Genomic DNA, 121896 nt, shown 5'->3' with positions numbered 1-121896 from the left:
TTGAGCTGAATTGTCTTGACTGAGGTTCAGAAATAATAACTTGGCTGCTAGCTGTAAGTATATCTAGAAGAGAGAATTTAAGAGTACCTCCTTACCTTTGTGTCCCTTTGTGTTATTTAATATTACTAAAGAATGATGTACATCTAATATCACTTTTTTAAAAACAAAAGATACAGCTCCTTCAACATAAAGCACAAGTTCTTATGAAAGAGGGCCCTGGCACTGTTCGTTGACATCAAGCACATATTTAACCACTTGTGCAAGCTAATCACCATGGTACCCAAACCTTTATAGATGTGTAGGAAAACATGATCCTTAATTCAAAGAGCATGTAAGCTGCCAAGGTAAATTTACACAGGGATGAACTCTAACAGGGTTGTTATTCCAACTGCTGCATGCAGGCCTAAATTTGGACTAGGTAACATCAGTGGTATGAGGGGGAGGGGTACACAGGAGTGAGAAACATTTTTGTCAAAATAAACTTTGATAAGCATAAACTGACAACAGCTGGAACACAGACAGAACTGTAGCTTAAGGGAGGACCCAAAAAGTTCAGTAGCAACATGCTTTGAAGCTGAATGTGCTAACACAAATGTGAAAAAGCGCAATTACTCTTCCAGCACCAGGAGGATGCTGCCCTTTGAGACCCGTAAGTCAAGCCTACCTCAAATAATATTAAAACAAGCCAAGTATTGCTTCCAGGCTTCTTAGCATTCATGATGTATTAGAAGCACAAAAAAAAAAATCAAGGTTTGTTTCATAACAGAAGGAAACGAACTTGCAAGAAAGCAAGATTGATTGATTCTTATGTAAATCCTTGTTTCCTGGAGCTAAGCTTTCAAGCAAAACATCAAACAGCAGAGTTGCATAGCAACCTCCCTACCACCCCCTTACAGGTGGGCTGGTTCACCAGTCCTACCTTTCCTGTTTCCCTGGGCTGCACAAACACAGCATGTCAATACTGTGGAATTTGTCTGCCAGGTGAGCTTCCTATTTTGCTTAAAAAACAGGAGTGTTACTCAAAACAGCCTGAGGTAGAAACTTGTGATTTTGTTTACATATTCCAACATATTCTGAAAATGAAATCATCTAACACCCTATAAGCTTAAATTTTCTGTCCTTGTCACACGATTTGATCATTCAGCTAGGCACAAGACATGCAGGGGTAAGCACTATGTCTAGTCAATTTTTATTTACAAACCATCGCTGACATTTACTGAAACTCTACAACTGAGGTTGAATCTGGCATGCAAAAATTGTGCCACACCAATTACAAATATGCTTTGCCCCACCTCTTTTTCTCCTTTTGTTTGATGACTGCTACACTCAATAATGGGACCTTCCCTCTGATATCCATTCATCCTTTGATGCTCACATTTTTCTTCCACATACTTCTGTTTTAAACTTATTACTCCATCTACACATTAATATCTTTAAAACCAGAAGGTGCTTTTCTTTTTAATAAGGCAAAATTGAAATACTTAAGAAAAAAAACATTTTTGCAAGCTGTGACTCATAGTAGGATTCATAGAAAAGTGCTTCTGACACCAAATAATAACATAGGGGGCGTCTCATAATCAAGACCTAAAACAATCCAAACTTAGTGCCCTAGCATTTTCTCTGCTGGGCCACTGCCAGGTCCGCACTGCTCATGCCCTCACTCATGTTGCAGAGAAGCCAAGCAGTACTTGCCTGCCACCTCCCGGGTGATTCACAACGCCAGGGACACAGAGCAGACAAGATGCAGAAAAACATCTTGCCACACTAGTGGCCAACATTAACTACATTACAAGTATCAGGTTACAAAGTCAAACACTCAAATTTGAAAGCACTAGAATTGTAGTGAACCATGCCACTATTTTACACATTGTTTAATCTGTATCTCTCTAGCTGCAATGTATTTATGTGCACTGAATTAGCTAGGTCCAAAGGAAAGCAAACAGCCTTATCCAATATATCTTTTTATCTTCAGCCTACAAATTGAGTTTTCCTAGAGGCTTGTATTTTTCTGCCGGAAAACTCTGTTCAGACAGAATCGGAGGCTGTTATTTCCACTCCCTCTCTGATATTCAGACGCTTGGAGACAGTATTACCAGCCAGCTGGCAGGCATCCATGAATGCCAAAAAATGTCTGCTGTACATGAGACCTACTGCACATGTACTGGAGAAGTGATCTCTGTACATACTATGCATCCAATGCATTCAGGACATGTTGGACTTGCTGCATACATACTATAAATGGTACATCCACATGTATCTGTTCAGAAATCTTATGACAAAAAAATAATCACACTAAGCCTGCCTCTGAGGATATCCAGCTGTTGGCTTAAACAGTTTGCAGCACTATTTTCACTGATTAGCATTTCATCACTATAATGCAGTTTTAAACAGAAAGAGATCCAGCTTTAGAGGCCAGTCAATATGGCAAATTCTGCAAAGAATTCACAAGACAGTATAAATAATAGTTGACAAACACTAATATTCATAAAAGCAGCAAATGGTGCTGCAGAAAGAAAAGGAAACTACTTTTCAAAAGAACATTAGAGTAAAAACAGAACAGGACTTGGGAAAAGGTGGTTCAATCAATCTAAAAGTGGGTTATATATACATTTCTTGAAAAGGTGATTCAGCACTGACAAAATATAGTCTACTCAATTCTGTTTTAAATAGCTTAAAACAAAGGCAAGTTTAAGCCAGCATATATTAAAATTGAGTGACTTCTAGCCTTTTTAATACTTATAAGTATTAAAATACTTATAAGTTTTAATACTTATAATAAGGATATGCTTTCAGGTGGGTCCTATGATTGCCTTCTCACCATTCAAATCCCTACTGTTGTTTCCTTCACTGCAGACTCCAACAGTGCCAGTGCACAGTCCACAAAAATAAAACTTAGCACAGCTTCTTAGCTTGGGTTTTGCTTTCTCCTCATTTTTACAGTTGCTGTTACCAATTAGTGGGACACACCTCACTTGAAACCAGCAGATATCAAAGGAGGGAGAAAACCAGTATGGCCAAAATGTGAAGTTGATCCTTAATTACAGGCTATTTTCCTACATGTTACCTTCCTTCTTTACTTCACAGAATTCCAGAATATTGTCAACTCAAAAAACAAAAGGGCACAGTATGAGCTCTATCCTGCAGTGCTCTCAAGCACGGTAAAGCTGCAAGTGAATTATATTAAAGAAAATAAAAAGGTTCTGAACAGCCAAAACCACTTGGAAAACTTGCAGATCAACCCTATTCAATAATCATTGACTGAGCTCTTTGAAAGCAGCCTCCTTTCAAATTTACTCCACTTTGTGGTATGTCAAGGTCTTGGCCTAGCAGCCTTCAAAGCTGAGCATCTATTTGTTTAAAAAAAAAAAAATTAGATCTTGAGTAACATGCTATTTATGGCAATTTTTTTCCTGACAGTATTTCAGCGCAACTGACCTACTACATATATATGTAGTAGGAGTATTTGATTTGTGCTCAGTTTCTTATTTGTTTTCAATTTCTGATGTATAACTTCTGCACCAGTCACTGAGCACTACAATTCACCATAATTTGCTTCTTAACTTGCATCTTGCCATTAAGTTTCTTATCAATTATTTGGCTAAACACAAATCATTAGAATACAGTTCATAATACTGATCCAGTTAAACCAGAGTAGAAGACTTGAGCCAGGCTGGGTGAGACAATAGTAACTTCATAAAGAATGGAAGCAAGGGGCACACTCTAAAACAACATTTGAGCAATATGGAAGTAAATAACTAAACTCTTGTTGCAAGCCTGGCTGCTGCATCCCCAGTGTTTGCTCTCATACCATCACTAGAAAAGCTCCAAGTCAAATCAAATCACCTGGCTCAGCTAAATCAGTTAGAAGGCCAGGTGGAAACTTGCACACCAGGGCAGAATTTGAGTTATAACAAGGCAAAACTTGAGTTAGCTAACAAGACCATATGTAAACTTCTTCAAGCTACCAAAACAACATCAAGTTACTTTGAAATATTATCTATATTTTAAAAGCAGGTTTTGTAAAACAGTGCTAAAACATATCTTTATGATCACACTGTGATCACAGTGAGTTTCCTCACAGCTGTGAGGAAAAAACAGATTTAACTGAAAAACAAGGCAAGCATATCTGAATTAAGACACAACAATAATAATTTAAAGCTTATGTTTCTTTCTGTAACTTAGTGTTCCTTTTAATTTTCTTAAAGAGTAACAGATCAGAGAGAAGACCATACACAAGAGCTGTAGTTGCTGCAAATTACCCAGGCAATACCAACATAAAGGGAGCAGGTTAGCCTGTATTTACAGCACCCAGGGTTTTGCCCCAGGCATACTTTGGGCAGGAATTACAGCAATCAAGAGCAACAGTGGTTTGAGACATGTTATTTATTTTGGGAGTGGGAGAGATAAGGAAGAAAAGTCTAAAGATTAGGTATCACTCATTTTGCTCTTAACTAACTTGTTCTATTAAGCAAACAAGATGTCACTGGAATTGTCATCACCTTGTGGACTCAAAAACACCTTTATCATATTAAGAAACTGAACAAACAGAAGCTAAAATTAAAGTATAAACACATATGAACAAAACCCCCATAACTTAATCAAAACTTCACCAAAGAACTTAAGATAAGTACAGACTGAAGAACTCAAGATACATATATATGTTACAAACAACCTAGTTGGAAGCTTCACCAACACCAGTTTGATTCCTTATATAGGAACTAGTTACTAGACAGAAACGGGAAAGCACCACCCAAGTGAGTCAGTAAAGCACTTTAATTTTTAAATGAAAAAGAACTTTCGTATCAAACATTTTTGAAATAAAATTTGTTGTGGAGAAGAAATTTAAAAAGAAAAAAAAAACACAAGGAAACACCATATGAATCTGTTATCACAAAACAACCATAAAAAAAATAATCCAAAACCAGACCCAGCACAACAGACTGATAGGTCTATTTGTTTTTCTTCTGAAGAATGAAGAAAAGTAAACTGTTGAGAAATACAGGTAAGAAAAATAACATTAGAGTAATCTACCTGTCCATTTCACCATCAACCTCAAAAACAATAGCAAAAAAAACAAACAAAAAAAAACATGTTCTTATGTTCTTTCCTATTATGCCATCGCAGTTCAACGAAGTGACTTGTGGAGAATGCAGCAGAAAAGAACCCGAGAAGCCCTAACACCCAACTATTGGGTTTCTGCAGAGCCGTGAGTGCATCACGCCGCTCCGGAAGACTTACGCCGCTGGTGAGAAGGCAGTTCGGAAGAGAAGCCAGCTTTCCCCGCTACCTGCGAGGCTGCTCCAGCGCCCGCTGCCCGGAGCCGCCTGCGGCTACGCAGCCTCAAGGGCCTCCCTTCACGGAGAAGCTGCTGCTAACTCGTGAGGGAGAGTGAGGAGCGGCCAAGTGCCGTCATCGGCGTCCTTGAGGCGTTTGGAGGTGACGACCCCTCAGCCCGTCTTTTGAACTCGCCTCCTGGAGCAGCGGGGGCGGGCCCGCCGCCGGCGGGCATGGCTGACCGGAGCCGAGAGCGGGTAAGGTGCGGGCCGCGGGCGCCGGCAGAAGCACCGCCATGCCGAGGCTGCCCGCCAACCACTGCCTACGGGCGCCGGGCTGCGCGGCCCCGGCGCACACTTGCTCCTGCCCACTGCTCACGGCTGCGCTGCCGGGCCGGGCCCTCCGGCCGGCACCAACCCAGCGCCACCGTCATAGCGGAGCCACTGCCTCAGCCCGGCGGCTTTTCTGGCCGCGCCCCGCCCCTAACGGCCGCCGCGCCCCGCCCCTAACGGCCGCCGCGCCCCGCCCCTAACGGCCGCCGCGCCCCGCCCCTAACGGCCGCCGCACCCCCCGGAAGCTCACGGGCCGCTTCCGCCTCTATATGACGTGCTGACGTCAGGACACGCGCGCCTACGCGCTTCCGTACTACGGCTGCTACTGGCTGAGGAGATCCTTTCCCAGCTGCCCCCGCGCGGCGCCGCCCCCGCTGAGAGCCGGCCCCGGGGCGCCGAGCCGCCATTTTGTGCCTCGCGCGGTGGAGCCGCTGGTGGCGGCCGCAACGGCTGGCGGGGCCCGGTAGCCGCCAGCGGCGCGGCCCGGCATTTTAGGGGGGGTGGGTTTAAATCCGCTTTGGCGAGGGGCCTTAGCGCCCCGGCCCTGTTTTAGCCCACTATGGCCGCAGAGGGAGGCGCCGGTGACCAGGTGAGCGGGAGGCGGGGAGGCCGCTGAAGGGACAGCGGCAGTTGAGCGGCCCGCGCAGGGTGCCGAGGGAACTCCGCAGGGGCTGGGCCCGCTGTGTGGCGCAACGTGGGGCCGCGGGCGGGCTGGAGGCCGCGAGGCGCCCCTGAGGCGCCTGCGGGACTGGGGAGCGTTGGGGCGGCTCTTCTCTTTCCTTGCCCTTTGCTCCAGGCCTGATCTGGCGGATCCGGCGCCGTCAGTGCGCGACTCTCTCCTTCCCCTTCCTCCATTTTGAGGAGCGCGGCCACTTCCTGCAGCGAGGCGTCGCTTTCCCGGGCGGGGCGGCGGGGAGCCGCCCTGAGAGCCGTTTGCGTTTCTGGCGAGCAAAGCTTTAGCTCGGGTCAGGGTGGGCGAGAGGCATCCCCGCGGGGCTGGGCTCTCCTGCCTCGCTTAGCGGTCCTTACCGGGTGTGCGCGGCCGTGGAAGAAGCTCGCCTCCGAGCAAGCTGAAGTGTGGCTGCAGCTGCGCGGCCTTCCCCAGTGGAGCCTCCCCTTCCTTTGCCTCACTGGAGCAGGACTGTGTTGAAACTGTCTCCTGCTTCAGGAGGGGACAGTAACGGTTCAAAACTACGTTTCTCTAATAACGGATGTCTTGAGGCCCAGTATTGTCATTGTTGGCAGGAGAAAATCTCCTATTCCAGTTGGTTTCAGCTCATTCTTTTTATACATATGCTAAAGTATGTATTTACTAAGAATTTTATTTTTTAGGCACATACAATCTGAGCATTTTATGTTCTCTTTTGAAATCTGGTGTTTTGTTGAACATCTGTAACAGATCTTTTGGGCAGTTAGGGTTATGTTTAAGCTCTATTAATTTGAGGACATTGGAAATAGGGAAGGAAGCTTTAGAGTTAATGCAGCAGTCATTAACATCAGGTTGACATGCCTACAAAAATACTCAAAATGCCAGTGACTTAATATTCTAGTCATGAGAAGCCTTTCTTTACAGAATTTAAGTTTTTTCACAGAATAGGTTAGACTTCTATATGTAAGGGCCTGTGCCCTGAATGGATGGGATGTAAGCTCTTCATAAGATCACCAGTTCTTAGGGGTAGGAAAAATGAGTGTGCATTTTTTAAAATAATTTGTTTGAGTCTACTCATGAGAGAAAATGTCCTATGGATTACCCACATAAATGCTCAAAGTCAGGTCACTAAGTAGACTTTTACAGTGTGTTTAAGCAGAACGGTGTGCCTCGTTCTAAGGTAAAGGGTTGCCAAGCAGTAAGAGTACGCCAAGCAGTAAGAGTATGCCACAATAAAATGTTGATAATTCTGATGCGTAGTACATTTCATATTTAAGAAAAAAAAGATTAGCATTTGATTGCATAGATTTGGTTGAAGCAGAGTGTTCATTTCTGTAGCTTGTATATAATATATATATTATATACATATACATGCAAACTTTGCATCTTCTTGCTGACTTAAGGTTTACTTTCTTCTTTTGAAAAGAAAGAACAAATATATAAAAGGTTGAATTACTGTCTATATACCAAAGCAAAAGCTATTTTAAAAGGTACAGTTAGCTTTAATATTATGGATGTATGTCTCAGATGCAAATCATTGTTTTGCAAACATATAAAGCATGTAGCTTATTATATAGCTTCAACTTTTTTCTGATTCATGTAAGGTTGAGTCTTTATTCAGTCATACAACTTTTATGTTGGGTAGGTTTTAAGTCAAAATAAAAGAAGCTATTATAGGTTTGGTTAAATGTGTCTCTTATGGTCACTTACCCTCCTTCCATCTGTTTTTTTTTTTTTTTTTTTTTTTTTTCCTTGCCTATTTTAGGACAGTTTCTGTTTCTTACACCTAGGTTAAATTAGGTCATGGCTTGACAAACATCTTTGGCAATAGTAACATTAGAGTTTCTCCACCCTAGCTTCTCACTCACCAGGGCGTAGTGGGGCAGGGTTTATCTTAAGCCAGTGTTGCTAGCTTGTCTAGCGATGGTCTTGCAGAGCTTGGTAGGCTCCAATTCCCCCATCTTTGTTGAGGGAAGAACAACAAAATGTTGTGTTTGAGGGCAGTTGTATCTTGCTCACTTACCTGTGCTGTAGTTACTCCATATTGTGACCTAATGCTGTCTGAAGGACTCTTCAACTTTATATGGCCAATATTCTTTTTTTTTTTTTTTTTAAAGATTCTATAGGAAACTGAAGGTAGAAATCTGCATGTAACTACTGTTTGGGTTTCCTGTGCTGCATATGTGTGTTTTTAGTCACATACTGAGTTTTTTCACCTTTTGAGTTTTTTGAGTGCCATTTTGTTTTTAGTCACATACTGGCTCACTTTGAGGGGATGACTCTACGGTTCATTTTCAACTGTGCTGTGTGGTAGTTGTCTGTATTATTTGGGGGAGGTAGGGAAACTCTGATAACTGTCACTAAATGAGGTACATAAGGTGTACAGTGTAGACGCCAAGAGTTAACATTTGCTCAAGATTTTTTAGCTCTGATTCAGTGCGAGCTGTTCAGGGGTATTTGCATCTTGCTTCCTAGGTCTTAGGGTTTGGAAGGGATATGTGAAAGCAGCCAAGCAAGTAAGGGATTGCCATTCTCTCTTCTGCAGGCACAAAGTTGTAGTGTAGGAGGGGAGAAGCGAACAGTTGGATGAGTAAGAGGATGAAAAGTAAAGCTGTTGTAAGGTTCAAGGCACATCTGGGGTTTCTGAGGCTGGCAGAGTAGTTTCAATTCACTGCCTTTGTGTATAGCTGAACTCGCCTGCAGGCCTCATTAGCCAATACTGGCATGTCCTGGAACAGGAGCCTAAGCTACCTCTCCTTGCATCGTCATCACAAAGACATTGTGGGGCAGGAGGGAATTGTCATGTAGGCGCTGTGATTGCAAGGATTCCTTTTAGAGTCAAAATAGTTTCAACTGTAGTTCAGTTTTAACTGTGTTGGACCCAAACTAAACTCTGAAGAACCGATTGAATGATGTCAGGCCTTAAATCTGTTAGGACCCTGCCAGGCTCCTGGCAAGGTTTGCATAATGGTAACCAACAAGGATTTCCAGGGTAGGTTTTCAGAATGCCAAGCAGCTGTCATTGTCTGTATCCTGAAAATCTACATTTGTAGGCTGAATGACTGTACTTGCCATTGCTTGGTAGAGAATTACCTAGTTTTCCATGAAGAGCTCTTCCTAATCTCATCACATGTCAAGGTTAAAAAGAGTAGGAACTTGCCCCTAGAAATTTCTTTTTTAGCCATAATTGTATATATCTACCTTTGGTTGTTGTCCTTGTCAGAGTAAAGGATGTAAAACTAAATTCTGCATCTTCTTCCTGTCCTGGCAGAAGCAGTATTATTCATTTAATAAATAAATGGTTCGCTTAATAGCTAACTTAATACCTGTTAAGATAAATGTTAATATATTGAAGTTATCTTCACTGGCTGTATTACAGCTCAGACTATGCTACACTGTGTTATGGCCAGCTGAATCTACAAGTGATAGTTTACATTTTAATGGACATGAAATTCATTCTAGACATTAAACCAATATGACAGAATTTGACATTAAAATACTTGACTGATTTTCTGTACCGTAGCTTGTATGTCTTGTTTATAGAAATTTTCATTTCATAACTAGTGGTAGTTTTTAAGGCAATCTAAACTGGTCACTTCACAGAGAGAATAGCTGTTTAAATACATTTCCTTTCTGCTGTAGCAGATCTTTCTGTGGAAAGAAGAGGATGTGAGTAGTTGAGAGGCGTGTTAGGCTAGGTGACTTCTGTCACCCTTTCAAAACATGAAGATTTATTCTTAGAGGCCTGGGGAAACTGTTAACTGTTTCTCTTAGCTGTATGGCATGAAACAATTTATTCTTTGAAGATGTTTTATAAAATAATTTGGACTGAAGATGAATTTGTGCATTCAGATTTGAGTTTTGTATGGCTAAGGTGTTTTTTTTCATCTCATAGGCTTTTAGGAGTTTTTTTTTTTTCTCTCTATAAGCAGTAAAAGGGAAGCTGTAGATCAATCTCTCTAATGTGCTAGGAGTGGTTATTGATGAAGATGCAGGGTAATGACACCTTGTTTTGGTGCAAATGTGGCCAGAACAGAAGTTGCTTGTATGGAGTCTCCATGCTGAAATGGATGGCATTTATGATTCCTTTCACTGTCCCAGAAATTGGGGAAGTGCTCACTGGCCTTAAGAATTCGGGCGTTTTTCTACGTGTGACCCTTGATGAAAGCAATGCCGTGCAGACTGACTTAACTCTGACTATACCATAAGTTTCAGTTCTGCAGAGCTCTTTTTTTTTTTTTTTTTTTTTTTTTTCTCTCTCTTCCCCCCCCCCCCCCCCCAAATGCTTGGAGATGCTTAGTGTTTTTTCCTTTTTTTCCAGTGCAAGAATGGAGGTTTCCTTATGCTTCTTGCACAAATTAGGAGTCAAGCATACAAAGTTAATGTAGAATTGTTGGGATTATGTATTATGTCAGCAGATATTTTGGCCACTGTCTTGATTTCTTTCAGCCCTTCTGAGGTTATTGCCTTATATTGGAATAGGTGAAGGGAACTTCCTGGTAGCTCCTTAATTCCTGTTGCAATGCTACCTGAATTTTGTGCGCTATGTGCAAAGGTTTGAAATAATGCAACTGCATGACTATTCTAATAGCTGAGGAGCTCTTGAATGATTCATTTTAGTTTTTCCTATATGCAGGTGACTACTTAGAGTGTAGGACCCTATGCTTCAGTTGTTTCCGTAGGGTATTTTTTTTATTTTCTGTTCAGTAATTGTACTCCTGAAGTAAGCATTTCTGTTTATTTTAGTGAGGAAGGATGCATGAAGATTTGCTACAAGCACGTTTCACTAGAAGAGAATGTAACAAGAAACAAAGCTTATCACTAATGTGGGCAAATTTAACTTTTCTATTGAATAAACATCACTTCAGCTTTGGGTCACCTCTAAAGATAACTAAATCAATTTTAAATTCGGGAAGTTTTGGCTTCAGTGCTGTCTTCTGTAAGCTGAAATATGTCTAGGCAATATGTCTAGGCATGTAATTGGGCAAGAAAAGCCCCTGGGTTTCTTCATACTATCTTACATCACAAGGGTATATCACTTCAACTACAATGTGCAATACTATGAAGTCAGAATTTGGATGGACTAGTGATGCAACAGTGTTCATCTCTAAAACAGAAATTTATAATTCTGCTACTTTTGAGCTGATAATGCTAAGCTAACCGTTTTCAATGCAACTTATCAGACTAATTTTTAATTTGCTGTGGGGCTTTTTGCCACTACTTTTCTCAATTCTCCTGGTTTGTCCTGAGCAAATGATGTTAATAACTCACTGAAAGTCTGATGGAAAAAAAGAAAAGCTACTTTATATAAATCCACTCCTATGAAGCATGTCTTTTTCCCTTTTTTGATTTCATGCATCCCTACTATTAGGTATTAACATATTATTTTGCAACATTTTTATACATTTCTTTCTTTTATATACAAATCAGTAATTTAATAATGTTTTAGGAGAAATGAGTAGAAATTACATCCTGCTGGTAGGACTGATAGAAAAAAAAGGTAGTATTCAAAGGTATTCAAAAATACTGCAGTTTTTTGGAATGGTCGAGTTGAATCATAATATTGCAGCTGTTAGATAGTCTTAAGTCTGTAAAGGTTAATAGGAATGAAAAAGGAGCGGGGGGAATCCCCACTCCTGAAATCAAAAGCTGATATTCCTGAGTAACTCAGCCTCACCTTTCTGGTGTTACATGTGTCAAGTTGCCTTCTCTTTCTTGTTTTAAGCATATGATGGAACTTGTGATAGCGTTTATGGGTTCTCTGCCTCATTTGTTGCCTGTTTAATCTTCAGAGCTGTAAAACAATGAATTGTAAAATAGTCACTGCTAAAGGGGTAATACAAAGCAGTGTATAGTAACAGTAAATACATAGCTAGCTTGTAAAATTTTACAAGAAACATCTAGTTGTAATAATTTAGTATTAACAGCTTGTTACTGTTGCATCTTGTGAGGGCAGCAATTTACTTGATCATGCAATTTGGGATTGCATGGATTTAAAAAAATCTTTGGATTAAAGGTCAGAACAGTCTTTTCTGTTTAAAAAGAGTTCCTTATCTCTTAGGATTGTAACAAGCATGCATTTTAAAGCTTGTGTAAATGCAATCATCGTAGGTTTTTTTTTTTTTTTTTCCAGTTACTTGAGGTAGTGCAGTGTTAACACTAGCAAACTTTCTAGGGATTATAAAGTAAGGTATTTTCACAAGTCTTTAAAAGTACACTTAGAGGCATACTGTAATAGTAGCCATTTTAACAATTTAATGTTCAATTTGGCAAAGCTTTTAGTATGAAAAGTAGCTTGCAACCTCCATCTGGATATGGAGAAAACACTGTAAGATATTTAGTGTACAGAGCTGTATGAAAGCAACTGTAAGGCTATGCTGTTGACAAATGGGCAATTTATCAAAAAAGAAATTGTGCTTGGATAATGTGTCTGCGTAGGCTGCTAGAATTGTCATTTTATTGATTTCTTAAATCTATAACTTGTGACATGAAATATTTACTTTCCTGCATATGCAGAATAACTCATGCAATAAATTAAAATTTTAATTATGTCTCAAGCTCATCTAATTTACTTTTTTTGCCTTTTTTTTCCACCTAGGTTGTTTTAAAACCACTTGCTCAGTTTAGTCTAGCTTTTCGCTGGGTCACCAAATGTATCAAGCTTGTTGTGTTAGGGTGCATTATGTTACTAGGATAGCCTGCTTTCCAGATAAAATTACAGTTTAATAGCTCCAGCGTAAAAACTGAGCTCTGAAATATTACACTGTCAGAATGTTGTATTAGCTTAACGGTCTAGCTGGGATGAACTTATCAAATTCTGCTTGTGATCTCTTATGTCTTCCCTTTGATTTTTCTAGGCTGCCGAGTATGTCCCAGAAAAAGTGAAGAAAGCTGAAAAGAAACTAGAAGAGAATCCATATGACCTTGACGCTTGGAGCATTCTCATTCGAGAGGCACAGGTTTAGTGACATAGGATTACATTTCCTTATCTATGGTCCACTGGCACTATTTGGTTCTGGAGTAAAATCGGCATATTCATTTACATAAACCATAATATTGTAAATGCTATTTTAATTTTCAATTTTTAGAATCAACCTATAGACAAAGCCCGGAAGACGTATGAACGCCTTGTTGCCCAGTTCCCCAGTTCTGGCAGATTCTGGAAACTGTACATTGAAGCAGAGGTTAATATTTTAACTTTTTTTCTTATATAATATTTAATAGGAATTTAAGTTTACGTTCTCATAAATATAAATAAGATAGGTACATAAAGCCTGGGGAAAGGAGGATTTTAAACATACTTTGCCTTTATTTTGTAAAATAGGTACAAAGGAATAATTAAAATGAATTCTAAAGTATTGGGTCTTTTATGAGTTGATGATTGTTGCATTATGGAATTGCAACAACATTAAAACAGTTTCAATGGTATTGGAGTGCTTTAGCCTTTTATTTACTTGTCGTGTCAATTTATTGCCTCCTGTGTCATTTATTTAGAGCTCACTTTTTTATTCATACGTACAAACTTACTTGAATGACTTTCTATGAATGTTTGGATCTTTAAATATTTTTGCTTTCTCAGGGATTTGAGTGTTTCTGAATAGTGTTTTCAGGGAGGGTGTGGGGCGGAAGCTGATTTCTGAAATTGAAGTGCTGGGGAAAGGCATGGCTTTAGCATTTAACTTCAAAAAAAATCTCCCCCAAGTTGTTATGATTTACATAACTATAAAAGAAATACAGCAATTTTTGTTCCCTTTAAGTGCATTGACCCATTTGATCAGTTTTTAATGATGTGCCATGAAATGCACTGTACAAGCTCAGTATTCCTTTAGTTTCCTCTAGCTGAAAGTATATACCAATATATATGCTTTATGGGCATCTTTTTAGGAGCACACTTCTTTTGAGAGAGATCTTTCACGTGCTTATCTGCAATGATGGAGACCTTTATTCCTGAGATGGCTAATGAGCTAGCTAAATTTCTTTTCTGTTTTATACAAAAATATCTTAGCAATCAGTAGCAAAACTACATTGTGAAATTCTGTATATAAAATGATTCAATCAATTTCTGGGAGTAATTTTTGAAAGGTTTTGAAGTAATTGCAATCATGGGAATCTGTTTAACAAACGTGTATTGCAGTTAATAGTAAGGTGTAATAGTGCAGCCTAAATTCAATATCAAGTAATGAAATATCCTAGAATTTTCACTGTTTTGCTTCTAGTAGTTTGTATTAAGTGTCAGTGGAATGTCAGTGATAAAACATACCTGGGAAACTTCGAATGGTCTAACACATCCAGCTGTGAATTTTACCTTTTGAGGTCTTGCGGCCAAATCTCTCCACCCCTTGTATTCCTGAAAAGTTTTCTGTGAAATCTAGTCTTTAATTTGAGACTTACCTCGCCATTAGCTGATTCCTGTGGGATTTGTGCTTATTTAGAACTTATTATGCCTCAAATATGAGGTAAGACCTCCTCAGAAAGCCAATACTGTGTTATAGATCCTTCAGCAGGAATTACTCCTATCAATGTAACAAATCTCACTTTTTTTTTTTGTCTTGAGCCCTGTTCAGAAATGACTGGACATACGTTACCTCTCTTGAGTGGTGCCTTTTATCCAGGTTACCTAATAATATTTACAAACAATGGCAAAGCTTAAAAGGATATAGTTATTGTGTATTACCTTAAGGAAGGAAGATCAGCTTTATCCAGAAGGTATGGTAAACAAATAATAAAAGGTTGAACTTGAAAATAAGTGAATCGACACTGAGATCACAAGCTCTCTGTGTATATATCTATAATTACACTTAAAATGTATCTGGACTATAGAATTCTTTTAAAAATGGTGAAAAGATGAACTGTCAAGTTCTGGCGAGGTTACACTTTAAAAGAAATTAGAAAGAAATGAAAGGTTGTTTTTGGAAAAACTTAGGATCTCTTTCTTTAGCAGACAAACTTTTTAAACTTGATTTTGTTTCTCAGCATTTCTTTCCTTGGCCTAGTAACTTCTCTAAACTCACATAGTTACTGTTGTAACTAAAATGCAACGTACTTATCTTTGCTTTCTTCAGTAAACATAACTATTTGTCTACATAAGCTGAAATTACACTATTTTTCAAATTCCTTGTTAGAAAAATGTATTTGCATAACTGGACACCGTTACCCATCATGTGCAGGCCTGCCAGAGAGTAAATTCAGAGTGAAATGCTTTCTCAAATATTCTTTTGACTGTGAGGTAGAATACAAATTAAGTTTTAAAGACTAGCTTAGATATAAAGGAGAGGAATTGTCTTGAGGCCTCTTTTAATATAGATTTAAATATGCAAGGAAAATATGGGAGATATTTTCCAGAAACCTTGGAAACTTTATTCTTCTCCTGCTAGAAATTTTCTTTTGGATATCCTGAATAGCTCTTTCCAGCTTTGGGTAAACCTGTTGTAAATCTTGGTTTAGCGTTGCTTTTGATTAGCTTTCACTGCTTTGGTATTTTAAATCTGGAAATTGGTGAACCTTCAGTCATCTTTAGATATATGTATTTCCTGAAGACAAAAATGCACAAAACTTTTTCCTTTAAAATGATGCTTGTTTCTTCTTTGCATCATAAAGTCAAAAAGGCAAAGTGGGGGATGTTTTCTGGCAGATGGTCTTTCACTGGAGAGTTTTGTTCTCTAAACTACATATGTCTGAGTAATGTCATTACACAGTAGCGTTCTGCTGTTGGAACAAAAGGTAAAAATTACGAAATGTAATTTAACCTGTCCTTATAAAATTTTTAGAAACCTTTAAATTTCTTTTTCTTAACTTAGGAGTGCGTTCTTTATAGTCATTCTCAATCTTCAAGCAGAAATCATTTTTTCATAATCTGCATAGACAAAACTTTTTGCCTGCATATGCTCATTCATTTTGTAATATAAAACTTCAAGTTGAGACCTTACTGCTGTGACTGCCTCTTGTTTTAGGATGAGAGTATTTCTTCAACTCATTATCTCTTTTTCTTGTATGAGTTTGTTCCCTAGTGAAATATAGTTTAAATCAGAGCTTAGCACTTAGTTCATCATCTGACTTACTGCCTTTGATACACAGACTACTGAAGTAACAGAATACCTTGTTTCCAAAGCACCCATTTATATGTTCTGGTCTCTTTACTGCAGCTGGTTTGCTCATGAGTAGCATGCAGAGATTAACTGGGCAAAGCATGTTTTGACAGTTTTGCTAAAGGCCACTCTACTGTAAGTTTCAACTACTCAAAAATTGATTTTTGCTCTGCTGCTTATTTCTTTCACATTAAAAAGTAGTAGTTGCAAGACATGGGAATACTGGAAGTTAATGAAATGGCCCCTAGGTCACAGTGGGTTTTGGTCATGACATTTAAATGCTTAAGACTTGTGAGAATGTGAAGCTGAGACCATTTTTGATACATACTTTATCAAGTAAAAATAATTAACTTGGTAATGCATTCTGCATCTATCTGGGGCAGAGCTGGTCACTTCTGTTGCTTCTCCAGTTGCTTAAAGCACGCTTTCTCTTGATATCTTTTCTATAAAAATCTGCTTCCAGCAAACTTCACTCAGTGCACTATCAGTGCCTATCGAACAGTTTTACAAAGCAGCGTGTAAGTCTCAAGGTTCCGTGTGTGCCATAATGTAAAATTCACAGATCCCGTGATCTGGATTCTTGTCTGCTCTCCTGATTTGCTCTGCCTGGGGTAAGTTACATAACCTGTTTTTCAGCTACTACAATACAGATACCTACCTACCTCACAGGGTTGTTGTGAGGCCTAACTTAGTGCTTACAGCGCTTTTGGCATCTGGCTAAAAGGTGCTGCAAAAAGGTAAAAATAAATTCTGATGTAATGCACCTTCTGGTCCCATAGACCCAGCTGCCTCTTGCTGTTTTTTTTCATCTCTTTGCCTGTTTGACTCATCTTTTAGATACTGAATGAGTGGATAATGCTTTTGATACACTTGAAAGAACTTTCACCATCAGTTTTGTAAATATTTCAATTAGTTCTGCAACATGCATTTGAAGTAGTCACCTTTTTCCTTTCATTTTCCCTGAGAAATCAGCCAGCTGAAAATCATTTGGAGTAAAATTATTAACTATGTGCATACACTTGTAGCATTTAAATCAAGTTTATTGCTGTTCCTTACATTTTTTAGTACTTGCCACTGTAGATGGAAACACTAATCTCTAGTTGTTCCAAACGTGTCAGGCCAGTTCACATCATACCTCTTCCCTCATTGGGCCTATTTTGGTATCTCCTTGCCACTTGGAACTGCTGCTGTTGATAGGGTTTGAGAAATTGCCATAATACAAGACAGTTGTTGCAAATACCCTGCATCCAGAAACAATAAACATAAAATTAGTAATATGCATATAAAGTGTTTGGCTGATCATATGTATTTTTTGTTCTGCAATTCTTTTTTTTTTTTTGAGACACTTATGTAACTGCTCGCTCTAAAAAAATGAGAATAGATGATTGTTTATATAACCTCTATTTAATATGAACATTTTTAATTTTAGATTTCTCAATAACAAAACAGATGCTGTGTGAGGATTCAGAGGGTGGGAAGGCTTTATATCACTGAGGCTTAGGATTAATTGTTTTGCATTTCATCATATGCAATACATCAGTATATTTAATTTCGTGTAATTCACACTGGTGTGGATTCTAGTCAGAATGTATCGTTCAACATACTTGTATATGAAAAATGTAAATAAAACCATTTAGAAAAATGATTGTTTTTGTTTAAAATGTTTGTGTTTCTTCAGAGCATTTTCTTCCCCTGTTTTACTTGGATCTGGTTCTGAGTTCAGAAAAAAAAAATGTGATTTGTGATTGTGATAAATACCTACAATTTTTTTCTGCTTGGGGGGAAAAAATGGTAACTGACTCCTGTCAGAACGAAGTTGGAGTGATCAGAAGTCAAAGAGACTTCTGGCTCTGGCTGAGATTCTGTTTAGTATTATATTCTCAATTAAAAATAATCATTGTATAGAACACTAGCCGATCCTTGCGCATATCTTAATGGAAGATGTACCTATTAAAAAATCCCTGCTATTCTATCCGTTTGCTCTTAGTGAATTTATATCTTTGAGAAATTGTTGTACAGGTGCTCTGTACAAATGTCTATATTGCATACCCTTGACAACCTCAATCTGAGACTTCAAATCTTTTTGCAACTGTACTATTTATGATCTTTTCTTATCCATGTGTGGACTTGTTCCATTCCTGTTAATAAATGTTGTTCTGTCTGTGTGATTATTGTAGATTTGCACTAGAAATTAAATGGAAATTACTTCCTGTCTCTTCTGCTCAGTATGTAAATACAGGCATGTACATCTTGCATAGCTGCTACAGTCTTACCTGCTGTGTAATATCTGAAATAGTTATCCTCACAATTGACTTTGGCTTTGTTGTTTCAGATGTGCAACACCCAATACTAATGTTTTGTTTTTTTTTTTTTTAGAATCCCAGTATCTGTTTGTTCATAGAGACTAATGGATCATGAAAAAGTGTTAGGAAATTTTATTTTTGAGGTGGAAGTGATGCCTAATGAACCCTCTTCTATAGTGTGGTAGTGTTTTCATGTGAATAAACATGGACTATTTCCTGTTCTGTCTTATTTTTTTTTCTGTGTGGGATGACAGAAACATTCCTTTTATAAATGTTAGTTATTCAAAACACTTGTTCACAACATATTTGAAGTCTTGCTTTCAAATATAATGAAGATGGTGAAAACTCGTGTGCTTTTTGTTTTGTTTTTAATACATTTATCCTCTCCTGAAGTTTTTGAGGGGAGGTAGTATGTTTGTGTTGGGTCAGGCATATACTTACCCCCTTCCTCTTGTCTGAACCTGAAAGATCCAATAGTACCACAGAGCTTTTGTCTGCCTGTGTTAGCTGTGCGTTTGGAGTGTTAATCTGGATTGATGAGGGAATGAACATTTGAAGCAGCATATTGATTTCTCTTTTCATTCTACATCTCTACCAGCTTCCAGCTGTTGGCGGCTTGACTTAGCTATTACACGTCCCGCAGCCTCTGAGACACCCCGTGGCTATGAGAACACTGTTCTGCTAAACTTTATCCATTAGTGCTACTAGTACAAAATACTGCCTCACTGTCTTGGCTGCAAATCTCTTTAGAGTCGCTGCTAATGATATCAACTTTGAGATTTATCTTTTCCTCATATATGAGAATTTCAAAGTAAGAATAAACAATATACATAGGTATATAACTGTGCACAGAAGGCATTCCAATATTAATTTTTGTGGCACATCATATACCTGCAGTTACTTACACATTTGAAGGTCTTACTGCAATTGGAAGCTTGTCCCTCTTGGGGTTTAATTGTAGTCTGGCAGTGATCAATGTTCCTAGCACAGAAACATGGGGACATTTCCAGAGTTCATCAGAATTATGACATCAGAAATGTTTCATTTTAAGAACAGGTGTTTTAGGTGAAGAGTTTGTCTACTCTACTTTGTGGACATTTGTGTAGTACTTCTGGAGAGCTACTGCTTCTTGTCTCTTGGTATAAGGTTACATAATACAACTCACCTTTAACTTGAAAGTGCATCAGACTCTAGGTGTGTTCTCTTAAAGCTGGCTTCTGCTGAGCTGTGTTGTGGTTTCTGTCCAGTTCTGCATCCCTCTCCCTTCTATTAAAAGCTTCGTTCCATATATATATGTGTGTGTGTGTGCGCTCATGTGCATGTGTGTATATGTTGGTATGAACTGGGTGGTTGGAAGAAACTTGGTAAAAGAGCATACTGCAAAAAAAAAAATCTAACAGTCAAACCCACTGTTTAAAGTTCACTATCCAAATTTGGGGCTTATAGTTCTCATATAGTTAAATATGCTACAGTTTTCAAGTTTATGGATTCTATGGGAATCTCTCAAGCTATATATATATATATTCATGTCTATGGATATTTATAAAAATATTTATGGAAGAGGTGATAACAGAATAATTAGTTTTTTTAAATCTTACAAAGTAGAAATCTGCATTCTCCATCAGTCCAGGTTTCCTACAGATAGACTGCATACCTGGATTACATAAAATTTATAGTTATTCATATAACGTACAAAAATAACTAGTGTATAATCTTAAAGTGGAGTATATTTAGAGATACAGTAAGTGTCAACTTTTTGTATTTTATACGATTCAGATAGTATGAATGCTAAAACATAACTTTATGCAGTGCATAAAGGTCTGGGGAAAAACTTAACTATATTTCCAGCTTTAGTTATTTAGTATTTTAGTTATGTACTTTTTTATTGCTTAGCTATTACTCTGCAACTCAATTTTGAACTTTTTTTCCCCTTACTATCCTCAAAAATTTGTGTTTCTATGTGTTTGTGGTCAGAATTGGAAATGTATTTACTGTTAGAAGCATAAATTGGTGTTTGCATTTTAAAAGCATCCTCTTACCATTTTTGAGCCCCTAGAAATTAAGTTGCGACTTTTAATTACAATTTTCAAAACCAGGTAGCAGTTAAAAGTTTTGCTTCAACCCTTCAGTTGTGTGAAGGCTCTCTTAATGCCTCTGTTAGTGAATTGAATTGTAGGTCAGAAGTAGAGGAATTTGGTATGCTGGCTACCTCTGCACCTAAAATTCCTGCATGTTGTTTCTGACCACAAAGGGTGATGTAATCTGAAGTATCTAATTAGTTGGTTAAACACAGAACTAAGAACACTTGGCTCTGGTGACTTCTCTTCTGGGCTTGGTCATGTTTCCCATGGATAAGTGTAAATAAGGGGGTAAGTTCTCTGGTTAGGCAGTTCTTGTAGAGAGCAGGAGGGTTAAAAGTCCCAGGAAGGTTCCTGGTCTGGGCAGTGAGAAGTGCTGGGCTGCAGCAGCTGTCTCTCATAAGAGCCTTGTAAATCTCTACAGCTGTGTATATTCTCCAGCAGAAAAACTTTCAGTTCTTTTTTGCAGTAAAAAGGGGAATAACTGTTTTAATTAGTCGCCTAGGAAAAGCTTGTGGGATGGCGTTTGGATGGCTCTGTTGCTGTCTTTAACTCCTAAATAACTACAGAAGATGACTTTGGAGTGAGGAGACCCTAGTTACTTAAAGCTGAAGACAAGTGGCCAACTCTCCATTTGCTGTGCTGTACACCCCAAACAGCAGAAACATGCTTGTGAGAGGTAACGGGAAAACTTTACCATAATTTTATATCAACTTATTTAATACTCTTACAAGCAGCACTACAAATTCAAATGGTGATAGAAATAGTTTTTTAAAGAGTAGAATTGAAAAAGTCAGTGAGGTGTCCGCGCTGAATTGCGGAATACCTGAGCTAAGTAAAGACTTATGCTTCGCATCTTCCTTATTAATATGATAAATAGAGCTATTGTAGTTAAGTGAGGTAGATCGCTATTAGTTTTTATGTTAAATTGTTTGGGATTTTTTTGTTGATGTCGCTCATGCTTGCAATTATGTGTTGCTTGAACACCTAGAGTGGAAATATTGGTGGTATATTTCCCCCTTTCGGTAAATTCCCAGATTTTATTCTACATTCCCAAAGCAGTTGACTTAGTTTTGGTACAAGCAGAGCGCTTTGAGAAGTCTACCTACGTAAGCCAAAATGTTGACAAACTTGTATGTTGAGAAACATTTTCTTTATATTAAATTAGAAAGCAGATTTTACACTGAGGTACTTGGTCCAAAGGATTTAATTCCACAAGGGGAATTTCATAATTCTAGTACTGACTCATAATGGCTTTGAGAATTGTAAATTCCATCTGTTTGTAAAACAGGGCTAGAAATGCTTACTTCATGGTAATGATGAATATAATTATTTAAGCAACTGAAAGTAAAGGTTTTTATATATATTAAAGTTGTTAATTGTTTGATCTTAAATAGACTGGAATGTGTCGTCAAAAGTGTGTGTGTGTATGTGACTAGGGCCACAAGTTTTTTTCATCTAAATGTTCTTTAAAGCAATCCTGTAGTCCTCAAGCCATTAATTGTTGGCACTCAGTTATCTGAAAAAGTACTGTGGTACAAGCTTAAGTTTAAAACAGAATAGTGTCAAACCATTTTGAGAAGTCTATGTGCATAACCTGATGTTAACAGCAGCTGGCCTGCTGTGTGCTACTTGCATACTAGCTGACAGTACTTAGGGAAATACTATCAATACATTTTTGATTTTTTTTTCCTGTAAATTCAAAGCAAGATTAATATGCAAAGCTGATATCCTGTGTACTTTTGTGTTAAAAGTAGGTATTAAAAGGGAAATACAGTAGACCTTGAGAATTAGTTGACAGAACTTAATGGAGCAGGAGTATTTTTGATGGATAAGAGCAGATGAAGGTAAGTTATAATTTTTATAATACCCAAATACTTCTACTGCTCTTATTATTCTTTGCTTTTGAAAAATATCCTATTGCATAAATATCTCAGATTTCTACCCCCCCCCCAAAAAAAAAAAAAAAAGGCATTGAGTTAGGTGTCTGCACTGAGTTGCACGTTTATTTACCATCTTACTGATGTTCCTTCAGTTCAGTCTACCCTGGAAATTTGGTGATTTTTCCCATTTGCAGATAGTCTAAAAAAGAAGTTCAATCTGTGTGGGCATTTTTGCATTTACAAATGAATTTCTGCCTTTCCAAATCAATTTAGTTTGGTTATTGGTCTTTGGACTGTGAATCAGATAAAGACTGCCTTGATGAATCTTGTCGTCCTTAAGCCCGAGTGATAAACTTTTAGCAGTTGGTCGTTCCTACAAAAACATCATGCTTGGCTATCCCTTTTGCTCTTGGGCTGTGCCTCTGTGCCTCCGCCAGGTAGAGGTCTTGTCTGACTGTTACATACACTCTCCACTCAAGCTTTGTACTTTTACCTATGTTTTGCTTTTCTCCCAGGCTGGCAGAGTTGCTAAAACTAAAGAGTCTAGATAAAGATTTTTTTTCGCCTGTGCAAGCAGTTTTCAGCCAAGATATATTTTGGAGGTCTGTTCTGTGCTCAAGTGCTGCCTGGTTGTGTGAGCCACAGAGGCTTTATACTTCACCATGGTCAGAGTTGCCAAATGTTCCAACTGGATTTTTTAAGAACGCTGTGTCCCCACGATGATGGCCACCAAAAGGGACTGCAAGGCTCCATCTGCTTCCAATGGTAGGCTAAGTTCTGAATGAGCAAAGTTAAGTGCCTTTTCTTAAAATCTTGTCTGCCTTGCTATAAACTGTTGTCTTCTCAGCTTAGCCAATACAATAGTTTTAGTAGTAGGATTCTGCTTTTTACCTAACCAAATATTTTCTGCCAATGGCAAAGAGTGAGAGTTACACTGCTGTGTTAAGTATATATCCCTTTTACAGTGGAAAATGGTTTGGTGTTCTTTTATGCTTTAAAGTATGTATATCAGATCAAACCACTCATGGCATCCTGTTTTAAACCAGCCAAATACAACCAGGGAACTTAGTCTTGCACAAAGCACTGGTATCTGTGAGATCCTTTGTGCTCTTCTGTATAACTGACATGTAAGGGCTCAGCTGAGATCCTAGATACCGTTTTCAACATGCTCTAATGAAAGTATTCTGTATTTTTCTACTCGGTCTTTGTTTGCCTATCAATGCATCTATTTTAGCAGTTAAAGTCTTCAAGATCTGAATCAAATAATTAGCCTCCTGCCTACCGAAGAGGCTTGTTTTTATGAGAAAGTTTTGAACTCTTTATTTAGATTTACTGTGTTGTATAAAAAATCCACAAAACGATCAATTTGAGGGGTGAGGGAGAAACAGCAAGGTGATTGGATCGCTGTTGCCTCAAAGAGCAGTTTCTTAGAATATGTCTGTGTCTACGTGGACACCAGTCCGGTCACACCCATGGTGCAGAAGCAAGTTCATTTTTCACTGAGCAAAGCAACAGAAGAACTACTCAAACCGTTCATAACCCCCCCAAAAAAAAAACAGTTTAATTGCTCAGAGTATTCCCTGGTGCAGAGGATAGCGCAACTGTCTGCATTTCTCTGTTCTGAGCAGACACATGTGAAGCAGCACTTGCATTTTTGGTCGCTATGCTAGTTTTTTTCATGGGTCAAGAATCTAGGAATTTGCCTCTGCCTGTTGTAATTTTGTTACTGTCAAATTCAGGTGGCAGTGGCATGTTCATGTATGAAAATGGTTACCTTAAAGCTTTATTGATGGAGCCATTTACAGTTTGTCAAAAATCACTAAATGGCTCATTCTTACAACATAGCTTTCAGCATGTTTTAATTCACTGTTTTTCATTCACCAAAGCTTCAGCTTCCACCAATCAGAGCATGCTTCTAATACAGATGAATTAGTTTTAAGAACATATCTCTTCAATTAATTTGAGAATTCTCTGAATCAGAGACCTCCTTTCCTGGACTGTTAGGAAGGGAAAGTGGATTTTCTCTGTTGGTAAGCTGTGATTGTTCTTGTTTTTGCACTATTTAGGCTGAAACCAAGAACAACGGGGGGAACAGTGCTTGGATCCAAAGGCAGGTCTCAAGGTCATCTTAATAAACTTCAGCGGTAGGAACAAATGAGAATAGTAGAAATCCACTCTCTTAAGATACAAGTCTTGTACAGATTACATCTTGAAATGATTACTGTTATTTTCTAAAATTATTTTAGTTGTTCTTACCACAGAGGCTAATGAATGCAACTCGGATCATCCTTCTTGTAAGAAGAGGCAATCTCTAGAGGTCCCTTCCAACTTTAACGATTCTATGATTCTATTGTCTTATTCCTAAGCTTGTGTTGTGACATGTAAACAGATTATGATTCTTAATTGCATCCATGCAGTTGCTCTGAATGTAGTTCAACGCCAAATCTTTCCCTTCTAGCATGCATCCTGAAAAGAAAGATGTTGAGGTTGGTCTTTTGAGTTAATTTTTTATAGTGGCCTTTCCATATGAAAAAAAACTGTCTCCATCTTCCTAAGCCTCATAGTACTTTGTTCTGTTTCTTGCAGACTTTATGTGAGATGCATTTGTCCTCCATAAACTTTTAAGTTTACAAGTGTGCATGAGTATTGGTAGGGGGACATCGACATGGGGCTCTGGCTAAGTTTGCCTCATTTAAGATGCAGGTGCTTTGAAGCAATATTTTTTTAAAAAAAACTCAATTTTATGGGAGATAATTTTGGCTTACATCATTTTTGGTGACCTAAATTCTTTGACACTGAGTTTTCTTACTTAGGTGTGTATCCCAGTTAATAGATGGATTGGGGAACATCTCATCTCCATTCTTCTACCTGTAGTCTTCTCAGAACCAGCTAACTGTTAGAGCTAGCAGTGGAGAATTTTATTAGTCTCTTGTCCTAGTTTTGCTTTTTCCTATCTGTTCTTGATGTTGTTGTTTCCGTGACCATCCCATACCCTCATGTGTTGTAGGTGTAAAATTATGTCTCAAATAAAATAGGTCTTCAATAGTAAGCCTACATTTGTAGTATTCTAACATGGCAGGAATATGCTTTGAACACTAAAACATCACACAGACTTGCTTTATACTGTTTGACATCTAGTTCATCAAGGTTTGGTTTTAAGCAAGTTCAACCCTGGTCTGTTTTTTTTTAAATAGAGTGCTTATTTGAAGTTACAAAGTTTAATTTGTGAATTTAGGCTGATTTGGACAGATATCTGGATATCTGTTTTGTGTTAATTTAGGTGAAATCTAATAAGCACAGGTTTATGGGAAGAAATTTTCCTTGTAAGGCCTTTGGTGACATGCGGCCTTATGTTGGAAAGGTGATAGTTCATAACATTTCTGTCACGTGCCTCCAAATAGCTCTCCAAATTCTTTCAGCATCTATTAATAAGAACCTTGCACTGAAAATTTACACCCTGGGCTGGCTATGCAAGTGTTAAGTGTGTTCTCCACACAAATACTTGTGCTTGTTTGTAAAATATATACATATGTGGTACATGATTACAGGCAAACTACAGGTTACATAATCATCATCGAGTCTGGATTTGAAGTACTTGTCAGCTCATGTCTATTCCTTCTTCTAGTAGACACTACCTTTTAGCTTACGTAGCTGACCCCAACTTCATTCTCTATTACTTGAGACAGAAGTTGGCAATTGTTTTCCCTCTGTGTCTGTTCCTGCTAAGGTAAAGGGGCTTGACTTTCTGAACAGCTTTTCTAAGAGGCTTTTGCATTTCATCTTCTTCATAAAACATGAAATAAACCATATATGAAGTGAAAGCGAACAAATGACATACTTTTATTGTATTCAAATCTGAAGTCAAAGAGCAGCTCTTGTGTTTGCTAGCCTGACATTGATGGATTTCAGCTGGGGACAATGCAATAGCTTGTGAGGACAATTGTGCACTTGAACTTAATGGGCTCTACTGCTGCTATTCTAGTGATCTTGGGTGTATTTTTAGGTGGAAAAAAAGTGATTTGCATTTGATCTCACATAAGGTGTAAGTTATTCTGAATTTACCTATAGGACTTAAGACTTGAGTGTAAGGGTAAACAGCTCTTCAAGAAAAATGTCTCCTGCGTAGCTTTCATTTCTGAAGCATGGGAATTTGTGTGGTTTGGAGTGGGGTTTTTTTTGTGTTTGTTTTTCTTATGTAAATGCATTTCTCCTTAGGTAGGCTATTACTGAAGTGTGAAAATAGCTTTAATTATCTAATCACTGTTATCTTTTAGATGTAAAGTAGCTGTACGTATATTTTTGTCCTTATCCTGTTTCTTTTAGTCATTACACTCAAATTCAAGTATTCTAGAAGCAAAGTTCCCAGAATAGAGTTGTAGAAAGTCCGATTAAATATTTCTGCATCAAGCCTTTTACCAAAAAGCCTCTTTGTTCCTATAGTTATGCATTAATACAGTTACGATGAATCCAAAGATAAATTTTGAGAATACACTTCAGTGAAACACAAATTTTAAAGACGGAAACATAATTTTTGTTTCTTGTGTAACTATTGACTTTTTATAGACAACCTTTCCCTTTAGCACCATAGCTGAGGCTTTTCATGAGTTGATTAATATACTTTCTCAGAAAGGAATCGATAGAGAAATGTCTTGGTTTCTAGAAGGCATAGGAAGGATTTTGTCTAAGGCAGCTATTTGTATTAGACTGGCTGGTAAATTCATTGATTTCTGCACAGAAAAATAGTCATTAGATTAGTCTTGTGTTTGCGGTAGGTAATTCAGTAAATGCCAGACAAGGTAAATGTTTGATTCCTTAGGAAGTCCTTGGCAGAGATGGGATCTGATCTCGCATCCCTTCCCTACAAGGTTGCTCTTGCGGCGTTGCAGCTGCAGTGCACGTGGTTTGCTTTTTCATTTCACACTATGGTCTACGGCAGGACTCGTGTTCTCAGCAGCAAGCCCAGAAGGTAAATGTTACGCTCTGAACAAGCTGCAGAGAGTTATGTGTGCCCCATTATTTTCTACTACTGACAGATTTCTGATAATTAATTTCCTGTGATGTGACAGCCGTCTTCCACAATCAACCATTAGAGCTCTTGGACAGCTCTGGAGACTGGGGGCTGATGTGGTGTTTTTAAGAACAGCTACCACTGTTGTCTCTCCTCCAATAATATGTTGCAGACGTGTCCAGTGTGTGCTGTTTCGCTGCCTCCTCATGCCTCTGGCCTCCAGGGCTGTGAGTTAGATGCGAGCTGTAGGAGCTGACACGTGAAGAGCAAACTCTCCTTTGCTGCCAGGCCAGAGCTGGTCTTGGCCTCTCCGTCATTTATCACTCCTAAGAGGACTGGCTCTCTGATACAGTTACATCTTGCAGCAGCATCAACAGTCACATTTGCTTAGAGGACTTCTGCACTGGAAAACCAGGGATATTCATGTGTGGTCCCTGGATGGATTTGACCACACTTAAGGGGGTAGTGGTTCTTTGGCTAGTCTTAAAGCCTTGCCCAAAACAAATTTGTTGATTTGGACTATTACCTCTTTTTTACTAACTCGGTGTGGAAGTAGAAAGTCTGCTCAGTTTAAAGGAGCTTTGCTACTTTCTAGGTGTAATTCTTGTGTGTGTGTGTGTGTGTTTTTTTTTTTTTTAAGAGATGATTCAGTTTGTTCTGGTATATTATGACCCTATAATCTTAGCACATGAATGGAGAGCTATTAAAACCTTAAATTCCAAAATTATTATTTGATAAAATCATTCTACTTCTGAATTAGCATAAATCACAATATGAAACCTTGTGCTATAGTTGTAAAAACCCATCCTCTTTTCTGTGCTTTTCTTTTGTGCTAGCATATTTGAAAAGAATATTTCAAAAGCGTTGCTAAGCACAAAATGGATGTAGCGCGAAGTCATGAAACTACAAATGTAGGTGACATACTTAAAAGGGAACTTAATTCTCATAAAAGTGCATGAAAATAGTTTTTTTTATTTGTATCAACTAACCTCATAGAAGATAATCGCCTTCTTACAATGTTGCCCTCTTACCATCTCCGAGATGTTTTGCGGATACGAAAATCAGAGGAAGAGTAAATGTTTACATGAGTTGTATGTAATTGTTGTAAGCACTAATTTCTCCTAGCAGTCAAAGGCAACTAGATTATTTTAAAGTGAGGCTAAGGTGACAGCGTTAAAGTGCAAGCTGCATAATGAAACAATTGCCTTGTAATTCTGTCTCTACTAAGAAGTGCTGGATATGCCCATTTCCATGGCTCTCGCCTTGGCACCTTTGCTTACAATGCGTGGTTGAGGTGGACGCGTGGAGCAATTCTGCTGACCTTACAAGATGAGGATCACCTAGCCCAAGGAGACGGGCCAAATGATGGGATCCTCCATCTCTTGGTTTTACGCCTTCCTCTTAGTGAGAGGCAGGAATGAACTCAAGTAGGTAGAACAAATTTCATGCACTCGACTTGGAGAAATGCAGCAGGAAGGAGGCTATAGGTAGCTTACAAGAGTATGAATGCTCCGTGTTCTGCACTGTTACCTTGCGGTGGCTTAAAGTCAGTGTGAAATAAGAGCTTTAGAGCACGCTTTGAGTTTTAAATGAGATTTTCAGACAAACCGAGATCTAGGCATGCAGCTAAATTCCTCTATAAAGAGGAGTAGAAATGAGGATGCATTTGTAAGTAATTGCTCCATATATACTTACTTAATAATGTGCAAATCGCCTAAACAAAAAATATAGTGATTCTACTGATTTGGCTAAGGAATGGAGGTGCGTTGGAGTTCACCATACATAAAAATGTGTTGTGCAATAAATCATAGACATAGAAACCAAAGAACACTGGATTTTCTCCCTTTATGTGGAGGAAAAAAAAAAAAAAAAGTCTTGGAGTAAGCTCCTCGTACTTGCCGATCAGAAGCCTGAATTAGACATTGTTATGGAAAATACACTAAACATATCTACGAGGTCTTTAGTAAATAGATTAAGGAAGAAAGCTATCAGTGCTTTATTAGGATATAGGAGTTTTACCTGTATAGCAAAGATGATGGTTGGGTCAGTGTGTGACTGGAGGCAGTACTAAGAGATTAAAAGGAAATTTAGAGATGCAGGAGCCCTCCTTCCTCCCTCGGCTTCCCTGCAGTTTTCAGTACCTTCAGCTGGGGAACGGTGCGTAACTGCAGCCGATGTCCTTTTAAGAATAGTGTAGAGTATGGTTTTGCCATCAGGCTTTTTTTCAGCTTGAAAATGGCTGTTTCTTGAAATGTTTTTCATTAAAGTATGTTCAGGTTTGGAAGCAGGAAAGAGAAGTGTTCTGGAAAGGGCAAAACCATGCACACAAGCAAAGGTGTAGAGGTACTAGCAGAATGAAAGACATAGAAAAGAAGGGGCAATAGACTTGAGATTTTTTTATTATTATTTTTTGTAATCCAGGTCAAAAAAGAAAATGAAGAAGCCATAGGCATAAATTGGATGAATATGTGACATTAACGATAAAAAAGGTGTGGAGCGAATCAGTGATTGCAATTCAGTGCCTTTCTCCAACTAGATTTTTTTTTGTTGCCACCATGCAACATTTTTTACAGCTTCCAATAAAGCGTTATTTCTCTGTATAGCAGACACTAGCTGTGGTTAGTGTCTGATGGAGGTGCCTCAAACCTCTGGTACCTTTTTGAGGTGTTAATACGAACAAAGTGTCCTGCTGTAGGTTGAAATGGCCAGCTGGTACCTGGAGTTACAGAGTTACAGGTGCTGTACCTTGATTCTTATTTACTGCTAGGCTGGCGTCCTTAAATCTCATGATCATATCCAAACTATAAATACAAATTCATGTCCGTGTACAAGGTAGGCCATTGCTTTGTTAATCAGGAAATGCCTATGAAATGTGTACAGAGACTTTTCCAAGGGATGGAAAACGAGCTCTGAAGAGTGACTTCTAGGTGCTGAGGTAATGCCACGGCTGTGGCAGCTGCAGAGATAATGCATGTAGTTGAAGGCACTTGATTTAGAAGGATTTTAAGGGATTTCTAAAATCTCATGTTATTGCAGGCTTTAAAATCAAGAGAAATTGCCCCATTTTGAGTGTAGATACTTGGAAGGGCATCTCACTAGACTTGGAGAAATCTACTTTCCCATCTTCTGCTTTCTGCAGCTCTTCCTTGAAGTATATAGCAAAATAAAAGCTGGTGTGTTCACGAGGAATGTCAAACCTTTGGGACTTGATCCTCCTGAAAACTGCAGGAGAACCGATTCTTTCAGTCCTTCTGTTGCCAACTGCAGCAAGATTCTTCATTACAAATGACGTGTAGCTCTGTGTAACGTTTAACAAGTAGTGTCACGACTTTAGCCTTTGCACGCGTGGTTGATGCGGGTGGGTTTTGAGGAGGGTCTGTTTCTCCTCCTTCGGAGGAGCTCTAATTTAGTCACAACTCCGTCTTTTTAGCGAGGCCGTGTTCAGCTGCGTGCCCATGTGGGTGGGCGCAGGCCCGGAGAGGGGCCTCCCCGCTGAAGGGGACGCGGGACGTGTGCTGGGCGCGCGGGTTGCAGCCGAGCGCGCTGAACGGCGGCTCTTCTCGAGCACGGCTGCGGTGTTGCTCGTGGCTCTTGCTTGGAACAAAACTGTGTTTTAGGAAGCGGTGGTTTCAACCTGCCGGCGCCTACGAAGGGGGCCCGTGGAGACCAGCGCCAGTGCTGCTGCCTCACCTCGTGCTTGGCTTTGCCGACCAAAGCGCAGTGTCCGTGCGGACCCGTAACTCGCGCCCCGGTCCCGGTTCGGTGCCCGTAGGTGAAAGGGGTGACGCACACAGCTTTCCCCGGTGGCCAGGAAATGCCAAAAGATGGTTCTGGTGAGCCAAAAAACACCAGGCAACTCTCGCAGGAGGAGTTAACTGCCTTTGCAACCGGGTTTCACCAGCAATTTGCGTTTTCAGATGCTGTTATCAGACTGCTTGGCTTTACAATTAAAAATATTTAACTAATAAGTAAGCCTGAATTGAATTCCCCATGTGAACAACAGCTTTTGCGATCAGCGTGTAGAAAATGTGTTGCTCTTGGAGGCAAAACACAGGCAGATAAAAGATAGGGGTTATTTTTCTTGGCAAAATAATTTCCAAGGACTTGGTAAATTGCAAGTGCCTGCAATCTAGTTGATAAGTATTTCTTGTGCTTGCTCTTTTGATGGTGCCAGTGCTGCCACACTGAGAGACTTCTGTCCAAGCTACCGTAACATTATGATAAACGTCTTTTAAAGGTTTATGCTCATATCATGAAAGGCTGTGGGGAAAAGGGAAATGATCCCCAGCAAAGCCCCCTGAAGGGCAAAGAGCCCCCAGACTGAGAACTTCACTGATTACAAGCAAAAATATGCTTTTCTATGTGGTTTAATTTTATCTAGTGCTTTCTAGATGGTTTTCTAGCTTCCCCTTGCTGCTTTGGGCTGTATCGCTGCAGAGAGCCCCGTACATTGACACCCCTCGAGCTAATACATGCAAGGGGGGTTCTGCACATCTGCCTCGTGCTGCTCTGTCCTGAGCGAGCTCGGGGGCCGCCTCTGCCCTCCTTCCCGTGGGTTTCGGGAGCGCCGCGATGCCGGGCGCTTTGCGTGGGGCTGGGGGGGGCCCGTGTGAAGACAGATTCCTTGTGCTTGCGTCCCGTTCGCAGTGTCAGCCTGTTAGAGCAACCTTTACTTCCAGAAATTCATAAATAATCGCCCAAATACAAAGCAGATGCTGTAACCTGTTCAATTGTGGTACTTTACCCTGGATTTACTAAATCCTGATCTGCAGGTTTTAGTACTTAGGTCAATACATGCACTTAAGGCAACAAAATTCCTTAAAATATGAGGCTAATTATTCAAATCAGGTATGTAGCGAAGCAATTTTACCTACTGATGTCTAAATTCTAGCCATATTGGAAATTAAGAATTTTAATGTAGGCCTCCTTTGAAAAGCTAAGGAAAATACATGGGTTTTGTATTCTTAGTTATAGTTTAGCAACATTATGTAATGTTAAAATTAGTTAGTTTAGGCAGCTGAAGTGCAAGCTAGAATGCATTACTACTGTGTAAGAAATATAATCTATGCTTTTCCAAAACAGCTTCCTAAGCCATTTGTTCTTTTCTGCTTCCCTGTAGATTAAAGCAAAAAATTATGACAAAGTGGAAAAGGTGAGTTCAGTCGATATATGTCATATATACGCATACCTGTAGCGAGAAGCAGCCCCCTGCCCCGTGGTCAGGCGGAAGCAGCCGGGGTGAGCGTGGCCCTCGCGCTCGGCCCTCGGCGCGGCCGCTCGCGCCGTCCTGCGAGCAGAGGAGCCTCCCCGCTTGCCACCCCGCAAAAGGGCAGGTCCCCAGCTTGCTCTTTGCTGCAAGCTTGGCCCACGGTTGTGAAGACGGCCGTAATTCATACGGTGCCGCGTTAAAAGTAGGAGCCTCCTTTCTGTGTTCGGGATCCTGATCTCGTCTTCTTCATGTATCAAACAGTTATTTCAGCGATGCCTTATGAAGGTTTTACACATTGATTTATGGAAATGTTACCTATCCTATGTACGAGAAACCAAGGGGAAACTACCTAGTTACAAGTAAGTTAAAATGGTCACTCTTTTCTGCTAAATTCCTCTTTTGTTGTTTTTCTTTTAAGTGGGTTGTGGGGAGGGCATCTCTGCAAGGCCTGAGAGGAGTCCTGCAGTAAAACATGTGTGTGTGTTTTGGGGCTATTTTATACAGCTCTGCTATGTTTTTGTGAATGTTTGTTTTCTTGGAAGTGCTTGAGCAGCAGCTTCTTTAATCGAGCTTGCTAGGGCAAATTGCTTCTCCAGTTTGGGAAAATGACCTTGGATGTGGGGGGCTTGGGAAGTCGTGGGCCCGAGCGGCTCCTTGCTGCCCCCATGGCTTGGGTGGGCTCCTCTTCTTGCAGCTCCTCTTTTCTGCCTGCGTAGGAGGGGGGCAGCTGTGCCTGGCTCCTCAGCTTAACTGCACACGGGTGGGATTTGTGGGTTTCACATGCTAAGGGCAGGGGGCTCAGGAGCTGCTCTATGCTTATGGCCACAGATAAAATCCTAAGGGCAATTTTCCCTCTTTCTCTGTTGTTAGATTAAATTTTGTATACTTGACTACTTGGTTAGAATTTGCTGCTCTAAAGAATGTTCTTAAATAAAGAATTTCATAAATCTTGAAGATGTGCACTATGGTCTTTGTGGTTTGTTTCTTTTTCCTCAGAGAAAAAATGGCTCAGGCATACGATTTTGCTCTGGATAAAATTGGCATGGAAATCATGTCATACCAGGTAGGGACTTTTTTTTTTTTTTTCCCCCCTTCCATTGAAGCACCTTTTGTTTCTAACTTGGATTCTAAAAAGTACAACTAAATACTGATTTCATTATATCTAATGTATTTTCTTGCATAGATCTGGGTGGATTACATCAATTTTTTGAAGGGCGTGTAAGTACCTTAAAATATTTTTTTTAAGCTTGATTAAGGCAATGTTCATGTTCCTCTAGGTTATCTCCGTAATAGCTGACGTGGCTCTCTCTCCCCACTCTTTAGAGAAGCTGTAGGATCCTATGCAGAGAACCAGAGGATAACAGCTGTCCGTAGGGTTTACCAGCGTGGTTGCGTGAATCCAATGATTAACATAGAGCAGCTCTGGAGAGATTATAACAAATACGAAGAGGTAATCCAGCACAAGACATTTCTTTGTGATATTTATTTATTTATTTATTTTAAGGAAAGCAAGAATTATGTGATCAAGTGTGGTGCCCAGCTTGTGTCCACTGAGTATTTACGTGTAGAGAGGTGCCTGGCCGCGCGGGCGCGTCCTGTGCGTGCTCCAAGGCTCGCCCCGGCGCCGCGCGGGGCTGCTGAGGGGTGGGTTTGCACTGGGTGCAGCCGCAGGGCGCTGCGGTGCCCGGCTGCAGGCCCGCGCCCTCACGTTGAGCTGCGGTGCCCGGCTGCAGCCCTGCGCCCTCGTGCCGAGCTGCGGTGCCCGGCTGCAGCCCCGCACCCTTGTGCCGCGCTGCGGTGCCCGGCTGCAGCCCCGCACCCTCGCGCTGCGCTGCGGTGCCCGGCTGCAGCCCCGCGCCCTCGCGCTGCGCTGCGGTGCCCGGCTGCAGCCCCGCGCCCTCGCGTTGAGCTGCGGTGCCCGGCTGCAGCCCCGCGCCCTCGCGCTGAGCTGCGGTGCCCGGCTGCAGCCCCGCACCCTCGCGCTGCGCTGCGGTGCCCGGCTGCAGCCCCGCGCCCTTGCGTTGAGCCGCGGTGCCCGGCTGCAGCCCCGCGCCCTCGCGTTGAGCTGCGGTGCCCGGCTGCAGCCCCGCGCCCTCGCGTTGAGGTGCGGTGCCCGGCTGCAGCCCCGCGCCCTCGCGTTGAGGTGCGGTGCCCGGCTGCAGCCCCGCGCCCTCGCGTTGAGCTGCGGTGCCCGGCTGCAGCCCCGCGCCCTCGCGCTGAGCTGCGGTGCCCGGCTGCAGCCCCGCGCCCTCGTGCCGCGCTGCGGTGCCCGGCTGCAGCCCCGCGCCCTCGTGCTGAGCTGTGGTGCCCGGCTGCAGCCCCGCGCCCTCGCGCTGCGCTGCGGTGCCCGGCTGCAGCCCCGCGCCCTCGTGCTGAGCTGCGGTGCCCGGCTGCAGCCCCGCGCCCTCGCGCTGCGCTGCGGTGCCCGGCTGCAGCCCCGCGCCCTCGCGTTGAGCTGCGGTGCCCGGCTGCAGCCCCGCGCCCTCGCGTTGAGCTGCGGTGCCCGGCTGCAGCCCCGCACCCTTGTGCCGCGCTGCGGTGCCCGGCTGCAGCCCCGCGCCCTCGCGTTGAGCTGTGGTGCTCGGCTGCAGCCCCGCACCCTTGTGCCGCGCTGCGGTGCCCGGCTGCAGCCCCGCGCCCTCGCGTTGAGCTGCGGTGCCCGGCTGCAGCCCCGCGCCCTCGCGTTGAGCTGCGGTGCCCGGCTGCAGCCCCGCGCCCTCGTGCCGAGCTGTGGTGCTCGGCTGCAGCCCCGCGCCCTCGCGCCGCGCTGCGGTGCCCGGCTGCAGCCCTGCGCCCTTGTGCCGCGCTGCGGTGCCTGGCTGCAGCCCCGCACTCTGGCGCTGAGCTGCGGTCCCCGGCTGCAGCCCCGCGCCCTCGTGCCGAGCTGCGGTCCCCGGCTGCAGCCCCGCGCCCTCGTGCTGCACTGCGGTGCCCGGCTGCAGCCCCGCACCCTCGCGTTGAGCTGCGGTGCCCGGCTGCAGCCCCGCGCCCTCGCGTTGAGCTGCGGTGCTCGGCTGCAGCCCTGCGCCCTCGTGCCGAGCTGCGTGTCTGCAGCAGGCGCTGCCCAAGATGGCCGCCGCTCGTGGGCTCTACGCGGCAGGACGGGCCCGTTTTTTCCTTCCCCAGCCTGAGTTACATGAGTTGGAGAACCAGCACCATCCCATGTAGTAGAGCCCGCAGCAGCGCTTGTCAGCATTGGCTGTCCAAAGCGTTTATGGGAAAGCTCTTCCCAGGAGATACCGAGGGAAGTGCCTCCTCATCTGGAGGAAAGCCCCAGACTTCCCCATCAGCTTTCCCTGCCCTTCTTCGGCCTTGCAGTGCAACGAGGGCTCCCTTCGAGGCGCCCCGAGCCGGTTGCTTATGTGACCCCAGTCACAGTGGCCCCAGGGAAGGGGCAGGTGTTCGTGTATGCAGGAGACACTGGCACAAAATGAGGAACTGCCATCCACAAAAAATCTGCTCCTTGGGAGGGAAATGGTTCTTCCCAGGACTAGCCATGAGAAGCAGAGGGGGCGGGCAGCCCTTCGTACCAAGGGGCATTGGCCATTGGCCACGGGGTGAATGCTCCCGAGCTTCCCTCTGGGTCAGTTGGTAGCTAGTGGGGAGCAGCATGGGCCTGCGAGGCAGCGGGAAGCACCTTTAACTGGAGAAACGGCCGGAACGGGCAGCTCGGCTGGCGAGATGGGAAATGACCGCCTCAGGCTCCTGAGGCCTCCCACAAGCAGCGGCTGGGGTTGGGATTGCATCTGGGAAGGAGCATCCATGGCCGAACGGGCTGCAGCTGCTCCGCGGAAAGCTGCTGAGAGCGCCCGGCCGAGTGTCCCGCTCCCATCGTGAGCCTGCGTCTCCGTGAGGTGCCCGCTGGGAGGAGGGCTCACGATTCCACCTCCTCTCCTGCCATGCCCGGCGAGCCCCTGGGGGCGAAATCCCTCAGAAAGGCACGTTTGCAGCCCCCGGGGAGGTCTTCCCGGTTGTGCCGTGCCGGGGGTCCCTCTGCGGCCTCCATTCGGGGCTGGCATCACAGCTCGAGCGCGGCTGCCCCGGCACGGCGAGGAGCCGCGTGCGGCCCTGGCGGGCGCTGCGGTGAGCGTCCTCGTCCCTCGCGGGGACAGAGGCCCCTTCGTGGCCGGGCTCACGTCGCCTACAAGGACCCCTAAAGACCCTGAGCTCCTTGGGGAGCGCAGAGCAGCGGGAGGTATGCAGAGCTCGAGCTCCCATCTCTGTTCTTGCTGGTCGAGCAGCCTCGGAAGGGGCTCCCACGCGACCCCGGTCCTCACCAGCGAACGTCTGCTGCTGTCCCGCCTGGGCACCGGCCGTTACTCAGAGAGAGAAACAGTAATTCACAGTGCATCTCTGCATGCCTGCTTCTCCCAGCGACTTCTCACGCTCGCTGGGGTTTATAAGTTTTAACTTGCAAGATAAAAATACTTTGAGGTGCCTCAGATCAGCTGATTTTTAGTAGAGAGTCTCCTCCCTCCTGACTAAGTCCCTGACAATTTATGGTATGTTTAATGTGAGTAATACAGAACCTTGTGAGATTGGTACATTTAAATAATTTTGACTATTTTGCTCACTTTTGCATTCCCGTCCATGCCCCTTTCAGTATGAAATAAGATCCAGTAATTCCAAAGTGAAACTGCACATCCTTGATTCTTTTTTTTTGTTTGTTTTCCCATTTTCCAGGGAATCAATATTCATTTAGCTAAGAAGATGATTGAAGACAGGAGTAGGGATTATATGAATGCACGGCGTGTTGCAAAGGTACAGAATTCGATTGACTTCTCTTCCTGCTTAATTCCACAAAGTGGCATTAAATTCACTTCTTATTTTCATACAGAAGTATCAGACTAGTAAGGGTGGTGTGCTAAAACATTTCCATCTTTTTTATAACGCGTAATGTGAACTAAGTGTTTTGTGCGTTTAAATGTGCCGTTGCAAACACCCTTGCTCTGCTGCAGGAATACGAGACCGTGATGAAGGGCCTGGATCGCAACGCTCCCTCTGTCCCCCCGCAAAACACGCCCCAGGAGGCGCAGCAGGTGGACATGTGGAAGAAGTACATCCAGTGGGAGAAGAGCAACCCTCTGCGCACGGAAGATCAGACCCTCATAACCAAGAGAGGTAACGGCCCGGGTGGGAGGGTGTTTCTGGGCCCTGTTCACAGTCGCCCTTTGAAACCATAACATGTTTTAGTGCTCTCAGCGACCCCAGCGCGGCACAAGCCGATGGCGTTTTCCTTTTGTTTCTTGAGTTCTGTGGATTTTGGTTTAAACTACTGGTTAGAATTGCAAGGGGTGGTGATTCTTCTTGAAGTCCATTAGCATTAACAGCATCTGAATTATTTGCTATTTTCTGTGTTTCCTTCTTCCATTGCACACTGCAGACCTATTTCTGCAATGATACACAAGGAATGTATCTTACTTTGTTTCCCTCTAGTCATGTTTGCATACGAGCAATGCCTTTTGGTGCTGGGACATCACCCAGATATCTGGTATGAAGCTGCACAATATCTTGAGCAATCCAGTAAGCTGCTAGCAGAAAAGGGGGTAAGATGGCCATAAAACTTTGATTTTTCTTTCTTATTTCATTACTTCAATGCAGCATACTGCTGTTTTTCCTTTAAAAAAAAAAAAGAAAGGAAAAATATTTTTAGCATCTTAAATTGTCCAGAATTTTAAGTTTTGTGCTCTTTCGAGAAATAAAGATCTTTGCATGTCATATAAGAATGCTTTAGTCTTTGTCAGTTTTAGATGGAGGTGTTTTTTGGCGGGGGCTGGGGGATGCCTGCATAGTTGTTCACGTGCTGGGGAGATGCCTGTCTGTTGTTTGGAATATTTCATTGGAGTTCACTGCGACTTCTCATGGGCAGCAAACATTTCATGATTCCTTGGTTTCACTGGCACAGCTGGTACATGCTGATATGTTTATTTTATAACAGGACATGAACAATGCTAAACTTTTCAGTGATGAGGCTGCTAATATTTATGAAAGAGCGATCAGCACTTTATTAAAGAAGAATATGCTTCTTTATTTTGCATATGCAGATTATGAGGAGGTGAGCAAAAATAGTCACATGTTGAAGTTATAACCTATATATATATATATATTTAAATGTTATTTTTTGGAAACATACTGCATATATACAGACCTTCTGCAGAATTAACTTGCTAATTATTCTATCTTTAACCTTGTTCAGTGTTTCTGAGGCTGAACTAACAAAATGGTGGAGGAAAAGGCCACAGTGTTAGTTACAATATTCTTGAAAATCTATCGAGTCTTTTCACTGAGTATTGACTTTATTTTTCAAATAGCTATGAAATTAAAGACTTGTAGTTTCACACTTACTGGAGCATCAGCTGCTTCACTTTTAAAATAGGATAAAGAACAGCTTTCCTATCTTTGTAGTATTTGTATATAATCCTTTGTAGTATTTCCTATCTACTTAGTATTTGTATCCCTATGGCTCTGAGGGGAGATGGGAGACACCCAGGTGGTTGTTTTCCTAACAAATTTCATTGTCCTACCTGGTTACCACAGTGTCAGGAATGAGTAATGCCCTGGTGATGCTTGTTTCTGCACATGGCCCTCAGTGGTAGCTCTGCTGCTGTATTACTGAATTAACAAAAGATTTCAGAGGTTCTTGAAAGGCACATACTAAAACCCTACTAAAAATAGTGCGTGGAAAGTAGAGGAGCGCCTGCACAAGAAGGGAATGCTCTGAATAAGTAAACCACTGACTGACTGTGTAGCATCCAATCGAGGGAAAAAGTAAACAAAAATGTGTAGGATTTTTCTGCAAATAGTTTTTTTTGCACTTTCACACATGATTTGTAAGAGTCAGATTAACTTATAAATCGTTAGTAATAAAATTCTGTAGTTCTTTTGTATTACAAAGCCGTCTCTTCCCTTTTCATTTTCTTAGAGTCGGATGAAGTATGAGAAAGTGCACAGCATATACAACAGACTCTTGGCCATAGAAGATATCGATCCCACTCTGGTAAGAGGAGCCACAGTAGGAGCTTTTCTACTGCACAGATCGTGAGCAGAGCACCCTCACGGGAGGGCACCTACAGGAGTGCCCTGGGTCACAAGGATGATCCAGCAGGCCGAGTACTGTGGTGATGGAATCAGATGAAAATTTAAGTGAGGGCAATGATTATAGCCAGCCTTTAATCCACTAGGATACATTGTCACGTACGCTTCTCCCCAGTGTGTCCTTTGGAGAATCTCTTAAACCGTGGAGATAATAAGTGAAGATACTAAAGATTTCATGAAGCAGCTCCTAAGCACTGCTGTATATTTTGTTGGCTCAACTAAAATTTCACTTTCCCTCATCTTAACTTGTGAAAAGCACATTGATTTCTCCAACTGTCTTCCCTACAGAGCAATACTTAGAGTTCACAGTAGCTTGCAAGGAAATTTGAAGTATTTCAAATTATATAACCACATAAATATCAAAGTGTTTTGCTGTGCATCGACCTAAGTTTTAAGGAAACAATATTGTTCCTAACACCAGCTGTGAACTGAACAAATGGTAGAAGTATAACCTGTCCTCAAGTTACTTAGCTTATAAATAAGCATGGCAAAGCATGAGAAGGAAAGGTCTGAGGTCTAAGATGAAATAATAGATCAGTGTCTGAGGAAAAAGAGCTATTTATTGACACGCTGTATTTGTTATACATATCTATCTGGAAAGCATTATGGTGTATTTTATGAAAATATATATATATATGCCACTTCCCCCTTTTTAAGGAATGCTGCTGTTTGGGATCTTAATTCAGAGTGGAGGAAAAATAAATACCCTAAAAATGCAAATCACAATCTGGCTAATGAGTTAAATCGGCACTCTCATTCTTCATCAGGCATAAACATTTAAAGCAGCGTGATTTATATTTTGAATTCTATAATATACATAACAGTGCTGAAAGGGGCTTTTTGCCTTTTTTTAGTCTCATGGATGTCTTTAGCTTAATTGGAAAGTTCACATTTTTAGAATAAGCAAGTGACCTCTAATTCTCTGGAGGTACCAGTGCATGTGTTTTATATTCATCTACTTAATTGCCGTATCTCCCTGAAAAAAATTATTGACATTTTAGTTCTCAGGCTTGGGTATTTTCTACTTTTTAAAGAAATATATATATCAAAGGCTTTGTCTTGGTGCTTATAGCCTGACAGCGTAGAGGCAAAAGGCAGTTTTGTTGGTTGCCGTTTGGTGAGTGGAGATGATGCCAGATACAGCCCAAGGCTTTCTTATATCTTAGCACTCCTTCTTAGCACTGATGATTACGTGAATATGAATCTACGCCATAGGTTTATATCCAATACATGAAGTTTGCAAGGCGAGCAGAAGGCATCAAGTCTGGACGAATGATATTTAAGAAGGCACGGGAGGATGCCCGGACGCGCCACCACGTCTACGTCACGGCGGCTTTGATGGAGTATTACTGCAGCAAGGTAAGCGTGGCTGCCCAGAGCGATCCCCAGGGCCTGCCAGGGAGGGCGAGCGCACTGAGGCCAATAACTTTTCTCCTTTTAATGACTGCAGGATAAGTCTGTGGCCTTCAAGATTTTTGAGCTAGGGCTGAAGAAGTACGGGGACATTCCGGAATACGTGCTGGCATATATTGACTACTTGTCTCACCTTAATGGTAAGGGAGATCCAAGCGTTGTGAGGTCATGGTGAAACCCGCGTTTGCCTCCTCTGCAAGTCTGGCTCCAAGCCAAGTGCTTTGTATTCTGCTCTTCGTTCTTGCTTGAGGGGCAGTGAGACCTCTTCGCAAAGCTCGAGAATCGGCTCAAAAACCCTGCCGTTTTGTCCCCGCTGCCACAGATTGACGCGAGGCCCCAGCTCTGCTAAGCGCAGTGTGGAGCCGGGCTCGCTGTGCGCGGAGGCCGGGCCTCGCGCAGGGTCTTCCAGCGCGGGACAGCGGCAGCGGGAGCTGTCGTGCGGGGCGAGCGCCCGCGGCCCCTTCCCGGTGAGCAAGGAGAGCCTCCCCCGGCCTGCCTGCGCGGGCCCGCTGCGTGCGCCAGATCCGTGAGGAGCCACCCCGCGTGCCGGGGGGTGGCTGCAGGTAGAGACTGAATCCCCCAAGCTGCCGAGCCCGGGGCCAGCGGCCGCCGGGGCTGGGCCTCGAGGTGCCGCCCGCGCGCAGGAGGGCTGCGGCGGTGGCGCGCGCAGCCCCGGGGCTCTTGTCGCGTCCTCGCGTCCCTGCCGTGGCCGAGCAGCCCCGCAGGCCCGGCCCGGGGCTGGAGGTGGCCTGTCCCGCGGGGCGAGACGCAGCGAGAGCGCGAGACGCAGCGAGCGCCCGGCACGAGGGGGGCGACGCCGGCAGTGCGTAAGGAAACAGCGTTCGCTTCCTCAGCTGGAAGAGCGCAAAGGCAAGGCCTGAGCTGCCAACTGGAAAGCGGCTCCAGTAATTTTAGGAGGGCTTCTGAGGAATGTGCAGCTGAGAAGCTTGTTAATGTTGCCCTCATTTGCAAGAGAATTAATTAAAAAGCCTGATAAAAATTACGTGAGGCCAACCAGTAGCTGTGCTGTTAAACTGTGTTAGAATCGGCTTGTTACTATCCATGAGAGACTTTCAAGTAATAAAATTAATAGAAAAATTTACTTTTCCTTGGGTAAAGCTTCATGTAGGTGTTCCAGTATTTACTGAAATTCACAAGCAGGCATCAGATATCACAAGCCCTCTCATTTAATTCAGTGTACGCATCTCTGAATAGAAATGATTTTAAATTGTCTTTAATATATTTTACTCAGTGTGATTTTTCTTTTTTCTTTCTGTTTTTAAGAGGACAATAATACAAGAGTTTTGTTTGAACGTGTTTTAACTTCAGGGAGCCTCCCACCTGAGAAATCTGGGTATGTCTGCAAAAGCAGTTTCACTACACTAAAAATCATACATAAATCCTCCCAAAAACAAACATGACCCACACGTGAGAAAAGGCCGAGCAGGGCAGAGGCAGCTGCAGGTGCCCCTGAAGCAGCAGCAGCGGTGCCAGAGTTGTGCAAGCTGCTGCCCTGCGGGTGGCTGGGCAGGACCCCGCTGCGCCAGGCAGCGCCCGGGAAGGGGAGACGGGAGCTCAGGGAGGAGAACGCTGAAAAACTCCAGGCGCCTGTAAATGAAACAGTGAAAGAACAAGAGAATGCTTGAAAATAACCGCTCGGCGACACACTGCCGTTGTTATTACTGCAGAAAAGTGTAGCTCCAAAAATGACTGTGAAATCCTTTGCACTCCAAGTAAGAAGCTATGAACTGTTGTTCTCTGGTTGACATAAGCATCAAAACGGAGAACTCGAGCGTGTTGCTCTCTGCCTTCATGTACCTTCATCCTGTGTTTTTTTTTTTTCTGAGAAATACCTGTGCTCCCTTGGAGCAAGTCACACTAGTTTAGATGCAGAATCTTCCTCACAAGTGACCTCCAAAGCTAAAATGAAAGTTGATTAGTTGATTCAGGTCCAGAAATATGGTCAGATGTTGCCTAAGCTGCATTGGAGATTTTCCATAAAGAAATAACTAATAATTTGCTGTCATGTCATTATGTACATTATGTACATTATGTACATATGTAAAATTCTCAAGTATTGCCTAATTATGTATGTATTATGTAGCAGGATATGTAAAGCCCACCCATGCCTCCTAGGTTGATGCTAAAATCTTACTTCAAATGCTATTAAGTCATTCACTTCAGTAATCCCTTCCTTTTCATAAGAAGGTCTACTGCAGGAATGAGCTTTAAAGCCCATTATGATCCACTAGAATGAGAAATTTTATAGAAATATTTAAGGCACTGGGAGGGCAATAGGTGCATCTAAAATAAACAACAGAACTGGCAACGTGTTCCCAGGTGACCTCACTAGAACCTCTCACGTTGCATGTTTTTATAGCTGGGCTGTGGCAGTGTTGCTGTCTCCCTGAGCGCCCGTCCTGTGTGTCTGTTCTCTTGCAGAGAAATCTGGGCTCGGTTTTTAGCTTTCGAAAGCAACATTGGAGATCTAGCCAGCATCCTGAAGGTGGAGAAACGCAGGTTTACGGCGTTCAAGGAGGAATATGAGGGTAAAGAAACAGCTCTGCTGGTGGACAGGTACAAGTTCATGGATCTCTACCCTTGTTCTGCAAGTGAACTTAAGGCTCTTGGTTATAAGGTGAGTAGATAGTTTTATTATTTTTATTCCTAGCAAGATTATGCAAATTCTTTATTTAGCACTTGCCTTATATTTTTATTTTCTTTGATAGAAAAGTAGGTAAGAGAGGCCAGCTTAGCCTAGTGTCTAGCTGGAACCTGCTGGGCCAGACCAGGGTGAAATCATAAGGCCAGCACATTGCATGGCAGCTTCCCCGAGCTATCCGTGTGGGAATCGCACAGCTCTGGAAAGTCAGTGGATCAGGGAAAAAAGTTGTTTCTGAAATGACAGTTGTGCCTGCCAGGTGGAATGACCTGGCCTGGATGTGCCTGGGGGTGACCTCAGGCGCGGGCGCCCTGGGACCTGGCGCTGTGTGTGCCTGCGCTGCCCTACGCGGGGGCTCCTTCCCAGCCAAGGCGCTGAGGAGAAGGACATGTAAAGGGGAGCTGGGAGTTGAGCGGTCTGCGCTGTTCACCTCAGCCTTTGTAAGCTTAAAAAAAGGAAAAGGGGAAAAAAAAAAAAAGTACAATTCAAAAACGATGAACAAGGTCCATTCTGTACCAAGAGTGTTTCCATCTGCAGCTGGGCCAGTGTGAGACTAAACTGTTTGACAAAAATAGGCAGGCTTTGGCGAGATGGTCCTGTAAAAGAACATCTGAGATAGCGCTGACAAAGTGAGAAACCAGTGACGAGTCTCGAGGGGGATTTTGCCGCAGTATCGCTCAGCGCGCTCTCCTCGGCCCCTGCAGGACGTCTCCCGTGCCAAGCTGGCTGCCATCATCCCCGACCCCGTGGTTGCGCCTTCCATCGTGCCTGTTCTCAAGGATGAAGTAGACAGAAAACCTGAGTATCCCAAACCAGACACTCAGCAGATGATTCCGTTTCAGCCAAGACACTTAGCACGTAAGTCAGATGCTCAGTCCGGAGTGACTGATGTTCACTGTGTTCCTCTTACCACAGAAATCTCCCGTGTTCAGTAACTTAGTCACTGAGACTTCCTCATCATCAGTGCTTGCAACACAGGCTTAAGTCTTAGGCTGTTGTTTAACTGGCTTGCCAAAGGCCTAGGTGTTTTGCTTAAACTAGGGTCATTGAAGGTGTAACTGGGGCCTTGCTCTTCACATCCCATCTCTGACCGATCCTTACCCAGGCAGTAGAGGTGGAAGTGACAGGGCAGCAGGGATCCTCTGCACCACGTGATGAGGCTGTGCAAGGAGTCAGGGGGAGCACTGGACTCATGCCCTTCTTTCTCCGCAGCTCCAGGTTTGCATCCTGTACCCGGGGGGGTTTTTCCTGTTCCGCCAGCAGCTGTCGTCCTCATGAAGCTCCTGCCCCCTCCCGTGTGTTTTCAGGTGGGTTTGAATTAATTGTGAGAACTTCAGAAATGAGAAGCGATTCTGTTTTGACATGAGCACAGTATGCACAGAACAGTGTTAATCTTCTAAACCTTTATTTTATATCAGGGTCCCTTTGTTCAAGTGGATGAACTCATGGAGATATTCCGAAGATGCAAATTGCCAGAAAGTGAGTCATTTCTTTAAGAGTCTCTGGTAGTGCCACGTGTATGTATGTACATTTTATATAGATGATTAATATGCACCTCCTCATCCTCTCTGTTATTTTAAGAGCCAAAGCTAGGATTTAGTTTTGTTTAGAGGGAAAAAAAAGCACTTTCAATTTAAATGGAATATTTTTCAAATCTGCTGTCTCTACTCATACGCAGAAACAGCCTTGCTAGGCATCTTCCTGATGAATCAGGCACACGTTCAGAGTTTCCCAGCAGGTTTTCTTATTTTATTAAGCTTGTAACTGACCTCAATACTTGCATAAGGAGAGGTCTTGATTTGAAGCAGCAGCATTTACCTTGTAATTAGTGTTTGCTCTGGCTAAGAGTTTGACAGGTTAAATTTATTTTTTCCTCCTAAAATTTGCAGAAGTAAGGTAGCAAATACCTTGTGTTCCACACCTCTCCCTGCATATGCATCGTGGTGGCCTTGCTTGAAGGCTCTTTGGTTTTTAATGTCCTTATTCCAGAATTTCTGTTCAGCTTGGCCGAAACACCTTTCTACTGCGGGGATCTAGTTTCACAAATTAAGCTGATGTTTTCCTTGTCCTGCAGCTGTTGATGAAGCCGTAAGAATAATTACTGGAGGCCTCCCTGAAATAGCTGTGGAAGGCAACGGTCCTGTGGAAAATAACGCCCTGCTCAACAAGGCTGTCAAGAGAGCAAACGAAGACTCTGATGACGACGAGGAGAAAGGATCGGTCGTTCCCCCCGTTCACGACATCTACAGAGCACGACAACAAAAGAGAATCCGGTGAAACAGGTCTGCAGTTCTGCTGTGATAGACAAAGACTTGTACCGAGGTGGTCTCTTAAGTCAAGCTTTAAAAGGGACAGCTGCAAACAGAAAAAATCTCGAAAATGGTTTTGTTACTGTGGTGCCTCTTCTCCCATATTGTTCTTGAACCAAATCCAGAGAGAACAATCTTAGAATGTGCTCTGAACAAAATTAGATTTTTCAAAAACACAAGTGCAAAATGACTAAACTGCATTTTGTTCTTTCTTCAAGGATGTTCACATCGACCACTTGAAATCTTGTGGGTTTTCAACAGTTTTATTTTAAAAACTGGATGGCTTATAATTGTGAAGCATTTTTAATTCACACTTTCTGGAAAACAGTTGTTCTCAGTTTGTTCATGTAGTGTCCTGCCTTATTGTTTGTTTTTATTTATGGCAGAATGTATGGAATCTGTTTTGTAGTTGAAAATGGAAAAAAACATTCCTTTAAAATAAAAGGATATCGATAACATCATGCCTTATTCTGGTTTTATTCAAATTTTTTTTTCTAAATACCACTCAGTTCCTTCACAAGCGTTGTTAATACAAATTAAAACCATCACAGGAAACGCATCAGACCATATATACCAGAACGCATTTTTGTTCCAGATTTCTAGCAGATACAGTACAGTTGTTCTGAATGCCATGACTGTTTACAGAAGACAGCAAAATAAGACCATTCCAATACCTATTTCTAATGTGGATTGTCCAGGCGGATTAGTTAACCGGCTCTGGCCTTGGGTAACTGCCACGGGTCCTCTATTAATAACGTACAAAGGTAAATGTTAATATTTTTAGCTACATTGTGTAACCTGTTAGCTTCTTTGAAAATAACAGAAACGGCATGTGAACTTCTGAAGCCTTTCCTATGCGTTCTTCAGATTGTACGACCCCTCCAGAGGAACCCCCTGAAGTGCAGGGCAGTAGCTACGCTGCCCCGCAGAGCCGGGCCTGCCCCCAGGAGCACAGATGCCTGCAGGCCAGACGTGAAGCAGGGACGTACCAGGGCCCAAACAGTGACAGACAGAGCAGAGCTGGCCTTACTAACGCTCAGTTTATTACGTAGATATTTTTTAAACTTTGGTAGTTAACACTATCTGCATGTCTTAGAAATCACTTTGAGAAATGGACTGCCCCTTTAAAAAACAAATAAGGCTGGCAAAACCGCTCCTGCGCGTCGCGGCGGTGGGCAGGTACCGGGCCACGCCGGCTGTCCCCGTTCAGCAGCTGGCAGCGCCGCGCGGGCCTGCGCGCCTGGCGGGGACGGGCCCCGCTCTCCGCGAGAGCGTCGGCTCCGCACGCGCTGGGAGCAGCACAGGAGGGTCCAGCACCACCGGCTGCCCTGGCCAGGCCGAGGTCGCGCAAGCAGGAGCCGGCACGCGTGGATGCTTGGATGCAGAATTTCCAAAGCAGAGCCAGGTACCTCCTTGGTTAGCAAGTACAAACTGTCTCACCCCTTCCGCCCTGCTCAGTGTTGTCTCAGATGCCGTTTCCACGGACTTGCTTCTATGTTGCTTGCCCTTTGCTGCTGCTCCTTTCTACATCCTTGAGCCAAAGATCCGAACTAAGATACTCGATTTACTATTTGAGTAAGTTTAGCCAAAGGAGAAATATATCACTTCTCTGAACTAGTGATCTCTTGCAAGACTGCTTTTTCTTGGGGAAAGGAGGTTTTGTAATGAATGAGAAAAGATTTATTTTATAGTTGTATAGGCTACTATGGAGTAAAAGGTCTTGTCTTATTCTATCTTCCTCCCTGCTCAAAGTCACTGCAGCCATAGCTATGCTGACATGCAAAGGGAAGCACCAATGCTGATTCTGCAAGTTCTCCTATTTTGATTTGTTAATTAATCACCAAAATGTAGCTGGAAGTTATCGTTATAGAAGGACTTTTCACTATGTTTTTTAAGAGGCAGTAGATTATTTGGGATACAGCCTCTAACGCTGGGACACGGTTCATGACTGAGCTCTGCCTTCCTGGAGCCATCGTGTTCTGACTGTGGCAGCACAGAGCTGTACTCAAGAACGGGGCAGACTTCCAAACGTACCCACCTCCTCGCTGACTTTGAAATTACAGTATTATGGTATTAACTATTATACACTGTAATTTCAATACGATTCACATCATTACACTAGAAAGGTGGTTAGATCATTGAGATCTTCTATCAATGCCCATGTTGATACAGCATGTAGTTAATTAAATTCAAGATTTAAAAATATTTTAAGCTTTAAGATCATCTCTACAAAGTGAAAAACATCTACTGAAAATACTCCCTGTATATTCAAATCAATGTTTTATCAGTTATTTCCCACTCTATGTTTAAAATCACTTACACTTCTGAAAGTGTTCTGCACTTCCTGCATATTTTTAAAGACATGATTGGATATGCAACCATCTCAAGCTGTAGTTTTAAAAAAGAAGTAAAACTTTTCAGGCAAAAGAATCACACACTGTAAATCCACCTTCTGAAGATGACAAAGATTCACTTAGTATTTTTGCATAAAAAGGAGTAAACTACTAGGAAAAAAGAAAAGGTAGGAAATATCACTTTTATCAAAACACTGAACTCTGCCCTTCTGAAGAAGTCTTTACAAGGAATAAATACAGCTGCAATCTATAAGATTGCCACCTTTGTAAGTTCTGTACATAGCAGAGGACAGCTGCTCAATAACCAGAAAATTTGCTACAAAAATATAGTTTGTTTTTTGAAACATCTGCAGATAAACGGCAAAAAAAGCCGTTAAAAACACAGAAAAAAACTAGCAGTCTACCATACTAACTATAATGTTACAATAAAGTGCTGTTTGGCTTTGCTTTTTTTTTTTGCCTGTTGAAACTTCCCATAGCTTGCTCCTCAGTCTTCAGATTAAGGGTTTTTTTTTTTAAAAAGCCAAATCATCCTGTTGGGAAGGACCATCTCTAACCTGCTCTGGACTGAACATTTAACTTCATGGTAAATTACAGAGTAAAATGCCCCCAGATGAGCCATTTAAAGACACAATTTGGTTGTCCAATTTGTCCTACCTAGCACTGCTCAGATCTTTTAAAACTGCAGCCCAAGCCTACGACGACCCGCTCCGGGTTGCACCCCTACATTAAACATCCATCTCCTTTTTGTCATTCATTTCAGAACCCCTCTGCAACGCACGTATTTTTCTCATCAATCACCGCTAGTGAATTAAAGGAACCAGTGTTTACATGGAAAGCTGCTTTTCTAGACAAATACTGGTGCGATTTTGTTTTTTTTTTTTTTAATAGCAGACCAATTTAGTACCGTATTGGCAGCATACAAACTGGTTTTATGGTTCCTCTGACTTCTCCAGGTGCTGAGACACGTCCTTAGGCAGTATTTTGTCGAGGACTGCGTCATAGTAAGGGCTGAAGACCATTTTGTTGTAGTTGACGAGACGAACATACTTGACAGCAATCTCTTCCAGCTCTCTCTGGATAGGACCTAATCCTCCTGGAAGCGCAGGCAGTGATTTCTGATGGCTAGAGGCAAGATAATTCCCCAGAAACTTTTGAATTCGAGAATCTGGAAAAAACGGAACAAGAGTTTCGATTTGTTTTTTAGAGAGCCCCTCAGCTGTCAGTCTCAGCGGCAGCAGCGCTGGCCCCAGCGCGCGGAGGAGCCGAGGCCGCGTGCCGCCTCCCGGCCGCAGCGCGGCGCCGCTGGGCCAGTGCCTGCTGCCGTTACCTATGAGCGAGCAGATGGCGTTGTCGGCGTTGGCCGCCGCCTGGATTTGCCCCTTGAGCCCCGTCTCCCTGTCGGCCGCGAGCGGCGCGAAGCCGTGCTGGGCCAGGCAGCCGTTGAGCTCCGCGCACACCTTCTCGCCGACGGTAGCCAGGGACTCCCGCATGTTAAAGGAGCTGCAGAAAGGGATGCAGAGCGTTACCTAAGAAGGGCTGTGCTCGTTCACTTTTCTTACACCTTTAAAAACATACCATTCATTTAGAGTTGCCTTGGTTATTAGAGTAATGGAAGAGGAGTAACCCACATAAAGCAAGAATTACCAAGTACAGAAGGTATTTTATATATACGAAAAATAAAGACAAAGGAGTAGGGGACTGCATTAAAGATCTACCCGAACAGGAAGGGCCATTCCGTCCATGCAGACGGCGCAGGTGAAGAGCACTGCAACCCTGCAGCGAGCACCGGATTCGCTGCGCGTTCACAGGCGCCGAATGCACCGCGCTCTGAGCACCCATGGAGCGGAGCTGCCGGCCCCCGCGGGCTCCAGCGCCGCGTGCCAGCCAGGCCTCGTGAGGAACGAGCCCTCGGAAAACACACTGGCAAGCGGCAGGGCCAAACCAGACTCTTCTGTGTCAGAAAGCTAGACCAAAAGGGCCAGCCCGGGTTAATTAAGAGCCCTTGTAACCTCCTCTCCATGCCCTATGGTCTACGGCAAAGCGAAGCTCAAACTGGCTATCTGCCAGGGCCCACGTGAATGCCCCCGTCTCTGTGCGCCCTCGAGAATTCGGTACTCACGGAAGATGCATTCCTGCCAGCAGCACCCTGACTATGGTCTTGATTTTCTCGGCAAACCCGGGTATACCAGCAAGCGCCGAGCCTGCCGCACTGAACGTGACCAGAAGGACGGTCCCCGTCAGCAGGAGCTGCTCCAGCTCCAGCTGTATTTCCTGAAAACGGGCCTGGTCCATTAACACGGTCTGCAAAGAAACGAGAAAGGCAGGAGAAGGAGACTCAGATGGGTGAGAGGCTGCTCGAGGCGGAGGCGGAGTCTCCATCCCCAGCCCCAGACAACCTGCTCAACCCGACACCGCTCCGAGCAGGGCTGCGGCCCGGCGGCTCTGCAGAGTCCCTTCCCAACAGAATTATTCTGTGACTCGCTCTTACAGATCAAAGCCATTTCTTCATTCCAAAATATTTCAGGAGGTTGAAAATACAAACACACACACATGTTAATGTATAATATACAACATTACACTGTAGATATAATACAATTTTCTGCTTTTGACATAAAACACACAGGCCTACTTAATCAGATTACTCCAATTTGACATGCTGACTCAGAGATCAGACCCAGGCACTTGTGAGATAGGCACAAGATACTCACTAAGGGACCATTACAAGTCCCTTAAATATTATTAGGCCCTTCTATATTATTAGGCTACCACACAAGGTGGCTTTGCAGGACTGAGAAATTTGAATTGTTACTGTTGATTGTTTTGTTTTTCTCACTTTTGTGACTGTTGCATTAATTCATGAATAAAAATCATGAATAAAAGCGTTTCAAAGATGATGCATAATCTACCTTTTAACTACTGATTTGGTATTGCAAATGAATTTTAATCCCCTGCTGAACCTGAAAATACACATTTTCTTTTTAAGAAACACTTCCCAGGTTAGATAAAGCAGAGAGAGCAACAAAACAGATATTTACTGTAATTCCTATTGAACACTCTCAAACACCCTTGAAGGAACACAGAAACAATAACTACTTCTGCTTTGTGGTTCCTGTAGGTTTGTTTCCAAGAGTTCTTTCTAGATGCACAAAAAGCTGTTTATTTTGCCGAGCACGAATTTCTGGCTTCTCTGCTCTGTAACAAGGGGTTAAGCACATCCAATTCAGTGCAACTTTCACAGTGTGTAACCGGCCTTTTTGTTTTCTCTCCAAACATCTGAAATGCACAAACTCGCCCCAGTTCAAAGGGGCGAGTTTGAAAGATTTTGAAGCAAAGCTTTAACTCCCAAACCCACAAACGGCTATGTGATGGCAGAGAGGCAAGGCCCGCGTTGCTCTGGTGCAGTTTCCAAACTGCTCCACACGACCAACAGCAGCGACTGCCGCCAGAGCACCCACCTTGCCCACCAGGCGCTCATTCACCCGGGGCCCTGCAACAGCTTCTCCTACTCTGTGGCGACCTTAGCCCACCTACGGCCGCGCAGAGAGCTTCTCTGCAGAGGAGAGCAGGCGCTGGAGCCCCAAGGGCCATGCGGCCTGAGCGCAGGCGCTGCCGCACGCGCGAGCCCTGCCGTGTCCCCGGCTGCTCCGGGAAGAGCGGCTGCCTCCCGCCGCCGCGTCCCGGGAGCAGCCCAGACCCGGGAATACTGCACGCTAACCCTCGGCGCTGACAGGGAATTGCCTCTGTTAAGAGAGCTATGAGCAGGCGCAGTTAAGGGAGAAGCTTTGAGTGCTGTGCTTGTGGCAAGGCTACAAATGCAAACAGTTTCCATTATGTTCCAGCAATATGAAAGCAGTAGAACAGAGACATCAATTTCTCTGTTAAATACCTACTTCTGGAAAAGGCCTGTTCACATGATCCCATTTCAGGAGCTTCAGATACGCCTGGTTTTGCACAGCAACGGAGCACAAGGCAGAGGCTCCGGCAGCAGCGCCGTCGTCGTCACCGCAGTGGGGAAGCAGCTTTTTGCAGCGCAGCTTTACGAGATCATCGGCGGCTTCTTGCAACCACTCTGTGACAAGGTCTAAGGAATCTGGGAAGGAGAAAAGGAAAAGTCCTGTTAAGAAAACTTGTTTTCAAAGCTATTTTTTTCCAAGTAACCCCATTTGGCTGCTATTTCTAATACCCATGATGTCAGTTACTGGTATGTGTTTTATTTACAGCATCAATCAGAACACGTAAAAGAAAAACAAAACCTACTGCATCATACACTCTATTCCAATGAAACAAAACTCCACTGTGTTGAGTGCTGGCATGTTGTATTGGTATACTTTTGCAAACCATAGTTTGCGGATATAAGCTTTCATTTGCCACCTGAATTACAGAACACAAAATCTAATTTCTTTTTGTGATACACAAACAGAAACGCAGAGTTTACTGGGATGTCAGAGGGGAAGAAAGAAAGAAACAAAATCATACTTGGCTGTTTCTCAAGAAACTCCTGAAACTTCTTTCTTTCATATTCAGCAGACTGCTGCATTAATTTTGGCCTAATACTAGTGACAGCGAAGTTTGCCATATCCATTTTCATTAGGTCTAACACAGAGAAAATTGCTCTAAACAAACAAACAGAAAAAGTTATTCAGGGCTACAGATGTTAAAGAGGCACTGTTTAAAAGACTTAATACAGATTGACCAAGGAAAGAGCAAAACCATGCATGCAAAACGTTAGATGTGCTCAACATGTCCAGGCAGGAGCAGAGGGAAGGCGGAGCGAGCGTGCACGTGCATGCGCGCACTCCTGGCCTTGTTCTCCCGCAGGAAAGCCTCCCCCACGGGTCAGATTTCCCAGGATGTGCAGTACCACGTGCCGGATACACGGGCAGACACCCCTGTTCCAAAGCTAGCAAGCTGCCTCTGCTGGCAGCCCCAACTGGCAGCCTCCATGGAAATGAAAGAATGAGCCCCCAGGGGAAAAAAATAATAATTTCAAAGCAACCGAACCCCTGCCTGCAATCCTTCTGTCAGGTCAAGCCTTGCTCTTGGAAGCTTACCAAATTAGAAAATGTTTTGGCATAAAAAGATAAAACAACAAGGATAATAGGATTTCCTCTAACTACCAAAAGCTTGAACTGTTTATTCAGAAATGGTGACAAGGCAGAAGCCTCCCCTATGCTCCCAGATCCAGCAGGTTTGCTCCTCTTTTTTAGGGGGAGGAGGAACTGGCTGAGGAACAACAGTGTCTTTTCCCCATGCTCCTGACCATATCCAAATTTAAAATCAATGGCAGAAGGTATTGAAAGATAAAGCAGAAAAGGGCAGAAAAGGCAAACTAACCTTTCGCCTGCAAGGTTTCAGAAAACGCCCTTCAGTGACCTGCAGGAGCCGGACACAGACCAGGGGGTCCTGGTCCCCGGGTGCATCTCCCCCTCATGGCTGCGTCCCCTTCCCTCCGGCCGTTTCCAGCAAGCCTCCCTGCTGGAAGCACCCCCATCCCACAGGCACACGGACAGCTACAGCTATTTAAAGGTCTCAGAACAACCAAAAGGTATCATCTCAGTACCTGAACAGAGGAACTATTTCATGAATATCTTTCAGTCTCTTAATTTCTTCATCTCGAGCTGGAGCACAGAGGGTCCCCATCATTCCAATAACAAATTCCACCAACTTGGAAATGTCCAGGGCCCCATTTTCTGCCTCCTGTTTTATCAAATCCAGATCAAGAACCTCTGTAATCTGGTTTCTTAGTCTAGTATGACCAGGCAGCAAGAAAGACAAGAGAGTCTGAAATGGAAAGATTTAACAGCGCGTTAGTCCTGCGTATCAAACGCTACAGGATCGAGGCAGTTATGCAACCATTTTCATTTACGCTAAAGGCCATTTACAAGTGGTATCTCGGGTTCATTAACAAAGCCAAGGAGTCATTTACCAGCTCTAGATTCAAATGCTACACACATGAGTACACAATTTATGTATGTTCACAGAAAATAATGCATTATGAAGAGATCAAGAGAGTCCTTTACGACCTGTGACATTTCAAACACTTCATTCTGCCTGTCCACCTGAACACAGATGATCAAATTCAGTAACTTACTTGGCTATGACAGCATCCTACCTCTTTAATTTCTCCCAACAGTTTAATTGCATGGTCATATGTTGGTGGCTCTTCCTGCAGCTGGGCTTCCAGGCAATCCCAGAAAGCTTTGTGCACAATATCTCTTACTTTTTTTTCCAAGCTGTGGGTAAACACAAGCAGTTAAAAAGGGCAGTACTTGTCTCTGCAACCACCTTATGTAGTGACCTGCAGAGCTCTGTAAGAGTAGTGTGTGTAATGAATAAGTGAAGATTAACAGAGAAGAAGCTACCATTTTAAGCTAATCAAGAAAAAAAAATACTGGATGTAGGATCTGGAATGACTCATATCCCAACAAAATGTTACAGGCAAGCAAAGAAGGCTACAGATTAAATCCTTGAAAGCAGCTGTTAAATGCCACTTCTCAAGTAGCCCAAATAGAAGATAAAGAAATCATAAAAATTATAGATTCTCTTCCGAAGAACAGTACTGATGTTTCTTTGCAGAACTTCACTAAGTAATATGACTCTACTGGCTAAGACTCATTAAGTAAACCTAGGAGAAATTAAATAACTCCCTTGATATGAAGGTTTCTGCAATTTCAACTCAAGTGCTGAGTGAAAGGCCCCACTCGGTTGGTATAAACAACAAACAAATCCCACAGTTCCAGGAACCAATTTCTAACTCAAAATATTGAGGTTCACTTCAGCAGGCACACTCCTGTTCACACCAGGTTTGAATTCAACATTGAAGAAAAACCATAAAATGCTCACATTCACACACACACACAGAGCACGCCTGCACCAAATCCCACGGATTCCCAAGGGCCGTACTCCAGGTGCCACGAGGCTCAAGCATCTCCCCAAAGTCCTTACATGCTGGGTTTCCTGGCAGCAGCCAGTGCTGCAAATACAGTCACAAGTGCTTTTGCCTTCAAGCACGTGTCCTTGGTATTTGCAAGTTGTGGGGAACTTACCTTTTTCCGATGCTCTTCCCTAGGCACCTGCTGTTGGCACGGCCAGGTAGGATACTAGACAGACCTTTTATCTGAACCATTACAACGGTTCTGCAGTTCCACAGTTATTAGTATTATTATTATTATTCAAGTGCTTAGTAGCAGTCTTACCTGTGTTCTGGTAATTCAGCTGGTTTTATGTGGAAGTCCCCATTAACAACAATTTCATGGGCTAGTGCCATGTTGGTTACTCCCTTCGCAGTTTCCATGAGCTCTTCCATGGACACAAGCCTAGGAGGACTAGCTGTAACATGGATAAAACAAAGGTAGTGACTGACTGCAGAAATCTGAGAGGTAGGAGAGCACGGGTTGCAACAGTTCCAGAAAATTTGATTTGCTTCCCGGCTGCCCTGCGAATTAGTGGTCCCAGTTGTTGCAGGTGATGTAACATCCTCCACGTGGGAGGCTGCTGACCCTGCTGGGCGCACAAAGCAGTGCTGAAAGCAGGAGGACACGCGCCAGGGAAGGTGCCAAGGGCACAGCCCGTCCTGCCCAGGGGAGCGACCCTGTCTCTGCTGAGGCCAGCTGAGACCTGCGGCTGCCAGTAGTTTCCAACATAAAACAAACCAACCAGGAGCCTTCCTATGCTGGGCTCACCGAGCCACTGAGGCTGGTTGCACAGAAAAGGCCCTTCAAAAACACATGCCCATCACCTGAATGTGTGCCATGTGCACACACAACGAGAGGGTTTTTCAGGAGAACCTCATTCTTCTCACACAGTGCTCTTTAACCCCTGTTTCCTTCAGCTTAGAGCTTAGTCTTGCCCAGTGACTATGGGAGCACAGCAGGAACTGATATTCTGAGCAGAACGTGCAGCCCAATGAAGCTGAATGAGAATTAACTCTTGTCCAGCTGCCAAATGACCTCACTCTAGCTGCAGAGGCAGTAAAAGCTAAGAGACTCTTTCAGGAACCAAAGGAAGCTCTTCAATCTTGGTACGTCATTGCACATTATTCCTACCCCTTCCAAGAGGGGAGGGCTCCAGCCCAACAGCTGCTCCGTGGTGCAGTGCAACACAAGGCTGTGCTCTGCCTGTCACTTCACAGGGCTGTCGCACACTGGCCAGCGACACAACAACATGAACTCCACACGGAACATTTCTGCATAGCGTGACACTATATACAACACTAAATGCACCTAGATTAGTAAGGGGTGCCAATAAAAAAGAATGAAACAAAACATGGCACATGCTGGGAATCTCTGCAAAAATTCGTGCCTAGTTATCTGAATAATTCCATTTCTTTGAACTGAATCCTCAGGACCAGGAGGAGGAAAAAAAAAAAAAAAAAAAGCTACTTTGATCTATAGAGCTGCGTGAAATAATCAGCAGTCCTCTCATATCTGGCTCCTCATGCTAAAAACAGGATGACAGGGACAAATGTGCTGTAGAAATAAACTCACAGCATGAGAGTCCTGTGAACAGTCTGACACTAAAACTGGTATTAGGATGGAAAATATTCCTGCACAGACCAGTCAAAGTTTATCAAATTTCAGTTTTAGAATAAATCCACTAAGCAGAACAACCCGAAAAGAGGTACCATTAAACTTTTGATCGGTATTGGGGGAGGGAGGAACACAAGAGGAAGAAAGAGGACGGGATATATTTGGTTGATAATAGACTCTCCTGCTCTGCACTAAAAACAGAGGCTTAGGCAGTCCAGAAAGTTCAGCTGATAAAGGGGACGGTAGCAACAACCCAGCTACAACGTACTAGAGAAGGGCCTTATCCTGTAAACACTCTCACAAAGCAGCTAGGACACACAGCTCAAGACAAAACAGTTACTGTGGACAACGAAGTACTGAAATAAAACTGGAAAAAAAACAACAGGAAAGGGTTTGTAGTGTCTTTGTGTTACAAACAGCTTCAAAGGACAGCAAATAACGAGGTTTCATATAGCATTTAACTGTAACACAGTCCAACACACAAAGAATGCTGAAAAACCCCATGACTGTCTACTGGATAAAAACAGAGAATTCTACTTAGTTTTAGAAGCAATTTTGCTTACACTTGGGTGTATCATCTCTGTGTGAAGCAGGAGGACTCTGTCGTATTCTCTTCCTGATGGACTGACCTGCAGTGTCCACGCTTGTCTCTTGGCCATCCTCCAAAGCACTCGGCTTGTCTCCACTTGTATGTGGCTTGTCAGGATTGTGGGACATTTTCACTTGTTGCTTTTTAGGAAAAGGAAAAAAAAAGAAAAAAGAAAAAGGGGATGAATAAACATTTTCTGACATGGCTAAATAGGAAATCATCACCTGTGGTACTCTTGATTAAGACAAAAAATTAGAAGAAGTCTTATGAAGACTCAGGTGATTTTACTCCTGTAACGGTGGGGGACCTGGATACTGACTCACTTTCCATCTTATACAAAAAGGATGCTTTTAACACAGCCTCCATTTACTTAATTTTTATTTCTAGGAAATTCTCAAAAAATCTGAAACTGTTCCTTTACCATAATGCACAGAGATGACAAAGAAAAAGATATTTAAGTTTGTTTTTTTAGCATTGCTTATGAAGGAGCAGTAAAAATATGTTTTGAATAAACTGTGGACATAGTTTACAAAAATGATTATGGCAAATGAAACATTACTACTATATAATGATAATAATGTGTTCTCAACCTAATATATTTCTTACTCGTATCAGCCGATCAGAACTTAAATCTAGGCCATCCAAATAAATGAAAAAATTAAAAAGCAGGAAAAGGACTAGGATCTAATTAATAAAGGATCTTACTCCCATTACTTCCTTCCATGCAAGACTCACCATTTACGCATAGAGATCTGAGGATGTTTTGTTAAAAAAACATAACTACAGTAATGAATCTGTATATCATTTAATGTAAATTTAAAATATTGAAATTATTAGTTTACTAAATGCTAGTTTTCAAATAATTTTTACTACATCACAAATAGATGCAGTTTACCCACCGATATACTGAAAAAATGGCCACTGGAAAAGCATGTCTCACTGTTCATTACCTTCACCTATTTTTTGTTCACCTTTTTCTTTGAGGAAGGTTTGAAGAATTCTCTGCTATACGGGAAGCTGCCGTTCAAATTTCAGTTCTAGGCAGCTCTGTTAAAAGGTACGTGATCTCACTAAATCATCAAATAATCAGAACCAAACAGTGGTGCAAAGAGGGAAGTTGAGAATAGGCTTCCAAAAAAACAGGAACCGGAAACAACAATAAAAGCTTATGGGAAAGCACCAACTTCCCCTACTACCTACTATCCTGGGATCACAGCTTTCTAAATTGAAAGAAACAAGTTTTCAGCAAGAGAACAACCCACAGAAGCACCTCACAGCTCTTAAGCATTCTTGCAGTCGAGGACTAAACTGGAAAGGATGCAGCACAAGCAACAGTGTGGAAATACAGAACACTGAATATAGTTTTTTAAGCAGAGCCACTGTAACGACGAACAGTTTAAACTGAATGCCAACAGTGTCGTGCTGCAAGACAGCCAGGAGACTCGGTGGATATCAGAAATTTTTACCCGTCTCCACAGCAATGACTCAGGATCGTCGCCTTGCTAGATGCACAGATATCTGCACGCAGCGAGGCAGCGCGCGTCCCCAGAGCACCGCGCTCCTCCCAGCGTGGGCAGGGGCGCGAAGCAGAACGAGCGCCACGTACCCCCGGCGGGGAGCACCCGACGCTGGCTCTAGCTCTAGCTCCAGCTCACCCCTGGCCTCCAGCCGCGTGCAGAGCCGCGCAAGGGCTCGGGGAGCAGCGGGAGCCCCCGCACCTCCGGCGGCAGGACAGGGCTCTCCCCGCCGCGGCGCTCCAGCAGCGAGAGCCCGAGGAGATCCGACGAGAACAGCAGTTAGACGGTGAGAGCTGAAACAGAAAATGCAAGATAGGTTAAACGGGGGGGAAAATACATTGTCTAGCCAAAATAACAATCTTACGTGATATATCTTGCACTCTCCCAGCGCGTTTTAGCCTCACAAGCTCTAGAAAAGTACAGAAATATTATTGGGGTGGTAAGCTGCTCCAGGACGCCCAGAGGAGATAAACAGTCTCTTGATTATTATGCCCCAGCTTTGCCCCCCCAGGCTATCATTCTTACCATACAGGATACACTTTCCATAAAATAGCCCATCAAGGGCTACAGCCTCAAAACTGCAACTTAGTCTAAATGCTCCTCGTTAAGAGCTTTCACCGTTCAGCTGGAAGCGCTCCCAGGCCGTTCAGCCAAAGGGCTTCTCAGCAGAGGAGGCTACCAGGCACACTTGTGGATTTAGTGCAGTTTGCAATAGTCTACTATTTTCTCCTGGTCTGCTGCGATTGTTGCCAGGACAGGTCTAGAACAAATCCTCTTTCTACGGGATAAATAAGCTTGACAATACCTCTTTCAAAAATGCAGTCATCATCTTTCATTTCACAGAAACAGTTCTCCCTCTTTACAGAATTCATTTCATAGAAACAATGATCCCTCTTTATTAACAGAGTCTACTACTTGGTACTTTCCTCCAGTGCTTTTTTTTTTTTTTTCCCCTTTATATATAATAACAGAAGTGTACGAGTAAACATAACAAAACAAATTAAACGCAAGCAAAACATTTTGCACTGGTCCTTTTCACCACAGGTCCCGCAAGCATCTGATGCAAATCGGCGTTCAGTGATCTCCACCATGCTGCTAGGAAGCACATGCAAAATGGGTCTGAACACAAAGCCACCTGAAACGCACAGGGCCGCCAGCTTGCGGGAGAAGCAAAGCAGCTACCACATCTCACAGGAGAAATGAGAATCTACCGTGTTTGCCTTAAAAATGAGCTGGGATCACCCCGCGCAGCGCTGTGCCCCAGCAGCTGCTGCTGGCTGCCAGCCCCGCACAGCCCCCTGCTCGGAGGATGATGCACAAACAAGCGCGGGGTGCAGCCCCCTTCGCCGGCGCTGCCGCAGGGCCGTTCTCCCTCCCCGTGCCGGCTCCAGCCGCCATGGCGCAGGCTGCCCGCGCCCCGCCGCCCCGCGGAGCTGCTCCCGGTGCCCCCGCGAGCCCGGCCGGGCGGCGCGGAGCTGCTCCCGGTGCTCCGCCGCCAGCCGCGCTGGGGCTGCCCCGGGCGCCCTGGCACGCGCGGGCCGCGCCGCAGCCTCCCCGGCCCCGCTGCCCGCCGCGCAGGAGCGCGATCGCCCCCCGCGCGCGCACGCACGGAGCCGCCGCTTGGGCTTTACCGCAGCGCGGCTCCGGCGGCAGCGCGAGCGCTGCTGGCTGCGGCAGGCGGCCGGGGGCCCCGCTCCGCTCCCGCGCCGGGCCCGAGCGCCCGCGGCGGCAGCAGCGGCGGCGGCTCCGCGGGGCGGCGCCCGGGCCGGCCCCGGCGCGGGGCGGAGGCAGCGGCTGCGCCGGCGCCACGTCCCGCCGCGCCCGGAGAGCCGAGGGCCCCGCGCCGCGGCCGAGAGGGGCAAGGGAAGGGCGCACGGGGGAGAAGCCCTGGCAGCAGCACCCGGCGCGTGGAGAAACAGCAGCAACAGCAAAGAGGGATTTAAAAAAACAAATCACGACCAAAGGGGGACCATCATTTGCAGGACAAGGGGGAGAGAAGAAAGAGGGAAAAAAAAAAAAAAAAAAAAAAAGCTAAGGAGATATATCTTTTTTACATCTCTACCCTCCCAATACCTTCTTATTGCACACCACAGTCATCTCACTTTCAGAGAAAGCCACACTGAAGAGAGAGTCTGTGACACCAGCATGTGGAGGCAGCACAAGAGTCATACCTCACAGAAGAGGGTTTGTACTGTTTAAAACAGTAATAAAAATAAAAGAAAACCAGAGGGCTTTTTTTTTTTTTTTTTTTTTTTGCTATTACCTTCTTTTTAGAGCTATTCCTAAACCCCTTTTCAACACACGTTGAAAGAGCTAATTCTATCTAGCTCCTGTATTTCTTACAGAAGTAACGCTCATGAAGTCTTTCTAGCACAGTCTCAAGGCAGCATAAAGGCACAGCACTGACATGTCGTATCCTCAGAACACAGAGATCTCTCATCCTGCTACGCACTTTCCCCTTACCACCGTCCATGTCACACAAGCTTGGAGTGTCACAAGAGACTAAATATGAGCAAAATATAGAATCAAATCCCACAACCCCAAAGCCCTTTGTTTTGTGCCAACTCTTTTCTAATTAGAGCTGGGGGCATCATGAAAAGCTTACAGAGAGCGCAAAATCTGCTATACCATAAACAAAAAATGCCTTAAACAGAGCGCCGGTAGCATTATAATGCATAAAAGCTGTTACCCCTAACTAGCTCTAGACAGCATGGTCCATGGCAATGAAAGCCCAACTGACTTAAAACCCAGAATGTCTTCTCATCCAAGGAGAGGCTATGGAGTTCAGGGTAGAGCATGTGATTAAAAGTTGGCAACAAGACCAGAGTCTCTCCCTTCCTCTATCTGAGGCTATTTTAATTTTTTTTAAAAAAGCATAATAGATTGCCATATATATATTAGTTAAACAGTATAGTTAACTGGCAAATTTTTGGAAAGCTGTCTCAGATGAAGCAGATGTTAACTCTAATTACACAACAAGATGAAAGGTGCATGACTGAATGACAAATTACAAGGTCAGGCAGAAAAAAATGTTTATGCTAAACTACAGCGCTAGGGGCAAAGACTGGAAGAGACACAGATGTCATTTGCAGAAGTGTTCCCAACCTCAGTGTTTCTCATACCTGAAGAGCACAGGAAGAGGCAGTAGACATGGCTTTAAAGGCAGAAAAACAAAAACAAAAAATCCTATTTTGGTACCAAAAGAATGAGCAATGCTAAGCTGTACGGTACAGGTTAAACTCAGGCACCACTACCTTTAGTAATTTAATTGCATAAACTCCATCACGTTCCACAAAATAATTTTATTAGATATATGAATACAAAAGATTTAAAAATATATTAGTGTTTTGAATGCTGCAGTAAGTATAGATTATTTCCCCTCTATAATGTCACACACACATATTAGTAACCTTGTCTCCAAAATACTGCATAAAAATACTTGGATTACTACTATGAAACTGACCTAACAGTCTCTTTCTCTCTTTGTCAGAGAGCTTTGAATCCTCATCAATAGCTTTTAGTAGGGATAACAGTTCATCTTTTGTGGTCTTCTCTGTATTGGAGCGATATTCACTCTCATCAAGCTTCTGGCAAAAGGTGTAGCCTAAGAGGAAGCACAAGACAATCAGACAGTGACAAGGCAGCCAGCCAACTTTCATTTCCACCTGTTGCAGGTTTTTTCCACCACCTCTACCTGTTTTATGTCCACAGATAGAGACAATAATAAAGGATTTAAGTTTAAGCTGTTACCTGTTATGTTACTAGGATCTTGGCCTTTCTGCATAGCCACAAGTTTATTGCTGACCATTTTATGTAGTGACCCTGGAATCTTAAATAAGATAGACAATTATCAAACAACAGCTAAAGAAAAAAGAGGACACAAGATAGCAAAAGCTTAATCATTTCCTAGCTCTTACCTTTAACACATCTCTTTGGTGATCCACAAGGAACAAGATCAGGAGGTCAGTTTTCCCTCTGGATAAGGTTTTATTGTTGATAATAGCCTTAGAAAACATTCTTTTTACAACCATCCTGTTGTCACTCTGAAGAACAAAGTGACAAGTAGTGACCAGAAGAGAAGCATTAGTCAGATTAGTCACTAAATAAGGGGTATGACATTTGTTCTTCTATAATCACTGCTTTTCACATGTTCAGCTGTTAACATCTTTCTCATGCAGTACCAGGCACCTAGATTTTAGTAAGCGTAATGCAATATTTAACAGTTAAGGATGCACACTGACCTCCTGCTGTAATTTGAGCTCAGAATTATGTGCTGCAACAGCCATAAAGTATAGTAGTCTCCTGAACTCCTCCCTCGTTTGGCTGTCTAGAAGTTTCAAGTAGAGTTGAGCTGCTTCTAAAGATTGCTCCATCTTCCCATTCACTGTGAAGAGAAACAAAGTTTATGGCCCTTTCAGGTCTGTCTTCAAAAATTGACAGTCTACTTTTACAACTTTTTGATTATTCCTTGAGCTACAGAAGTGCACCTCTAAACAAAACTTAACAAAAGAATGTTATCACATATACACAAAAAAAACCCTCACAGATGAGACCTGCTTGTGCAGTCTGAAAATAGTCTAGGCCCAGACATTTAAGAAATGTACATTTACAATTAACTTCAATTACACTTCACAGCCCACTCAACATGGCTGAAAGCAGCTGGAAGAGGAAAATAGTTCTCTTAAAAATCAACGATCTAGTTGTGACAATAAAGCTCTCCCAAAAAGTCTTAAGTATATTTCTAGGTAAACGGACTGGACTGATGAATTCATTACAAGCTACCTTGAGAAGGTGCTTGTTTTCAACCAATTGCTAAGTTTTCATCCAATTTGCTTTAGTATGCACAATACGAACTTTAGATGTGCCCGTTTTATTTAAATAAAGTATTAGACTTCATTGTAGACTTGTTTGCCATATGGGAAGCAGAAATGAGATACAAATGCAAAATATTCACCCCAAATATGATTAAGGAAGATAATTAAGGTAGAGCAGGATAAAAATAAATGAATGGGGAAACAAGGATGAGGAGTCATCGACTGACTGAAATAGCAAACTTCCTAGGATACTGCATAGGCAAAGTTTTAGAAATATTTTAATGGACAAATGTAGGGAGAGATTAAAACAAACAAACAAACAACCAGTAGTGAGTTGGGTACAGAGCTTCTAAATTCCTTTGACTTGGACCTTGTTGTCCATTTGACATTTAATTTCCATGGATATCAAGTACTAACAAATCATAGCATTCCAGTTTCATAGTCATTACATACAGATCCAAACACAAACTACAGAACTGCATATAGCCAGAACCTTAAAGAAGATTTTTTTTTTTAAATAGGCTTTAAAACAAAACCACACAGCTTGTCAGGCTTGAAGCCTGACTGCTCTACTAAACAGCAGTCTTCAGTTTCACATAAGCTCAGGACCTTAGCTTTATTTTAACTTACCCAACAGTTCTGCAATTCCTGAATGAATTTCAGGTGCATGGCTTAACAGTGGCTCCTTTTTCTGGCCATAGTATCTACCAATATTTTCAAACAGCAGTAGTTTCCATGCATCTGCTTTATCTGGCTGATCAGGCAAGTTCCTGCTAATATCAACTACCATATGATCTGGAAGATATTCTAGGCAATCTATTGCTGCAGAGAGCCACTCATCTGTTCTAGAAGACAAAATGGTTTCAGTTTTTAGCATTACATATTCATCATTTTAATTCAGTTGCATTCTGTTTGGCACAAAGCATCTCTACTCATTTTTCAGTGTGAAAGCTGGACAGGCAAGTGCTTAAATACCTTAGGAATTGTTCCCAGAGGAGACAAAAAAAAAATCCTGTCCCACTCATATCACAGTTATATAGTTCTTAGCTGTGTATTTAGTCAGGATGAATAATTAGTATTCTTCCTAGCTAAACAGTCACAAGCAGTTGAACCTAAACTTAGTGATGTCCTCTACTGTTACAGACAAGGACAAAAATCATGGCTAGATAAACAGAAACCTGAGCCTTGATCTGATTCAGACTGGTAAGTTTTTCAGTCTGTGCTTTTAACTGCATTTATACAGTTTCAAGCTCAACTTTCTCTTACTTCCTACATTAAGAAACAAAGCAAGAAGCAAAACTGTAGGCCCACAGGTAATTGTTTGGAAAGCTTGAAGATAAGCAAAATATTCTATTCTTCCATTAATACAGTAAACAATAGTCATCCCTTTGAACACTATCTGTGCCTTCAAAAGCTCTTCCAAAGTTCAGCAGAAATTGTCTCAGCTATTTTATATCTAGCACTTAGTAATTGCAATGTACTAGTTCCAGTCAAGTCTAACAGATATGGAGATATGTGCCCGTGTGTCCTTTATACAGTACTAGAGGCTAGGAACAGTTGTTCTACACCAAAGTTAATTATGCTTTATTTTTAGCTTTGAAATCCTTCTACTCCAAGTTGAATATTAAATACTCACTGTGAGTCACTGAAAGCCTTTAGAATCTCTCTGTCCAAGTAGTTACTCGTGATGATATACCCAGCTCCCTTCTTTGGCTGTGGAAGCTGAGGTTTGCTCTCTCGGTGCTCAAGTAAAGAGTCAAGGAGTGGAAGGTCCACGAGCTGCAGCAGACGAGCAATTGTTTGTTCTTGCCATACTTCATTAATGACTGGGAACAGAAGAATACACAAAGCATACAGATTTGGCAAGTGCAGGAAAGCTAAACAAAAATAAAGCCAGAAAACCCCACGCAACTGCTTCCTCCCACTAATCCTAGACCAACAGTTTTATTCTTCCCAAAACAAAGATTTACAGTAACAGAAAGCATGTTCCTTATCAATATTAAGTGGATTATATCACAGCAGAAGAAAAGAGTCAGCCACTTGTTTATCTAAATATAAGTGTATGAGAATGCTTTTGGATAAATCTCAAGTGCCTTACATTCTTTGTTTCCTAATTAGGAAGCAATCCAGATAAGGATTCAATGTCACTTTTTTTTTTTCTCTCCTTTCAATCTCTTATCATAACTCCTACAACTAAAAACTATAGAAACTCCTGAGAGTTTCCATAGCATGCATTATCACTTTTGTAAAGGGAAAAAACATTCTAAAATAGTTTAGTTAGAAAGGACATTAACCATCAGGAAGAACTTTTGGGCCCTTAAATACACAGCACTGAAGGAGGTGAGAAGGGAAGAGTTTTAGCCAGCAGCAACTTACTAGCCATTATTGAGGGTGAATGCACCTCAATTAATTGAACATTATAAAGAATTTTCCTAGCTCGACTTGAAATCTGTAGCAACTGTGTGTTTTTTTTACTTAGATTTCAACCCCAATTATACTGAATAGACTGAACCTATTAAGCTAAAAAGCAGGCTTGCAAAAATATTGTTTGGCTTTCTTATGACACGGCATTCAAAACAAAAATACTGGTGTCAGACTGACTTGATCTCAGATCTGACAATCAATCATAAGTCCTCCTATGCCTAGTAACATCCAGTTATGTTACTTTTCTTCATACACAAAAGCATTATTTGGCTTACCTCGACGGGACAGACTTTCCGAGATGTTTACTTGAGGAGTATTTGCAGGCTTTAGACTCAAGTTTTTCCAGAGATCCTCCAAGCTTTCTGGTTTGACAGGAGTAGGGTTAAACATTGTCTTCTCATATCTGAAATAAAAACAAATAAAAGAAAGCAAACATTCAACATCAGAGCTCAGGTCTTAAAAGAAGATGCTGGAGAAGTTGTAATAGTTGGAGTTAATTCCAGGGTCCTATTCCCTCTGGTCCTACAGCAGTTTGCAATAGTATAACAACACAGGAGACAGCTATCTAGTGCACATGAAGACACAGCTGAAAAGGCTTGAGGGTGGGAGTGCTAAATTTGAAGCATAGTCAAGCAAAGATGATGAAATAAGTCTTCTTATCTCTTCCTTCCCTTAGCGATTGGATACTACTGAATGGATTAATGGCTTCTGCAGACTTAGATCTGCAGTGACTAAGGGCAGTGACTAAAGGTATCTCCATTTCACTAGCCTACTTAAAGCACTTGAGCACCATTTGGTTATATTAGTATAGAGCCTAATGGATAGGCAGCATCTCAGTTCCCACACACACAGAAAGCACTCCAATAATAGACACAGAAATGAGTAACCATGCAGGCTTACCGGGTCCTAGAAGTACACTGTCCCCTTTATCTCCCTCCACCCTCCGTAAAAATACAGAGTTTTTCTACTGTAAAACATCTTTTACCTTCCATTAAGGACTAACCTTTGGGGTGTACACTGCTGATAATCTTTATCGAGATCCATTGGGTTTGAGACATTTGTGAACCGGTAGAGACTACTGCTACTATCTTCAAATACAGATCGCTTGTCTTTTCCAAAGACTCTAGTGGAAACAGCCTCAAACACCTTGTAGTCCATCAGCGCTTGACACACTCGCACTATTTTTGCACGAGAAATATCCACATCCCCAAAATATTTGTTCTGTAGAAGATGAGCAAAGACAACATCCACGGCATCTGAGCCGATGAAACAGTCATGGTAGCACTTTAGGTTTTGTCGACGCTTTTTCACTTCCACTTGAGTTTGAAGTGCACTGATAATGCTGCTCCAGACATAAGTTGCTCCAAACGGCTTCTGCGCCAAGCTAAACCCTAAGGATACAAGGATGGGGAAAGCAAGAAGACTGAACTCGTGCTGCAATTAGAAGACAAACTGCCACTAGCTCTCATGAAACATTCAAGGAGTTAAAACCTTTGCAAGTTCTAATTTGGTCTGGTTTTAGCCAACATCTAATGCAGAGAAATCACTGCTCATATTAACACTTCAAGTCTGTCTGTATTGCACCACTGCATCTCACTCTGTTGGTGACTCCCAACCCATTATCTTGAGGCTTTTATGATTAAAAAGTTTTTACTTCCCCCTGTCTAACCATCCTGTCACTTTGTTGTACCATTCTTTTAGTTACTCCTTCGCTATTTAAAGGCCAACTAGATCCACCTGCAATGCTCTAGCTTACCAACAACACGATACAGTTAGGGGGTGGTGAGAAAGGGAAAAGGGATAAAAAAGACAGGTCAGAAAAGCAGCAAGAAGGTGTGTGCACATAAGCTGCTGAGTACTAGTGCTTAGCAGATCACACTCAATATCATAAGTTTTCTTAAGACGTAGTTTACCAGGCACACATTCCATAGTGCGGCTTTCTAGCTGCACAAATCTAATCAAGACACAAGCTCTGTGTACTCAGTACTACTTCCTCGAGCCTGCCAGCCTTCCCTCCCCAGTAAAGCCACTGGGCTATTACTCATTTACCAACCTGGAGTTAAGAATAGCATGCTTGCAACCAATTATGAGAGGCTAGCATTAAAACACAAATATCTCAGCAAGTAAGTAACTGGAAATCAGACGAAGCTTAAGAGATTAAAAACAAGAAAAACTGAAGAAAAGAGAAATCAAATGCTGAAGAAAAAAATATGGACTCATAAATTGGCAGCATTCCCACAGAAAGACATCTGGGGTTATGACAGACTTCAAACCAAATGAATTGACAGTGCATTGCAGTGTTTTAAAAAAAAATGCATCTCATTGTGGAACATATTACCATGAACATTTTGCACAAAGATGCAGGAGACAATTTATCTGTTCTGTTCAGTCTGAAGAGGCGTTAGCTAGAGAAATGCATTCCAGTTTGAGGCACCAGAGTTTCCAGCTGGTCTCCATCTACCAGAATGTCCAGAAATTAGCAGGTTGGGAGGAAAGGAGAAAGAGATTAAGAAAAGCAGGGACTAATAACCTCTGTATGCACTATCATTATTATAAGGAGCACCTGTTACCTGCAGACCCATTACCAAGCAGACACAGCTTTGTGAAGGCTGAGGTTAGAAAGACTTAAGATAAGAAGGCAAGCATTGGAACAGAGAAGGCAGAGGTGTCCTTGTCCTGGAATCTCCATTTTCCAAAGCTGCAGAAGGACGAGTCAGACACAGGAGCAGAGCACCTAAATGTTGACGCTGCCTGAAAGGGGGCAGAAGTGCCAAGACAGCACAGCCCCAAGCTGTGGTGCCGAGCAGCATGCTAGGAGGGGAGGGAAGAGAAGAAAGAAAGGAAAAATAAAACTCCCTGAACGTCAGCTCCGGTTTCCATCGCTCTCGCCCTCACCTTTAGACAGGGAAGCGGCACTGAGCGCGTCTCCAGGCTGTCCCAAGTCCAAGCGCCCGCGGGGCACAGGAGCGGGACTCGCCCTCCCCCAGAGCTTGGCGCTCCCCTGCTTTCTCCGCTCACTTTCGGCCACAACCGCGTCAGCCCCACCGCGACCCCGCGCGCTAACGAAGCGGCGCCAGCACAGCGGCCGTTAACGGACGGCGGGGCAACGGCTCCAACCCCAGTCCCCGGCGCGGAGCAGTCGCGACCCAGCCAGGGACTGCCCGGGCCCACACCCAGGCCCAGGCCCAGGCCCAGGCCCAGGCCCCGTCCCGCCCCTGCCCCGTACCCGGCGGCCGCTCGGCGGGGCTGCAGACGGCGCGGAGGTCCAAAGCAGCCGCCTTCTCCCGCACAGAGGCCATGGAGGACGGCGAGAGCGGCACTGCCGCCCGCCCGCCGCCGCCGCGAGGTAACCCGCCGGGGGGCGGGGCGCCGCCGCCGCCGCGCGCCCCCATTGGCTGCGCCCGGGCCGCGGGGCGGGGCGCGCGCCGCAGCCGTTGAGCGGGCGGCAACGCCCTCCAACCGCCGTCCCGGGCGGCGAGGCCGCGGAAAGGCGCGAGGTAAAACACATATAGCGCTTACGGGAACAACAGCACGAGCGGCGCTGCGAGGACCTTCCTGTCGGCGCATTTGCTACGCATGGAACTCTTAAGCCTACAGGAAAAGGAATCTACTTCAGCTATGGCCAAGGCCCAGCCTTTGGAAATCTGATACTGCTTTTCAGCAGGCAGAAGGGAAAAGTGGAGATGTCTATCTTGGGGACAAAGCTGGAGGGAAAGTATAACAGAAGATGGTTCTGCTGTTCTCATAGGTGCCTGACTCTTTGGACCGTTGCCATTAAGGCATTAGATACACCATTAAAAATATATAACACATGGATTGGTGTGGATTGCCATGATACATTATTTTCTTACTCCCTGTTTTCTAAGAGCTTGAAGTTGCAGCTAGCTACTTCCAAAATACTTAGACAAAATTAACTGCAAGTCAGTACATGCCTAAATTCATTTTGATTTTTAAATAAATGATTTCTGCATAGTTGTTGCAAAGCAGCAAGGTATTCACTCATGCTGCAACGGTTCACTGTAATGTTGAGACAACATCGAACCACCAGCAGTTTCAGAAGGTGGTGGTGAGAACACTGCCTCTTGTATCAGAGGACCTGTCAAAACCGTGTTTGCAGGAAACAGAGCCAGCAAGCGCTAGCACCCAGCTAGCTGCAAATGCAGGGGTTATCAACTTTCTGTATGTTGTTACTGAGTGAGTGGCACGCCACGGTAGGCTTTTGTGTCTTTGCCTGTTTCACCAACAGTGACCACAACACACCCGTTTATCTGTCTGCTCCGACAGGCAAAAGACATGGATACACAGACAACAGCTCGTGGCTCGCCTGCCAGCTGCTGTCCCAACAGCAGCTCATGTCAAAGGACACTACAAAAAGCTAGATGCTGTTCAACAGTTCTTACATTAATTTAAAATGTTTTGCTAAAGAATTATAGAATCACAGAATGCTTGAGGTTGGAAGGGACCTCTAGAGATCATCTAGTCCAACCCCCCTGCACACGCAGGGTCACCTAGAGCACGTGGCACAGGACTGCGTCCAAGCGGGTTTTGAGGATCTCCCGAGAAGGAGACTCCACAACCTCTCTGGGCAGCCTGTTCCAGTGCTCTGTCACCCTCACTGTTAAGTATTTTTTCCTTAAGTTCCTGTGGAACTTTTGATGCTTCAGTTTGTGGCCGTATCCCCTAGTTCTGTCGGTGGCCACCACTGAAAAGAGGCCAGCACCATCCTCCTCACTGCCTTCCTTGAGGTACTTATAGACACTGATCAGGTCTCTCAGCCTTCTCTTCTCAGGCTGAACAGGCCCAGCTCTTTCAGTCTTTCCTCACACAGCGTAAAGCACAGACATAAGCACCTAGATACAGTCTGAATTGCATGAAATGCTTCTACACAGTCACCAGACAGAATGGGCGCTCACCGGGACAGTTTCTAGCTCATGGTTCCTTTGACTGCAGTGGAGAGACCTCAGAGCAAGTACAACTGTGCTGCTGTGTTGGCATTACCTTCCACAGCATTTTCCTCAAATGAGCCTTCATGAAGCTGAACACGGGATGCACAAGAGAAAAAGCCACATACATGATTAGCATCACTTGTACTCAAGTCGCCAGGACCAACTTCGCAGCATCCATATGCACGTGGAGCAGTATCTTGTGCCAAAAGCTGTTCCACTGAAAGAACACAGGACTGCATACAGGTGCAGGTGCTGCATAAAGTAAATACATCAAAAAGCTGGTGCACAGAGTATGGCAACAGCATAATTAAGGGAAGTTTGATTATATGTAAAGCATTACTGTTTGCTCTGAATCTAATAAAAGGATGTAAAGTTGCACACACACAGAAGTGTGATGTAGTGCCTAAAACTAATTTTAACAAGTTGTGCGGTTGCGTCCTAATTTGCATAGTGTAACTTTTACTGTAAGGAATATCAAAATAAATGTCTATTTTGATTTGATTTCACGTCATCTAGAAATCATATCCTCCTATCGACTACAACAGGATCAAGAGATTCTCAATAATTTCCCAACTCAAGACACACAGAAATTTTTGGAAACTTATGTAAGAAACCTAGAGTTTAAAAAGAGGCAGAAGCAGGGTATTCAAAAGACACAATTTCAGGCATGTCTTTACTGATCAAGATATGAATAAATTAGTCATGTCAATTAAGTGTTTGCTTGAGCATCAAGATGATAAAGAATAGAGTGAACTGTCACCTATATTCAGGTTTTCTTTGATTATGGGGTTGCAGAAGGCAAAACCGAAACTCCTGTCACGAAGTGAAAAATTGAGGAATACCTTTGTGTTAAGTTCTGGCTAGCTTTTTCCATAAGGAGCATGGAAGCTGGGCAGCCACCCAGTATTTGGATGAGAGAGAACCTGCAATTCCAGGCATTTGTGGGCACAAATGACAGAGATACAAATGAACACCAGACTCACTGAGTGAAAAATGACCAACTCCTCTTTCAATATCATTATTTAGGAGACAAAAGTTGAGGAAGTACTGCCTAAAATATGGAGGCATATGCATGGAAAATACAGGGTTCTTTCAAAATCCAAGACTGATTAGCAATTTGTTAAATAGTGTTCTGCATTCTCCACAAAAAAATATATATTTCTTTACATTCCAGTATTTTAGGAAAACATAAAAGAAACTGAACCCAGGAGTAAAATATTCTAGAAGAAAAACATTGAATTTGCATTATGTTTTTCACATTTGTAAGTGCCAAAAATTAGGAAAAGGTTTGAATTCTCAGTGAACACTAGCAGACCATGATATAAATAGCCCTTTTTTTGCAGAACACTTCTTTTTTTTTAAGAAAAAATAAATTCTGATTCCACTTTTCTGAAGTATTAACAGATGGTGCTCTTCAAATGTTAATCTTAAATCTCATACACAAATATCAGATTACAGAAGGCTCTTTCCTATACCAGATTTCTTTAGATTTCAAATGTCTTCCCGCAACAATATAATCTTCAAAGACTTAAGTGTAGTCAGAGCTTAGATTTAAATTAAATATATATAATATTTTATTGTCATAATCACAAGAATTTACTGGACCCAGTCTTTATGGCTTTGTTTCTGAAAAGCCATAGCAAATAATACTTACCATAAAAATTCAAAAAAGTATTCCAGATATTTAGAACAGTTAGTCTTTTGTACTTTTTACTTAAATATCAACAATGCCTGTATTCATTGCAGTGCTGAAGCTGATGAGAAGAGTACATTTTGAAGAGTAACCCTTAAAATGTTGCTCCATTCCATTCACAAGTGATCAGGCAAATTAAACTTCAACATACACTACACTCGCACGTAAAGGTACTGACTTAAACAAAACAAAACAAACAAAAAACAAAACAAACAACAAAATCCCCCGGGAGTTTCATTTACAGGAAACAAAACCCTACCATTTAATTGCATGAAGACATAAAACACTGTGTTGATTTTTCATGTTAGAACTGTCCTACAAAAATCAGAAAACTTTATCTCCCGCTTTTATTAATCTCAAATTCTAAAAATGAGAGCTATTCATATGATATTGGATGGCAAAAGACTTTGATACGTTAGAAATACGAAGGAAGTGGAAAGAACTCGCAGAGCAACTGTCTTAGTAAGATGTTGTGCTATTTGTACTAAAGAGCGTGAGAGGTTTGCCTGGGGCAGAGCTCCATGGGTTACAGAAGATGAACACTCTCCCTTGGGGTGCAGAGCAAGTTGTTCACATTACTGCTCAGTCCCCATATCCTATCTGCATCTAGGACAAAAAAAAAAAAATAGCAGTAGTAGGTGGGTCACGATGATGCCATCCTGCAACATTTAGCCCACAAGTCCAACAATACTTGAGACAAGCCACTCGCAGTTGCACAGCTTCAGCAAGAATAAGATTTACTCCCCGAGTGCAGACTTCAAGATTTCGTAACGACACGAAGCCCGTCAGAATTCCACCCCTGCATTCCTGCAGAGACTGGGACAAACAACAAGCTGGCGAGACGGAAGCCTCTGGGTGAGCGCATGTTTGAATGAACAAAGCAGGCACTGTTGAGGAGGGAGATCCTTCCGTCCCTGGCCAGAATACCAATGCGGGTGCACAGCAAAGCAGAGCAGGAGAAGGCAGGCGACCAGCCGGGCGCGCGCTGACCTCCGGCGGGACACGGCTTCGCCCGGAGACGGTGCCAGCACAGGGGCTGGCACGGGAGCAGACCAAAGCCGGAGTTACTTGCCTTGGCTCACTTCAAGGAAGTGCACAGGGCACCAAGGCTACTAGCAACATGACGCACAACACAGACCGGCCTCCGCAGCTCTACTAGGACATTTTAATAAGCTAAACTGGTAAGGAATTTGGTCTTAAATGCTAAGAAGACATTTAAGATATGCATATATTTTAAGCAGAGCTTGACCACAGCGTGCCCAGGATAGTGTGGTCCCAACAACCCTGTTTGGATAAAGACTCCTTGCCCAGCAGTACCGGCTCACTATGATCCCCACGCCAGAAACCGGCTCAACTAGAAGGAGCACTCACAGGGCTCAACTACAAACAAGTAGTTGACATTTAAGAACTTGCCATCTAGCCACCTACCAGTCAGGCACTTAGCCTTTTCCAGGGAGCTGTGGTAGCTGATAAACTGTATTCCTGTGTATTGCAGGACAAAAACACGGGCACTGACTGAAGTCACTGCTAGCGCGGTTCTAAAGCAAGCTCCAAGGAGCCGGGCAGAGCGCCGACGGTAGCGGGCCGCGGGAGCAGGAGCAGCAGCAATTTCGAGCCGATGCTGCTAAGCGGGAACTCGTGCTCATCCCCGGGACAGGTTTCGTGGCCCTGATCCCCAAGCAAGGAGCTACCAGCAGCACAAGGTCAACAGGATGGAAACAGCAGAGAGACAAGGGGAAAAAAATACAAAAAATCTAAGCCGATTTGCTGAGCATAGGTGAATTCTTGATTTTGACCATCTGTTCTTACAACCCACCAGTTACGTTGTTGTTATTCCATATAATACTACATTGAATTTTAGCTCCTTTCTTCAATTATGCTGTTCACATTCTGTTGTGGCAGCAAAGACGTGTAAGAATAACGCACAGACTAATCACACTAAAAGCCACCAGTTAGGAAGAAGAGGGCAGCCAAACAAGATAAATATATTGACTGTATATTGCCTGGAAGTTTTACAGTTTAACTGGTATCTATCATTAGCATCATTACTTTCATATTTCCGTTTTACTCTTATGCTCAAAAATGTGCATTTTCTTGAATGCTATGCTTTTAATTGCCATTTCCATGCACGCTAACCATATACACATTCATCTATGTTGAAGTGTAAGACTTGAATGCACTGGTTAAAATGCTAGCAACCTATTTCCCAATAAATCTCCTTAACTAGGTCAAAGTCCTAGTTTGCACAGTGCTGTGGAATCTTTTTGTTTATTGGAGATGTTCAAACTCTACAGACAGAGAAGTCAATTCATTTTTTTTTCCTAACCCTTCACATGGATGTCTGAAGTAACGTGAAACTGCTAACCTTTTGAGAATATATCTGCATTTGCAAGAATAAGAAAACTCCATCGGATTTATAATATAAATATTTCTTGAAAGGGCTTTTGTTCATCTCACACTTCTTGTTGAAGTGCTGACTATACAATAGAAGACGGACACAGAGCCCAGGAAAACACGCACTTGAAAACAGCTTACTACAGGAGGCAGTGAAAAACCACTGCTTCCATGCAGGCACATACAGGCATCTGGGCCTTTCAAGACTGGAAATAAAACCCCTCTTCTGAGAGCAAAACGGGAGGCAGAATAAGATTACATTGAATTTATCTTCTCGCAAAGCTCACTGTGTGTGTCAAAATCCAAATCACACTCTGGTGGCGCCCTCAACTACGAATGTGCCACTGGATCACGTTGCTAATTTGCCATCACTTTTCAGTCTCTTTTACTATACATTGTATGTCTCACAAAACTATTTCATAATTGGGACCACTCCTACCACCTCCCCCGATATTCTAAAAATATGTATTTATCTTCTTGCTGAGATTCCTCTTATACTGGTCTTCATACACATATGAGCAGTCCTACCTCATTCTGGATCTGTTTTTCTTCAAATGAAGGGCCTTAACTGCTCCTCATTCCTATCTGGGTGGCACTGCTGCTATTACTGCTTCCCTCTAGCCCTTGGCATGGTGGCTGGTACAAATGGATCCTTTTGCCTACTTTTTCCCTGCAGGTAAGAGAATTTCAGGAGGTGCTTTAATGGGGATTAAGGAAAACCTAGGCAAAGCAATACTTTTTTTTTTTTTTTTTTTTTTAAACTTAAATACAAAATAGTCCAGTAAAACTTTTAAGAGCAGAAAAGCTGTATCGAAGAAAAATGACATATGGGTCACTCCTGTAGAAGCTGTTTGCCATTTTCCCTGACTCACCTTTTCCTTCCTCTTCTTTACATATACCTCATTCTTTGTAGTCACCATTGTCCTTTTTACAAGGGATTAAATTCTAAAAAGTTTTAAGAAAGTTTCCTGTTCTTTAATTCTCTGGAAATGAAACAAAGATTTGTTAGGTTTCTACCAGAGAGGCAAATATCTATGCAGAATAAATTACTTTGACTTTGTAAATTTACTTGCTATTGGAGCTGTTCATTTCCTTTAGGAGGCTGTATAATTTTGGCTTCTTCCATCTTACCCTCAGTTTAAGAAGTAAAAAACCTTCCTAAATTATAACTCAAATCAAAATGCATAATTAAAGGTTCAGCTTCCACATTGCAATGGGAAGATAACAATAACTCCATGGGCAAATGGCTAATTTTCTTATTCATCTTGTTTTGTGAAACATCTCTTATTCATTATAAAAATTCATTACAAAAATTACAAAAATTCTGTAGATTCACCTTTTTCTGCAAGGAAGTGGCTCAAAAAAGGGCCAATAATCCTATGGCTAATATGCAAAGAAACCAATGTGGGATTTCAGCCCCCTGTGCGGAGAAACAGAACTCATAAGAAAATATCTGGAGTAGTTTATTGCAATTGAAAACCCCTCCACCCTTTAGCACCATTTTCCCCATAGATACATAGGGATATTCTACTTAGAGAACAAAGAGAAAAAAGTAAACAGTGTATGAAAACACACTTGAATCCCAGAAGAATACAGCCTGTCATTTAACACAGTTGTTTGGCTCCTCATTTGTCATATTGATTTAAGAAATAGCATATACATAGTATAACAGGGTTCAAGAACATTGAGAACCATACCAAAAAAAAAATCAGATAAACACATGTTCCTGAATTCATACAATATAATGAGAAAGAATTAGAACTGTATTTCACCATATTGAAAGATGAGAAAACACTGCTTAAAAAGCATTTTTTTCCAATAGTCTAGCTTTTCAAGTTGAATATTTTAATAATAAATCACTGAGCATTATAGTGTTTTTGTTTAAAAAGTGTTTTCACTTTAATGGGTTTAGTTAATAACATCACGAATGGTACAAAACTTGTCCTTTTTCACATTTCCATACATTGTGTAACGGACCATCTGAAAATCTGGACTAAGAATGCATAAAGTGTCTCTTATTAGCCCTAGCTCATTTTTTGCCATATGTAGAGGAGATACGCAGAAAACATGCATTTGTTAACGGCGACATGTTAACCTTAGCTTAAACAATAAGATATGGCAGAACGTGCATTATGTAACGCACGGGTATGTAACAGGGTAAGAGAAACCAAATGTCAAGTGTTGACAACAAAATAAGAAATGACTGATGACACATTGACATTTCACGACCATAGTTTTAGCTTTTATGTTTTAAAATTGTTTTAAATAGTAGTAAATATTTAAATAATATTTAAAATATATTTCCCCCTATGGAAAGCATTTACTTGGAAGACAGCTTGTAAGATTTGCTTTTTTAAAAAGTAGTATTCCATTTAGACAATATATGAATAAGATATATGTCACAGAACTTTAGAGACCCTAAATTTCTCAGCCATTTTCAGAGACGGTTTTTAAATCCAATTTTGTCTGTTTTCTAGCAAAACTTTGGAAATAGCATCTCAAAGAAAACCTGCCCTTAAGAGAAATACTGTATTTCAATAAAAACAAACCTGATGCAAGTATGGATGCCATATTTAAGGAACAGATGGTGGAATTAAAAACCAAATAATTCATCATGCAGTTAGTTTCATTAATTCCTAATCTGCTAATTCATAGTCTACGGAGAGTTTTGTTCCTTCCTAGTGCATCTTCTCTTGCAGTCAAATGAGTGCTCAATTTCCACGGTCAGCGGATGTTAAGGGATGAAGACCTCACTGTTACTTCAATAAAGAAAGAAGATTGAGGTGTGGGTGCAGAAATAATTATCTAAAATGCAACAAAACAAAGTAAAATATTTGTGTGAAAACTAATTTGTACACTGATTTTTTTCCTAAGTTTGCTTCAGTATAAATATCCTCTTCAACCCCACTAACAATGCTTTACTTTGCTTTATGATCCTTCACATACTTGAGAGTTCCATTTTTACTCCATTCTCATGTGGTAACTAGTAATCCGGCCACAGCGCTGCAGCCCAAGACGAAGACAGAAGTTCCCTTACAGGAATCTTTAGTAGGCTGGGGACTCATTCAAGACAGCTTTTTCCTATCTTTTATAGGCACAGTGCTTCGTTCACTGGCTTTGGGAATAAAAGAAACAAAGTAAGCCAGGTGGCCTCTATGGCAGTGCAGAGCATCCTGGCCATTCTTTTTTTTTCTTCTGCTCATTAAATCTGGTTGTTTCTTAAATCACCTGCTTTTTAATAATAACCAACTACTCCAAAAGCTTCTAATTTCTTTTTCAGTATATGCGGGCTTGGATTAAAACAACTGGCTTCCGAAGGCTACTTCTAGATTAAGAAGTCCACAGGAAGCACGTAGCAGTGGCATATAAATCATTCCATAAGCACAGAAACGTCTCTCCGTGAGTGACTCACAGTCATATTAGAAAGGGAGACACCAAGTCTTGTAAGTTCCGTACGTACAATCAAAGAGCCAACTTTTTTGCTCCCTCAGCCTGCATCTAACCACTTTCAAAGCCACCGATCAGGAGCTGCATGGCAGGGTAACGTGATACCCCCTCTCACGAGCCCCGAGAGCCGCTGCCGCCGCGGGCACCGGGCCCAGGCCTGCTACGCCTCTGCTACGCGCAGCCACGTTGCGATGGTCCTACCGCAGCACTCCCGCTGCTGGCAACGTCAGCGCTTGCGGCCGCTGCGTAAAACTTAGCTCCTACCCGGCTTAACGCAGAAGGACCAAAACGGCAACTCTCCCACCCTGTATCTACCTTGCTTGTTCCTGTTAAAATTAATTAGCTTCGTGACTGTACAACAGTCTGCGCAGTCTTCCTAAATCAAAACCCATTCGCTCCCCTTGATTATTGCAGACATAGCAGTAGCACGGATAGGGAGCTCCCTTTTTACAGCAAAAAGGCTATCAAGAGGCTTCTAAAAAGGCAGGGGCACATACCCATTTCCATTCTTGACTCAGTCTGTTCACTGTAGTCTGCATACAGATTTTAAAGGAGAATTATTGCTTTTAAAAGACGAAAACCTTTGGAAATATGGTAAACATCCTACAAGGTTCTAAAACTAATCAGCTAAAATTCCGTATATACTTTAAATTTCAAACCTCTATTTTATTACTGAAGATCAAATCATTTCATTTTCACATCTATTCATTAAACATTTCAAAGTTCTACAGTCTAATGAATATTTAACATCTAAATACAATCAAAACAGAAAATGGGGAAATAGGTCACATGGCAATGAATATTATTTCATTTGGCCAATGAATAGTGAACCCTGCTTTCTTGGCTGAAATTAAGGCACTAAGTGGCAGTGAAAGGATAAAGGATTTTTTTTCTACATTATCTGAAGAACAACAGGCCTATATTTTTTAGGACCCCAGTAGATCACGTCTCCATCCTGAATGACTCGTAAGGCATTCTGCTGGCAAATTTAAAGAAAATGTTCTCCTGATTAGAGCCCATTACATTCATTGTCTAAGTGTGACTAGTGGCAATACTAACTGTTAACAAACTGGAGGGAAAAAAATAGCTACAAACAGATGTTTGAAGACTTGAAAGGCACCAAGAAGAGAACAGCTCTGCGACTGCCAGCTCTACAAACAACTATGAAAGCTGTGTTTAACACTGCATATAGTCTATTCAATCATCAATCTTTGTTGACGAAGATAAAAGTGTAGTAGTACCTCATTTAAAACTCTCAGTTAATCAAGTGCTAGTTTAGTAAGAAATTTATTTTCACATATTGGAAAATAACTGCAGTGTCTAACACAACTACACTTAAAGCAAAACTAGTCTAGAATGCATTATTCTGGTTAACACTGAAGCAAACCTGTATAAACAAAAGGGTTACCTCAAGATATATAGTTTACAATATGAAATCAACATATAAATGAATAGGATTTACTGAAAACAATGGAAAGTGTATTACAAAGATACATGAAACAATTTTAACCACAATATTTCCTCTGTGAAAAATACAACTATTAGTGAGATAAAATGTACAATTGAATTCTTTTTTTTTCCAAAAGAAAAAAAAAACAGTATAAAGGAAAATATTTTTTTTTCTTCAAAACAGGGAAAATAGTTAAGGTCATTGTCTTTCATTACAATATACTTTGACACAAAAAGCAGTCATAGGATTGCACCAACTCCATGTTCAGTCTTCTGAACATGACAATAGTAAAAGGAGTCCATAAAGCATAATGACATTACTGTTTTTTCTTTTGTTTTGTGTTTTAATGATGGCATTATATGTATGCAGGAACTGGTCACTCCGACTTTGTTCACAAAATGTACAATACTCTAAATTTGGTGGCGAGATATACGTGAGAATTAGTTCACCCCAACGCTGACTTTTTCCTGTTGCTTAGTCAAAGATGGAAAAAATCTGTAGTGTTTTAAGTGTTATCTTTTTAGCAATAAAGAAAAAGGTATACGTAGTGCATGCTTTATCTTTTGTCAAAAACATTTCTGAAAATAAAACTAAGTTATCCAATAGTTTATAAAATAGAAAATAATTCTTCTGGTTAAAAATGTGGTTAGGTTTACGTTTAGTTCCATCTCCAAAGGACTGATTTCCTTGGCAGCATCACTTTTCCTTAGCAAGAGCCAAGGCACAAAGTTCCAGAAAGAGAAATAAAAATGCCTATGAACAAGAATGCAGTCTGGCATTGTAAAAGAAATCAGAGCCTTTCTCTGAGCTTTCTGTTCCCTCAGGTTAGTGCCGTAGAAAAATGTGAGATTTGGGATACATTTTTGTTATGAGCATTTCTGCTGGACACGATTCAAAAGTTCACCAAACTTTTCAAAAAGATCCTCCACCCATTTCATATTTTTCATGCACAGCTGCACAATCTCTTCCTGTCCTAGATCGGCACTCTTTTTCTGAACAGAAGAAATCTATTTAAAAAAGAGAAGAGACACACATGCATATAGATATGCAGGTTAGACTGCCAGCATTTCAGAATTTTTGTTTTTATAATATTTTGCAGTTAAATACCACCCTTCTTTGAAGAAAGCCTATAAGCTCAAAAACTAAACAAATGGCATTTCTTAGCAGTGGTTCTTGCCAGAGCTCCACTCGCACGTTTTTGTTACCTAGAATATTTTGAACAAACAAAAACATAAAGGAGTCACCATTCTAAGACACAGTAGATTATAGAGCTGAGCAGTTACAGAAACAAATGCAGTTTATTTAGTTTATTTTGGATAACACTGAAGAATGCTTGCCTACCAACTGATTCCTCATGACGCGTTTCCTACACAAAATCCCCAAGCCCCATACCTGAATGTTCTGGGCAGCAGTGACCCTCAAGGACACATCCATGCTCAGCATGCCCTCTTGTTTGCCATGAAGAATTAACTAAAATACATGGAGGCCTCATTTGCCAAAAAGAAAAGAACACTCCCTCCATTGGGGCTCAATATCCTCAGTGAATTCCCTTAATGCACATAAAATTATCTCAAAGACAGCAATACTTACCTCCTCTTTACATGTCAGATATATGTGATATTTGTAATGATGGAGTGAGTGATACAAAGAATATAACTGTATTTTTTCTGGATCTACGGTAAATTCCTGCAAAAAGAAGAGTAATTTTTACATTCATGCATGTGTTCTTCCAAGAAACAGACTCCTCCTCCTTTCTATGCTAAGGACAAACTGCTGCTCCATCTTCCTGCAAAGGCCACAAAATAACTCCTGAATAAATATCCAGGAGAGGACAGCATTTTGCTCTATATGTATTAACAGAAGAGTTGTAGTTCAAAAACTGAAATAGAGAATAACTGCAGATTTTTTTTTCTCCCTGCTCAAATACGGTATCTACGTTTCACAAATAAGTTTAAGTAATGATTTAACATACTGTTTTCAATGTTGCTTTTAACATCTAGTTACAATAAAAATTCAACAAAACTGGTTCAACAAAAATGTTACATTTTGGTAAAACTGTATTTTGATAACATAGATTAAATACTGTTTTATACAAGTGTTGTTATCAAATTAGAAGTCAGAAAATGGCAGCACTAAACCTTCCAAACACTTACCGGTGCTAACTTAGTGGTTGATTTAGAAGCCCTCAGTGTTTTCTTGTTATAAGCTTTACCATTCATTTTGATCTTAGACACAGACATTCCCCCTGTTTTCGTCTTAGCATCCCGCGTGATTACTGTCAGTTCAGGAAAGTTTTCCAAAGCGTTCTTTAAACAGAGCATATAAAGAGAAAAGATTATGAAAAAATTAATAGCTGTCAGCCACTTTTCCTTGAGAAGTTAAAATACAGCTAATGAAGCAATTTGTTCCTCCATAAAGACCTGATAAAAATCTTTATCCGATACCTATCAGGCAACAATGCACAGTTTGAAAAGCATGACCACCTGGTCTTGGCTGCTATAGTTTTTCAATATGAGAAGATCTTTTTTATTGTATATCTCATGTATGATCCACAATTCCTTCACTAGAGCAAAAAGACAGGCTCCAGTAGGCCATTTTTACCTTTTAAAATCCTTTTTTTTTTTTTTTTTTTTTTGCTTTCTATCCTGTTTCTACTCAAGAGCCTCTACAGTATAATTACTGTGAGATGCCTGGATACTTGATTCTTATTCAGGCATGGGAGCTCTGCCAATTGTTACAGGGGTTGGATGCCGAAATACCTTCATGAGTTATGTCCCAGCTTTTGCTGGGACAAACCATTTTGCTTTTGCAAAATATAAAATAATCACTTCTTATCAGACTCCGAAATAGAAAAGCTTGCACACAGTGAAACAGATGGACAGTTCAAAAAAACACTTTAAAAAAGAACTTTACAAAGTTCATTTTAAGACATGGGGCTGAACTTCATTTTTACCAGTTTCAGTTTCTCATTAAGTAAATCATTTATGTAAATTTGTTGTATAAACATAGCGTTAACAGCTATTTTGAAATATTCTGCTTTGCTATATAAACTGATCCTGAAAAATAATACCTAGTTAAATGAAGTATATAATTTGGTATTATAGTCCAGAATGAAGAAAAAAAGAGAGAATTTAAGAAAATATATTAATGCTACAGTTTAAGGAATTAAGTGTAGACTAATGTGACAATACAGAAAGTTGACTAAATTAATTTTTAATAACCAGTACTTGGATTGCAAATCGTCCTCCATATACATTTTTCTAGGGCTTTATAACCCCCAACCACTTTTCTCTTTATTAAAAAAAACCTTCCAGCTATAAAATTTATTGTGCAATGAGACAAGTTACATACAGTTAACAGTAACCTCAACTGGCTAACCTGTACATGTAAAATAGTCATAGCAGCTGCCTTCAAACTGGAACAGGACTTGAACAGGTTTAAATTATTTATTCTTTCTATCCACTGCAATAGCCTTTGTGACCTCTATTGTGAACTCTAGCTTTGAATATCAGGGGTTTGGCCGCCTCTGCCTTCCTCTGGCGAATTCCTATTAACCAGAACTGTTTACAAGACAGGAGTACTGACCTAAAACAGATAAATTTGAACTGTAATGAGGAAGAAGAATATATTAGTGATTTCCATATCTTAGCACAAAAGACAGAAAAGGGTAATAATTACTTCCAAATAAACTTATGCAGTTGCATCATTTACCAAGCTTAAGGTACAGCCAAAGTAACATTTTCTCATTTTGTCAGCATAAAACTATAACCCAAAGATGGGATAAACTGTTGGAACCATAAAGCTGCAGCAGAACAACCGAGCAAATCACTGACTGCTAACTTCAGAGTCGCATTGGCTGGCAACGCTGTGTTAAAATTCAAGTTTCAAATTAATTCAATGAAAAATACCATTTTTCAACTCATCCATGCTTACAAATGCACAATATTAAGAATAAGCAAACTGACTGATGCTTACGAATAATTATATTTTTCAGTTATTGCTTTGGTGTCTCATATGAGCCTAATAATTGAACTAGTCATTTGATCACAGCTGGAACAGGAGCAGGCTTTCTTATGTTAATCGTCACATTGACTTGCATGTTAAGAAGAATCAAATGCCTCTGATGACAACTGTGTGTTTCATTTTTACCCAGAACATTAAACGAGGCATGGTACAAATCGGTACCTTCACACCAGAAACTGAGACACAAACATCTTTTTGTCTTGCAGTTTCCATCCCATCCCTTACTACTTATACTTGGGATTCCATTATCTTCTCACAGATTGTATTTGCAAATTAAGGCTTAAGCTAACTTTAGAGATATAATTCACAATCTATCTTGGAGTGAGCATACAACAAAGGGTTTTTTACTATTACGTTAGTTATGAACTCTACTAATAAGCAACTGTCATTGCATACATTAGTATTACATAAGATATTTTTTCCCCCCTTTGGGAAAAATTGAGGAAAGGTAAAATAAGCTACTTCTCACTCTGTTCTGTGAATTTGCACAGAGTAACTAGAATTCTACAGCTTCATATCCTACCTTAATATGGCCTTTCTTCTCTGCACAGACAAGTATAAAAGAAGCAGCTACAGAAATAACTACTAACACAAAGCTCTTACTGCAAAAGAACAATAAAAATGGAGGTTATGCATCCTTCCTCTGAGGATCTGTAAATCTTTTGAAAGTCTAAAGTCCTCCACATGCCTTCAAATTGTAAAGAGAGATTCAACAAACTCTGTGCAAGCAAGAAAAAATTCCTTAGCTGTTGGGAAAACAGCACTACTGATAATATAAAGGTGGGCAACTGACATTTGTACATACACGACTCCAGTAATGGATGAGAAGTGAATTAATCTTTCTGCCCCATAAACTGGATTAAAAATCAAGTGAGTTAGAATTGCTTCACTGCTCAGTGACGCTTTCACCCTCAAAATAATTCACTTAATGTCCCACACGACAATTAGGAACAGGCTGTAGAAGAAAATTTTATTTTAAGATTTCAGTGCAGACTAGCATGTAAGATAACCTCTTTGTTCCTCAACAAGATATCAAAAATAAGCAGAGAGAGCAGGAAACAGACAAATATATCTCCAAAAAGTACTGTGGACATAAGAAGACAGATGGGCTTGTGGAACAGCAAGTTTGATCTGATGCAAGTAATGGACAGGGCTGCTCCAGTGCTGCTGCTCACAAAAATGTTACCATTTCAGAATGATAGATAGCTGTGGACAGCGAGTTCTCAAACATCTGTGAAATTAACCTTAGCTCACTTCACTGAGCTTTTAAAATCCATCAAGAAATAGAAGTGTATAGCTGCTCAGGGATGCGTGTGGGAAACGCAGGAACTGCAATGCCTGCGCTCCCCATCGCTTTCTCTCTGCTGAGAGGAAGGCTGCTTTCTCTCCTGCCACCTCCTTTCCAAGAGAGCGCACAAATGATTCAGCCCTGGTTTTAAGATACTTTGATCACATTCTCTCTACTTCACGAAAGTTCAGACAGTTGTTCCCGAGCAAGCTATTCCATGGAAAAGTTTATTAAGGTTTTAACAGCAATATAAATACTTAACCAAAAGCTCTAAAAAGACAGCAAACCTTGGCAACTTTGAAGTTTAAAGAGTAAAAATGTTTGAAAATGAACCATGGGGAATAAAAGCAAGAGATTTACCTTTGTGGTATAAATATCTCCATCGTAAAATGTTCTCCAAATACCATACATAAAAATAGATTTTCTAGCACCTCTTTCTCTTTCAAATCCATATTCACTTCTGCTAAAAGTTTGCCTTCTTGGTTTTCAGTTTTGTCTGCGTGGCATGCATTCAATGACTTGCTTTATAAAGTCATTAAAACCGCAAGGAGTTAACAAATTAATACCTTGAAAGCCTGATCCAAGCGTAATTTGGAAAGCAGTCTTTTCCTGTTGTCATTCAGCATGCCATCAATTTTTCTCATGTGAGGCAAAAGTAGCTCATCTAAAAGATATACAAAAAAGTAACAGCTGATTATTAAGAAACATTTCATCAATCTTGAGACAAGCCCATACCCATTAACATAAGAGTAAAAGTAAAAGGCAATATAACTTGCTCACAAACCCACTTTAAATCTCTATTTGAATAAACTTGCTCAAATGGTTTAGATATTATGTGGCTCAATTGATAACTGCAATCTCGTTCCTTTTGGCTTTTCTTAATTGAAAGGGGAAAAATTAAGATAAAACTTCATAGAGAATAAATCCAAGAGACAACTTTAAATGGTTTCCTAAGTAATTCTGTACCACACGACACAATCTGAAGTTTTGGGATGGCAAGAGAATGTCTTTGATATTCTCTGTTCCGTATGACAAGAAGAGATGACCCTGCCAGCACTTACTTTTCACAATACCTTTTGTCACACTTGCTGATACAAGTTATCTGACAAACCACTGCATATTGCACAACGTATCTTTGAACACAGGCATGTGGCTGTACATGGATTTTTTGAGTCAGTACAGTCCCTTAACTATGAAGCCAACTTTTTTCCTTTCTGCAGGACTACTGACAAAGTGCACAGGAATGAGTTCTTGAAATAAGGGCACATGCATGCATGTAGCAGACCAGACAGCTAAAGAAGAGGGAGAGTCTTAGAAAATAACTTTTATAAAATATTGGCAAATTGAATGTAGTATAAAACTACAGTTGCACGATGCAACGTACACAAAGCACTTCAGGTGCTGGCATATAACTAAAAGTTTGGTGGGTTTCCTTTCACCCCTTCTCCCCTCCTCCCTTTTTAAAAATATGTTTGGTTTACAAATGAACAACTTTCAAATGCAATAAAAACAGTACAAAGGTTAAACATACTGTACCATTGCTCTTTTCCAAGGCTTGCATCGTGTCTGGATCCAAGGCAATGCTAACAAGCAACTCCATATAGCTCTTAAAAGTCTCTTTCATAGCTCTTGTATTCAAAAAGCGAGTAACAAAGGGAGCTGGAGGTACAAGCTCTGAAAATTAATTGCAATATGTTGACTTTTCTTTCTTAAATATCTGCAAGTATTTTTGCTTTTCAAAACTGAAGGCTTCCATTTTTAAAACACAAGTGACCCCTACTGGTATCCCAGGAGATTATAGCTAATTTATTCAGAAATGATATCAGCCTACCATAAGCCAAACCCAGGTTAAAAAAAAAAAATCAGATAGCAAGTGGTACTTTTCTTGTTGTTGTTTGCAATTTGCATCTCAAAGTTCCTCAACCCTGTGGATGTCTTTACAGTAAATCTGCTCAGAGACTGCACTCAAACATTGGCATTCAGAAATGCAATAAAACAGCCAAAATTCAACTCTCTTTTCTTCCTGGGCTATGCAAAAAACCAACAGTAACATTTGAATTCTGCTCACATCTGCCTGCAGACAGGCTTTGCAGGAATGTTATTTTAGACATAATGTGGAGTTGCAATAGAGAATTATTGAATAATTTGATTAATGAGATGTAACATATGGTCAAATCAGCTTTCTCCTGTAACTGTAGCAGTTACACTTGAGTAGCAAAAACATACCCCTCTCTATTTTTATTAATAGACTGCATTTGAGGCAGCTCCATTAGATACATTAGTTCTTATACAAAGCATAGGAAAAAGGTTTTCAGAAAACAATTGTACAGAGCACTGACAGATTTTCATGCTCCTTTTTTTCTAAGACCAATATAGAAAAATCTGCAAGTTCAAGCAACAGGTTTTATAATACCTGATGCTAGCAGTAGTGCATCACTCACCATCCTCGTCACTCTGTGCCTCAGGAGAAGAATCCGACTGGGAAGATGAAAATTCTTCTTTCCATTTTTTCCTTTTCTTTGGTGGTGGTTCAGCCTTTACCTTTGGCTGTTTAGCTTTGGGTTTCACAGAAGAGACTTTTGTTGCTGTAGGTTTTGGTGCTGGAGGATCAGGGGTTTTGTTGTTACTACTGCTAGGTTTGCAATGAATAGTCCTGCAAAATTATGAAGACTTCTATCAAAAAAAGAATTACCTCAAGTTCCGGCTTTAGTAAAAAGAAATATATACTTATTTAACCAGAACATATTCCTTTTGGATTATAAATATTTATTTCAGGCTCCCAGGTAACTATACGTAGTATACCACGTCACATTTTTGACACAATATTTAACAATCCTTCTTAGCTATCTGTGATTAAATAGCAGGATTATAATTTTATATTTAGACAAGCACAGAAAGCCTAAATTATGTTAAAAAGAGACAAGTTGAGCACACAGAAGCTATGGGGGGCTGAAGCTTAGTATTTACTGAACTTCGTATTTACTGAAAAGATTAGGCTTAAGGAAAAAAGAGAGAAAAAGAGAGAGAGAGAGAGAGAGAGAGAAATAGCTTTAAGATCAATTAGGAAATTTTTGAAAGATATCTCTTGTTCATTAAACATTATCAAACAATACAGTAAAATGAAAAATACACTGAAACAGAATACCTTGCTGACTGTACGGGCTTGCTTCGTGGTTTTTTTGAACATACTCTCACATATTCCTTTTTGTTTGCATTTTCAATGAACTTCACATATACCCGTTTGTATTTTGTTTTTGCATCCCCAAAATACCCAAGATACTGTGGAGAGAGAAAACAATCAAAGAGACATGCAATTTAAAAACAATCTGTGTATATACCATGGTGAACCATCCTACAGCAGTTATAATTTAAGAGGCATTCTCTATTTCCAAATAATATTTCAAATAAGAAAATAAGGCAAGAGACACTTTAGGCTTCATTTTCTCCTATTTCTGAATCTCCCCATGGGCTATCCCAACAAGATTATCTGCTGGCAAAGGCTGCTTGTTGAAATTCTGTCCTATCTGTATCCTTCCCATTGTCAAAAACATTTGGCTCATGAGCCTGCTTCCACTTACTTTATTCCAGTTGCGAAATCTTGTTCCATTACCCAGCCTGAATGACACCAAAGAACCCATGCTGGAAAGCGAGAATCTGCTCTTGAATATATTACACAGAATTTAGAGCAGAAGATCAAGAAAACCTTTTGCAAAGGAGCTTGCTAAGAACATACACCAGAATCACATTTTATCCTTTCCCACGTTTCCATTTAAGAAGTCAGTTCCTATGAGGGTTCATAAGGTATTTTTATACTCACACTGTTAGTAGCAGCAAATTCTCTCTGTCCATCTCGCACTTCAGGAACAAACTTTTGCAACAAAGCCTTCTGCACTTTCCAAATAGCTGGAGGCTCTTTTCCTGTTTGTAAAGCAACCTGTAAGGTCAGAGGAAAAAAAAATAGCTAAAAATGGTGTTTGATTTTCTTCCAAAAGTTTACTTGTGCACTTCAAGTTTTGAGCAAATCACCCAAGAATGAAATGAAAATGATTCAAATTCAAACTCCTTCATTATTGTGTGTCATTTATTTTAGGATAGTAAGACGTGAGCTACTTATAAGCAATCTAAAAACTTTACCTTCCCAAGTGGTCATGTTTTAACTAGTGTAACACAGGCAATTGATTCACAAAAATATATATTTTAAAATACAATATAACATTTTATTTTTTCAAATCCTTTGCTCTATGAAATAATTTAAAAACAAAAATGTAATAATTACTCCAAACAGCAGAAAAAGCTTGCAAGTCCCTACAGGTTCCACAGAAGCAGCAATCTGTAGTTACTTATGACATTACAGCATGATGCTTGCAGTAATGTGAAAACAGATATTTCGATTCAAACTAGTGAACTAGATGGAGGTTAAGGTTATATTTTCAGTTCAACCTTAAAACATTAAAAAAAAAATCTAAACTTTTTTCTTCACATCGTTTGACAACTGTGTTAGGAATATATTTGTAATTAGAGCCACGAATGACAAATTATACAAACTGTACATTTAAAGTATTAACTCGAAAATATCTTTTTGAGCATAATTTAAGGACAGATGTACTTTCAAGAGGCTGTTTAAATAAAGAAATGCCACAAAAATTACAAAAATAAACTGAGATAGACAAGAAAAAATAATAATCAAAGGCAACAAGCAATATTTCCATAAAGTCATGTTAAGGGCTGTAATGGTTTCGTGGAAGCCCCTCGTTGTTGGGGAAGCAAACTGAACCCCCTACAGAAAAGACAATTCCAAGAACGTTTGAAAAAGCCTAAGTCATCTCTTCAGCATCTTATTCTTGAATGCCTACTGTTTTCAGATAAATACATTAGTCTCAACAGCCCTTGAAAAAAACAGGTTTTTCAACATTAAAAAAAGCTTTATCATGGCATGGCTTTGGTGCAAACATTTTAATAATTTTTAAGACTAACACAGGCTACCAACAGAGAATTACCTTATCACGCACGCAGTAGCGAGATGCTTCATATGCATACAAAACACACTCAGTACCGCACTAGGAGGCCACATTAAAGACATCTTGGCAGCAACCAGAAAATATTAGAATACAGCAGAAAATTAAGATGCAGCCTTTGCCCTTTCGCTAGTTTATTGAGGTTAAATTCACATTTTTTGTTTGTTTGTTTTCTATTTTTAATGTATTTTCTTTTACTCACAGAAAGTACTTGGATTACCTTTAGTGTATCTATATCTTCAATCTTCACTACAAATTCATCACGTTCTCTGTACATGCCCTCTCCTCCACTGTCCGTATTCTCCTCATCAGTACATCCTTCTATTGCAACAGTTGCCTGCATTTTTGCTAACTGGTCTGAAGACACAGCATCCTGTTGAGCGACTTTTAGGGGATCAGCTGAGCTCATTTTCTCCTGCACGTTGACTACAGGAGCAGTTGTCTGTGGAGGTTCCTGTTTTATTACAGCAGTAGTGGCAGCAGCAGTAGCAGTAACTGCCACTTTTTCAGCTTCTGAAGCAGAAAACCAAGTTTTAGTTAAACAAATAATGAAGGATCAGCAACATAAGAAGGGAACTAGATTTATTTTTCTTTTCTGTTACAATACGTACAAAAACAACTATCCCGGAAAAAAAAAAAGTCAAAATAGGAGCATTAATTTGGCCACAGTTAAACCACTAACATAAACTATTTTACCTTTGTTTCTATTAAGGTATTGTGCCTGTTAACATCTAGAAATAATAATGATAAATGACCTAGAAAACAATTTGATAGTTACAGAAAACAGGAAATACTTTATGTGATTAAGTAAATACAACAGTAAAAAAGTTGCAACGGGGAATCTTCTTTCCAATCTGCTCAGTGAGGTTTTTTAAATTGGATTAAGGAAAGAGAAATACAAATTAAATATGAAAACACTGCTGTACAACTTTTGGACATTTACCATTTATACCTTGCAATAGGGAAACTGGAAGTTCTGGACTCAAGTCTTTGCAATATTCTAATGATTTAATAATAATAAGAGTAACAAGCAATGAGGACTAATGATACAAAACAGAGAATGGAAAAAATATTCTTCTTGGCCATACAGCCAATGGAAACAACTTTTTAAATGATCAGTTCTTTCTCCCTGAAAAGAAATAGAACCCTTTTTGATATTACCACATATTCTTTGCATAATTATTTTAACATTTACTTGCTAATCCAAGGAAAAAAAAAGTTATATAAGAAATTGTCTTTGAAGCTAACAACTTTGTTATGACTTCTATATAGCTATTGTTGACGTCACTTGGAAGACACAAAAAAAATAGAGAATGCAACTTATATTTTAACAGAAGTACTCCGGAAGGTATTATCTGAATATATCATTGAAGTATATTAACATCACAGTACAAAATCTATACACCAAGTACAGGAAAATTCATGTAAGCAATTCAGTAAAACTGCTAAGCCATTAAATATTTTCTTCTGGATATATTTTATCACATTACCACAAGCATATTCATTTGTCCAATGAATGCTTTGATATCTTTAATTAGACACAACATTATTAGTTTCATGTGTATATTTAAACAACACTTAAATGTGGATCCACTACTGCAGTATTACTAAAAGAATATCTTTTATATTTGCCTTTTGGCATTTATGTGTAAAAGCAGGCAGAAGAGGGAATTAATAGCAGCTCTACAGAACCAGCATATAGGAGGAAACTCCTACTAAGCACCTGGTAAGGTATACAGCCTTGAATACAAGAAAATGGGAAGAACTAGAATTCCAGAAACTGATGATGTATATATTATATCCTTATGAATAATAAAGAAGGTATAATAATATTCATAGAATCACGGAACCACAGAATGGTTGAGGTTGGAAGGGATCTCTAGAGATCACCTAGTCCAATGCCCCTGCTCCAGCAGGGTCGCCAAGAGCACGGGGCACAGGGTGACGTCCAGGCGGGTTTGGAAGATCTCCACAGAAGGAGACTCCACAACCTCTCCAGGCAGCCCATTCCAGGGCTCTGTCACCCTCACTGTTACGAATTTTTTCCTTAAATTCCTGTGGAACTTTTGGTGCTTCCGTTTGCAGCCGCTTCCTCTAGTTCTATTGGTGGCCACCAGTGAAAAGAGGCCAGCACCATCCTCCTCACTGCCTCCCCTGAGGTGCTTATAGACACTGATTAGATCCCCTCTCAGCCTTCTCTTCTGCAGGCCCAGCTCTTTCAGCCTCTCATTATAAAAAAAAAAAAAAAAAAAAAAAAAAAAAGGTTGAAAAGCAAAGCAGCATTAAACTAAGCATAAAAACTATGAACACTAGCAGGGAGTCTGTACCACAGAGCATAGATGTAACACGAATGAAACAAAAAAAAAACCCATATATGTGGAAAGCTAAGCACGGCTGTCATCAACAAATGTGGTTGCCAAAAAAAAGTGCTCCCACCTCAGCTTTTTCTCTTTTTGCGACAATGTATCAACGAGAAGCTACAAGGCAGATGGCTAATATTCCTGAAATCCAAATCCAATGATTCTCACCTTGGACAAGTTCACTTTTCCAGTTTACAAGTGTAAAAATCATTTTCACAAACATGCTCAGTGCAGCCCCATTATCAACCGAATGTGCACAAATAACCCGGAACTCAACCTTTGCTGATGGCAATTCTTAACATGTCCTCTTTCTAGGATTTAAAACCACTGGAAGTAATATGATGGTTTGTTGAGGTGTACAGCCAAAAAAAAAAAAAAAAATTTAGAATTTTAAGCTAGGGAAAAAAAGTAAAATTAATCTTTTTTGGGTCTAAACTATTTGTCCTTGCCAAAGAGCATATAAAAGTCTATCTACAAATATTCTAACTGCAGAAAACGCTTGTTTAGTTCATATGTGGCATAACATTTGAATAGCACTTTTAAGCTTACACCCTAATAATAGTGTTTAAAAACAAATCAAGAAAACTTTATCTGAACTAAAACCAGCAAATATTATTCTCCATTTTTTCCCCATTGGCTACAGAAATCTCTTTCAATGTATACCACTGCAATAACTGTTTTACCTGATTTATTCTTTCTGTCAGATGTATCATCCAGAGCTGACAATGCAGTGGAAATGCTCTTCTGAAGATCATGGTTACCTCCCACAGAATCATCCTCATCAGAAGAAAAAGAAGGCAGTGTTTCCAAATTTTTCTTAAGTTCTTCATCAGCTTTTTTGGTTGGACTTTCTCCACTAACCTCTGCAGCCACAGGCGCTGCTGCTGGCTGGGGCTTGGCAGATGACTGCAGGCAAGGGGCACGGGCTATCTGTGCAACCGGTCGCCTAGTCCTGTTTGGCATTCGCACAGCTGGAGCTGAAAACTGTTGCCTAGGCCCTGACTTTAGAAAGTCTAAAAAAGATGCAATAAATCCTGTTTTGACTTCAGGTTGCTTTTCTTCAACTTCTTTGATTTTCTGCCTCATTCTTTCTTGATGCTGGTAAGTATCATAACAGCTTTCAGAAACAGGAGAAGAGTATGTCAAACACGAATCGTTTCCTCTCGAATTTTGCCGTTTACATTGCCCACTTCTTTTTATCTGTTTCTGAGTTGCGGTGTCATCTTCTGTACCATTTTTGCTTTGGCTTTTTCCTTTGCTTTTTTTCTTCTGAAGGTTCCCTGAAGTTAAGTCCTGGCATTCTTCTTCAGGTCGGCTCATGGTTCCCTCTCCCCCCTGGGGCACAGCTATTTGCTGCAATGGACCTTTGGACTGGTTACCTGCTACTGTGCCATCATCACAGCCCATACTGAAATCATTCTCTGATGCAACACTCTCTTCACTTAGACTTTTACCACTTGAAACAAAGTCTGTCTCTCTTGCATGCAGTGTACCATCAACAGGAACATCATTGTCTTCTTCAGATTCATGGCTGATGCTAGATTGTTTCTTAACTGAAGCAATCCCTTGTTCTTGCTCCTCTTGACCAGGGCCAAGCGTGGGAGAGGTCATTCTAGATGGCACATTTTGATCAGCTTCAATATGCTGTTGATCAAGGTTCACAGTTTTTGTCTGTATTGCTGACACTGGGGTAAGATTTATGGTAATTTGGCCTCCGTTCAGTGAGATATTATTTATGCTTGGTGGCTTTCCAACTACAGTAGGTGAGGCACTGAAACCAGAAGACACATGTCTTACATCCATTGATCGAAACTGCGTTTTAGAATCCTCGCTATTTTCAACAGACTGGATTTCCCCTTCGTTAGATGCCGATTTGGCAAAGTCTGACGGAGTCACTCCGCAGGCTGCTGCTGTTGCTGCTAAGATATCATCTACATTTGACAATATATTCCTCTCATCACTGAGAAGCATAGTTTCTGGGAAACAGATTGAACTAAGAGAAACAAATTGATTTTTTGAATCATGTTGATTTGCTTGAGTAAAATGATCTTTTGTTGTCAAATGTTGCTGTAGCTGTTTTGAAGATTCAGAAATGTCCATTTTCATTACTTCCGAATTCGGAGTAAGAAGCTGTTGCTGAGGAAGGCCCCCGTTACTTTGAATAATATGCCCATCCATCTGAAGGAAGGGATGTGTCACCTGCTGAGGACTCTGTATTCTTTGCACTTGTGGCAATACCTTTGCTTGTCCTAAACCTGACTGCAGAATTGACTGATGAAGAATCTGTAAGTCACAAGCAGACTCCAGAAGCACCTGCGCACTAGGCAAACACAGCTGATGTCTTAAAGCATGAGGCTGAACCTGTGGTGATGTACTAATGACTTGGCCTTGCTGCTCCTGAGCTTTACTTTCATGTACCTTAAGCATGAGCGAATGTTGCTGGTTTAGTTCTTTAGCACTCACATTTACTTGTGCCGTTTGCATCATATCAGCTGTCTTTTTTATACCATGGCTTATACTACTGATATGGCCAATATGTTGGGAAAGCTGTTCCACAGAATTAACCATTCTTTCATCTTTTTTTGCTCCTTGAAGACTAAGCCCAACAACTTGATCTTCAAGACGAGAGTTACTTCTGATCACGCTTTGAGAATATCTATCATCTGCTTTTGAGACTCTGTAGGATGCATCCTGAGCATTGATTTCATCATCAGCTAGCCTCTGAGCGGAAGATTCAAGAGCAGCTTGCTGCTGTAATGCTTGCATATCCTGCATGGATAATTCTTCCTCTTGTTTTGATGAAGCATACAAATTGGAGTCAGACTTCCTTTTAACATAGGATTTTGTTTCTGAGGAAGGCCTATTGTTCTGCAGTGTCTGCGAATGAGGTGGGGATGCAAAAGGAGACGGCAGATATTTTTGAGACTGTGGAGAGGAAGATTCTTGAGTCTGAGAGTTCTGAGAAGAATGCAAAGAAATAAAGTTCTGATTAGGACTTGAGACTGGAAGCGTTTGTATCCGAGGAGAGGCAGAAAAGGGGAGAGAAGGTGATGTTAGTGTTAAAGACTGCCCTGAAGAATAGCTTTCTGAAGGACTGACAGCTGATAAAACTTGTGACTGAGATGAAAAACTAACTTGGGATTGGCTAACTGGAGATAAACCCTGAGAGTGATTAGAAGAATAGCTCTGAGATTGGCTGACTGAAGAGAGTTCCCTTGTTTGCCCAGAATAGTTCTCATTTGGAACCGAAGTCAACACCTGTTGCTCTGAGGAGTAACTTAGCGTTTGACTGTCAGAAGTAATAGCTTGTGATTGCCCAGAAAAAGTCAATGTTTTATACAATGAGGGCAGCTTCTCAACCTTGCTAGATGAGAAATCCTGCGAGTGACTAACAGGTGGCATGTTCTGAGTCTGGGATGAAACATAGTTTTGGGATTGGCTGACAGACAAGAGACTAGGAAGCTGTGCTGTAGAATAGATCTGTGCTTGGCCTGTAATTACAGAACTCTGGTTTTGTGCAGTTTTGGGATAGCTTTGTGTCTGCACAGTGAGAGCTACACTTTGAGGTTTGGGGGTCTTTGTTGACCTTGGAGGCTGCTTTGTGGAACAGTTTTTCACTTTTGCTGTGGAAGCAGATGGAAAACCAGGTGATGGAATTGCCGATGTGTAAGACTGAGCAAGTTCCACTGTGACTTGAGAAGTCTTCTGCTGTGGTCCTCCATTGCTCACCTGAGTAACATCTCCAACGGGACTACAGGATAACGCCGAGTGCCTAGACGTATCCTGAAAATTAACTCCGCTCGTACTCGTTAAATAGCTGTGTAAGGAATGCTGTGAAACAGTCAGTTGAGCCTGAACAGACTGAGTACTTGAAGGCCGCTGATGGTGTTTAATAACACTACATTCTCTCTGAAGTGCTCTGTCAATAGAAGCAGTAGAACCAGTGAAGACAGATGTGCTATAAGCCTGAGAAACCTGCTGAGCTCCTCCGAGGGTTGAAGGTAACAAACTAAATTGAGGTTGCAAAAGGTGAGGTGCAGATTCTTGAGCAGAACGGTATGTTGATGACTGAGGGGGTACACTGGTACTTAAAACAGAGCTGCCCAGGCGCTCAAATGTCAGTGCAGTTGGAACAGTACCTTGCGATGTTTTAATTTGTAATAAGGGATCATGGCTAGTTAAGATACCATTCGATGTAGCACTGAAAGTAGCATCTTGAAGAGTAAGAGATGGACTAGTAGCAAAGTTTCTACTGCTGAAAGTGTTGGGATGTTGATAGGCTGATAAAGCAGATGTTGGCGGAAATGTTCCAGAGGTTGGCAATGCTCCAGTAACAAACAGTTCTGTGGCTGTTGAGGAATGCATACCTGGGGGGGGAAAAAAAAAAGGGGGGGAAGAAAAAAGGAAAAAGAAAATACTAAAGCTTTACAAGCTTAACACTGCATTTCTTTACCTCACTTTATTGTAAGGTCTTACCACATCTACAAATACTAGCTGCTTTAGAATCACAATGACGACAAAAATTTCAACAACCAAAATTCTCAGAAACACTTATTTGGTCTAATTTTCAAATTCTAAACTCTGTATCTGCATTGAATTGTCAAAGGAAAAAAAAACACCACCTTAAGACACAAACTTTGAATGAAAAATTGTACAAGAACAATTCTGCTTTGAAATTGAAAATTCTCTATTTGTTCTTATTTCAGTTTTAAAAGTTCATACTGAGGATGGCCAATCAAAAATCTCAATCTCCCTTCGGTATACATCAAAAATTACACCATATCCATTGCAATAGTTAAAGACAATTTCATCTCAAGCAATTATCCTTACCAATAACTCACTTCACGTGAAACAGTACTCAGAGCTTGCAATGCAACAGCTAACAGCCTATACACTTTGCAACAATATTTCTTGATGTTCTCTGAAGTGAAATACTGGAGCACAGGATATACATAGTTACCAACAATATACAGTGTGATAATCACTACCCAACTGAAATGTATAATGTTGCTTACTTGCATCCTGGCAGTGCTATGTTATCTTTGTTTAGGTAAGACATACTAAGAAAACACAGTACTTCAGGGGGAAAAAGCAAGAAATTTTCTCACTGCAAGATGGGACCTACAACAGTGATCTGCTTCCTGGGGCCTGCATGTTCTGGTTAAGTTTTGAACTATTTCCATAGAGTCGATGAAATAAAATAAGACAAGGAAGCTTATTCTCAGACTGCAGAAATGCCAGGGTATTTTTCACAAGTCAACAATAAAGTCCAAGTAAGTGTTCTTTAATACACTTTTTTTTTGTCTAATAATAAAATAAATACTATAATGGAATTTGGGTTCTTTTTTACTGACCTCTATCATAAAAAAAAAGGTAAGTACATGTAGATGCTCAACAGAAAGGATCTAAGAAAGGGAACAATTTATTTCTATTCTAACTGTGGATATTCAGGGGGCTTTTCCTTCCTTTCTATAATTTAAAACCCTTTTTCCTATGCATGGAAGTTCTTACACCAGACAAGTGGGGAGTCAGTTACAGAAGCAGTGCTGTGGTAGAACTTGTGGTTTTTTACTTGATTTTTGAAGAGGAGCAGTAAAGATACAGTGAAGACGTGCACAGCCTCCCTACCAACCCCAGAAATCAGAACACAGCACGCATATCCCACATACACGAGGAAAACTTGATAGGGGAATGGAACAAACATGCTTTTCCTCTTTTTCTCCTGAAGCTGGCAGTTGTAGGGTTCAGATAAAGTATGCAGTCTTTAAGAGATGGTGAAGAGAGAAGGCTGAGCATTTGTTTATTCTTCTCAAAAGAGCTTCTAGGAGACGAAGCTCCTAAAAGATACGTGGGAGCATCGAGAGAGAGAGAAAAGGAGCAAAAGCATGGAAGGAAAATAGAAAGCTTAGAGTAATACTGAAATTGGGCTTATAGAGGAGTTTTTAGTTATGAGTATTGAGTATTTTCAATCACTGGTTTCAACCCACATCAAACAACCCACTGTGTGTTTCCCATTCTTCACAATTCACTTTGATAGATAGGCTTCAAGGAAGAAAACACTACAAGAGCAGAAAAAGGATTTCTACCCAACTGACAACCTGATGCGAGAGCAGGTCATTATAACTTTTAAACTTCACTAGTTATTAAGATTTAGACATATTAGTAGTGTCTTCATCTGTGCTCCCATGTATCTGCTCTTCTGTTGACCTACATTATCTATATTGAATGAAAAGCAGGTGCCTTTCCACATACTTTTTTTTTTTTTTTTTTTTTAAACAGCTTTTGGAGTGGATCTTCATAGAACACAGCTTCAGATTACATTTAACAGTAAGCGTGAGCTGTCAACAAAAGGACCATCCAACTCTTTGCACTTTGTATCTTATGTCTCCTCTGCTCAAGCAGAACTACTGATCATTTAGCTGCATTGAAAGACCATCTTGCTGACACACTGGAAAATTATCCCACCAAAGAAAGAAAAGCTGTGACAGTGACTGGAATCTGAGAATTAAAGGTTTGCTAGAATGTCAGTGTAGTGTACCTGAGTATGTTTATTTTGTTAGTGACACCAATTCCAAATAGGAGGGAGAATAAGTTTGGCTCATTAGACAAAATAATATCTCACACTTCTAAATCCTTTCTAGTTCTAAACAATTAGAACTGCTGCTCTGAAATTACTAGTATTTCACTGATCTTCAAATTTTAAATATTAAGGTAGAAAAGATATGCTGCTGCTTCAGTTACTTAGGATATTTTTATTATAAATCTCCCCAAGCATTCAATATAACCATGATAATTTTATTTCAATTTTTCACCTGTCTGCCAGGAAGGAGCCCTGAATTGTGGTAAAAGGGTAGATCCTGAAGAGGCTGCCTGAGCGGTACGAGACTCGATTGCAGAAAGAAAATTCATAACTGAAGTTTCCTTAGTGTTACTTCCAGCACTGTGCATACTGCTATCAAATATTCCCGAAAGACCTAGATGAGAGCAGAGCAGGGGGACAAAAGAGACAATTCAGATGATCTTACTATAAAAAGTCCAATCAAATAAGAAGGACACACATTTATAATCCACTCAGAATAATCTATGAAACATAAGCAATACTATTTAACTAGAACAATTTTTCAATGTTCTAACAGTTTTACCAGTACACGCTTTCCCTTCATCTGAGGATTCTCCCAGTTCCAATTTTTACCCAACACAGAAATCCTTCAAAACCAGGTTTGACTTCTCTGTATCAACCTTTTCCCCTTGTCAGGAAACCTGTAACGATTTCAACTGCTCTGTAGGACTGACAGTGACAAGTAAGGGAATTTTGGTTGCATTTCCTGCTTCAGCACCCACTGCCCATTACCTTTCAAGGGCAGGGGGCTAGATGGAAACCAGGGGTTAGATCACAGTTTGAGTAACAGAGTATACATCAGGACTGCAGGGACTGCGCTTTGAAATAGCCTCTGCAGTTCTGACTCTCTTTAGTCTTTATCAAGACCTGGCCAAGCCACCACAGATACTTTCCAGCACATGAACTCAGTATCTTTCCCTTGGAAACTGCATTGCAAAATGAGGGGGAAGAGGTCATGCCCTGCCTTGTGCTGACACAGAGAAAGGATATCATCAGGATCACGGACGGATCCTGTTGTAGATCTAACACAGCTTAACGTGCTAGTATATTTGAAAGTAAATTTTAACTTTCCCCTGCAGTGCTACATCTTGGGTTGCACATGTAAGTACTAGCAACAGTGTGTTCCGACTTGTATTATTGTTTCTATCTGCTTCAGACTAAAAGAACTGGCACCATTTCAGCAGCAAGCTTTGAGACATACTTAACATTTGGCCCTTATGCATAGGACAAAAGCTGAAGAGCTGTATTTCAAAGAAAAAGATTTAGGAGTTTCTTTAAAAAGCAATGATTATAAAGCATAATGTCTCTTTGTATTTTCCTTTTATAACATGCATTATGACAATATTTTGACAAAAGTTAGTAACTGTTATCCCACTGCTACAAACTCAGCTTTTCTAATAGTATTTGCCATCACCTGCATAACAAACTCCCTCCAACTATAAAATTAACTAACTTAAAATTACATAACAGTTTTTTACTTCAGGTACTTAAGCTGAAATCTCATGATGTGGGCAGTTACCAGTAGGATGGTGTGCAGCAGAGTATCCAGGAAGCTGATGCGAAGCTGTGTATGTCTGTCTGTGAAGAAGTTCTGTTTCTGAATGTGATGGATGTCCTCCTCCATAGCTTAAGCTAAGGAAAAAATTAAACATTATGAACAAAAACATACAGCTGGAGAAACAAGGTACAACTATGAAACCCTGACTGCAAGCCAAAAATTTAAAAGAAAAAATCTCAAGATCTGGCATACATGATTGTGCCAGAACATCACTAAAATGATAAAGAAGAAAAAAAAAAAAAAAGAATAAGAAAACTGACTAGCCAGAGTTCATCACAGAAAATTCTCCAAGGTAATAGTTCAAAAAAGTGAAACGTCTTTAGTTCAACTAAAACACTATATGGACACACTCTGTAATGTTCTACCAATTCAAAATCTGCAGAAACACATGCCCATTCTAACATTTCTATTTCTGACTCCTTTTAAAACTTACAGGACCACATTTAATACAAAGTCTAGAATGAGTAGAAAGCCCCAGAAACACTGGTATGTTTTCTGTATGTTTATTACAAAATTAATGAGAACAACAGCTCTCATACTGAAGAATCTCATTCTTCAGGCCTCCTTGCATTAAATGCACATTAATGATCTAATGTTTTTATTTACAGTTATGAAAGAGTAATCTATTTTTACATGATGGTTTAATCAGGCTTAATCAAAGCAAACTGAAGATGTGGCCACGTGTATGCATCCATGCAAAAGCACAAATGTAGAAAATAAAAAAATGCAAAATTTAATATCAAGTAACATTAAGAACTGGAGAAAAAAGTGCTAATGTTTTCCAACTCAAAATGCAGAAAAGTGGCCAGGGACAGACGCAAGACTACTTTAAGTTCAAGACTCAATTGTAAGCAGATGCAAAAAGAAAACAACTGCCCCCCACCACACACACAAAAAGGGAAAGAAACACCAAACCCCACCAAACGCACTGCTCTGCTCTCCCTGCTGTGAGGGAGACTTCACGTACCCTCTGGGATCCCCTGGGATGAGGGGGCAGTCACTCAGCATAAGGGAAAAATTGAACTTTTGGTGCCAGGAATCATGACATCATGGGAAACTTTTACAGAAGTAGCCAATAATAATAATAATAAAATTGGCAACACTACTGCATTTGCTTCCTTTTCATTAAGATGACAAGAGTAGGCAGAGCAGATCTGACTAGCCAGTAAGAGTGCTGCTAGCTCTGCACTCACCTATAAGGGACACCAGGTTTTAGACTTCCGGATAAATTCCTGTGCCTGAGATCTATCAGCAGTCCCTGTATTTCCCCCTTTAGCTACTTACAGCACTGGAGTGCTCAGGGTCAGCATGCCACACTGAGGAAGGTGGTGTAATTCTTTTACAGAAACAACCAAACAAAAAGCCAAACCAACAGTTATTGCATTTACCAGCTGCACTCCCTACCTGGCACTTTTAAAAACTACTCACACTAACAACTACCTCTTAGAGAATCACCAAATCTCAATTCATGTGGGTGTACCTAAGTGCTTTTCTTATTGAACATAAATAAGTATATATTGAGCGTATAGTTTTGTGTGGTTCAATACCATGACCAGCAACTGCCATATTAAACGTTGAAGGAAATCTGTACATATTTGCATCATTATTATGAACAAATGGCAATCGTGACTGTATGATACTGCGGTTTACCTTTTAGTCTGGTACACTAAACCTTGCAACACTTTCCAAAAAAATACAATTTATTCTGTACACAACATATAAGAGAAACATTTGCCCGAGACATACAATAAAGCCAATCTAAATATAAGAAACACTCCTAAAAATAGCTTATGTTAAGGTGGAGGCTTTTTTTAAATAGACAAAATTTCAATAGATAGAAAAGCTAAATAAATCTTAGCACTTATGATACTTTTTCACATTTTTTAAAAAGCAAATATGCTACATCTGAAAATACTTTTCTAAAACGACTCTCGAATGAAGTTGGGCGTGCATTACCAGCAAGAACTATCCTCGTGTGAAATCTTTCCATCTGCAAGAAATTTTCTTTAATTTTACTGTGAAATTTTTAAAAAAAAAAAGAAAAAAGAAAAAAAGAAAAGAAAAAAAAGAAGCATTTACATATGTAAAACTTCTCCTCGTTTATGTTTAAAAGGCAAACCAAGTCATCACACAAATATATCACTTTGTTGTACTTCTATAAATTGTACTTATTCTGGTCCTTTGGTGAAGTTGTGATACATTTCCCCCTCTTTGCCCCCTTGCAATAAACCTCCTCCTTACAGCGTGCTCAGAACTACAGTGCGGCCCAACACGTCTGCGTGCGGCCGTGAGGGGGAACATTCTGAATGACACAGACACAGCCTCCAGAACACTAGAGTTAACACTGGATACAAAACAGCCCACAGCTCTTGTATCTCAAAAACCTCATTAGTTAATAGAATCTCAAAATCCGAATAGAGCTACTTGAATTAAAATCAGGTTTCTATTTATTTCTATTGTGAGATTATTCAAAGTATCTGATGATGGTTGCTATGTTTTTTCCCCAAACGCCCAGGCCACGGTTAACGTAACCGCAACCTCAAAAATGAATCTGTCTTTCAATGAAAACATTGTATTTATTAGAACAGTTAATTGGTTATTGTATAATTACTTGCTGCTGGAATGTAGATTCTTATCTCAAAAAACCTGCATATATGCCTTTGGTTTACATAAGCTTACCCTAAACACAAGCACAACAAGCTCAAAGAAGATTACACCCTAAGGGCTTCTTTCTGTAAAATTTAGTTTTTAAATGTATGAACTTACAGAACATGCAATTCACTCATCAAAAATGCATTGTGTGGGGAAAAAATGTTAAATTGTTAAATTTCTACAAGAGCTTTCACTTGTACTGAAAGATTCACTCACTCACTGAAGACAAACAATAATATTATTTAGTACTTTGTTGATTGTTATAATTAGTTACTATAGTGTTCCAAAAATATTTTGCCCTTCTCCAAACACATCACTGATTTCTCATTCCTGTTGGCATAATTAACTGCACAGAGAAGTGATAACTGCTGGAAAGTGCTATAGAAGGCATACAAACAGGGAAAATAGTGTCCTCTGAAACTATTTCTCACTGACAAAGTCAATCCAATTTCAATATAGTATTTTAATTATGTGTCCTTTTAGAGATGCCCTATGAAAAGCTATCATCATGTGATCTTGATATAATACTGTGATGAAAAAATGCTTTGCCAATGAAAGTGAAATGACTTTTTTTTTTTTTTCGCTTTGTGAACTTTATCAGTTGGTCTTCTAGATACTACTACCTCTTCCAATAACATTTCTGGCAGAGAATTTATAGCCTTTACACTTGTTACTATCTCCATCTTGCTATTACCCAGTAGTAAGTCTTCCCTGAACTGACTGTTCACTTATCTCTATGTATATCTCTATATATTTCTATTAAGATAATTTATTTCCGCAGCATTCTTCAATTTTTTGAAGACTTTTAAAAGAATTCACATTCTTACATAGGAATTTAGGTCTCAGAATGCAGCAGGTTAATGGACTGCACTGCCCTTCCCACCTGCCAACACAATTATGAGAGTTACACTTTACACAAGCAATAGATTCATCACCTAATCTCAAACTCACACAGAAGAATCACTTCTTCAAGGAAACAAAATTAGCATCAGACATAGAGGCAGCTTTTAAATTATCTCATTTTCCTCAAATATGCTTGCTTTCCTAAACATCTATATAGAATTTAATACAGAAAGAAAAATGCTTTAAACAAGTATTTTGGATTACTTATGATCTGATCCAAAAAGCATTTTCAGGTAGGAAAAGGTTTTTCTTTATAGTCTTCCTACTTAATATGCCATATCAATTTTCATTAGGAAATTTTTAAGAAATTCAGTCAATTCTTAAGGGGGGAAAAAAAAAAGAGGTTTAGTGACTGAGCAGCTATTCATACTTAAGGCAAAAGTGCAATGCTTTTATGAAAAATTGACTAGGAATTTTAACAAGGAAAGATATTTCTGGGTGAAATAATTTCTTTTGTTCTTTAGCAGTTGTAACTTCTGTCTCTGATGTAAAGGAAAAACCTTATAAAGAAAACTTCTAAAATCACATAGCATTTTTCAAAATATTTTAACTGCAAAGGCCATGCTGAAAGTGAAAGCAGGCATCTAAAAGATAAGTAGTTAAACAGGAACCTCCCACTGATCCCAATAAAAGTCAGACTCCTAATGCTCATGTGTTTCCTGAGTCAGAAGGCCCTACAGCCCCTTCAATCTCTGACTCCCACCACGTCAAAAAGCAACAAAACTCTCCAACATACATGCCTGAAGTGCAAAATAATCACATGGAACAAAAAAAGCAAAAACCCAGCATACGCTATACAAAATGATCCGATTTGAAGAAAATGCGAGTAACAATGTGATTTTATTTTTGGGCAACGTATTTCCAACTTACTAAAAACAAGAACAGTTCCCTGACCCCTGTTAGAAGGTAACACTCTGCGTGACTCGGCTCACAATTTGCTTTTAATTAAATCACTGAAACAGAGATAATATAGTGATATACTCACGCTGACAAGGAAATACCTAAGAATTGATACCTTGCTTTTTACGTGACTTGAGATATATGTTAAAGACGGAAAATTCATTCAAATTGTTTTAAAATTATTGTTTAAAATTATTATATTAAGAAAATGCACACATTTAACTTTCCCCAAAGAGCTTAGGCACTTTGACAAGGAATCTCTCCTCGACTACCTCTTTAACTTTGAAGAGTCACTTCTATTTAGAGGCTGAAAGCAAAGCCTTTTAAGATTCAAATACCACGCAGCAGGCACACTCATTTCTAAATAGAAAGAAGAATATCTTTAGTAACTATAGGAAAGATATATGTGAATTTCAATTTACAGCTCACGTTTCTCCTTAACCAACATGTTTGATTTTACAACAGGTAAAATATTATTACAGGCTGCATTAACTGTCATCAGTTTCATAGCCAGAATTCTTTTAATATCAGATTTAATATGACACTTGGTTAAATATTTCTCTTTGTTAATTTTCATCTATTCACAGCATCCCACAGAGGCAGAAAGGAACAGTATTACTTCCAAACATTACTTGAATGCAATATGGATGAAATGGAAGACAAGTGGAAAACCACTCTTTAGTTGCAACCAACTCTTTAGTTGCAAGCACTTCAGGTGCTCCTTCCAGCAGCAACCAGTTCACAACAGCTTGCTACAGTCTAATTACAATGTAACTCAACAACTAGAGCTTATTTTTTCTCCCATTCAATATGAAATTAGAAAACAATAATATAAGTACATATAGTTTAATCCAAAAACAGCTTTGGTCTTTTGGAAAAAGAAAAATAGTAATAAAAAGACTCTAAGGAAACAAAATCATAAACAATAAAGAGATTTGCCTAGAATGAAACATGTTACATAAACCAGTTTAATACTGCTAAAAATATTAAAATAAACAGCCTTGTCTAGCCAATAGGTCCACTAATTTCAGAAGCTTTAAAAGACACAGAGAACAGAAAATGTTTTAGTAATTAATTCCAATAAAAAGAAAATAGATTCCTTGTTCTGCCCAGACATTTATCTTTCAACACATTTCATATTTAAAAACTATTTACTTAGAAATGTATATACTACGTGATTTTTCACCTGTATTTTCCAGCTTTACACATTAAAAAAAAAAAAAAAAAAGACTCAGGAAGAAAAAAGTTGGTTCAAGGCTTCCAAACATCAGCAGGCTCAGGAAAATTTGGTGACCTCCCTCTTCCCTGTATCTAACTTCCCACATTCTTCTATTAGATGATGCAAGAAAAGATTACTTGTGAAGATTTAACCAAGATTTCCACTACGGGAAAGAAAGAATATTTACGAATCTAGAACAGTTAGGGTATCCAGGAGGCCAAAGTAAAAAACCTTTGCTATCTGGAAAATGAAATCCACCACTGAGAAATCAGTAGAACGGCATCCTTAAAGTTTCTAGTTACCTTAGGATACATAGAATGTTCCTTAAGGAAGTTACTACACCTGTATAGAGTAGTATAGAACTTGGCTTTTTTTTGGTCCTTTTCTTGAACTATCATACAGAAAATAAATACGAAATGAATTTTAAAGGCATTAATAATGCTCCAACAGTATTATTCTCCAAGACAAAGTGTTTAGAAAGAAATACAGAATTAGACTCCAATCGTAAGGCATTAGAGTGCTATATGCAGCAATATTATTTTATTATTTACCTCTATTGGTTATGTCACACATGTGTCTTTTAAAGCCACTACAAACTATATTTTTAATCTAAACTGGATAAAATCCTAACAAAGGCAAATCACCTCTCACTCTTTCACTGAACATGAAGGTCCTATTTCTGCTCTGATGCCAGCAAAAGCAAGACAGAGACTCTCACGATTTGGAGGGAAGATTGCCTGGAGAGCAGAAATGCTCACCATTTCTTTTCTTTCAAAGGGCTGAGATATGAGCCTCTTCCAAAGAAATTTGGAGGTAGAAATGAATTATATACAGTGAATTAGCTGAACGAGCAAAATTTCATGCTGTTTAGGTGATTCTTCAACTGAATACATGCCATATCTTAAGAAAAAGATTTCATGACAAAAATGTCTCCATTTTATTCCCATGCTAATGTGCCTGAACTCTTTATAGTTGATCCTAACCAAAAAAAAAACCAAAACACACAGTCCTTAAGGAAAGCCAAAAGTCTTACTGGTACTTCAATACCTGAATGCAAGTGCTGACTTGTTCTAAGTAACCTGCAGAGTTCTTAATAACAAAGGTAATTATAATTCCATTTTTATAAAATCAGGTAAATTATGTCTTGAAACTATGTATGTGAAAATGAAAATTTATATAGAAATGAGCGATTTACAAACTTCAACAACAGTTGAAAAGACACAAAAACCTGACAAATTGCCATATGATTGTTTACTTTTTTTTTTTTTTTTAAGACATACAATCTAAATTATCTCTAGCTACTATCTATGCTTCAAATGCAGTTTATTTAACAAAAAAACTTTTTTTTTCTTCAAAATTGACAAAAATCACTATCACTTCTCTTGGTTTTGGCTAAAATTCTCAGCAACCAAACCAAAACAAATGGGTTTCCAAAAACAAATTTTAAAAATGGCCAAGAAAAAAAAAATGCAAGAGGCACGAGGTAATTTACATGAACTGGAGACAGAGTACAGCTGCTGCCAGGCTATTCACACAGAGAATAAAACTGACCACAGAGCACTGCAAGAACCTCTGCATAGAAGCCATATGCACTTTGTTCCTCCTTTTCTATTTTAACAAGAGCCTAGACCTTGCTAGAAGTGTTCTATAATAATGATGATTTTGACACCTTGACATACTTCTAAAGATTTCAAGACCTTTTTCTCTCCTTTTGGTTCAAGATCATCCTAGCATAATGGTTGAACACACAGAAAAATCTTCTATTATGGATGGCTGTACAAATACACACAAAGTTTTCATTAATTTCAAAAATAAAATTTCGTTTCAAAATAAAAATCAGCAGAGCATTATCTCAAGATATGACTTAGGCACATCACTGCTTTATTGGAAATAAAAATTCATTAACCTGTTAAGATGCTTCACAGCCCTCCTCCCATCAGTATTACAGTGCCATAATTTATGTCAAGCTGAGTATTATCTTCAGGACACTATAGGTACATTTGATATCCCATTTCTTAATAAGTCCCTTATTGTGCAATTATAAGGAAAACCTTGTGCTAACGCAATGCTGATTGAGATGTTAATCACAAAAGATGTAAGAAGCACAAACATGTGTGTACTACCAACTGACAGAGCCATCTTAAGTTTAAACAACTATTATTTTCATTATCAAATCTTCCAAGCATTCAGGAGTTGTGCTCAGAATAGATCTAAAATATTAACAACATGTAGTTCATAAAACACAGAAACAAGAGTCACACTCATGAAAGCAAAGTAGAGAGTGCTGCTCTTTACTCTTGAAAGAAAATTTAGCATAGCCCATTAATTTAGCTCTTCTTCATTAGTGCTCTCTTCATCCTAAAACAATTTTAAACCTACCTCTCTAATCTTCCAAACAGCACCCTGGCTACCGTGTTGTCAGCAACACTAGTATTTAGCTGAAAACATCATCATTTCCATGAAGCCAGTTGTTTCTGAACACTTCCACTAGAAAAAACACGCACTGTTCGAAACTGTAGAATAATACTTGCAACTGCATGCCATGTGTTTTGAGATGGGAACAAAAGTCTGCCATACAAAACAAAATCCTTCAGTATGCCCCATGAATAGATTCCATGTAAAATTTCCTGACTTTCAGGAAGATTTCTGAACAGAATCAAGAATTAATACTTGTTATCAAATGCTTGAGTTGGGATCAAAATGATATACACACACAAATTATAAAACTGTCTTAAGTCTTAACTGATGAGAAAGTGTATTCAAAAAAAAAAAAAAAAAAGAAGCTTTAGAGGGAAGGGAGGGGGGGTGAAAAAAAAAAAAAACACAAGAAAATCTCAGTTCACTTCCGTGCCTCAGAGCATTGGTAACTTCCAGGTCACCACTTCCAGCAACAACTGAAATTACTTAACAAATGGTTGCTGTTCAGAGGATTAACGAGTTAGTTTTCCAGAATCATTCTTTTTATAGCAAATGAGTACATGTTCACAATCAAGAAAAAAAAAAAAAAAAAAGTATTAGAATTGCTACCTTTGGCAGACTCAGTACAGAATAATGAAACAGAAATTGAAGAATATTCACTGTCTAGCACTGGAATTTTTGACACGAAGAAGAGAGAAAGTAAACAGGATGTGGTGTGAAACACCAAGTTGCCATATTTCTGAAAGGGATTTCCTGGACATAAAAAAAAAAAAAAGAAAAAAAAAAAAAAAAGAGTGCAACATGAAACGTGCAGCACACCCCAGTACATTCAATATGTCCAAGAAACATCAGCCTGATCACACACGTATTTTGTATGCGCAGTGGCTATTTGTCTAGCATTTTCTGCATGTCCAAAAGCTTTCAAACTAAGTTTCCAGACATCTGGAAATGCTAGACAAACAGTCAAGGACTTCAAACTCTTCTCACACGCTACTGCTAGGTAAAAAAAGGCAGGTCTGGATTTCACTGGAAAAAAAATAGAGTTATCAAGGAAAAAATATTCCTTAGCATCTTTCTATGTAAATACTGTTACTCCAAGATAAGGGTGCCTAAGGGTGCCTTCTTCCTGCTTAGTGTAATTGCCTAAACTTACACAAGTCTTAAGGGAACAGCTCAGTGGTAGGCATGTAGAAGAAAGATGAAAAACTAGAAAAGCAGTGCGGGCAAATAAAAGCTTGTCCAAACATATATAGGTTCTTGCTGAACTGTTTTGGAATAAAAGAGTGCAAGAATGCAGCTTATTCAGGAATAAAAATTCCTTGCCCCTGTTCATTTTAACCTATGGTCAGAGCATTTTGAAGACATTCTCATGCAACTTGGTGTCTACTGATACCTAAGAGTTTATACATCAAGAAAGCAAAGTGATGCAAAAAAGCAGTGACAAAAAAAAGAGAGTATGAGAAACAAAACAAAACTATGAAACTTGCCTGGAAATACAGGTAAATTCAGCACGTACTTATTAAAAGCTGAGTCCTTTCTGAGCACATTACTACTTTCTACTTAAAAGCTCTGAAAACATTTTTTCTTTATTTGTCCCTTGTGTGGTCCCCAAGATATACCTTGCTGGAAAGACTGCTGAATTCCACATGGTGCTCAAAGTTATTTTTGTCAAACTCGGGACTACTAAGTAAGGTTTAAAGCAAGAATATTAACATGCTGTCTCTTAACTGTATTTCATTTTTTTTGTTTCTTTGTTTTTTAACGTACGGAATAGGCACTCAGGAACAAAATATGGAACAAAATACAAAATTACTTTTTGACATGCAAAGTTGTGAATGCTTGGATAAAATAAAAAAGAAATCATAAAAAAAAAGAAAAATACATGCTCTCTCTAAAAGCTCTAGCATTGTTTGGAATGAATATAATCCAGTCACAGGTGCTTTTTCCTAACGGGAACAAAGATTTTTCTAAAAACAACCTCCTTCCTATGAAAGCATCATGCCAGAAACAACAGTACCTCAAAAAAAAAAAAAAGTGGGCATAAGCACAGAGGAATCGAAATAAAAAGGCTTTTTTACTTCAGGAAAAAAAAAAATCAATAATCCGTGGTGAAATTTTGGTTCCACGGGAAACAGGTTCACACTTGAAATATGGTTCTAGGCAGCCTCAGGAGAGGTCAAGGCTTGATCTAACATGGATACATGTCTCCTTTCACAGAACAGAAATGGCAAAATTTGGGTGGAACTGGCTGAAGGTGGGTATGTGAGGGGGCTGAGCTCACCTGGCAGCTGCTGGGACCTGCGGGGCAGATTGCCCTCCTACACCGACCCTCACAGCCCACCTCCTCCCTCTGCCATCCCCTTGTGCTGTCTCTGACTCCTCTCTGGCAGAGTGAATAAGCCAGTGCAAGTCTCCAGCTCAAGAGAAAGCTGCTCACCTTCTTAGGTTAGTTTTCTACTGGATTAACAAATTAAATCAGCTCCCTGTGCAGTTGCACAAACACCAAAGCCAAGGCAAGGCCGGAGAAGGACGAGAGCCCCTCTGAGAGCCCCAGCAGCAGTTCAGCCATCTCATGTAACTGCCCCCTCACCCTGTTTTAACTCATTCCTGCTGCATGCTGCCATTTGCCACCACACCTCTCTGCAGTAAAGGACATCAAATGCCAATTCATGGAAAGCTGTCGTTAAGATTTTAGACAGGTAAGTGGCAGGTAATTCCAAATGCTCCTGTTTGGCTCATTTCAAAACCTTAACATAGTCTTGAAAAGATGACTTTATATCTGCATCTGTGAAAATCTAAGACATGTGAAGCAAGAACATACTCAGTCTCTGACCTTGTCACAGCTATTATTTTCGAGAGCACTGAACGAAGTCCTAGAATAAATAAATAAAAATAGACAAAAGCTACTAAGTCATTGTGAGACAACTGTGTTGCACCACAGACTACTTGTGCTTTATTTTGTGCATAGAAATGTTCCAACTTTAAATTATGACAGTTAGTTCGGTAAGATTAAAAGGTGATCTATTTTTTATGCGCCTATAAAGTTATTTAATCCTTCTGTGCCTTTTTCTTTAAATAGCAAGTGTTCTAAATATATACAAGCTTTAGTTTTCAACATCTGAAATATTATGCCATAGGGAATTTATAGTAGGAAGTGTGTTTAACAATTAACTTTGTTTTTACCTCTCAACCAATTTCACTTGATGGAGTAAAATGCTCTGTTTTTCTAAAAAGTGTTGTTTATCTACATTTTTCTCAGTTTATACAGTTAGGCAAAAATTCATTAGAATTTAAAACTGATGAGCCTTAACTAATCACAACTATCATACAGTTGTCACAGTAAAAATCAGTTTGACAGCTATGCAAAAATATGTGTCATCATACCTGCATACCGTAAAAGTTTAAGTCTGCCACATGGGTAACTTCCCATATGAACTATCACTGTAATTAATCTGTTCTTTTAGATTAGCTGCTACAAATATAAGCTGCATTAACCAAACACCAGCGTTATCTTTTGCAAATAACCTTCTTAAATGATATAAAACCTACAACTACAGAAAAGGATCAAACCTTGCAGTCTGTTGATACATTTGGCAGGAATTCCCTCAAGATGCTGACAGCCTAAACAGGAACAGGCGGACACTGAGGACAGTGCTACAGAGCTGGGTTAGCTGTGCTGCCCAAGCACACTCCTAAGCAGCAGTGAACACGGCTCAACTAATGTGATGATTCATTTCAAGTGATTTCCATCCTCTCCAGTCCTCATTTCACTATGGGAAAAGTCACGTCACAGCAGGCCTGCTACCCATGTCCTTATAATACACCACCACTCATTTCCTTTCAGTTGATAGGAACAGTGCCATTGCACAGACACAACAGTGCCTGCAAGAAATAAGGAGCACGATAAAAACCAGATGGCTGAAGTTAAGTGCAGGGAAGACAGGAGTAACGCTTGTTGGGAGGAGAAATCATTTTGATGAGCTAAGACTGAACAAAGGAGCACAGCCTGCAACAGGATGAATATCAAAATACCTTGAAAGAAATCTTGTTATCTGTACCACATAAAGAAAGCTCAATTTTTTTCAAGTAAGTACCAGATTAATTTGACACAGGATTTTTTCATTCAACATGAGACTAGTGCTGCTTTACCTCTTTAGAAGTCTACCTGCCAATCACAACCAAGAACTGTGTTTTGAAAAACATGAAGCAATTACAATAAATGTCCAGAATATTGACAGCACAGTCCATTACTGTACATCTATATCTTCATGATTTGCTTCCAGGCTGATACAGGTCTTGGCACTAATAATAAAGACTCCCAATTCCCAAGCAACTGACCCTATCCCTACCGAGACAAACCAATAGCAGAAGAATCAGAAACGTCTATGCAAACCCAGGCTGGAACAAAAAGAAATTTAACATTTTAATGAACACAGTTCAAATTTAAAAATATTAACGAAAACAGGGCACATCACATTTTAAATTGGCATGAGTCCTAAGTAAGAACTCCAGGCAAGTACTATGTTTGCTACAAGCTTCCCTGCTTCTGCTACAGTGCAAAGCAACAACAAGAGTAAGTTAAAATATTTCTGTCAACACATTTTTAAAATATAGTATTTTTCATCAGCTACACAACTTCAAGATTAAACTTGAAGGAAATGAAAGCAAAAGCTACTTGCCATTCCATCCTAAACTAGGCATAAACATTATTATATCAAGAATTGATTCAGTTATATGACTTTGATTTTTTAAATTAGACTTAGTCTGATGGGTAAAGGCAGTAGGCATTGATCCAATAACCTTCTGGAAGGTATCTGCATGGCCATTTAGAGACCCAGAAAGCACAAAATTAATATAGAAGCTATTAAATAGACTACCATTATGTTTCAAAACTAGTGTTTTGAGGCTTTTTTTTTTTTGAATATAGAAAATAATCATCATGGGGTTGTGTTTCTTCTAATATCCAGGCAGATCCATTCTTTGTCCTGTGCTAAAGACTTTTGTCAATGACCTGGAAAATACAAAGCTTCCTCAAGGACTGGATGATGTTCCTCAGTAGGCCCTGAAAATAGGGGAGAGGGATATAAAATGGACATGCCACTGACTTCCTGTGAAACCAATGTTTTAAGATGAACAAAAGTAATTTGGTGATTAGGGAAAAAGATAAGACAGACAGGTAAGAGACCTGGCTAGGCATAGCCTTCTGGTGTGAAACACCTAAAAGTACTTGAACTCTTCTGCAAAACAGGGAATCTAGAAACTCTAGTACTAGGGAGGTCCCATTTTCTTCTGACTTCACACAGACTTAACTGCTTCTAAAATGCAAAGTCCACAATTCAAGAAGGATGGCAATACATTGGAGGGGGTACAAAAGAAAGCTGAGGGAATATCTGGCCAAAATAATTTTTTAATTTAAAAAAACTTCAGAAACTTACTTGTTTTTCTTAATAAAGGGAACATTTGGCAACAAACTAATCAAAATTCAGAATTTATAATTAGGGAAAAGAATAGTGGTATTATAGAACCCACTAGAATACAGAAGAGTGGGATTATCAGATCACCAATAAGAAATAAAAGGTAAATCAGCCATTTGTGTTTTACCTGGAACTATGTTGAATCCTGCCTCACTGGAGAATTTTAACTAAACCTTCTCCAACACGAAAGCTCTAGTTTCAAACCCCAGCTGAGGAAGGAGCCCCATGGCCTACACTATGAAGATGTTAGGCTAGATGACTGCAGCAGCCCTTCTGACTCGATAGTCTATTAATCTTATCACGCAGATCAGGACACACGTGCGCCTGCTTTGAGCGCTCACTACAAAACCATCCACAGGCACTCCTATTTTGCCCTTAGGTTTTAACCCTACGACTTTTACCTTTAAACACCACAGAGTGGAACTGCGGCTACATCACATCAGATATGATTAGCGGGCAACAAACAAATCACCTCACCTAGAAAACATTCATTATCACTGGCCGAGCTACACGACCAGAAAGCAGGGAGATACCCCGTGTCTTGGGCACTTCCCAGCACTTTAAAGGGCTCTCCAGGGGTCAGAACAAGTTTCTCCTTGGAGGAGGCTCCGCGCCGCCGCGACGTGAGGCGACGGCAGCAACAAAAGGCGCCGGCTCCCCAAGCGGAGCGCGGCCGAAGGCGGGCGGCGCGGAGGGGCCAAGCGGGATGCGCGCCGGGCCGGGCCGCGCTCTCGCGGCGCGGGGCACACGGGCTCCCGGGCGCAGCTTTGTCCCTCGCGGGCCGCCCGCGCCGCCGCCGGGCCGGGCCGTGAACTCTTGAACCCGCCGGGCGGAGCGCAGACGAGGCGGCCCGGGCGGCGGCGGCCCCGGGGCGGGGGGAGCCGGGCCGAGCTGGCGGCGCCCCCCGCCCGCCCCGCCGCAGGGCCCCGCGGCCGCCCAGCCCCGCCGCAGGGCCCGCCCGGCGCCCAGGCCCCGTCCGAGGCGGCGGCCTCGCGTGGCGCAGCCCCCCGGCGGCCCCCGCTCACCTGGGCTTGAGGCTGGCGGCGCCGCGCTCGTAGGCCCAGGCGGCGGCGGGCTGCGCGGCGGGCGGCGCCAGCGGCTCGGCGAAGCCGGGAGCCGGCGGGTAGTTCCTGTCCATCATGGGGGCAGGCGGCGGCTCCGCGGCGGCCCTGCGCGCGGGGCGGCGGCGGCGGGGACCGAGCGGGGCGGCGGGGAGCGGCCCCCCCGCGCCTCACGCGGGGCGGGCGCCGCCGCGGCCCCCTCCCCGGCCCGGCCCCGGCCGCCGCCTCCCGGCCCCCCCGGCCTCGCCTCCTGCTGCCGCTCAGCGGCGCGGCGGGGGCTGCGAGGCGGCCGGGCGGGGGCCCATGGCGGGCTGCGCTTTCCCAGGATGCACCTCCGCGCCCGCGGGCCCGGCTCCGCGCCCGGGGGCAGGGAGGCCGCCGAGCGGGGGAGGCCCCGTGGCGGGCGGCGCGGGGCGCAGCGCGGCGGCGGCGGCGGCGAGCGAGGCTGGGCGCTTTGTTGGAGGGGCCGGGGCGGGGCCATCTTGGTGCCGCGGGGGGAAGCGGCGTCAGCGCCGCCGCACCGGCACCCGCGCCGGCTCCGGCCGCGGAGCGCCCACAACATGGAGGAGGAGAAGGAGGAGGAGGGCGGCGGCGGGCTGCGCCACCCGCCCGCCGCTGACTTACCCCGGCTCCTGCCCCGGGGCGGGGAGGCGGCCTCACCGGGAGCGCTTTGTAAAGCGCCTTGTACCACAGCGGCGGCTCGCGGGACCGCCCGCCCGCCCTGCGCTGCGCGGCCCGGCCGCGGGGCGGCGGCGCGCGCTGCTAGCGGCGCCGGCAGGGGCGGCGGCGCCGCGCGCTCCCCACGGGCGCGGGGCGGGCGCGCGCGCGCAGCGGCAGGTGTTAACGGGCGCCGCGGCCACGTGACGCCCCGCGGCGCCGCCGCGTCACGCGCGCCACGCCCCGCGGCACCGTTAAATGGCGGCGGGGACAGAGCGGCCAGTTAGGCGGCCTCGCAGGTACGAGGCTGGTCGGGGCGCACCTTCCCCTTGACGAGGGAGGTTATTGCTCCCTTCCCGCTCTTGGAAATAGCCCTGGGCTCTTTGTGGCTTCTTGTTTCCAGCCTGCGTTTTGCTCTCCTCGTTTGGATGAGGATTAGTTCTAAAGATTTTTTTTCCTTCATTGTTTTTTTTTCTCCCGCAAACTGGAAGTCTCTGACTTTCTAGATACTTTTGTCACACCTCTGTCAGTGAGTTGTGTGCTCATCTTAAATCACTGCGAGTCTGGAGCCTGAATAAACTGAAAGATAAAACCAGAGGGAAGTGAAGAGAGGCCTCCTCAGGAGGAGAGGAGAAAAGGAGAGGGGGAAAAGAGAAAAAAAAAAAAAACTACTTAAACTTACTTGTGTGTAAATCATAAGTTCTTTTGTCTTTGGCCAGGTGGCAGTTGAAATGGAAGTGTGAGTTGCTGAAATCCGCATCAGCCTTGAAGAGCAGGGGGAAGGTGGAGATGAGCCTCTGTGGAGGGTAGGACAGCAGGAGAACAGTGGTGTCTGTGCCAGCAATGGTAGGTACTGCATGTGTCAGAGCAGAGAGAGTAAGTACTGAAAACACTAAAAATGAGAGCTGCTCCTTCTGAAGAAGATAAAAGTGGGTGCTCCTAAAAGTGTTGACATTTCTTTATAAGAGGAAGGTTTATTCCTCTCTATCAAGTAAATTCCTTGACAATTCAGTTTGGCAATATCAAGCCACAGGGTAAGCACCTTCTCTCTCTCTCTCTTTCTTTCTTTTCTCTTTTCCCTTTGCAGTGCAGATTTAGGAATTTGTGAATAGAATCAATCAGACTAGATGCAAAGATGAGTGGTAGAGTTCAAAATCTTAACATTTGAGTGAGAAAGTGAATCTAGTGATCTATGTTAAATGGGAAAATGGTGAAGTAAGAATTTCTAGGTTTAAAAACTAAAGATTGTTTTGGTTTTTTTTACTTGTTCTTTTATTGTCATACTTTGTTTCAAGGAGCAGCAAGGTCACCTAAAGGAAGAAATACAACCTTAGAAGGGCAGGTTGGGGTAAGTGTGAAAGTCATCAGTGTTGAAGAGATGGAATGAAGTCACAGAGAGGCCAAGGCAGAGGGAGGAGAAAGGAGAAGAAAAGACGTGTACCAAGGACAGAAACCAGCCGAGTGAGTTTTCCTTGTGTTTACAAGAGTTAGCACCTGTATTGCTTGCAGCTGGAAGAGCAAATGTGTGTACAGTGGGGGGTGGAGGGACCTTCTTTCCCTGGGCAACACACAGGTTACTGTTTTACATATGAACTAGGCCTGTTGACAGAAAATGACTGCAGTTTTATGCTAATGCTTGAGCACTTATGCTGATGGTGTTGTTGAAAGTAGCATTTCCATCTGGGAAGGACTTACAGTTTTTCTTTGATTTACCTGCAAGATCTTAGCTAATCTGCATTATAATATGATAGTTATAGTTCGTTGTTTCCTTCAGGCAAGCTTGAAAAAGAGCAATACATGCAATATAATACTAAATACCATACAATGCTTTTCCTATGTAACTGTAATGTCTAGTTGTTGAAAATTAGTGTGTTAATGTACAGCTAGGATAATATAAAAGCTTCTTCTTAAACTTGGAACAGCATATGAATAAACTGTAAAACTACCATCTGTTTTATACAAGACTTCTAAAATAATGACAAGATTATTTCTCTAAAGGAAAATGTGTATGTTAATACTGTTAGAGATTGTTGTAAATCATTTTGCATAAGAAATCACAAACCACAAACACCTGCCCAGATTTATAGACAGGGAATCAGATATACAAAGTTGAATTGGCTAACCCCTTGCTTTTCTTAAATGAAAGGTCTGGAAATGCTTAAATTAATGACTAGTGTTATACTGAAGGGATAAGTCTTCAAGATTCACTAAAAATATGTTTCAGAGCTTCCTCCCCCGTGCCCCCGCCCCCCCCCCCCCAATGTTCTGTTGAATGTTAATGTTTTAGAGATAACAGTATTTAAGTAATTTGAATACTTGCAATGAAGTTTGAAGTTAAGGCCAAAATTGAACTGAGTTTGATTAGCTACCGAATTCTAAGCAGTGTGAAAAATAATTTTATTGCAGTTTCTTTCTCCATTGAGCACTGGAGGTTGGCATGTATTGACTTACTGAATGTGGGTATAGCACCTTTGTATGTGCTGGCCTGTAGTATCTTCCATAAACAGTAATGGTTAAGTAAAACTAAAAATAGCCAGGCTAAGTAAAAGTAAAAATAGCCAAGTAAACTGGATGTTATGCAGTAATATGAAGAGTCTTGGCTAGGCCTGTTATTTATCACTGACTTTTCTGTTGTTTTAATTATGATTTGGACCAAAGCAAGAAGTTGTAGTTGCCTTTGATTCTGCATTTAATGTGGCATTCACAAATGGGTAACTAGGGAAGGAAAGGCTGCCTTTTAAAGAATACACGTGATCTTGGTGTCTCAGAGCAGATGTTTTATTTGCATTTTTTTACGTTCACTGAATTAATGCACAGATAAGTGTAAAGACTAGGTAAAACCACAGTCAAATGAAGAAAAGTCTTTACAAACCTCTGGGGTTTTAATTCTGGTTTTCACAAACATCTACTAAATTACTGCCCTGCTGACATTGCAGGGGAGAACTGAACTGAGGGAAATTTTAGTTTACTTCACTGTGTCTAATCCTGCCTCTGGCCATGTGGTTCTACACTCTTAAGACATGAACACCAGTGATTAAGGTGATTAAACGCCCCAGAAAATTTTGCACTTCCTAGAGCACTGATTTGTTTTACCGAGGGATCTGCTGAGTATCAGAAATAGCAAAGTAAAGGGGAGAAATGTGCAATTAAATGCACCAAGTAAGTGTTTTTTGGAAAGTGGGAAAGGACCAAGTGATTGGAAGCCATATAAAGAAAAGAAACAGGTGAATGTGCGATAGGAGATTAGGAATAATAGGGAAAAATAGTACAGTAACAAATTATAGGTAGAAAAATAAGAAAAAAATGAATGAAAAGATCAATGAGAAGCAAAAGGAGATAATGTAACTGTATTTTCAACAGGGACAAAATCTACTGCATAAATAGCTTGAAATATATTTGATACCATTTTGTTTTTTTTTTTATATAAGCAATTAATCAGTTGCCGTTGTGAAGTTATGTGAAATAAAAGATTAAATGATAAAAGCATCCACATGGTGAGAAATCGGGGCCTTGCTCTGAACTGGAGTCAACAGCAAACTCCAAGTGAAACTAATGTAAATAGTATTGCTTACCTATTTGGTACATCATAAGACTTACTGTTTCCAGCTGGAAATACCCCGTTGCTGACATGTTAGTGTTTTGTCAAATTAATTGGGTAATTTATCAAATTCAGACAAGCGCAGTTGTCGCTGAATTTTTAAAGTTAATGGGCTGACTTCTTATTAAACAGATACTGAGATTAAAGTTAGGTGAGAAACTTGATTAATCGGAGTTTTAGCTAGCTCTTTTTTCATCACTCTAACTACTGTAAGAGTGTGATGTAAGCTTTATTGATATTCACCCCTTTCTGCACCTGGGACTGCTGTTAGAAAATCTAATATTGTAAACAGATGACATATGAGGTAGATCAAAGAACTTGGATCCTATTTCCCAAGGTTCCTAATGAGAATGAAGTGCCAGCTGCATTCCAAATCTCAGCTCAGTTGACTGATAAAAAGTTTTATTTGATGCTCAAATTAGGAGACTCTGCTCCCCTTTGAGGAGGGTTTAACTAGCTAACTCATCTTGGCTTATGTGGTTGGCAGAGGAAAAAAAAAAAAAACAAAAAACACACCAATTTGACTCATCTTTCTGCTGTGGATGAAGCAATATGGCTTAGTGTTCAATTTCACATGCATGTGATGCTTAGAAATTGGCAACATTAAAAGAGAATAAACCATGACCCTTCTCCATTGATGCTATAAAGCAGGAAAGTGTTTGCTATATCCACCTTTATAAAAACACTTTAAAAAGGGTTATCAGATTGCTTTTAAGTTTCTACTATAGGCTGAATTAGCACTTTAGCTTCCACAAATATTTATTGGAAATTGTTTTGCAAGGTAATATAGAGGCTGACAGGGCTTTAAGTATTGCCTTAAAAGACAGGTTTAGAATACATCCAGTGACAAGTGCATTCAAAAGGTGGTCAGATAGGTAGGACAAATGTAGTATGTTAGTTCTTGGTACTTAATCTTATTAGCTGTTTGTGCAATTTGGGAATGGCTGAATGTAGTCAGAAGATACCATGCTTTTTATTCAAATATTATTTGGGAAGATACGCTTAAGATTTTTTGAAGAGCAAGTTCTCAACTTTCAAAATTACAGTGATAAAATCCTAAATGATAGGAACGCATTAAGAGGTGTTTAAGGTACAGCTGGAACAAGCCATTTGTTTCAAACTTTTGCAAACCCAAGGATTCTTTCCTGTTCTCTATACCCCATGGAATGAGGTGTTCCTGTGATAAAACTTCTTTTGGCAGACAAGACTGTAGATAGAAAAGCTTAAATATATAAAAGGCAAGCTACAAATGAGCATGTAATCAAGTCACAAGAATACTAATTAAGCAGTGTCACTAATAAACTAAAAACAGGTTACTAATTCAGCTTCAAGGTTGTAATCTAGAGAAAGACAAGCAATCTTCCTGTCCAGATTAAAAGTGTGAAGAGTGGTGTCTCAAATTCTATTTTATATGAATAAGTGTCATTGAGAGTAGAATATTGTATAAATCAAGTTTAGCAACAGTACTGCAGTATACATATACTTTAAATGAAAGAGTACTGTAGTATTTAATACCTAAAGTGATTAGTTGTTTTATTTTGGCTTTAATACCAATTCAATTAAAAACAATAAGAACTTTGCCAGAGATCTTAACAGGACAAGGTTCAAACTCACAGTGTGTTTGACTTGTGCTTCCTTGAACTGGAGTGAGGAACTGCATTTCGATATGGCACTTAATTGTTTTGATCTTCC

The 121896-nt window shown here is 41.2% G+C and overlaps 4 protein-coding genes across 6 annotated transcripts; 1 reads left to right on the top strand and 3 right to left on the bottom strand.

Moving 5' to 3' along the window:
• The first annotated feature begins 6136 nt into the window (after nucleotides 1-6136).
• Nucleotides 6137-46314, top strand: CSTF3 (cleavage stimulation factor subunit 3). The gene is made up of 21 exons (XM_088525900.1): nucleotides 6137-6195; nucleotides 13113-13214; nucleotides 13344-13439; nucleotides 32732-32764; nucleotides 33083-33180; nucleotides 33818-33884; nucleotides 34005-34039; nucleotides 34145-34271; nucleotides 37505-37582; nucleotides 37780-37942; nucleotides 38258-38367; nucleotides 38760-38876; nucleotides 39744-39818; nucleotides 41132-41275; nucleotides 41367-41469; nucleotides 42614-42683; nucleotides 43772-43967; nucleotides 44696-44849; nucleotides 45204-45298; nucleotides 45410-45470; nucleotides 46066-46314. Exons 1-21 carry the CDS (start codon nucleotides 6166-6168, stop codon nucleotides 46266-46268), a joined length of 2157 nt encoding a protein of 718 aa, XP_088382026.1. The 5' UTR covers nucleotides 6137-6165; the 3' UTR covers nucleotides 46269-46314.
• Nucleotides 46315-49549: 3235 nt separating this feature from the next.
• Nucleotides 49550-58084, bottom strand: TCP11L1 (t-complex 11 like 1). Its single transcript, XM_088525891.1, has 9 exons — nucleotides 57749-58084; nucleotides 55854-55986; nucleotides 54770-54890; nucleotides 54218-54438; nucleotides 53134-53270; nucleotides 52548-52747; nucleotides 50777-50958; nucleotides 49985-50157; nucleotides 49550-49822 (listed from the first exon to the last, which is right to left on the bottom strand). The coding sequence occupies exons 1-9, from the start codon at nucleotides 57993-57995 to the stop codon at nucleotides 49587-49589; spliced, it is 1650 nt and encodes a 549-aa protein (XP_088382017.1). The 5' UTR covers nucleotides 57996-58084; the 3' UTR covers nucleotides 49550-49586.
• Nucleotides 58085-62573: 4489 nt separating this feature from the next.
• Nucleotides 62574-69870, bottom strand: DEPDC7 (DEP domain containing 7). Its single transcript, XM_088525892.1, has 9 exons — nucleotides 69756-69870; nucleotides 67533-67920; nucleotides 66805-66932; nucleotides 65742-65931; nucleotides 64736-64950; nucleotides 63533-63675; nucleotides 63209-63334; nucleotides 63042-63120; nucleotides 62574-62895 (listed from the first exon to the last, which is right to left on the bottom strand). The coding sequence occupies exons 1-9, from the start codon at nucleotides 69826-69828 to the stop codon at nucleotides 62681-62683; spliced, it is 1557 nt and encodes a 518-aa protein (XP_088382018.1). The 5' UTR covers nucleotides 69829-69870; the 3' UTR covers nucleotides 62574-62680.
• A 9784-nt stretch (nucleotides 69871-79654) lies between these two features.
• On the bottom strand, nucleotides 79655-116688 carry QSER1 (glutamine and serine rich 1). 3 transcript variants are annotated; one of them, XM_088525889.1, is made up of 13 exons: nucleotides 116574-116688; nucleotides 101284-101396; nucleotides 99958-100119; nucleotides 93829-97512; nucleotides 91006-91298; nucleotides 89588-89704; nucleotides 88916-89049; nucleotides 88212-88423; nucleotides 87307-87444; nucleotides 86337-86434; nucleotides 82613-82765; nucleotides 82050-82145; nucleotides 79655-81466 (listed from the first exon to the last, which is right to left on the bottom strand). In XM_088525889.1, exons 3-13 carry the CDS (start codon nucleotides 100091-100093, stop codon nucleotides 81326-81328), a joined length of 5202 nt encoding a protein of 1733 aa, XP_088382015.1. In that variant the 5' UTR covers nucleotides 100094-100119; nucleotides 101284-101396; nucleotides 116574-116688; the 3' UTR covers nucleotides 79655-81325. The 3 variants fall into 3 exon arrangements, with proteins under 3 accessions (XP_088382015.1, XP_088382016.1, XP_088382014.1); XM_088525890.1 differs by lacking the exon at nucleotides 116574-116688 and adding an exon at nucleotides 115914-116044; XM_088525888.1 differs by lacking the exon at nucleotides 116574-116688 and adding an exon at nucleotides 102290-102392.
• Nucleotides 116689-121896: the final 5208 nt, after the last annotated feature.

Source organism: Tinamus guttatus, unplaced genomic scaffold, assembly GCF_059628265.1.
Source record: "Tinamus guttatus ecotype Peru unplaced genomic scaffold, ASM5962826v1 Tinamus_guttatus_pri_ptg000240l, whole genome shotgun sequence".
Lineage (NCBI taxonomy): Eukaryota > Metazoa > Chordata > Aves > Tinamiformes > Tinamidae > Tinamus > Tinamus guttatus.
This window is presented reverse-complemented; position numbering and strand designations above follow the sequence as displayed.

Bases quoted from the DNA above. Each gene is read 5' to 3' on its own strand.
- DEPDC7 (XM_088525892.1), bottom strand. From the start codon at position 69,828: ATGGCCTCTGTGCGGGAGAAGGCGGCTGCTTTGGACCTCCGCGCCGTC. The intron at 63,335-63,532 runs GTCAGTGTGCAT...TTTGTTCTTCAG, and splicing joins AGCTCAAATTACAGCAGGAG to AGTGACAACAGGATGGTTGT. The intron at 63,121-63,208 runs GTAAGAGCTAGG...ATCTTATTTAAG, and splicing joins ACCAAAGAGATGTGTTAAAG to ATTCCAGGGTCACTACATAA.
- CSTF3 (XM_088525900.1), top strand. From the start codon at position 6,166: ATGGCCGCAGAGGGAGGCGCCGGTGACCAG. The intron at 37,583-37,779 runs GTACAGAATTCG...GCTCTGCTGCAG, and splicing joins ATGCACGGCGTGTTGCAAAG to GAATACGAGACCGTGATGAA. The intron at 41,470-42,613 runs GTAAGGGAGATC...TCTGTTTTTAAG, and splicing joins CTACTTGTCTCACCTTAATG to AGGACAATAATACAAGAGTT.
- TCP11L1 (XM_088525891.1), bottom strand. From the start codon at position 57,995: ATGATTTCCTATTTAGCCATGTCAGAAAATGTTTATTCATCCCCTTTT. The intron at 53,271-54,217 runs GTACTGAGATGA...TTGTTTGTTTAG, and splicing joins GAAATAGTTCCTCTGTTCAG to AGCAATTTTCTCTGTGTTAG. The intron at 52,748-53,133 runs GTATGATTTTGT...TCTCCTTCCCAG, and splicing joins GTTTCTTGAGAAACAGCCAA to ATTCCTTAGACCTTGTCACA.
- QSER1 (XM_088525890.1), bottom strand. From the start codon at position 116,029: ATGATGGACAGGAACTACCCGCCGGCTCCCGGCTTCGCCGAGCCGCTG. The intron at 101,397-115,913 runs GTGAGCGGGGGC...TTTTTTCCTTAG, and splicing joins GCCGCCAGCCTCAAGCCCAG to CTTAAGCTATGGAGGAGGAC. The intron at 89,050-89,587 runs GTGAGTATAAAA...CTCTCTCCACAG, and splicing joins AATTTGCTGCTACTAACAGT to TATCTTGGGTATTTTGGGGA.